This window comes from Mercurialis annua, linkage group LG2 (genome assembly GCF_937616625.2).
Source record: "Mercurialis annua linkage group LG2, ddMerAnnu1.2, whole genome shotgun sequence".
In the NCBI taxonomy this organism is placed as follows: domain Eukaryota; kingdom Viridiplantae; phylum Streptophyta; class Magnoliopsida; order Malpighiales; family Euphorbiaceae; genus Mercurialis; species Mercurialis annua.
The window spans coordinates 22,558,632-22,702,810 of NC_065571.1; positions in this window are offsets into that span (position 1 = coordinate 22,558,632).

Sequence of the window (144,179 nt, forward strand, 5' to 3'; positions counted from 1 at the left end):
CACATTTTAAGGATTTAAGCCAAACGTTTAAAATGTTACGAACCAAATCCAAACATTTCACCTTTTTAGAGTTTTATGCCAAACGTTCAGACATGTTACGAGACAAATACAAACTTTTCACAATTTTACCAATTGAAGCCAAACGTTTACGAACGTTACAAAACAAATCCAAGCGTTTCACCTATTAAGCGATTTAAGCCAAACGTTAATAAACGTTACGAAAAAATCCAAGCGTTTCACCTTTTTAGCGAATTAAGCCAAACGTTTACAAACGTTACGAAACAAATCCAAGCGTTTCACCTTTTTGGCAATTTAAGCCAAACGTTTACAAACGTTACGAAACAAATCCAAGCGTTTTACCTTTTTAGCGATTTAAGCAAAACGTTTACAAACGTTACGAAATAATTCAAACGTTTCACCATTTTAGGGATTTAAGCCAAGCGTTTACAAACGTTTCACCAAATGTGTCACCTTTTTAGCAATTTAAGCCAAACGTTTACAAACGTTACGAAAAAATTCCAAACGTTACCCGTTTTTAGCGATTTAAGCCAAACGTTAACAAACATTACAAAATAAATCCAAAGGTTGAACCTTTTTAGCGATTTAAGCCAAACGTCTACAAAGGTTATGAAACAAATCCAAACATTTAACCTTTTTAGGGATTTAAGCGAAACGTATACAAATGTTACGAAACAAATTCAAACGTTTTGTCTTTTTAGCAATTTAAGCCAAACATTTACAAACGTTACAAAAAGAATCCAAACGTTTAACCTTTTTAGCGATTTAAGCCAAACGATTACGAACGTTACGAAACAAAACCAAACAATTAAAACGTTACGAAACAAATCCAAATATTTCACATTTTTTGCGATTTAAGACAAACCTTTACAAATGTTACGAAACCAAACCAAGCGTTTTACTTTTTTAGCAATTTAAGCAAAATGTTTTTAAAAGTTACAAAACAAATCCAAACGTTTTACCTTTTTAGCGATTTAAGCAAAACGTTTACAAACGGTACAAACAAATCCAAACGTTTCACCTTTTTAGCGATTTAAGCCAAACGTTTACAAACGCTACGAAATAAATGGAAACGTTTCCCCTTTTTTGGCAATATATGCCATACATTTACAAACGTTACGAAACAAATCCAAACGTTTCACCTTTTTTGCGATATAAGCCAAACGTTTGCAGACATTACAAAACAAACCCAAATGTTTCACCTTTATAGCGATTTAAGCCAAACGTTAACAAACATTGTGAAACAAATCCAAACGTGTCACCTTTATAGCGATTTAAGCCAAACGTTTACGAACGTTATGAAACAAATCCAAGCGTTTCACCTTTTTAGCGATTTAAGCCAAACGTCTACAAACGTTACGAAAAAAATCCAAACGTTTCACCTTTTTAGCGATTTAAGCCAAACGATTACAAACGTTACGAAACAAAACCAAATGTTTAAAACATTACAAAATAAATTCAAACGTTTCAAATGTTTTGCGATTTAAACAAAACCTTTACAAATGTTACGAAACAAAACCAAGCGTTTCATTTTTTTAGCAATTTAAGCCAAACGTTTAAAAACGTTCCGAAACAAATCCAAGCTTTTCACCTTTTTAGTAATTTAAGCTAAACGTTTACAAACGCTACAAAACAAATCCAAGCGTTTCACCTTTTTAGCAATTTAAGTCGAACGTTTACGAATGTTACGAAACAAATCCAAACGTGTCACCTTTTTAGCGATTTAAGCTGAACGTTTACAAACGTTACGAAACAAAACCAAACACTTCACCTTTTAAGTGATTTAAGCCAAACATTTACAAACGTTAAGAAACATATCCAAATTTTTCCACATTTTAACGATTTAAGCCAAACGTTTAAAATGTTACGAAACAAATCCAAACATTTCACTTTTTTAGAGATTTATGCCAAACGTTCAGAAATGTTACGAAACAAATCCAAACTTTTCACAATTTTAGCAATTGAAGCAAAACGTTTACGAACGTTACAAAACAAATCCAAGCGTTTCACCTTTTAAGCGATTTAAGCCAAATGTTAATAAACGTTACGAAAAAAATCCAAGCGTTTCACCTTTTTAACGATTTAAGCCAAACGTTTACAAATGTTACGAAACAAATCCAAGCGTTTCACCTTTTTAGAAATTTAAGCCAAACGTTTACAAACGTTACGAAACAAATCCAAGCATTTCACCTTTTTAGCGATTTAAGCAAAACGTTTATAAACGTTACGAAATAATTCAAACGTTTCACCATTTTAGCGATTTAAGCCAAGCGTTTACAGAGGTTACAAAACAAATCCAAATGTGTCACCTTTTTAGCAATTTAAGCCAAACGTTTACAAACGTTACGAAACAAATCCAAGCATTTCACCTTTTTAGCAATTTAAGCCAAACGTTTACAAACGTTACGAAAAAATTCCAAACGTTGCCCGTTTTTAGCGATTTAATCCAAACATTAACAAACATTACAAAATAAATCCAAAGGTTGAACCTTTTTAGCGATTTAAGCCAAACGTCTACAAAGGTTATGAAACAAATCCAAACATTTAACCTTTTAAGGGATTTAAGCGAAACGTATACAAATGTTACGAAACAAATTCAAACGTTTTGTCTTTTTAGAAATTTAAGCCAAACATTTACAAATGTTACAAAAAGTATCCAAACGTTTAACCTTTTTAGCGATTTAAGCCAAACGATTACGAACGTTACGAAATAAAACCAAACAATTAAAACGTTACGAAACAAATCCAAATGTTTCACATTTTTTGCGATTTAAGACAAACCTTTACAAATGTTACGAAACCAAACCAAGCGTTTTACCTTTTTAGCAATTTAAGCAAAATGTTTTCAAAAGTTACAAAACAAATCCAAACGTTTTACCTTTTTAGCGATTTAAGAAAAACATTTACAAACGGTACAAAACAAATCCAAACGTTTCACCTTTTTAGCGATTTAAGCCAAACGTGTACAAACGCTACGAAATAAATGGAAACGTTTCACCTTTTTGGCAATATATGCCATACATTTACAAACGTTACGAAATAAATCCAAACGTTTCACCTTTTTTGCGATATAAGCCAAACGTTTGCAGACATTACAAAACAAATCGAAATGTTTCACCTTTATAGCGATTTAAGCCAAACGTTAACAAACATTATGAAACAAATCCAAACGTGTCAGCTTTGTAGCGATTTAAGCCAAATGTTTACAAACGTTACGAAATATATCCAAGCGTTTCACCTTTTTAGCAATTTAAGCCAAACGTTTACAAACGTTACAAAACAAATCCAAGCGTTTCACCTTTTTAGCAATTTAAGCCAAACGTATACAAACGTTACGAAACAAATTTAAACTTTTCACCTTGTTAGCGATTTAAGCCAAACGTTAAGAAACGTTACAAAACAAATCCAAATGTTGAACCTTTTTAGCGATTTAAGCCAAACGTTACGAAAAAAATCCAAACGTTTCACCTTTTTAGCGATTTAAGCGAAACTTTTACAAACATTACGAAACAAATCCAAATGTTTCACGTTTTTAGCAATTTAAGCCAAACGTTTACAAACGGTACAAAACAAATCCAAATGTTTCACTTTTTTAGCGATTTAAGCAAAACGATTACAAACGTTACGAAACAAAACTAAATGTTTAATTCGTTACGAAATAAATCAAAACGTTTCACATTTTTTGCGATTTAAGCCAAATTTAACAAATGTTACGAAATAAAACCAAGCGTTTCACCTTTCTAGCAATTTAAGCCAAACGTGTTCAAACGTTCTGAAACAAATCCAAGCGTTTCACCTTTTTAGTAATTTAAGCCAAACATTTACAAGCGTTACGAAACAAATCCAAGCGTTTCACCTTTTTAGCAATTTAAGCCGAACGTTTACGAACGTTACGAAACAAATCCAAACGTGTCACCTATTTAGCGATTTAAGCCGAACGTTTACAAACTATACGAAACAAAACCAAAAATTTCACCTTTTTAGCGATTTAAGCCAAACATTTACAAACGTTACGAAACAAATCCAAATTTTTCCACATTATAACGATTTAAGCCAAATGTTTAAAATTTTACGAAACAAATCCAAACATTTCACCTTTTTAGCGATTTATGCCAAACGTTTAGAAACGTTACAAAACAAATCCAAATGTTTCACCTTTTTAGCAATTGAAGCCAAACGTTTACAAACGTTACAAAACAAATCCAAGCGTTTCACCTTTTAAGCGATTTAAGCCAAACGTTTACTAACGTTACGAAAAAAATCCAAGCGTTTCACCTTTTTAGCGATTTAAGCCAAACATTTACAAACATTACGAAACAAATCCAAACGTTTCACTTTTTTAGCGATTTAAGCCCAACATTTCACTGTTTTAGCGATTTAAACCAAACGTTTACAAACATTATGAAACAAATCCAAGTGTTTCACCTTTTTAGAAATATAAGCCAAACGTTTACAAACTTTACGAAACATATCCAAGCGTTTCACCCTTCTAGCAATTTAAGCCAAACGTTCACAAAAGTTACGAAAGAAATCCAAACGTTTCACCTCTTTAGCTATTTAAGCAAAACATTTACAAAGGTTACGAAACAAAACCAAACGTTTAAAACGTTACGAAAAAACAAACGTTTCACGTTTTAGCGATTTAAGCAAAACCTTTACAAACGTTAAGCGTTTCACCTTTTTAGCAATTTTAGCCAAACGTTTACAAACGTTACGAAAAAAATCCAAGCGTTTCACCTTTTTAGCGATTTAAGCCAAACGTTTACAAACGTTACGAAACAAATCCAAGCGTTTCACCTTTCTAGCGATTTAAGCCAAACATTTAGAAACGTTACGAAAAAAATCCAAACGTTTCCCATTTTTAGCGATTTAAGACAAACGTTTACAAACTTTACGAAACAAATCCAAACGTTTTGCCTTTTTAGCAATTTAATCCAAACGTTAACAAACGTTACGAAATAAATCCAAACGTTTGCCCTTTTTAGCGATTTAAACCAAACATTTACAAACGTTATGAAACAAAACAAATGTTTAAAACGTTACTAAACAAATCCAAACGTTTCACATTTTTAGCGATTTAAGCAAAACCATTACAAACCATTACGAAACAAAACCAAGCGTTTCACCTTTTTACCAATTTAAGCCAAACATTTCCAAATGTTACAAAACAAATCCAAGCGTTTCACCTTTTTAGCAATTAAAGCCAAACGTTTACAAACGTTCCGAAACAAATCTAAGCGTTTCACATTTTTAGGAATTTAAGCAAAACGTTTTCAAACGCTACGAAACAAATGCAAACGTTTCACCTTTTTAGCGATTTAAGCCTAACGTTTACAAATGTTTTGAAATATAACCAAACGTTTCACCTTTTTAGCAATTTAAGCCAAACGTTTACAAAAGTTACGAAAAAAATCCAAACGTTTCCCCTTTTTAGCGAATTAAGCCAAACGTTAACAAACGTTACAAAACAAATCCAAAGGTTGAACCTTTTTAGCGAATTAAGCCAAACGTTTACAAATGTTAAGAAACAAATCCAAACATTTTACCTTTTTAGCGATTTAAGCAAAATATTTACAAACGTTACGAAACAAATCTAAATGTTTTGCCTTTTTAGCAATTTAAGCCAAACATTTAGAAACGTTACCAAACAAATCCAAACGTTTAACCTTTTTATCGATTTAAGCACAAAGATTACAAATATTACGAAATAAAACCAAACAATTAAAACGTTACTAAACAAATCCAAATGTTTCACATTTTTTGCGATTTAAGCAAAACCTGTACAGATGTTACGAAACAAAACCAAGCGTTTCACCTTTGTAGCAATTTAAGCCAAACGTTTACAAACGTTGCGAAACAAATCCAAACGTTTCACCTTTTTAGGGATATAAGCCAAATGTTTGCAAACGTTACGAAACAAATCTAAGCGTTTCACCTTTTAAGAAATTTAAGCCAAGCATTTACAAACACTACGAAACAAATCCAAACGTTTCACCTTTTTAGCAATTTAAGCAAAACGTTTATAAACGTTACGAAACGATACCAAACGTTTCACCTTTTTAGCGATTTAAGCCAAACGTTTACAAAGGTTACGAAACAAATTCAAATGTGTCACCTTTTTAGCAATTTAAGCCAAACATTTACAAAAGTTACGAAACAAATCCAAGCGTTTCACCTTTTTAACAATTTAAGCCAAACGTTACGAAACAAATCCAAGCGTTTCACCTTTTTAGCAATTTAAGCCAAACGTTACGAAACAAATCCAAGCGTTTCACCTTTTTAGCAATTTAAGCCAAACGTTACGAAACAAATCCAAGCGTTTCACCTTTTTAGCAATTTAAGTCAAACGTTTACAAACGTTATGAAACAAATCCAAACGATTCACCTTTTTAGGGATATAAGCCAAACGTTTGCAAACGTTACGAAACAAATCCAAATATTTCACTGTTATAGCAATTGAGGCCAAACGTTAACAAACGTTGTGAAACAAATCCAAACGTTTCACATTTTTAGCAATTTAAGCCAAACGTTTACAAACGTTACGAAACAAATCAAAATGTTTTGCCTTTTTAGCAATTTAAGCCAAATATTTACAAACGGTACAAAACAAATCCAAACGTTTAACCTTTTTAGCAATTTAAGCACAAAGATTACAAACGTTACGAAACAAAAACAATTAAAACGTTACGAAACAAATCCAAATGTTTCACATTTTTTGCGATTTAAGCTAAACCTTTACAAATATTACGAAACAAATCTAAGCGTTTCATATTTTTAGGAATTTAAGCAAAACATTTACAAACGTTACAAAATAAATCTAAGCGTTTCACCTTTTTAGAAATTTAAGCCAAGCATTTACAAACATTACGAAACAAATCCAAATGTTTCACTTTTTAAGCGATTTAAGCCGAACGTGTACAAACATTTCGAAATAAAACCAAACATTTCACCTTTTTAGCAATTTAAGCCAAACGTTTACAAACATTACGAAAAAAATCCAAAAGTTTCCCCTTTTTAGCGATTTAAGCCAAACGTTAACAAACGTTACAAAACATATCCAAAGGTTGAATCTTTTTAGCAATTTAAGCCAAGCATTTACAAACGTTACCAAACAAATCCAGACGTTTAACCTTTTTAGCGATTTAAGCACAAAGAATACAAACGTTACGAAACAAATCCAAACAATTAAAACATTACGAAATAAATTCAATTGTTTCACATTTTTTGCGATTTAAGCCAAACATTTACAGATGTTACGAAACCAAACCAAGCCTTTTTAGCAATTTAAGCCAAATGTTTACAAACGTTACGAAAAAAATCCAAACGTTTCCCCTTTAAGCCAAACGTTAACAAACGTTGCATAACAAATCCAAAGGTTGAACCTTTTTAGTGATTTAAGCCAAACGTTTACAAAGGTTACGAAACAAATCCAAACATTTAAACTTTTTAGCGATTTAAGCGAAACGTATACAAACGTTACGAAACAAATTCAAACGTTTTGCCTTTTTAGCAATTTAAGGCAAACATTTACAAACATTACAAAACAAATCCAAACGTTTAACCTTTTTAGCGATTTAAGCAAAACGATTACAAACGTTACGAAACAAAACCGGACAATTAAAAGGTTACGAAACAAATCCAAATATTTCACATTTTTTAAGATTTAAAACAAACCTTTACAAATGTTACGAAACCAAACCAAGCGTTTCACTTTTTTAGCAATTAAAGCCAAATGTTTACAAAGGTTACGAAACAAATTCAAACGTTTTACCTTTTTAGCGATTTAAGCAAAATGTTTACAAACGCTATGAAACAAATACAAATGTTTTACCTTTTTGGCAATTGAAGCCAAACATTTACAAACGTTACGAAACAAATCCAAATGTTTCACCTTTTTAGTGATATAAGCCGAACATTTGCAAACGTTACGAAACAAATCCAAACGTTTTACCTTTTTAGCGATTTAAGCCAAACGTTTGCAAACGTTACGAATCAAATCCAAATGTTTCACCTTTTTAGTGATTTAACCCAAACGTTTACAAACGTTATGAAACTAATCCAAACGTTTCACCTTTTTAGCGCTTTAAGCCAAACATTTACAAACGTTACGAAAATAATCCAAGGGTTTCACCTATTTAGCGATTTAAGCCAAACGTTTACAAACACTTCGAAACAAATCCAAACGTTTCACCATTTGGAAATTTAAGCCAAATGTTTACAAACGTTAGGAAACAAATCCAAATGTTTCACCTTTTTAGAGATATAAGCCAAACGTTTGCAAACGTTCCGAAAAAAATCCAAACGTTTCCCTGTTTAGCGATTTAAGCCAAACGTTTGCAAACGTTACGACACAAATCCAAACGTTTCGCCTTTTTAGCGATTTAAGCCAAACGTTTACAAACGTTACGAAACTAATCCAAGGGTTTCACTTTTTTAGCAATTTAAGCCAAACCTTTACAAATGTTATGAAAAAAACCAAGATTTTCAGCTTTTTAGCAATTTAAGCCAAACGTTTACAAACTTTCCGAAACAAATCCAAACGTTTCACCTTTTTAGTAATTTAAGCCAAACATTTACAAACGTTACGAAACAAATCCAAGCGTTTCACCTTTTTAGAAAATTAAGCCGAACGTTTACAAACGTTACGAAACAAAACAAAACATTTCACCTTTTTAGCGATTTATGTCAAACGTTTAGAAATGTTACAAAACAAATCCAAACGTTTTCCCTATTTAGCAATTGAAGCCAAACGTTTACAAACGTAACAAAATAAATCCAAGCGTTTCACCTTTTAAGCGATTTAAGCCAAACATTTACAAATGTTACGGAAAAAATCCAAGCGTTTCCCCTTTTTAGCGATTTAAGCCAAACGTTTACAAACGTTACGAAACAAATCCAAACGTTTCACCTTTTTAGCGATTTAAGCAAAACGTTTCACCGTTTAGCGATTTAAACTAAATGTTTACAAACGTTACGAAACAAATCCAAACGTTTCACCTTTTTAGCGATTTAAGCCAAACGTTTACAAACTTTACGAGAAAAATCCAAACGTTTTGCCTGTTTAGCAATTTAAGACAAACGTTTACAAATGTTACGAAACAAATCCAAACGTTTCACTTTTTTAGCGATTTAAGCCAAACGTTTACAAACGTTACGAAACAAAGCAAAACGTTTAAAACGTTACGAAACAAATCCAAACATTTCACGTTTTAGCGATTTAAGCAAAACATTTACAAACTTTAAGCGTTTCACCTCTTTAGCAATTGAAGCCAAACGTTTACAAACGTTACAAAATAAATCCAAGCGTTTCACCTTTTAAGCGGTTTAAGCCAAACGTTTACAAATGTTACGAAAAAAATCCAAGCATTTCACCTTTTTAGCGATTTAAGCCAAACATTTACAAACGTGACGAAACAAATCCAAACGTTTCATCTTTTTAGCGATATAAGCCAAATGTTTTACCATTTTAGCGATTTAAACCAAACGTCTACAAATGTTACGAAACAAAACTAAATGTTTCACCTTTTTATCGATATAAGCCAAACGTTTACAAACTTTACAAGACAAATCCAAAGGTTTCGCCTTTTTAGCAATTTAAGCCAAACATTTACTAACGTTACGAAACAAATCCAAACGTTTCCCCTTTTTAGCGATTTAAGCCAAACTTTTACAAACGTTACGAAACAAAGCAAAACGTTTAAAGCGTTACGAAACAAATCCAAGCGTTTCACCTTTTTAGCGATTTAAGCCAAACGTTAACAAACGTTGCAAAACAAATCCAAAGGTTGAACCTTTTTAGCAATTTAAGACAAACGGTTACAAAGGTTACGAAACAAATCCAAACGTTTCACCTTTTTAGCGAGTTAAGCCAAACATTTACAAATGTTATGAAACCAAACTAAGCGTTTCACATTCTTAGCAATTTAAGCCAAATGTTTACAAATGTTACGAAACAAATCTAAACCTTTCGCCGTTTTAGCGATTTAAGCCAAACATTTACAAATACTACGAAACAAATCCAAACGTTTCACCTTTTTGGCAATTTAAGCCAAACGTTTACAAACGTTACGAAATAAATCAAAACATTTCACCTTTTTAGCGATATAAGCCAAATGTTTGCAAACGTTTCGAAACAAATTTAAAGGTTGAACCTTTTTAGCGATTTAAGCCGAACGTTAACAAACGTTACAAAACAAATCCAAAGGTTGAACCTTATTAGCGATCTAAGCCAAACGTTTACAAACGTTACGAAACAAATCCAAACATTTCACCTTATTAGTGATTTAGGCGAAACGTTTACAAACGTTACGAAACAAATCCAAACGTTTTGCCTTTTTAGCAATTTTAGCCAAACATTTACAAACGTTACAAAACAAATCCAAGCGTTTAACCTTTTTAGCGATTTAAGCACAAAGAATACAAACGTTAAGAAACGTAACCAAACAATTAAAACGTTACGAAACAAATCCAAATGTTTCATATTTTTTGCGATTTAAGCCAAACCTTTACAGATGTTACGAAACCAAACCAAGCGTTTCACCTTTTTAGCAATTTAAGCCAAATGTTTACAAACGTTACGAAACAAATCCAAACGTTTCACTTTTTAGCGATTTAAGCAAAACATTTATAATCATTAATAAACAATACTAAACGTTTCAAATTTTTAGCGATTTAAGCCAAACGTTTATAAAGGTTACGAAACAAATCCAAATGTGTCACCTTTTTAGCAATTTAAGCCAAACGTTTACAAACGTGATGAAAAAAATCCAAGCGTTTCACCTTTTTAGCAATTTAAGCCAAACGTTACGAAACAAATCCAAGCATTTCACCTTTTTAGCAATTTAAGCCAAATGTTTACAAACGTTACGAAAAAAATCCAAACTTTTCACCTTTTTAGCGAGTTAATCCAAACCTTTACAAATGTTACGAAACCAAACCAAGCGTTTCACATTCTTAGCAATTTAAGCCAAATCTTTACAAACGTTACGAAACAAATCCAAACGTTTCACCTTTTTAGCGATTAAGAAAAACGTTTACAAACGGTACAAAACAAATCCAAACGTTTCACCTTTTTAGCGATTTAAGCCAAACATTTACAAACACTACGAAACAAATCCAAACGTTTCACCTTTTTGGCAATATAAGAGGAAACATTTACAAACGTTACGAAACAAATCCAAACGTTTCACCTTTTTAGTGATATAAGCCAAACGTTTGCAAACGTTACGAAACAAATCCAAATGTTTCACCTTTATAGCAATTTAATCCAAACATTAACAAACGTTGTGAAACAAATCCAAACGTTTCACCTTTTTAGCAATTTAAGCCAAACGTTTACAAACATTACGAAACAAATCAAAACGTTTTGCCTTTTTATCAATTTAAGCCAAACATTTACAAACGGTACAAAACAAATCCAAACGTTTAACCTTTTTAGCGATTTAAGCACAAAGATTACAAACATTACGAAACAAAAACAATTAAAACGTAACGAAACAAATCCAAATGTTTCACATTTTTTGCGATTTAAGCCAAACCGTTGCAAATGTTACGAAACAAATCTAAGCGTTTCACATTTTTAGGAATTTAAGCAAAACATTTATAAACGTTACAAAACAAATCTAAGCGTTTCACCTTTTTAGCAATTTAAGCCAAGCATTTACAAACATTACAAAAACAAATCCAAACATTTCACCTTTTTAGCGATTTAAGCCGAACGTTTACAAACGTTTCGAAATAAAACCAAACATTTCACCTTTTTAGCAATTTAAGCCAAACGTTTACAAACGTTACGAAAAAATCCAAATGTTTCCCCTTTTTAGCGTTTTAAACCAAACGTTAACAAATGTTACAAAACAAATCCAAAGTTTGATCCTTTTTAGCGATTTAAGCCAAACGTTTACAAATGTTACGAAACAAATCCAAACATTTCACCTTTTTAGCGATTTAAGCAAAATATTTACAAACGTTACGAAACAAATCTAAACGTTTTGCCTTTTTAGCAATTTAAGCCAAACATTTACAAACGTTACCAAACAAATCCAAACGTTTAACCTTTTTGGCGATTTAAGCACTAAGATTACAAATGTTACGAAATAAAACCAAACAATTAAAACGTTACTAAACAAATCCAAATGTTTCATATTTTTTGCGATTTAAGCCAAACCTTTACATATGTTACGAAACCAAACCAAGCGTTTCACCTTTTTAGCAATTTAAGCCAAATGTTTACAAACGTTATGAAACAAATCCAAACGTTTCACCTTTTTAGCGATTTAAGCAAAACATTTATAAACATTAATAAACAATACAAAACGTTTCACCTTTTTAGCGATTTAAGCCAAACGTTTACAAACGGTACAAAACAAATCCAAACGTTTCGCCTTTTTAGCGATTTAAGCCAAACGTTTACAAACACTACGAAACAAATCCAAACATTTCACCTTTTTGGCAATATAAGCGAAACATTTACAAACGTTACGAAACAAATCAAAACGTTTCACCTTTTTAGCGATATAAGCCAAACGTTTGCAAACGTTACGAAACAAATCCAAATGTTTCACCTTTATAGCAATTTAAGCCAAACGTTAACAAACATTGTGAAATAAATCCAGACGTTTCACCTTTTTAGCAATTTAAGCCAAACGTTTACAAACATTACGAAACAAATCAAAACGTTTTTCCTTTTAATCAATTTAAGCCAAACATTTACAAACGGTACAAAACAAATCCAAACGTTTAACCTTTTTAGCGATTTAAGCACAAAGATTATAAACATTACGAAACAAAAACGATTAAAACGTTACGAAACAAATCCAAATGTTTCACATTTTTTGCGATTTAAGCCAAACCTTTAAACTGTTACGAAACAAATCTAAGCGTTTCACATTTTTAGGAAATTAAGAAAAACATTTACAAACGTTACAAAACAAATCTAAGCGTTTCACCTTTTTAGCAATTTAAGCCAAGCATTTACAAACATTAGAAAAACAAATCCAAACATTTCACCTTTTTAGCGATTTAAGCCGAACATTTACAAACGTTTCGAAATAAAACCAAACATTTAACCTTTTTAGCAATTTAAGCCAAACGTTTACAAACGTTACGAAAAAAATCCAAACGTTTCCCCTTTTTAGCGTTTTAAGCCAAACGTTACAAAACATATCCAAAGGTTGAATCTTTTTTGCAATTTAAGCCAAGCATTTACAAACGTTACCAAACAAATCCAAACGGTTAACCTTTTTACCGATTTAAGCACAAAGAATACAAACATTACGAAACAAATCCAAACAATTAAAACATTACGAAATAAATCCAATTGTTTCACATTTTTGCAATTTAAGCCAAACCTTTACAGATGTTACGAAACAAAACCAAGCGTTTCACCTTTTAGCAATTTAAGCCAAATGTTTACAAATGTTACGAAACAAATCCAAACGGTTCACCTTTTTAGCGATTTAACTAAAACGTTTATAAACGTTACGAAACAATACTAAACGTTTCACCTTTTTAGCGATTTAAGCCAAACGTTTATAAAGGTTACGAAACAAATCCAAATGTTTCACCTTTTTGGCAATTTAAGCCAAACGTTTACAAACGCTACGAGACAAATCTAAACGTTTCGCCTTTTTTGCAATTTAAGCCAAACGTTACGAAACAAATCCGAGCGTTTCACCTTTTTAGCAATTTAAGCCAAACGTTTACAAACGTTACGAAAAAAATCCAAACGTTTCCCCTTTTTAGTGATTTAAGCCAAACATTAACAAACGTTGCAAAACAAATCCAAATGTTGAACCTTTTTAGCGATTTAAGCCAAACATTTACAAAGGTTTACGAAGCAAATCCAAACGTTTCACCTTTTTAGCGATTTAAGCCAAACCTTTATAAATGTTACGAAACCAAACCAAACATGTCACCTTTTTAGCAATTTAAGCCAAACGTTTTACAAACATTACGAAAAAAATCCAAATGTTTCCCCTTTTTAGCGATTTAAGCCAAACGTTAACAAACGTTACAAAACATATCCAAAGGTTGAATCTTTTTAGCAATTTAAGCCAAGCATTTACAAACGTTACCAAACAAATCCAGACGTTTAACCTTTTCAGCGATTTAAGCACAAAGAATACAAACGTTACGAAACAAAACCAAACAATTAAAACATTACGAAATAAATCCAATTGTTTCACATTTTTTGCGATTTAAGCCAAACCTTTACAGATGTTACGAAACCAAACCAAGCGTTTCACCTTTTTAGCAATTTAAGCCAAATGTTTACAAACGTTACGAAACAAATCCAAACGGTTCACCTTTTTAGCGATTTAAATAAAACGTTTATAAACGTTACGAAACAATACTAAACGTGTCACCTTTTTAGCGATTTAAGCGAAACGCTTATAATGGTTACGGAACAAATACAAATGTGTCACCTTTTTGGCAATTTAAGCCAAACGTTTACAAATGTTACGAGACAAATCTAAGCGTTTCACCTTTTTAGCAATTTAAGACAAACATTACAAAACAAATATAAGCGTTTCACCTTTTTAGCAATTTAAGCCAAACGTTTACAAACGTTACGGAAAAAAGTCCAAACGTTTCCCCTTTTTAGAGATTTAAGCAAAACGTTAACAAACTTTGCAAAACAAATCCAAAGGTTGAACATTTTTAGCGATTTAAGCCAAACATTTACAAAGGTTACGAAACAAATCCAAACGTTTCACCTTTTTAGTGATTTAAGCATAACCTTTATAAATCTTACGAAACCAAACCAAGCGTTTCACATTCTTCGCAATTTAAGTCAAATGTTTACAAACGTTACGAAACAAATCCAAACGTTTCACCTTTTTAGCGATTTAAGCAAAACGTTTACAAACGGTACAAAACAAATCCAAACGTTTTACCTTTTTAGCGATTTAAGCCAAACGTTTACGAACACTATGAACCAAATCCAAACGTTTCACCTTTTGGGCAATTTAAGCTAAGCGTTTACAAACGTTACGAAACAAATCCAAACGTTTCACCTTTTTAGCGATTTAAGCCAAACGTTTACAAACGTTTACAAACAAATCCAAACGTTTTGCCTTTTTAGCAATTTAAGCCAAACATTTACAAACGTTACAAAACAAATCCAAACGTTTAACCTTTTTAGCGATTTAAGCACAAAATGAAACAAAATGAAACAAAACCAAACAATTAAAACATTACGAAACAAATCCAAATGTTTCACATTTTTTGCGATTTAAGCCAAACATTTACAAATGTTACTAAACAAAACCAAGCGTTTCAGCTTTTTAGAAATTTAAGCCAAATGTTTACAAATGTTACGAAATAAATCCAAACGTTTCACCTTTTTAGCGATTTAAGCAAAAACGTTTAGAAACTGTAAGAAAGAAATCCAAACGTTTACAAACGTTACGAAACAAATCCAAACGTTTCACCTTTTTGGCAATTTAAGCCAAACGTTTACAAACGTTACGAAATAAATCCAAACGTTTCACCTTTTTAGCGATATAAGCCAAACATTTGCAAACGTTACGAAACAAATCCAAATGTTTGACCTTAATAGCGATTTAAGCCTAACGTTAACAAACGCTGTGAAACAAATCCAAACATTTCCCCTTTTTAGCGATTTAAGCCAAACGTTTACAAACATTACGAAACAAATCCAAGCGTTTCACCTTTTTAGCAATTTAAGCCAAACGTTTACAAACGTTACGAAACAAATCCAAGCGTTTCACCTTTTTAGCAATATAAGCCAAACGTTACGAAACAAATTTAAACTTTTCACCCTTTTAGCAATTTAAGCCAAACGTTTACAAATGTTACGAAACAAATTTAAACTTTTCACCTTGTTAGTGATATAAGCCAAACGTTAACACACGTTACAAAATAAATCCAAACGTTGAACCTTTTTAGCGATTGAAGCCAAACGTTTACAAACGTTACAATAAAAATCTAAACGTTTCACCTTTTTAGCGATTTAAGCCAAACGATTACAAACGTTACGAAACAAAACGAAATGTTTAAAACATTACGAAACAAATCCAAACGTTTCACATTTTTTGCGATTTAAGCAAAACCTTTACAAATGTTACGAAACAAAACCAAACGTTTCACCTTTTTAGCAATTTAAGCCAAACGTTTAAAAACGTTCCGAAACAAATCCAAGCGTTTCACCCTTTTAGTAATTAGAGCTAAACGTTTACAAACGTTACGAAACAAATCCAAGCGTTTCACCTTTTTGGCAATTTAAGTCGAACGTTTACGAATGGTATGAAACAAATCCAAACGTGTCACCTTTTTAGCGATTTAAGCTGAACGTTTACAAATGTTACGAAACAAAACCAAACACTTCACCTTTTAAGTGATTTAAGCCAAACATTTACAAACGTTAAGAAACATATCCAATTTCTTCCACATTTTAACGATTTAAGCCAAACGTTTAAAATGTTACGAAACAAATCAAAATATTTCACCTTTTTAGAGATTTGTGCCAAACGTTCAGAAATGTTACGAAACAAATCCAAACTTTTCACAATTTTAGCAATTGAAGCCAAACGTTTAAAAATGTTACAAAACAAAGCCAAGCGTTTCACCTTTTAAGCGATTTAAGCCAAACGTTTACAAACGTTACGAAAAAATCCAAGCGTTTCACCTTTTTAGCGATTTAAGCAAAACGTTTACAAACGTCATGAAACAAATCCAAGCGTTTCACCTTTTTAGCAATATAAGCCAAACGTTTAAAAACGTTACGAAATAAATCCAAATGTTTCAACTTTTTAGCGATTTATGCCAAGCCTTTACAAATGTTACGAAACAAATCCATACGTTTCACCTTTTAAGCGATTGAAGCCAAACGTTTACAAACGTTACGAAACAAATCCAAACGTTTCCCCTTTTTAGCGATTTATGCCAAACGTTTGCAAACGTTACGAAACAAATCCAAACATTTCACATTTTTTGGCAATTTTAGCCAAATGTTTACAAACGTTACGAAACAAAAACCAAGAGTTTTACCTTTTTAGAAATTTAAATCAAACGTTTACAAACGTAACGAAACAAATCCAAGCGCTTCACCTTTTTAGCAATATAAGCCAAACGTTTATAAAAGTTATGAAACAAATCCAAGCGTTTCACCTTTTTAGCAATTTAAGCCAAACGTTTACACACGTTACGAAACAAATCCAAACCTTTCACCTTTTTAGCTATTTAAGCCAAACGTTTACAAACGATACGAAACAAATCCAAACGTTTCCCCGTTTAAGCGAATTAAGCCAAACGTTTACAAACGTTACGAAAAAAATCCAAACGTTACACCTTTTTAGCAATTTAAGCCAAACATTTACAAACTTTACAAAACAAATCCAAGCGTTTCACTTTTTTAGCAATTTAAGCCAAACGTTTACAAACATTACGAAAAAATCCAAACGTTCCCCTTTTTAGCGATTTAAACCAAACATTTACATACTTTACAAAACAAATCCAAACGTTTCACATATTTATCAATTTAAGCCAAACGTTTACAAACCATACGAAACAAAACCAAGCGTTTCACCTTTTTAGCAATTTAAGCAAAACATTTTCAAACGTTATAAAATAAATTCAAACGTTTAACCTTTTTAATGATTTAAGCACAAAGAATACAAACGTTACGAAACAAAACCAAACAATTAAAACATTACAAAACAAATCCAAATTTTTCACATTTTTTGCGATTTAAGCCAAACATTTACAAACGTTACAAAACAAATCCAAACGTTTAACCCTTTTAGCGATTTAAGCACAAAAATTACAAACGTTACGAAACAAAACCAAACAATTAAAACGTTACGAAACAAATCCAAATGTTTCACATTTTTTGCGATTTAAGCCAAACATTTACAAATGTTACTAAACAAAACCAAGCGTTTCAGTTTTTTAGAAATTTAAGCCAAATGTTTACAAATGTTACGAAATAAATCCAAACGTTTCACCTTTTTAGCGATTTAAGCAAAACGTTTAGAAACGGTAAGAAAGAAATCCAAACGTTTACAAACGCTACGAAACAAATCCAAACGTTTCACCTTTTTGGCAATTTAAGCCAAACGTTTACAAATGTTACGAAATAAATCCAAACGTTTCACCTTTTTAGCGATATAAGCCAAACATTTGCAAACATTACGAAACAAATCCAAATGTTTGACCTTAATAGCGATTTAAGCCTAACGTTTACAAACGTTGTGAAACAAATCCTAAAATTTCCCCTTTTTAGCGATTTAAGCCAAACGTTTACAAACATTACGAAACAAATCCAAGCGTTTCACCTTTTTAGCAATTTAAGCCAAACGTTTACAAAGGTTACGAAACAAATCCAAGTGTTTCACCTTTTTAGCAGTATAAGCCAAACGTTACGAAACAAATTTAAACTTTTCACCCTTTTAGCAATTTAAGCCAAACGTTTACAAACGTTACGAAACAAATTTAAACTTTTCACCTTGTTAGTGATATAAGCCAAACGTTAACACACGTTACAAAATAAATCTAAACATTGAACCTTTTTAGCGATTGAAGCCAAACGTTTACAAACGTTACAATAAAAATCTAAACGTTTCACCTTTTTAGCGATTTAAGCCAAACGATTACAAACGTTACGAAACAAAACCAAATGTTTATAACATTACGAAACAAATCCAAACGTTTCACATTTTTTGCGATTTAAGCAAAACATTTACAAATGTTACGAAACAAAACTTAGCGTTTCACCTTTTTAGCAATTTAAGCCAAACGTTTAAAAACGTTCCGAAACAAATCCAAGCGTTTCACCCTTTTAGTAATTAGAGCTAAACATTTACAAACGCTACGAAACAAATCCAAGTGTTTCACCTTTTTAGCAATTTAAGCCAAACGTTTACAAACATTACGAAAAAAATCCAAACGTTCCCCTTTTTAGCGATTTAAGCCAAACATTTACATACTTTACAAAACAAATCCAAACGTTTCACATATTTATCAATTTAAGCCAAACGTTTTCAAACCTTACGAAACAAAACCAAGCGTTTCACCTTTTTAGCAATTTAAGCAAAACATTTTCAAACGTTACAAAATAAATTCAAACGTTTAACCTTTTTAGCGATTTACGCACAAAGAATACAAACGTTACGAAACAAAACCAAACAATTAAAACATTACAAAACAAATCCAAATTTTTCACATTTTTTGCGATTTAAGCCAAATATTTACAAACGTTACAAAACAAATCCAAACGTTTAACCTTTTTAGCGATTTAAGCACAAAAATTACAAACGTTACGAAACAAGACCAAACAATTAAAACATTACGAAACAAATCCAAGTGTTTCACATTTTTTGCGATTTAAGCCAAACATTTACAAATGTTACTAAACAAAACCAAGCGTTTCAGCTTTTTAAAAATTTAGGCCAAATGTTTACAAATGTTACGAAATAAATCCAAACGTTTCACCTTTTTAGCGATTTAAGCAAAACGTTTAGAAACGGGAAGAAAGAAATCCAAACGTTTACAAACGCTACGAAACAAATCCAAACGTTTCACCTTTTTGGCAATTTAAGCCAAACGTTTACAAACGTTACGAAATAAATCCAAACGTTTCACCTTTTTAGCGATATAAGCCAACCATTTGCAACGTTACGAAACAAATCCAAATGTTTGACCTTAATAGCGATTTAAGCCTAACGTTAACAAACGTTGTGAAACAAATCCAAACATTTCCCCTTTTTAGCGATTTAAGCCATACGTTTACAAACATTACGAAAGAAATCCAAGCGTTTCACCTTTTTAGCAATTTAAGCCAAACGTTTACAAACGTTACGAAACAAATCCAAGCGTTTCACCTTTTTAGCAGTATAAGCCAAACGTTACGAAACAAATTTAAACTTTTCACCCTTTTAGCAATTTAAGCCAAACGTTTACAAACGTTACGAAACAAATTTAAACTTTTCACCTTGTTAGTGATATAAGCCAAACGTTAACACACGTTACAAAATAAATCTAAACATTGAACCTTTTTAGCGATTGAAGCCAAACGTTTACAAACGTTACAATAAAAATCTAAACGTTTCACCTTTTTAGCGATTTAAGCCAAACGATTACAAACGTTACGAAACAAAACCAAATGTTTATAACATTACGAAACAAATCCAAACGTTTCACATTTTTTGCGATTTAAGCAAAACATTTACAAATGTTACGAAACAAAACTTAGCGTTTCACCTTTTTAGCAATTTAAGCCAAACGTTTAAAAACGTTCCGAAACAAATCCAAGCGTTTCACCCTTTTAGTAATTAGAGCTAAACATTTACAAACGCTACGAAACAAATCCAAGTGTTTCACCTTTTTAGCAATTTAAGCCAAACGTTTACAAACATTACGAAAAAAATCCAAACGTTCCCCTTTTTAGCGATTTAAGCCAAACATTTACATACTTTACAAAACAAATCCAAACGTTTCACATATTTATCAATTTAAGCCAAACGTTTTCAAACCTTACGAAACAAAACCAAGCGTTTCACCTTTTTAGCAATTTAAGCAAAACATTTTCAAACGTTACAAAATAAATTCAAACGTTTAACCTTTTTAGCGATTTACGCACAAAGAATACAAACGTTACGAAACAAAACCAAACAATTAAAACATTACAAAACAAATCCAAATTTTTCACATTTTTTGCGATTTAAGCCAAATATTTACAAACGTTACAAAACAAATCCAAACGTTTAACCTTTTTAGCGATTTAAGCATAAAAATTACAAACGTTACGAAACAAGACCAAACAATTAAAACATTACGAAACAAATCCAAGTGTTTCACATTTTTTGCGATTTAAGCCAAACATTTACAAATGTTACTAAACAAAACCAAGCGTTTCAGCTTTTTAAAAAATTAGGCCAAATGTTTACAAATGTTACGAAATAAATCCAAACGTTTCACCTTTTTAGCGATTTAAGCAAAACGTTTAGAAACGGGAAGAAAGAAATCCAAACGTTTACAAACGCTACGAAACAAATCCAAACGTTTCACCTTTTTGGCAATTTAAGCCAAACGTTTACAAACGTTACGAAATAAATCCAAACGTTTCACCTTTTTAGCGATATAAGCCAACCATTTGCAACGTTACGAAACAAATCCAAATGTTTGACCTTAATAGCGATTTAAGCCTAACGTTAACAAACGTTGTGAAACAAATCCAAATATTTCCCCTTTTTAGCGATTTAAGCCATACGTTTACAAACATTACGAAAGAAATCCAAGCGTTTCACCTTTTTAGCAATTTAAGCCAAACGTTTACAAACGTTACGAAACAAATCCAAGCGTTTCACCTTTTTAGCAGTATAAGCCAAACGTTACGAAACAAATTTAAACTTTTCACCCTTTTAGCAATTTAAGCCAAACGTTTACAAACGTTACGAAACAAATTTAAACTTTTCACCTTGTTAGTGATATAAGCCAAACGTTAACACACGTTACAAAATAAATCTAAACATTGAACCTTTTTAGCGATTGAAGCCAAACGTTTACAAACGTTACAATAAAAATCTAAACGTTTCACCTTTTTAGCGATTTAAGCCAAACGATTACAAACGTTACGAAACAAAACCAAATGTTTATAACATTACGAAACAAATCCAAACGTTTCACATTTTTTGCGATTTAAGCAAAACCTTTACAAATGTTACGAAACAAAACTGAACGTTTCACCTTTTTAGCAATTTAAGCCAAACATTTAATAATTTTACGAAACAAATCCAAGCGTTTCACCCTTTTAGTAATTAGAGCTAAACGTCTACAAACGCTACGAAACAAATCCAAGCGTTTCACCTTTTTAGCAATTTAAGTCGAACGTTTACGAATGGTATGAAACAAATCCGAACGTGTCACCTTTTTAGCGATTTAAGCTGAACGTTTACAAACGTTACGAAACAAAACCAAACACTTCACCTTTTAAGTGATTTAAGCCAAACATTTACAAACGTTAAGAAACATATCCAAATTTTTCCACATTTTAACGATTTAAGCCAAACGTTTAAAACGTTTCGAAACAAATCCAAATATTTCACCTTTTTAGAGATTTGTGCCAAACGTTCAGAAATGTTACGAAACAAATCCAAACTTTTCACAATTTTAGCAATTGAAGCCAAACGTTTAAAAATGTTACAAAACAAAGCCAAGCGTTTCACCTTTCAAGCAATTTAAGCCAAACGTTTACAAACGTTACGAAAAAAATCCAAGCGTTTCACCTTTTTAGCGATTTAAGCAAAACGTTTACAAACGTCATGAAACAAATCCAAGCGTTTCACCTTTTTAGAAATTTAAGCCAAACGTTTAAGAACGTTACGAAATAAATCCAAACGTTTCAACTTTTTAGCGATTTATGCCAAGCCTTTACAAATGTTACGAAACAAATCCATACGTTTCACCTTTTAAGCGATTGAAGCCAAACGTTTACAAACGTTACGAAACAAATCCAAACGTTTCACCTTTTTAGTGATTTATGCCAAACGTTTACAAACGTTACGAAACAAATCCAAACATTTCAAATTTTTGGCAATTTTAGCCAAATGTTTACAAACGTTACGAAACAAAAACCAAGAGTTTTACCTTTTTAGAAATTTAAATCAAACGTTTACAAACGTAACGAAACAAATCCAAGCGCTTCACCTTTTTAGCAATATAAGCCAAACGTTTATAAAAGTTACGAAACAAATCCAAGCGTTTCACCTTTTTAGCAATTTAAGCCAAACGTTTACAAATGTTACGAAACAAAACCAAACCTTTCACCTTTTTAGCTATTTAAGCCAAACGTTTACAAACGATACGAAACAAATCCAAATGTTTCCCCGTTTTAGCAAATTAAGTCAAACGTTTACAAACGTTACGAAAAAAATCCAAGCGTTACACCTTTTTAGCAATTTAAGCCAAACATTTACAAACTTTACAAAACAAATCCAAGCGTTTCACTTTTTTAGCAATTTAAGCCAAGCGTTTACAAACATTACGAAAAAAAATCCAAACGTTCCCCTTTTTAGCGATTTAAACCAAACATTTACATACTTTACAAAACAAATCCAAACGTTTCACATATTTATCAATTTAAGCCAAACGTTTACAAACCTTACGAAACAAAACCAAGCGTTTCACCTTTTTAGCAATTTAAGCAAAACATTTTCAAACGTTACAAAATAAATTCAAACGTTTAACCTTTTTAGCGATTTAAGCACAAAGAATACAAACGTTACGAAACAAAACCAATCAATTAAAACATTACAAAACAAATCCAAATTTTTCACATTTTTTGCGATTTAAGCCAAACCTTTACAGATGCTACGAAATCAAACCAAGCGTTTCACCTTTTTAGCAATTTAAGCCAAATGTTTACAATCGCTACGAAACATATCCAAACGTTTCACCTTTTTAGCGATTTAAGCAAAACATTTATAAACATTACGAAACAATACTAAACGTTTCACCTTTTTAGCGATTTAAGCCAAACGTTTACAAACGTTACAAAACAAATCTAAAGGTTTTGCCTTTTTAGCGAGTTAAGCCAAACGTTTACAAACGTTACGAAACAAAACCAAACATTCAAAACGTTACGAAACAAATTCAAACGTTTCGCTTTTTTAGCAATTTAAGCCAAACGTTTCACCGTTTTAGCGATTTAAACCAAACGTGTACAAACGTTACGAAACGAATCCAAACTTTTCACCTTTTTAGAAATTTAAGCCAAACGTTTACAAACTTTACGAGACAAATCCAAACGTTTCGCCTTTTTACCAATTTAAGCCAAACGTTTACTAACGTTACGAAAAAATCCAAATGTTTCACCTTTTTCGCGATTTAAGCCAAATGTTTACAAATGTTACGAAAAAAATCCAAGCGTTTCACCTTTTTAGCGATTTAAGCCAAACGTTTCCAAACGTGACGAAACAAATCCAAACATTTCACCTTTTTAGCGATTTAAGACAAACGTTTCACCGTTTTAGCGATTGAAATCAAACGTTTACAAACGTTACGAAACAAATCAAAACATTTCACCTTTTTAGCGATTTAAGCCAAACGTTTGCAAACTTTACGAGACAAATCCAAATGTTTCGCCTTTTTAGCAATTTAAGCCAAACGTTTACTAACGTTATGAAACAAATCCAAACGTTTCACGTTTTTAGCGATTTAAGCTAAACGTTTACAAACGTTACGAAACAAAGCAATACGTTTAAAACGTTACAAAACAAATTCAAACGTTTCACGTTTTAGCGATTTAAGCGTTAAGCGTTTAACCTTTTCAAACGTTAAGCGTTTAACCTTTTCAGCAATTTAAGCCAAAAATGTACAAACGTTACGCAACAAATCCAAGCGTTTCACCTTTCTAGCAATTTAAGCCAAACGTTTACAAACGTTACGAAACAAATCCAAGCGTTTCACCTATTTAGCGATTTAAGCCAAACGTTTACAAACGTTATAAAACAAATCCAAACGTTTCCCCTTTTTAGAGATTTAAGCCAAACGTTTACAAACGATACAAAGTATATCATAACGTTTCACTGTTTTAGCGATTTAAACCAAACGTTCAAAAACGTTACGAAACAAATCCAAATGTTTTCCATTTTTGGCGATTTATGCCAAACGTTTACAAACTATACGAAACAAATCCAAACGTTTTTCCTTTTTAGCAATATAAGCCAAACGTTTACAAGCATTACGAAACAAATCCAAACATTTGACCTTTTTAGCGATTTAAGCCAAACGTTTACAAACGTTACGAAACAAAACCAAACAATTAAAATGTTACAAAACAAATCCAAATGTTTCACATTTTTAGCGATTTAAGCAAAACCTTTACAAACCATTACAAAACAAAACCAAGTGTTTCACCTTTTTGCCAATTTAAGCCAAACGTTTACAAATGTTACAAAACAAATCCAAGCGTTTCACCTTTTTAGCAATTTATGCCAAACGTTTACAAACGTTCCGAAACAAATCTAAGCGTTTCACATTTTTAGGAATTTAAGCAAAACATTAACAAACGTTACAAAAGAAATCTAAGCGTTTCACCTTTTTAGCAATTTAAGCCAAGCATTTACAAACGTTACGAAACAAATCCAAACGTTTCACTTTTTTAGCAATTTAAGCCGAACGTTTACAAACGTTTCGAAATAAAACCAAAAATTTCACCTTTTTAGCAATTTAAGCCAAACATTTCCAAACGTTACGATAAAAATCCAAACGTTTCCCCTTTTTAGCGAATTAAGGCAAACGTTAACAAACGTTACAAAACAAATCCCAAGGTTGAACCTTTTTAGCGATTTAAGAGAAATTTTTACAAACGTTAAGAAACAAATCCAAACATTTCACCTTTTTAGCAATTTAAGTGAACCGTTTACAAACGTTATGAAACAAATCCAAACGTTTTGTCTTTTTAGCAATTTAAGCTAAACATTTACAAACGTTACAGAACAAATCCAAACGTTGAACCTTTTTAGCGATTTAAGCACAAAGAATACAAACGTTACGAAACAAAACCAAACAATTAAAACGTTGTGAAACAAATCCAAATGTTTCACATTTTTTGCGATTTAAGCCAAACCTTTACAAATGTTACGAAACCAAACCAAGCGTTTCACCTTTTTAGCAATTTAAGCCAAATGTTGACAAACATTACGAAACAAATCCAAACATTTCACCTTTTTACCGATTTAAGCCAAACGTTTACAAACATTACGAAACAAATCCAAACATTTAGCCTTTTTAGCAATTTAAGTCAAACATTTACAAACGTTACAAAACAAATCCAAACGTTTAACCTTTTTAGCGATTTAAGCACAAAGATTACAAATGTTACGAAAAAAAACCAAACAATTAAAACGTTACGAAACAAATCCAAATGTTTTCACATTTTTTGCGATTTAAGCCAAACTTATACAAATGTTACGAAACAGATATAAGTGTTTCACATTTTTAGGAATTTAAGCAAAATAGTTACAAACGTTACAAAACAAATCTAAGCGTTACCTTTTTAGCAATTTAAGCCAAGCATTTACAAACGTTAAGAAAAAAATCTAAACGTTTCACCTTTTTAGCGATTTAAGCCGAACGTTTACAAACGTTTCGAAATAAAACCAAACATTTCACCTTTTTAGCAATTTAAGCCAAACGTTTACAAACATTACGAAAAAAATCCAAACGTTTCCCCTTTTAGCGATTTAAGCCAAACGTTAACAAACGTTACAAAACAAATCCAAAGGTTGAACCTTTTTAGCGATTTAAGCAAAACGTTTACAAACGTTACGAACGAAATTCAAACTTTCACCTTTTTAGCGATTTAAGCGAAACGTTTACAAACGTTACGAAACAAATTCAAACGTTTTGCCTTTTTAGCAATTTAAGCCAAACATTTACAAATTTTACAAAATAAATCCAAACATTTAACCTTTTTAGCGATTTAAGCACAAAGATTACAAACGTTACGAAACAAAACCAAACAATTAAAACTTTATGAAACAAATCCAAATGTTTCACATTTTTTGCGATTTAAGCCAAACCTTTACAGATGTTACGAAACCAAACCAAGCGTTTCACCTTTTTAGCAATTTAAGCCAAATGTTTACAAACGTTACGAAACAAATCCAAACATTTCACCTTTTTAGCGATTTAAGCCAAAAGTTTACAAACGTTATGAAACAAATCCAAACGTTTTGCCTTTTTTAGCAATTTAAGCCAAACATTTACAAACGTTACAAAACAATTCCAAACGTTTAACATTTTTAGCGATTTAAGCACAAAGATTACAAACGTTACGAAACAAAACCAAACAATTAAAATGTTACGAAACAAATCCAAATGTTTCACATTTTTTGCGATTTAAGCCAAACCTATACAAATGTTACGAAACAAATCTAAGCGTTTCACATTTTTAGGAATTTAAGCAAAACAGTTACAAACGCTACAAAACAAATCTAAGCGTTTCACCTTTTTAGCAATTTAAGCCAAGCATTTATAAACGTTACGAAACAAATCCAAACGTTTCACCAATTTAGCGATTTATGCCGAACGCTTACAAACGTTTCGAAATAAAACCAAACATTTCACCTTTTTAGCAATTTAAGCCAAACGTTTACAAACGTTACGAAAAAATCCAAATGTTTCCCCTTTTTAGCGATTTAAGCCAAACGTTAACAAACGTTACAAAACAAATCCAAAGGTTGAACCTTTTTAGCGATTTAAGCCAAACGTTTACAAACGTTACGAAACAAATCCAAACATTTCACCTTTTTAGCGATTTAAGCGTAACGTTTACAAACGTTACAAAACAAATCCAAACGTTTTGCCTTTTTAGCAATTTAAGCCAAACATTTACAAACGTCACAAAACAAATCCAAACGTTTAACCTTTTTAGCGATTTAAGCACAAAGATTACATACGTTACGAAACAAAAACAATTAAAACGTTACGAAACAAATCCAAATGTTTCACATTTTTTGCGATTTAAGCCAAACCTTTACAAACTTTACGAAACAAATCTAAGCGTTTCACATTTTTAGTAATTTAAGCAAAACAAATCCAAACGCTTAACCTTTTTAGCGATCTAAGCCAAGCATTTACAAACGTTACCAAACAAATCCAAACGTTTAACCATTTAACGATTTAAGCACAAAGAATACAAACGTTACGAAACAAAACCAAACAATTAAAACATTATGAAATAAATCCAATTGTTTCACATTTTTTGCGATTTAAGCCAAACCTTTACAGATGTTACGAAACAAACCAAGCGTTTCACCTTTTTAGCAATTTAAGCCAAATGTTTACAAACGTTACGAAACCAATCCAAACGGTTCACCTTTTTAGCGATTTAAGCTAAACGGTAATAAACTTTACGAAACAATACTAAACGTTTCATCTTTTTTGCGATTTAAGCCAAACGTTTATAAAGGTTACGAAAGAAATCCAAATGTGTCACCTTTTTGGCAATTTAAGCCAAACATTTACAAACGTTACGAGACAAATTTAAGAGTTTCACCTTTTTAGCAATTTAAGCCAAACGTTACGAAACAAATCCAAGCGTTTCATGTTTTTAGCAATTTAAGCCAAACGTTTACAAACGTTACGAAAAAAATACAAACATTTCCCCTTTTTAGTGATTTTAGCCAAACGTTAACAAACGTTGCAAAACAAATCCAAAGGTTGAACCTTTTTAGCGATTTAAGCCAAACCCTTATAAATGTTACGAAACCAAACCAAGCGTTTCACATTCTTAGTAATTTAAGTCAAATATTTACAAACGTTACGAAACAAATCCAAATGTTTCACCTTTTTAGCGATTTAAGCAAAACGTTTACAAACGGTACCAAACAAATCCAAACGTTTCACCTTTTTAGCGATTTAAGCCAAAAGTTTACAAACACTACGAAACAAATCCAAACGTTTTCCCTTTTTGGCAATTTAAGCCAAATGTTTACAAACGTTACGAAACAAATCCAAACGTTTCCCCTTTTTAGCGATATAAGACAAAGGTTTGCAAACGTTACGAAACAAATCCAAATGTTTCACCTTTATAGCAATTTAAGCCAAACGTTAACAAACGTTGTGAAACAAATCCAAACGTTTCCCCTTTTTAGCAATTTAAGCCAAACATTTACAAACGTTACGAAACAAATAAAAATATTTTTCCTTTTAGCAATTTAAGCCAAACATTTACAAACGGTACAAAACAAATCCAAACGTTTAACCTTTTTAGCGATTTAAGCACAAAGATTACAAACGTTACGAAACAAAAACAATAAAAACGTTACGAAACAAATCCAAATGTTTCACATTTTTTGTGATTTAAGTTAAACCTTTACAAATGTTACGAAACAAATCTAAGCGTTTCACATTTTTAGGAATTTAAGCAAAACATTTACAAACGTTACAAAACAAATCTAAGCGTTTCACCTTTTCAGCAATTTAAGCCAAGCATTTACAAACATTACGAAACAAATCCAAATGTTTCACCTTTTTAGCGATTTAAGCCGAACGTTTGCAAACGTTTCGAAATAAAACCAAACATTTCACCTTTTTAGCAATTTAAGCCAAACGTTTAGAAACATTACGAAAAAAATCCAAACGTTTCCCCTTTTTAGCGATTTAAGCCAAACGTTAACAAACGTTACAAAACATATCCAAAGGTTGAATCTTTTTAGCAATTTAAGCCAAGGGTTTAGAAACGTTACCAAACAAATCCAAACGTTTAACCTTTTTAGCGATTTAAACACAAAGAATACAAACGTTACGGAAAAAAATCAAACAATTAAAACATTACGAAATAAATCCAATTGTTTCACATTTTTTGCGATTTAAGCCAAACCTTTACAGATGTTACGAAACCAAACCAAGCGTTTCACCTTTTTAGCAATTTAAGCCAAATGTTTACAAACGTTTCGAAACAAATCCAAACGGTACACCTTTTTAGCGATTTAAGTAAAACGTTTATAAACGTTACGAAACAATACTAAACGTTTCACCTTTTTAGCGATTTAAGCGAAACGTTTGTAATGGTTACGAAACAAATCCAAATGTGTCACCCTTTTTGGCAATTTAAGCCAAACGTTTACAAACGTTACGAGACAAATCTAAGCGTTTCACCTTTTTAGCAATTTAAGCCAAACGTTACGAAACAAATCCAAGCGTTTCACCTTTTTAGCAATTTAAGCCAAACGTTTACAAACATTACGAAAAAAAGTCCAAAAGTTTCCCCTTTTTACTTATTTAAGCCAAACGTTAGCAAACGTTGCAAAAAAAATCCAAATGTTGAACCGTTTTAGCGATTTAAGCCAAACGTTTACAAAGGTTACGAAACAAATCCAAACGTTTCACCTTTTTAGTGATTGAAGCCAAACCTTTAAATGTTACGAAACCAAACCAAGTGTTTCAGATTCTTAGCAATTTAAGTCAAATGTTTACAAACTTTACGAAACAAATCCAAATGTTTCACCTTTTTAGCGATTTAAGCAAAACGTTTACAAACGGTACAAAACAAATCCAAACGTTTCACCTTTTTAGCGATTTAAGACAAACGTTTACAAATACTACGAAACAAATCCAAACGTTTCACCTTTTTGGCAATTTAAGCAAAACGTTTACAAACGTTACGAAACAAATCCAAACGTTTCCCCATTTTAGCGATTTACCCAAATCTTTACAAACGTTACGAAAATAATCCAAACGTTTTGCCTTATTAGCAATTTAAGTCAAACATTTATAAACGTAACAAAACAAATCCAAACGTTTAACCTTTTTAGCGATTTAAGCACAAAGATTACAAACGTTACGAAACAAAACCAAACAATTAAAACATTACGAAACAAATCCAAATGTTTAACATTTTTTGCAATTTAATCCAAACCTTTACAAATGTTACGAAACAAAACCAAGCGTTTCACCTTTTTAGAAAATTAAGCTAAATGTTTACAAATGTTACGAAATAAATCCAAACGTTTCACCTTTTTAGCGATTTAAGCAAAACGTTTAGAGATGGTAAAAAAACAAATCCAAACGTTTACAAACGCCATGAAACAAATCCAAATGTTTCACCTTTTTGGCAATTTAAGCCAAACGTTTACAAACGTTACGAAATAAATCCAAACGTTTCACCTTTTTAGCGATATAAGCCAAACGTTTGCAAACGTAACGAAACAAATCCAAATTTTCACATTAATAGTGATTTAAGCCAAACGTTAACAAACGTTGAGAAACAAATCCAAACGTTTCACCTTTTTAGCGATTTAAGCCAAACGTTTACAAACATTATGAAACAAATCCTAGCGTTTCACCTTTTTAGCGATATAAGCCAAACGTTTGCAAATGTTACGAAACAAATCCAAATGTTTCACCTTAATAGCGATTTAAGCCAAACGTTTGCAAATGTTGTGAAACAAATCCAAACGTTTCACCTTTATAGCGATTTAAGCCAAACGTTTACAAACATTACGAAAAAATCCAAACGTTTACAAACGCTACGAAACAAATCCAAACGCTACGAAACAAATCCAAACGTTTACAAACGCTTCGAAACAAATCCAAACGTTTACAAACGCTACGAAACAAAAAGGTGAAACGGTAAAAAACAAATCCAAACGTTTACAAACGCTACGAAACAAATCCAAACGTTTCACCTTTTTGGCAATTTAAGCCAAACGTTTACAAACGTTATGAAATAAATCCAAACGTTTCACCTTTTTAGCGATATAAGTCAAACGTTTGCAAACGTTACGAAACAAATCCAAATTTTCACATCAATAGCGATTTAAGCCAAACGTTAACAAACGTTAAGAAACAAATCCAAACGTTTAACGTTTTTCGCGATTTAAGCCAAACGTTTACAAACATTACGAAACAAATCCAAGCGTTTCACCTTTTTAGCAATTTAAGCAAAACGTTTACAAACGTTACGAAACAAATCCAAGCGTTTCACCTTTTTACCAATTTAAGCCAAACGTTACGAAACAAATTTAAACTTTTCACCTTTTAAGCAATTCAAGCCAAAGGTTTACAAATGTTACGAAACAAATTTAAACTTTTCACCTTGTTAGCGATATAAGCCAAACGTTAACAAACGTTACAAAATAAATCCAAACGTTGAACCTTTTTAGCGATTTAAGCAAAACTATTACAAACGTTACGAAAAAAATCCAAACGTTTCACCTTTTTAGCGATTTAAGCCAAACGATTACAAACGTTACGAAAGAAAACCAAATGTTTAAAACATTACGAAACAAATCCAAACGTTTCACATTTTTTTCGATTTAAGCAAAACCTTTACAAATGTTACGAAATAAAACCAAGCGTTTCACCTTTTTAGCAATTTAAGCCAAACGTTTAAAAACGTTCCGAAACAAATCCAAGCGTTTCACCTTTTTAGTAATTTAAGCCAAATGTTTACAAACGCTACGAAACAAATCCAAGCGTTTCACCTTTTTACCAATTTAAGTCGAACGTTTACGAAAGTTACGAAACAAATCCAAACGTGTCACCTTTTTAGCGATTTAAGCTGAACGTTTACAAACGTTATGAAACAAAACCAAACACTTCACCTTTTTAGTGATTTAAGCCAAACATTTACAAACGTTACGAAACATATCCAAATTTTTCCACATTTTAACTATTTAACCCAAACGTTTAAAATGTTACGAAACAAATCCAAACATTTCACCTTTTTAGAGATTTACGCCAAACGTTCAGAAATGTTACGAAACAAATCCAAACTTTTCACAATTTTAACAATTGAAGCCAAACGTTTACGAACGTTACAAAACAAATCCAAGCGTTTCAACTTTTAAGCGATTTAAGCCAAAAGTTTACAAACGTTACGAAAAAAATCCAAGTGTTTCACCTTTTTAGCGATTTAAGCCAAACGTTTACAAACGTTACGAAACAAATCCAAGCGTTTCACCTTTTTAGAAATTTAAGCCAAACGTTTACAAACGTTACGAAACAAATCCAAACATTTCAGCTTTTTAGCGATTTATGCCAAGCCTTTAAAAATGTTACGAAACAAATCCAAACGTTTCACCTTTTAAGCGATTGAAGCCAAACGTTTACAAATTTTACGAAACAAATACAAACATTTCACCTTTTTAGCGATTTATGCCAAACGTTTACAAACGTTACGAAACAAATCCAAACGTTTCACCTTTTTAGCGATTGAAGCCAAACTTTTACAAACGTTACGAAACAATTCCAAACGTTTCACATTTTTGGCAATATTAGCCAAATGTTTACAAACGTTACGAAACAAAAACCAAGAGTTTTACCTTTTTAGAAATTTAAATCAAACGTTTACACACATAACGAAACAAATCCAAGAGCTTCACCTTTTAGCAATATAAGCCAAACGTTTATAAAAGTTACGAAATAAATCCAAGCGTTTCACCTTTTTAGCAATTTAAGCCAAACGTTTACAAACGTTACGAAACAAATACAAACCTTTCATCTTTTTAGCTATTTAAGCCAAACGTTTACAAACGGTACGAAACAAATCCAAACGTTTCCCCGTTTTAACAAATTAAGCCAAACGTTAACAAACGGTACGAAAAAAATCGAAGCGTTTCACCTTTTTAGCAATTTAAGCCAAACATTTACAAATTTTACAAAACAAATCCATACGTTTAACCTTTTTAGCGGTTTAAGCACAAAGATTACGAACGTTACGAAACAAAACCAAACAATAAAAAACGTTACGAAACAAATCCAAATGTTTCACATTTTTTGCGATTTAAGCCAAACCTTTACCGAGGTTACGAAACCAAACCAAGCGTTTCACCTTTTTAGCAATTTAAGCCAAATGTTTACAAACGTTACGAAACAAATCCAAACATTTCACCTTTCTAGCGATTTAAGCCAAAAGTTTACAAACGTTACGAAACAAATCCAAACGTTTGTCCTTTTTAGCAATTTAAGCCAAACATTTACAAACGTTAAAAAACAAATCCAAACGCTTAACCTTTTTAGCGATTTAAGCACAAAGATTACAAACGTTACGAAACAAAACAAAACAATTAAAACGTTAAGAAACAAATCCAAATGTTTCACATTTTTGGCGATTTAAGCCAAACCTATACAAATGATACGAAACAAATCTAAGCGTTTCACATTTTTAGGAATTTAAGCAAAACAGTTACAAACGTTACAAAACAAATCTAAGCGTTTCACCTTTTTAGCAATTTAATCCAAGCATTTACAAACGTTACGAAACAAATCCAAACATTTCACCTTTTTAGCGATTTAAGCCGAACGTTTACAAACGTTTCGAAATAAAACCAAACATTTCACCTTTTTAGCAATTTAAGCCAAACGTTTCCCCTTTTTAGCGATTTAAGCCAAACGTTAACAAACGTTACAAAACAAATCCAAAGGTTGAACCTTTTTAGCGATTTAAGCCAAACGTTTACAAACGTTACGAAACAAATTCAAACATTTCAGCGATTTAAGCGAAACCTTTACAAACGTTATGAAACAAATCCAAACGTTTTGCCTTTTTAGCAATTTAAGACAAACATTTACAAACGTCACAAAACAAATCCAAACGTTTAACCTTTTTAGCGATTTAAGCACAAAGATTACAAACGTTACAAAACAAAATCAAACAATTAAAAAGTTACGAAACAAATCCAAATGTTTCACATTTTTTGCGATTTAAACCAAACATTTACAGATGTTACGTAACCAAACCAAGCGTTTCACCTTTTTAGCAATTTAAACCAAATGTTTACAAATGTTACGAAACAAATCCAAACGTTTCACCTTTTTAGTAATTTAAGAAAAACGTTTATAACGGTAAAAAAACAAATCCAAATGTTTACAAGCGCTACGAAACAAATCCAAACATTTCACCTTTTTAGCAAATTAAGCCAAACGTTTACAAACGTTACAAAATAAATCCAAACGTTTCACCTTTTTAGCGATATAAGCCAAACGTTTGCAAACGTTACGAAACAAATCCAAATGTTTCACCTTAATAGCGATTTAAACCAAACGTTAACAAACGTTGTGAAACAAATCCAAACGTTTCACCTTTTTAGCGATTTAAGCCAAATGTTTACAAACATTACGAAAAAAAATCCAAGCGTTTCACCTTTTTAGCAATTTATGCCAAACATTTATGAATTTTAAAAAACAAATCCATACGTGTAACCTTTTTAGCGATTTAAGCACAAAGATTACAAACGTTACGAAACAAAACCAAACAATAGAAAACGTTACGAAACAAATCTAAATGTTTCACATTTTTTGTGATTTAAGCCAAACCTTTACAGATGTTACGAAACCAAACCAAGCGTTTCACCTCTTTAGCAATTTAAGCCAAATCTTTACAAACGTTACGAAACAAATCCAAACATTTCACCTTTCTAGCGATTTAAGCCAAAAGTTTACAACCGTTACGAAACAAATCCAAACGTTTTTCCTTTTTAGCAATTTAAGCCAAACATTTACAAACGTTAAAAAACAAATCCAAACGTTTAACCTTTTTAGCGATTTAAGCACAAAGATTACAAACGTTACGAAACAAAACAAAACAATTAAAACGTTACGAAACAAATCCAAATGTTTCACATTTTTGGCGATTTAAGCCAAACCTATACAAATGATACGAAACAAATCTAAGCGTTTCACATTTTTAGGAATTTAAGCAAAACAGTTACAAACGTTACAAAACAAATCTAAGCGTTTCACCTTTTTAGCAATTTAAGCCAAACATTTACAAACGTTACAAAACAAATCCAAACGTTTCACCTTTTTAGCGATTTAAGCCGAACGTTTACAAACGTTTCGAAATAAAACCAAACATTTCACCTTTTTAGCAATTTAAGCCAAACGTTTCCCCTTTTTAGCGATTTAAGCCAAACGTTAACAAACGTTACAAAACAAATCCAAAGGTTGAACCTTTTTAGCGATTTAAGCCAAACGTTTACAAACGTTACGAAACATATCCAAAAATTTCACCTTTTTAGCGATTTAAGCGAAACGTTTACAAACGTTATGAAACAAATCCAAACGTCTTGCCTTTTTAGCAATTTAAGCCAAACATTTACAAACGTCACAAAACAAATCCAAACGTTTAACCTTTTTAGCGATTTAAGCACAAAGATTACAAACGTTACAAAACAAAATCAAACAATTAAAACGTTACGAAACAAATCCAAATGTTTCACATTTTTTGCGATTTAAACCAAGCATTTACAGATGTTACGAAACCAAACCAAGCGTTTCACCTTTTTAGCAATTTAAACAAAATGTTTACAAATGTTACTAAAAAAATCCAAACGTTTCACCTTTTTAGTAATTTAAGAAAAACGTTTATGACGGTAAAAAACAAATCCAAATGTTTACAAGCGCTACGAAACAAATCCAAACATTTCACCTTTTTAGCAATTTAAGCCAAACGTTTACAAACGTTACAAAATAAATCCAAACGTTTCACCTTTTTAGCTATATAAGCCAAACGTTTGCAAACGTTACGAAACAAATCCAAATACTTTCACCTTAACAGCGATTTAAACCAAACGTTAACAAACGTTGTGAAACAAATCCAAACGTTTCACCTTTTTAGCGATTTAAGCCAAACGTTTACAAACATTACGAAACAAATCCAAGCGTTTCACCTTTTTAGCAATTTAAGCCAAACGTTTACAAACATTACGAAACAAATTTAAACTTTTCACCTTGTTAGCGATATAAGCCAAATGTTAACAAACGTTACAAAATAAATCCAAACGTTGAACCTTTTTAGCGATTTAAGCAAAACTTTTACAAACGTTACGAAAAAAATCCAAACCTTTCACCTTTTTAGCGGTTTAAGCCAAACGATTACAAACGTTACGAAAGAAAACCAAATGTTTAAAACATTACGAAACAAATCCAAACATTTACAAACATTACGAAACAAATCCAAGCGTTTTACCTTTTTAGCAATTTAAGTCAAACGTTTACGAACGTTACGAAACAAATACAAGTGTTTCACCTTTTTAGCAATTTAAGCCAAACGCTTACAAACGTTACGAAACAAATTTAAACTTTTCACCTTGTTAGCGATATAAGCGAAACGTTAACAAACGTTACAAAACAAATCCAAACGTTGAACCTTTTTAGCAGTTTAAGCCAAACGTTTACAAACATTACGAAAAAAATCCAAACGTTTCACCTTTTTAGCAGTTTAAGACAAACGATTACAAATGTTACTAAACAAAACCAAATGTTTATAACATTACGAAACAAATCCAAACGTTTCACATTTTTTGCGATTTAAGCCAAGCCTTTACAAATGTTACGAAACAAAACCAAGCATTTCACCTTTTTAGCAATTTAAGCCAAACATTTACAAACGTTCTGAAACAAATTCAAGCGTTTCACCTTTTTAGTAATTTAAACGAAACCTTTACAAACGCTACAAAACAAATCCAAGCGTTTCACCTTTTTAGCAATTTAAGTCGAACGTTTACGAATGTTATGAAACAAAACCAAACACTTCACCTTTTTAGCGATTTAAGTCAAACATTTACAAACGTTAAGAAACATATCAAAATTTTTCCACATTTTAACGATTTAAGCCAAACGTTTAAAATGTTACGAAAGAAATCCAAACATTTCACCTTTTTAGACATTTATGCCAAACGTTCATAAATATTACGAAACAAATCGAAACTTTTCACAATTTTAGCAATTGAAGAAAAACGTTTACGAACGTTACAAAACAAATCCAAGCGTTTCGCCTTTTAAGCGATTTAGGCCAAACGTTTACAAACGTTACGAAAAAAAATCCAAGCGTTTCACCTTTTTAGCGATTTAAGCCAAACGTTTACAAACATTGCGAAACATATCCAAGCGTTTCACCTTTTTAGCAATTTAAGCCAAACGTTTACAAACGTTACGAAACAAATCCAAACGTTTCAACTTTTAAGCGATTGAAGCCCAACGTTTACAAACGTTACGAAACGAATCCAAATGTTTCACCTGTTTAGCGATTTATGCCAAACGTTTACAAACGTTACGAAACAAATCCAAACGTTTCACCTTTTTAGCAATTGAAGCCAAACTTTTACAAATTTTACAAAACAAATCCATACGTTTAACCTTTTTAGCGATTTAAGCACAAAGATTACAAACGTTACGAAACAAAACCAAACAATAAAAAACGTTACGAAACAAATCCAAATGTTTCACATTTTTTGCGATTTAAGCCAAACCTTTACAGATGTTACGAAACCAAACCAAGCGTTTCACCTTTTTAGCAATTTAAGCCAAATGTTTACAAACGTTACGAAACAAATCCAAACATTTCACCTTTCTAGCGATTTAAGCCAAAAGTTTACAAACGTTACGAAACAAATCTAAACGTTTGTCCTTTTTAGCAATTTAAGCCAAACATTTACAAACGTTAAAAAACAAATCCAAACGTTTAACCTTTTTAACGATTTAAGCATAAAGATTACAAACGTTACGAAACAAAACAAAACAATTAAAACGTTACGAAACAAATCCAAATGTTTCACATTTTTGGCGATTTAAGCCAAACCTATACAAATGATACGAAACAAATCTAAGCGTTTCACATTTTTAGGAATTTAAGCAAAACAGTTACAAACGTTACAAAACAAATCTAAGCGTTTCACCTTTTTAGCAATTTAAGCCAAGCATTTACAAACGTTACGAAACAAATCCAAACGTTTCACCTTTTTAGCGATTTAAGCCGAACGTTTCAAACGTGTCGAAATAAAACCAAACATTTCACCTTTTTAGCAATTTAAGCCAAACGTTTCCCCTTTTTAGCGATTTAAGCCAAACGTTAACAAACGTTACAAAACAAATCCAAAGGTTGAACCTTTTTAGCGATTTAAGCCAAACGTTTACAAACGTTACGAAACAAATCCAAACATTTCACCTTTTTAGCGATTTAAGCGAAACCTTTACAAACGTTATGAAACAAATCCAAACGTTTTGCCTTTTTAGCAATTTAAGCCAAACATTTACAAACGTCACAAAACAAATCCAAACGTTTAACCTTTTTAGCGATTTAAGCACAAAGATTACTAACGTTACAAAACAAAATCAAACAATTAAAACGTTACGAAAATAAACCAAATGTTTCACATTTTTTGCGATTTAAACCAAACATTTACAGATGTTACGAAACCAAACCAAGCGTTTCACCTTTTTAGCAATTTAAACCAAATGTTTACAAATGTTACGAAACAAATCCAAACGTTTCACCTTTTTAGTAATTTAAGAAAAACGTTTACAAAATAAATCCAAACGTTTCACCTTTTTAGCGATATAAGCCAAACGTTTGCAAACGTTACGAAACAAATCCAAATGTTTCACCTTAATAGCGATTTAAATCAAACGTTTAACAAACGTTGTGAAACAAATCCAAATGTTTCACCTTTTTAGTGATTTAAGCCAAACGTTTACAAACATTACGAAACAAATCCAAGCGTTTCACCTTTTTAGCAATTTAAGCCAAACGTTTACGAACATTACGAAACAAATCCAAGTGTTTCAGCTTTTTAGCAATTTAAGCCAAACGCTTACAAACGTTACGAAACAAATTTAAACTTTTCACCTTGTTAGCGATATAAGCCAAACGTTAACAAACGTTACAAAACAAATCCAAACGTTGAATCTTTTTAGCGATTTAAGCCAAACGATTACAAATGTTACGAAACAAAACCAAATGTTTAAAACATTACGAAAAAAATCCAAACGTTTCACATTTTTTGCGATTTAAGCCAAACCTTTACAAATGTTACGAAACAAAACCAAGCGTTTCACCTATTTAGCAATTTAAGCCAAACATTTACAAACGTTCTGAAACAAATTCAAGCGTTTCACCTTTTTAGTAATTTAAGCGAAACCTTTACAAACGCTACGAAACAAATCCAAGCGTTTCACCTTTTTAGCAATTTAAGTCGAACGTTTACGAATGTTATGAAACAAAACCAAACACTTCACCTTTTTAGCGATTTAAGCCAAACATTTACAAACGTTAAGAAACATATCAAAAAATTTCCACATTTTAACGATTTAAGCCAAACGTTTAAAATGTTACGAAAGAAATCCAAACATTTCACCTTTTTAGACATATATGCCAAATGTTCAGAAATGTTACGAAACAAATCGAAACTTTTCACAATTTTAGCAATTGAAGAAAAACGTTTACGAACATTACAAAACAAATCCAAGCGTTTCACCTTTTAAGCGATTTAGGCAAAACGTTTACAAACGTTACGAAAAAAATCCAAGCGTTTCACCTTTTTAGTGATTTAAGCCAAACGTTTACAAACATTACGAAACAAATCCAAGCGTTTCACCTTTTTAGCAATTTAAGCCAAACGTTTACAAACTTTACGAAACGAATCCAAACGTTTCCCCTTTTTAGCGATTTATGCCAAACGTTTACAAACGTTACGAAACAAATCCAAACGTTTCACCTTTTAAGCGATTGAAGCCAAACGTTTACAAACGTTACGAAACGAATCCAAACGTTTCCCCTTTTTAGCGATTTATGCCAAACGTTTTCAAACGTTACGAAACAAATCCAAACGTTTCACCTTTTTAGCGATTGAAGCCAAACTTTTACAAATGTTGCGAAACAAATCCAAACGTTTCACATTTTTAGCAATTTTAGCCAAATGTTTACAAACGTTATGAAACAAAAACTAAGAGTTTTACCTTTTTAGAAATTTAAACCCAACGTTTACAAACGTAACGAAACAAATCCAAGCGCTTCACCTTTTTTGCAATATAAGCCAAACGTTTATTAAAGTTACAAAACAAATCTAAGCGTTTCACCTTTTTAGCAATTTAAGGCAAACGTTTACAAACGTACAAATCCAAGCGTTTCACCTTTTTAGCAATTTAAACTAAACATTTACAAACGTTACTAAACAAATCCAAGAATTTCACCTTTTTAGCGATTTAAGCCAAACGTTTACAAACGTTACGAACCAAATCTAAACATTTCAACTATTTAGCGATTTAAGCCAAACGTTTAAAAACGTTACAAAAAAATCTAAACGTTTCACCTTTTTAGTGATTTAAGCCAAACGTTTACAAAGGTTAGGAAACAAATCCAAACGTTTCACCTTTTTAGCGATTTAAGCCAAACGTTTACAAACATTACGAAACAAATCCAAACGTTTCGCCTTTTTGGCAATTTAAGCCAAACGTTTCGCCTTTTTGGCAATTTAAGCCAAACGTTTACAAACTTTATGAAACAAATCCAAACGTTTCAACTTTTTACAGATTTAAGCCTGACGTTTACAAATGTTACGAAACAAAACAAAACGTTAAAAAAGTTACGAAATAAATCCAAACTTTTCATATTTTTAGCGATTTAAGCAAAATCATTAAAAATGTTACGAAACAAAACCAAGCATTTCACCTTTTTAGCAATTTATGCCAAACGTTTACAAACGTTACGAAACAAATCCAAACGTTTCACCTTTTTAGCGATTTAAGAAAAACGTTTATAAACGTTGCGAAAGAAAACCAAACGTTTAAAAAGTTCCGAAAATAATCCAAAAATTTCATATTTTTAGCGATTTAAGTAAAACCATTAAAAAAGTTACGAAACAAAACCAAGCGTTTCACCTTTTTAGCAATTTCACTGAAACATTTACAAACGTTACATAACAAATCCAAGAGTTTCACCTTTTAGCAATTTAAGCCAAACGTTTATAAACGTTCCGAATTAAATCCAAGCGTTTCACATTTTTGGGTATTTAAGCCAAACATTTACAAACGATACGAAATAAATCCAAGCGTTTCACCTTTTTAGCAATTTAAACAAAACGTTTATAAACATTATGAAATAAATCCAAACGTTTCACCTTTTTAGTGATTTAATCCGAACGTTTACAAATGTTTCGAAACAAAACCAAACATTTTACCTTTTTAGCAATTTAAGCCAAACGTTTACAAACGTTACGAAATAAATCCAAATGTTTCACCTTTTTAAAAATATAAGCCAAACGTTTTAAACGTTACGAAACAAATACAAACGTTTCCCATTTTTACCGATTGAAGCCAAATGTTTACAAATGTTACGAAACAAATCCAAATGTTTCCTATATTTAGCAATTTAAGCCAAACATTTACAAATGTTACGAAATAAAACCAAACGTTTAAAACGTTACGAAACAAATCCAAACGTTTCTTATTTTTAGCGATTTAAGCCAAACATTTACAAACATTACGAAACAAAACCAAGTTTCCACCTTTTTAGCAATTTAAGCCAAACGTTTACAAACGTTACGAATAAAATCCAAGCGTTTCACCTTTTTAGCAATTTAAGCTAAACGCTTACAAACATAACGAAACAAATCCAAGTGTTTGACCTTTTTAGCAATTTAAGCAAAACGTTTACAAACGTTACGAAACAAAAACAAACGTTTAACCTTTTTAGCTATTTAAGCAAAACGTTTACAAACGTTACGAAAAAAATCCAAATGTTTAACCTTTTTAGCGATTTAAGCCGAACGTTTACAAAGGTTATGAAACAAATCCAAATGTTTCACTTTTTTAGCAATTTAAGCCAAAAAATTTGACATATGTTACGAAACAAATCCAAGCGTTTTACCTTTTTAGCGATTTAAGTCAAATGTTTACAAACGTTACGAAACAAAGCCAAATGTTTACGAACGTTAGGAACAAATCCAAGCGTTTCATCTTTATAGCAATTTAAACAAAACATTTACAAACGTTACGAAACAAAACCAAACGTTTTACCTTTTTAGCGATATAAGTCAAACGTTTACAAACGTTACAAAAAAAATCCAAGTGATTCACCTTTTTAGCAATTTAAGACAAACCTTTAAAAACGTAACGGAACAATATTCAAGCGTTTCACATTTTTAACAATTTCATAACGTTTATAAATGTTACGCTTAAATCGCTATAAAGGTGAAACGTTTGGTTTTGTTTCGTAACGTTGGTAAACGTTTTGCTTAAATTACTAAAAAGGTGAAACGTTTGGATTTTTTTCGTAACATTTGTAAACGTTTGGCTTAAATTGCTTAAAAGGCGAAACGTTTGGATTTGTTTCATAACATTTGTAAACGTTCGGCTTAAATTGCTAAAAAGGTTAAACACTTGGATTTGTTTCGTAATGTTTGTAAACGATCGGCCTCAATCGCTAAAAAGATGAAATGTTTGGATTTGTTTCGTAAAGTTTGTAAACGTTTGGTTTTGTTTCGTAACATTTATAAACGTTTGGATTAAATCGCTAAAAGGGTGAAACGTTTGGTTTAGTTTGGTAATGTTTGTAAACGTTTGCCTTAAACCGCTAAAAAGGTGAAACGTTTGGTTTTGTTTCGTAACGTTTGTAAACGTTTGGCTTAAATTGCTAAGAAGGTTGAAACGCTTGGATTTGTTTCGTAACGTTTGTGAATGTTTCGCTTAAATCGCTAAAAGGGTGAAACGTTTGGCTTTCTTTCGTAACGTTTGTAAATGTTTGGCTTAAATCGCTAAAATGAGAAAAATTTGGACTTATTTCGTAACCTTTGTATACGTTTGGCTTAAATCGCTAAAAAGGTGAAACGTTTGGATTTGTTTCGTAACGTTTGTAAACGTGTGGATTAAATCGCTAACAAGGTGAAACGTTTTGATTTGTTTCGTAACGTTTGTAAACGTTTGGCTTAAATTGCTAAAATGGTGAAACGTTTGATTTGTTTCGTAATGTTTGGTTTAAATCGCTAAAAAGGTGAAACGTTAGGATTTGTTTCGTAACATTTGTAAATGTTTCGCTTAAATCGCTAAAAAGGTGAAATGTTTGGATTTACCTCGTAATTTTTGTAAACATTTGGCTTAAATCGCTAAAATGGGGAAATCGCTAAAATGTTGAAAAGTTTGGATTTGTTTCGTAGCGTTTTTACACGTTTGACTTAAATCGCTGAAAAGGTGAAATATTTGGATTTGTTTCGTTACGTTTGTAAACTTTTGGCTTAAATTTCTAAAAATGTGAACCATTTTGATTTGTTTCGTAATGATTAAAACGTTTGGTTTTGTTTCGTAACGTTTATAAACGTTTGGCTTAAATCGTTAATGTCACGACCCAATTTCATGAATCGTGACCGGCGCTAGGGTATGGGTATGGTCGTACCAAAACCCGTAGCAAGCTTCGCGGAAAACAAATAAACATTTAAACCTGCAAAAAACTGCTCGGGGGCAACCGAGACTCCAACCTAAGTCTAGCAATTTATATTACAGTTCTAATATAAATAACTTAAATATCTAGAAGGTTCAACAGCATGCCTTTTATATAATAAAAATAATAATAATCTAGAGTAAACATGCCAGCAATAAATAATCGAACAGATCGACAATCCCAAAGTGTAATATCAAATGTAATATATAAACTACTTCTACTGCGGTCTAAGATTTCGAAAACAGTAACTAGTTTAAATAACATAAAAACCTCCGAAGAACCAAAAGAATCGGAGTGGACCAGCTTTCAAATCATAAACCTGGAAAATTTGGGAAAACAACGGGGTCAGATATACTGAGATGAGTTCATAATTCTATTTACATTTATTAAGTTTAAAACCCTTAAAACAAATCCTTTTATACTAAGATATATATTTGATTATGGAAAACAATATTGAAATGAAATCCCAAAGTATATAACCCAAAGTAGATGGGAACAAATCCTCATCGATTCCCAAAGTAGGCCAAACATTGGTCAGCCAGTCCCAAATCGCTAAAAAGGTGACACATTTGGATTTGTTTCGTAACCTTTGTAAACGTTTGGCTTAAATCGCTAAAAAGATGAAACGTTTGGATTTGTGTCGTAACGTTTGTAAACGTTTGGCTTAAATCGCTAAAAAGATGAAACATTTGGATTTGTCGCATAACATTTGTAAACGTTTGGCTTAAGCTAAAAAGATGAAATATTTGGATTTGTCGCATAACGTTTGTAAACGTTTGGCTTAAGCTAAAAAGATGAAACATTTGGATTTGTTCTGTAACCTTTGAAAACATTTGGCTTAAATCACAAAAAAAGGGGGAATCGTTTGGTTTTGTTTCGTAACGTGATAAAAGATTTTACAGTCAAAATCATTTATGTCAGAAACAAGTCGAAAGTCTAACGAAATATCATTTTTAACAATCCATTTTCTCGGCCAAAGCCAAATCTATTCACCAAATAATGCAGCGTTATAAAACCATTAAAGGCATAAAAATCAAAGTTTATTACTCAATGAAATGCCACATCAACATGATAAGACAAACAACATCATACCCAATTATAAATTTAGGCAAATTGCCAATCATAAAATTTCCCGAGAAATTAAAAGCAATAAAAATAATCACTTAAGTGAAAGAGCAGTTATCACATAAAAGCCTAGAATAAGATCAAATATGACGCGATTGACTCGATACCTTCCTATAGGTGTAGGCAGTGTGTTTGAAAATAAAAGATGACGTTTCAAAAGACAAGATATGTATCCTAATTCGACAGTAGTTCCTATGACACGACCTCGACTTTCATGCCAAGAACACATAACACATAGCATGCATAAAGGCCTTGGTTTGAAACCAAAGCTCTGATACCAAGTTTGTCACGACCCAATTTCATGGATCGCGACCGGCGCTAGGGTATGGGTATGGTTGTACCAAAACCCGTAGCAAGCCTCATGGATAAAATATAAATACATAAACCTGCAAAAAACCAATGCTCGGGGGAGACCGAGTCTCCAGATCTAGCAGTTTATAATTATAACAATTAAATAAGAATAATCGGAGTTAAACAATAAATTCCAAAGCAATAATAAATCAGTCGAACCAATTGACAACAAAAGCTAGAATAAATAAGACTTCTAATTTACTACTGCGGTCTAAGAATAAAATAGTTTGACAGCTTTGCTGAAAATAAAGTAGAACCTCCGAGGAATAAAGAATCGGAGATCAGCTGACTCGTTCAAAATAATAAACCTGGAAACTAAGATGAGTTCATACCACTATTTACATTTATTAAGTGGAAAATCTTTAAAACATTAAACAAATTTTATATACATATATAGTTCATTACAGATAAGTATTGAAATCCTAAACCACAATATATATAACAATATCTAATGTCGTATCTCCATAACCGATACCCGACCGTCACTCAACATATAATAACGAGTGAGTCCCAGGAGACGAATCTACCACCGGCGCCCTCACTAAGGCGAGACGTATCTCAAACCATACCTCAATACCAATGATCATTACCGGTGCGCACGCAGTCTCGATGATGCCCATCGAGTAGCCCGTTTAAATCCAGATCCATAATGATTTTTGAAAACATTTTGAAAGCTGCAAACAATTTTATATAGCAAAAATACAATTTACTTAATAAAGCGGTAAATAGTAAATATAAATTCACTGCTTGCTAATCCACGTGATAACTCCTGGCAAGCAGCTTAAACTCGGTTTGCCTCAAAAGCACGAATGGTCGACGAGTATAAACAAATATAAATAATAATTAAAAATAGACCCTAACTCTAGAGAGTACTAGACACCATGTAGGACTAGCACAAGCAACAAGTTCAGGTAAGGTTAATCAGAGTAAACACAATACTCAAACAATTGCAAAGTCAACAACAAGTCAAGCCTATTGAGTTCTCGCTTAAAAGTCTGTTTCAGAAAATATTATTTAATAATCATTAAATAATAAATCGATTAAATCTCTAAATAGTGGATCAGCCGAGTTATCGATAACTACCAAGCTAACCTCACATGTAGGGCGACCCAAGTCTAACCCTATCCAAATATTTTATTAAAAATATAAATCATCGTTTATAAATCTCAAAACAACAATTTTGATAATATAATAAGTATTAATTAAAACAGAACTCAATAGCTTTAGACAGAAGTAAACAAAATAATAATCAATTATTTAATCCAAACAAATTAAGTAAAACACTTTTAAAACTTAATTTATAATTTTACCCAAGTTATACGTTAAGCATGATATTAAAAATATACTATTTATGGTTTAAAAATATATAATTATCGTTTTTCGATTAAAATTATCAAAACACCTTAAGTAATAATCGAATTACTAATATAGAAATCAAACGATAATTGAAAGTCTGCTTCAAAATCGATATTTATTTAACAACCTTTGATTATCAAACCATTTCAATATAAAGAGGTATAAAAATATTGATTACACAAGACATGATCAACAATCAAATAATTCAGATAAAATTAATCAAATAAGTCAAATTAAATTAATCAAATGAAATTTAGAACAAAAATATAATACTGTTATTATAATTGAAAGGGATTAGATTTATTTTGAAATAATACTATTTTTCAAAGAACAAAAACAATTATACCGTGAATCAAGAAAAAGGAAGCCAATATTATTTTTTTGTCCTTTATGCAATTTGTACAAATTATGTACTAATCCAGTTAATAGGGAAAAGAATAGTTAGCCAATTTGTTGTATCATTAACCAACTAAATATAAACGACAGAGTCATAGAAATTCGTGCCATGAAAGAAATTAAGAACAAAGCAATTAAACATAGAATCAAATAATCCTAATAACGATTCTGCAATTTATTATCTACCCAAATATAAACCCAAAATAATAAGTTACCTTTAGAAGAAGAATCGATTTCAGTATTACGGAAGAAATTTTATAGTTCTATTTTTTTTCGACGTTGCTGTGTGTCTCTAGGTAAAGAATAATTAAGAATTCTTTATATGCATTTAGATAGATTAGGGTTTTATTTTTCTAAAAGTTTTTCCATTATACCTTTCTATTTTATATAATTATTTTATTTATTTTAAAGTTAACTTCTGATCATATCCGTTTATTTTATTTAATTATTATATATTTTTTTTAAAAAGTTAACTTCTAGTCATATCCTTTTATTTTATTATTATTATTATTATTATTATTATGCTCGGGCGATACTTCAAAACGATCGCCGGAAATCAAACAGAAAAATACGAGATATTACAATCTCCCCAACTTATATAAAATTCGTCCTCGAATTTAACACAAAACAACCCACGTAAAACATATCATAAATTATCTGTTGTCCGAACAAAAACACACACGTAACAAACGTGAAAATACTTAAATATGACACCCAAAGTAATTAAGGAAAGCAATAATAACAATTCTGCATAACGAACTATGTCTCTCAAGAACATTCCTCAATCAAGTAATCACCAAACCAACACAATACAACAAGTTAAGCCCTATTGAGTTCCATTTCAAAACATAGTTCGGAAATCTTTTTTAAACATTTTGTAAAACAGCTTAGAAGAAAATAAAATAGTACTTAACCGAGTCAATCAAGACTTCCAAGCTTACATCACGTGTCGGGGGACCCAAGTCTACACCGACCCAAGAAAATCATAAAATAAAACGAGGTTTAAAATCCGAAAATTCAATTTATAAAACAACATGAAGTTTAAAGAGTAGCGGAACTCAACATTACTTAACTAGTGAACAATTTTTATATATCGAACAATCTTAAAAGGTCACAAAACCTTAACTCTACCTTCCCCTTAACATAAAATAATAACACTATTTCCAAGTGAAATCAAACGAGCTAATGCAAACCCTCCCACATAAAACTCAACTAAATTACTTAGAATAAACAAAAACGAACCTCAGATTTCAATTCTGAAACAGATCCACAATAAGCGGTCACAACACATATGCGCATAAAATTCTGATTCTAACAACTTGGTGCTCCAACTATTACTCGATCAAAGCAATGTGAATAAATAATGAATTGCCACTTGAGAGTCATAGTTACTCTGTACTGGAGTGGCTTCCAAAGTTCAAAATCAAGCCCTAAGCTCAATCATAGCTCTTACAATTCCAAACTCTATCGTCTCAACTAGAAAACCGAAAATACAAGCTGATAAAATCTTGTGTTTTACAACACCTACTTCCTTCTATTTATAACAAGAGCGACATCAAAATAATCGATAACAAAACCCAATAAACTCCAGATAATATTTCGGTTCTAAAACAAACACTACAAAGAATCATACGATCAAACGATTAATACTAACTCGATAATACTATCAACTTCGCGAATCATAAACACCAAATTTCAAATTGTCATTCAAAAGAAATTGTGAACTTATCACACAATAATAGAATCTCCAGTTTAATAATAAATAGCCTCAATCATAATGATTCCTCCAATAAATTAAAATAAACAGCTCGATATAACCTAAAGTAACTAACCGTCAAACTTACATTAATCTATGTTTCACAGACTTATCATTACTCCACACAAAAGGTTCAATATTCAAACCAAACGATATCCAGACTTTCAACAATTAACCCCCAATTAACAGTATCGACCAACCAACAATGTTGTCGAACTCACCAGACGCGATCATTGATTTCTGAATCAACTAGCTCATATATCCTAACCAGATTAAAATTCTCAAAATTACTCAGAACAAATTGACTATGACCTCGTATACAACGAGAGATCACTGTTGGAAAATATTAAACATGGGTGTTAAAATGACATAATTATTTGTTATTTTAATATTTAATTTTGAGATGAACCTACTATCCGAATGTATCGGATCTTGGTGGTTTTGTATTCTCTACCGTGAGTAGATTAAAACCGTATATTATATGCTCAAAATAGTTCAAAGGGTGAATGAGAATTGATGCTCAAAAGTCACACCTTGAAAAATGAATTTGAAAAGAAAATTATCTATTCCCACATTGGTTGGGAAACTTCACTTGATGTAGTTTATATTGAATTATTCATTAGCTTAGTTACAAGCTAGTGAGCCTAAGGGCTCACAATTCAATCAACCAACTTCAAGGGACAATGGGTGTGCGCTCGATCAGTGCACGCGAATGCAACGATAAAACTAGTCTCGTACAAGTTTTATTTTGCATTTTTAATTTTATTTTTAAGTTCATTTAACACCCGTTGTTTTATTTTTTAACTTATCAATTTAAATTTTTTAACTTGCTATTTAAATTTTGTAACATGTCTTCTTTATTATACAATAAAGGAGATGCATGTTATGGAATTTTGATGGCTATATAAAGCTATCAATTCCAATGCAAAAGAAATAATCCAAAAGTTTTAATTTTCCTCTCCAAAATTTTCATTTTTTGTGATAGAGTTCGGACGATAATTCTGGTTCGTTGAGAACAACGCTTCGGTGTTGTTGTGTTTCGTTTTATCCTGGGAAACAGTTGCAATTCACATACGGTGAGAGCAAATCTGTTTTAAGAAAAGCGTGTGATACACGCGACTCGATTCGATTTAGTTACATTTTCTATATTCAATTGAATTTACTATTTTTATTTATTGTTTATATTATCAATAAATTATTATTTCTGTCTGCGTATTATTTTGCCTAACAATCTTAAAACAGATTTTTATCCACTATTTACGGTGATTTGGTAGGCGACGCTTGGTAAATGGTTTGTGTGCCGGTCATACGCGGATACATAAAATTGGCAGAATCAATTTAAAAACAGGATTCCATCTGTCTTGTTTGTTTGACTAACAAATTTGTTAAGCTGTTTTGTAGGATTTAAGTTTATATTAATTTTGGATAAAATAAAATAAAAATTATATTATGGACATAATTTTAGTATTATGGCAATTTCATAATTGGAATTTATTTTAATTAGAATAATAAAAAGAAAAATACATTTTTTGAGGTATAAATAATTTCTTGAAAATGCAGAATTGATAAAAAAAATTGCAGAATTATTTTTTACTTTTATTTTGGAGATTTAATATCTTAATTTAAAAAAGAAACATAATGGGCAGTTTAATAACATAAGTTGTAGACAATTTTATGGTTAAATTATTATTTTTTGAAATTTTTAAGCAGTTTCGAATTAAATTTCAAACTGGTTTTATAACAAATCTTGTACATTTTAGAATAGTTCCAAAAACTGTTGATTGCATTTTCATTGGATATGCACATAATAGTACTGCTTATCGATTTCTTGTGTATGAATCTAAAAACCCTGATATTCACAAGAACACGATTATGGAATCTAGAAATGCATCGTTCTTTGAACATATATTTCCTAGCAAATCCATAGAGGAAAGACCGAGTACATCCATACGTACTTATGAGTCAATGGATGAGGGCGAAAATGACCAGGGTGAATATAACAAAGAAAATGAATTTGAGGATGAACCTAGACGTAGTAAACGTGTAAGAATAGAAAAATCTTTTGGTCCAGATTTTCTAACCTATTTGCTAGAAGGTGAACCTCAAAACTTCAAGGAAGCCGTGAATTCTTCTGAAGGTCCTTTGTGGAAAGAGGCCATTAAGGATGTAAACCATTAGGTTCCAAATGGATTTTCAAACGAAAATTGAAAGCATATGGAACAATTGATAAGTATAAGGCCAGACTTGTGATTAAAGGTTATAGACAACATGAAGGCCTTGATTACTTTGATACGTATTCTCCCGTGACGAGATGTAAACCATTAGGTTCCAAATGGATTTTTAAACGAAAATTGAAAGCATATGGAACAATTGATAAGTATAAGGCCAGACTTGTGATTAAAGGTTATAGACAACGTGAAGGCCTTGATTACTTTGATACGTATTCTCCTGTGACGAGAATAACTTCCATAAGGATGATACTTGCTATTTCTGCACTGCGGAAATTAGAAGTACATCAAATGGATGTGAAAACGGCTTTTCTTTATGGAGATTTAGAAGAAGAAATCTACATGGAACACCCTGAGCGTTTTTCTGCTTCAGGGCAGGAGAAGAAAGTCTGTAAATTGGTGAAATCATTGTACGGTCTGAAACAAGCACCAAAACAATGGCATGAAAAATTTGATAATGTCATGCTAACCAATGGTTTCAAAATAAATGAGTGTGATAAATGTGTATATCTTAAAGACACGGAAAATGGCTATGTCATTTTATGTCTTTATGTTGATGACATGCTCATTGTTGGTAGTGATGAAAAAATGGTAAAATCTACTAAGGATATGTTAAGATCAAGATTTGACATGAAAGATTTGGGACTAGCTGATGTGATATTGGGAATCAAAATCACAAGAATATCAGAAGGTCTCATATTAAGTCAGTCACATTATGTTGACAAAATTCTTGAAAAATTTAACAAACATGATTCTAGCATTGCTAGTACACGTTTGATATGAATTTACATCTAAGAAAGAATAGAGGTGAAAGTATCTCTCAGGTAGAGTACTCAAGAATAATAGGAAGTCTGATGTACTTAATGAGTTGTACTAGACCAGACATTGCCTATACAGTTAGTAAACTGAGTAGGTATACGAGTAATCCAGGTATTGATCATTGGAAAGCAATTACCAGAATACTAAGGTATTTACAGAACACTCGTGAATTTGGGCTGCATTGCACCAGATATCCAGCAGTACTTGAAGGATATAGTGATGCAAATTGGATATCTGATATAAAAGACTCCAAGTCTACTAGTGGATATGTGTTCACACTAGCAGGGGCAGCAGTGTCCTGGAAATCCTCAAAACAAACTGTAATTGCCAGATCCACTATGGAATCTGAGTTTATTGCGTTGGATAAATCTGGAGAGGAAGCCGAATGGCTCCGTCAGTTCTTAGAGGATATTCCGAGGTGGCCGAAGCCAGTGCCAGCAATATGTATACATTGCGATAGCCAATCAGCTATTGGTCGGGCAGAAAACTTTATGTATAATGGTAAGTCTCGACATATATGACGCCGACATAATACCATTAGACAGCTACTCTCAACTGGAATTATTACTATTGACTATGTAAAGTCAAAGGATAATATTGCGGATCCACTAACCAAAGGGTTAAATCGAGAGTTAGTTGATAAATCGTCGAAGGGAATGGGATTAAAGCCTATAGTAAAACGGATTAATACAATGGAAACCCAACCTAGTTGACTGGAGATCCCAAGATCTAGGTTCAAAGGGACAACGTAATTTGTAAAGACCCAACACGATCACTGTGGGGGTTACCCCAACCTATTCCTATGATGCAAAACAGTGAAACCCGTAGGGAAAGGATAAGCTATTAGCTTTTAATTATTCTTGTATCGAATTTATTGGGATTCAAATGAGTAGAGTAATGCGGGTTACTCATATGAATACTCAAATAAGAAATCGCCTATGTGAGAGAGAAGTGGGGCTGCTTTAGAGAAGAATTGTTAAAGGCTCAATTCTTCAGAAACTCTTGCAGAACCAGGCAGATGATTCATGGCCAAAATGAACATAACCATGAGAACCGAATTATGTTAGGAAGGATATTGTGTGAGATATATTGTCGTTTACACAAACGGTTAAAATAGTTCGAGGATAATGAAATCTACTATTCCGCCAGTAAGCTAAGTATATTCTCTCGAGGGAAGGTTCAAAGGATAACACCTACCTATCCTATGCTATATCCGACCGTTGAACTCTATCATTTTCTTGTCAGTTTTCTAATTCATCAATTTCATTCATGTGGGGGATTGTTGGAAAATATTAAACATGGGTGTTAAAATGACATAATTATTTGTTATTTTAATATTTAATTTTGAGATGAACCTACTATCCGGAAGTATCAGATCTTGGTGGTTTTGTATTCTCTACCGTGAGTAGATTAAAACCGTATATTATATGCTCAAAATAGTTCAAAGGGTGAATGAGAATTGATGCTCAAAAGTCAGACCTTGAAAAATGAATTTGAAAAGGAAATTATCTATTCCCACATTGGTTGGGAAACTTCACTTGATGTAGTTTATATTGAATTATTCATTAGCTTAGTTACAAGCTAGTGAGCCTAAGGGCTCACAATTCAATCAACCAACTTCAAGGGACAATGGGTGTGCGCTCGATTAGTGCACGCGAATGCAACGATAAAACTAGTCTCGTGCAAGTTTTATTTTGCATTTTTAATTTTCTTTTTAAATTCATTTAACACCCGTTGTTTTATTTTTTAACTTATCGATTTAAGTTTTGTAACTTGCTATTTAAAACTTGCTATTTAAAATTTGTAACATGTCTTCTTTATTATACAATAAAGGAGATGCATGTTATGGAATTTTGATGGCTATATAAAGCTATCAATTCCAATGCAAAAAAAATAATCCAAAAGTTTTAATTTTCCTCTCCAAAATTTTCATTCTTTGTGATAGAGTTCGGACGATAATTCATGTTCGTTGAGAACAACGCTTCGGTGTTTTTGTGTTTCGTTTTATCCTGAGAAACAGTTGCAATTCACATACGGTGAGGGCAAATCTGTTTTAAGGAAAGCGTGTGATACACGCGACTCGATTCGATTTAGTTACATTTTCTATTTTTAATTGAATTTAATATTTTTATTTATTGTTTATATTATCAATAAATTATTATTTCTGTTTGCGTATTATTTTACCTAACAATCACTTCGACCAATTCACCCCGATCAGATTGTTAGTTATGCTCAAAATATTCTATTTTCAAAATTTTCCACTTCTCTTTAAAAGACTCTACGTCTTATACCTCCTTTTGTATTCAAAATCGAAATGCCTTACTGTTGAAAACTATCGATTTTGTAAACCCTAGAAAATTTTAGATCAGTTGCATTTTAAGTCTGCAAATTTTCTTTACTTTTAAATACGTTTGCAAATTTATTAAACCGTTCAACTGAAAATTCATGTTATTTTTTAAAAACCCACTTTTTAAAATAAATTTATATCTTTCTCGTAAATAATCAACCATGGAAAAATTTTCCATACCTAAAATACACATTGATGTTTCAACCATCTACAACTTCAATCGCTTTTAAATTTACTTTCAATAAAAACACGATTCGGAGAAATCGTTCAACCGAAAAATTTATAATTCCTTTTGAATCAAATTTTCCAAAATTTCTTTCTTTACTCAGAAGGGTAAAATTTGCAACACAAATCTCTTTGTTGATAAAAAATACCTTTATTTCAATATACAAAAAACACTTGGACAAAATCAACTCTGAAAAGATAATGTTTCGTTTAAACACACATGAGCATAACCAATATCCTTAATCCACAAATCCTTAAATCACAAATCGGAAATTATCACTAAAACTTCCTAATTTGAGTCTAGCCATACACCGTACTTGGCACAACGATAACTCGAGCGCAATCTCAAATATCATTCCTACTTATAACCACAAGATTCTGATACTACAGAACATTCACTCTCAACGTAAACGTTCAATATCCATCTCCATCATCATATATTATCTGTCTAGCCATCTTTCGGTAACAGTTTCAAAATCATTTGAAATCCGACAACTTTATAAATACGTTTATCACAATATGTCTCGCGAGCTCGTTTCAAAACATGTTTCTCAAAACACTTTATCGACAAAAATCAATTTTACATAATTGTGCGCCAGGCTGATGACATCTCTCATCTCCAAAGAGTTGCATCCAACCCTAATTATTTCTATGCACATGATGCATGTACTATTACGCATGTATGAATTATTGATTTATCTTTTATTTAGTGAACATACTTAGTGCTCAATGCAATCCTAAGCGTGACATTTAAAATGCATGTTCATGATATGTCTGGGCACAATTACGTGTTGAAAATATTTCAAATATTATAACAAACCAACCTTTGAAATCAACTTCTCAAAAATATTTGCTACACGTTACACTCTGTGAGATGTGCACTCGATAACCTCAAAATATTTCTCAAACTCCATACTTATAATCTAAAACCATTAGATTATAACAACTCAAACTGATATCTTTATTAAGACACTTCCGTATAAAAGTATCCAACTAACTTCAACCAACTGAAACTTATACCTAAAAGAAGCAACACACCGTACCCGAGCCTACAAAATTTACCGCCATATCCCGCATCACATCATCATACTGATACATCGGTCTATATTCTTGAGTCAAAGTTCCCAATATTTTTTTCTAGGATAATCAGAAAATATTAAACGTTCCAAGGGATTACCTCCCCCATCTTTCTCGATATAGAAAACCAAAAGTTCTGATCCACGAAACAAAACTGCAAACCTTGAGTAACCCAAAACCGAACTAGCGCAAACAGGGTCTAAACAAAGGTTTGACTCTGTAATACCCCGTATTCTTATAAGCCACTTGTACTAATTTTATTAGCCGGGAATACGTAAATTAAATTTAATCGTAAATTTAATTTATAAGTATCCCTAAAAGTATATCATAATAATAGAAGTTTAAAATTTAAATCGGGGATTTAAATTTTAATAAAGGAATATGACTGAACTAATAGAATAGAAAATACGATTGAAGTCGTAAGATAAAAATATATTGATAATTAATATATCAATATACCACTCTAATTGGAGAGTGTAATGTTTCGGACAAAAACCCAAAATTAAAATGTCGAAACTCAAAAGTCTCGACGAGTTATTAACGAATATAAATTAATATATATATATATATATTAAAAGAATTAAAAAAATGATAAGAAGAAGTAGAGAGGCGGTCTGATGTGGGCAGCAAGAAATGAAAAAGGGCAATTTTAATCCCTAAACTTTTACTTCAATTAGTTTTTAATTATTAACTAATTAAGTATTATTCGTTAGTCCAAATTGAAATAAAATAAATTATAAGTCCCGAGCGAATAATTTTTGTGTCATTATTCGCGAAATAATTTGACAAAACTACCGTCAAAGTTTCATGAAATTTGGACGTAGTAATTTTAATTAAGCGGGACCAATTTGAACCTAATAAATCTTCTAGGATTTAATAAAAATAAAATATAAGTCGGATGAGAATATATTTTTATTCTTTTTATATTTTATTAGATTTTTGGGTAAAGTTTTTGAAATTTGGAAGTCGTTTCCGTTTAGACTACGGACGACTAGTTTAAAAGTTGGTTTAAAGTGCATGATTGAGCTAGTGTTTAAACGCACTTTAGCCAAACTATTCATATGTTAAGTCATGAAGTAAAATGGTAATACATACCATTTCATTCATTTCAAACTCAACAAAAGGAGCTGTTTGTGCTGTCAGAGTGCGTGAGTTAGGGTTTTGGGCGATTCCGATCCGTTTCATCCGTTTCTCGATTCTAACTCCGTTTTTTAGACAATTATTCAAGTAATCGAGGTATTAATCCCGTATTAAACGTTTATTTTGATATATTTTGATATATTTCGAATATATATTCGTTTATTAACGGTTACCGTATCGAATCGAACGTATACGTATTGTTTTTACGTTTCGAATGTCAATTTGGATAGATTAGATTTTGTATACGTGTTAGTAGCGGAAAAACGAGGTTAAAAGCACGTCGGAATGGCCCTGGGATCAATATTCCCCGGGGCTGGCCTGCTGTGAGCCCGCACAGTAGAGGCTGTGCGAACGCACAGCACTAGCTGCGCGAACGCACAACCAGTCACGTGCGGACGCACAGTGACTTAACGGGACGTGTGCATGGGGAATTTTTCGGACTTTTTCGTCAGACTTTCAAGGGGCGATTCCGAGATATTTTCGCCTAGTAACTCGACGTGTTGTCTGACCGAATCTAAAATATTTTAAATAAATATTTTTAAACCTAAGCCAAAGACTTTTAAAATGAGATTTTAAAAGTAAAGTTAAACGATTAAAAAGGAATTTTAAAAGAGTTAAAGTCGACGTTTAACCGGTTTAAAAGATTTAGCAAATGATGTTGCTAAATAATTAGTATATGATTGTGAATTGCTTTGGCAATAAAGTCTATACTATTAAATGATTTTATTTAGGTATAGCTATACCTAAAAGGACTTCTAGAGCGAAGTCTAAACGTTTTCTCGAGGTGAAAACGATTTATATGATTTTTAAAAATAAAGAGACCATAAGTATTATGTGTTATGTGAATTGTATGATTTGTCTGGACCAAGGTTTCAGGACCTAGATGTTTATACCAGAAATAAATATTGATGCTTGGCTTGTGTGTTTTGTATGTTTGATTCGACTAGCTGTCTAGCAGTCAGACCAGGACTCAGGGGAGTCTGTCACACCTACGACGGTGCTAAGTAGTAACTTAGCAGTACTGTGAGTTTACGTGTTTACTTTTGAATATCAGTATTCAATTATTTTAAATCCATAAATCGCAGTAGTATAACTTAGCCAAGAAAGGTCCATTGGAACGAGCTACCTATTGGGCAGCAATAGGGTTGTGTGATCACCGACACTGATTCTAGATGTACTTCTGTCGAGGTATAGAGGTATGTCTGCCGTGTTAAGTCATTGGGAAAGTAAATGCCCTGACTTCACGGGTAAACCCTAAGACGACAATAATACAGTTACGGTCGCAGGTCAAACCGCGATGGCAGTTTCATGATTACGGTCCAGGTACCAGAGATACAGAATTGGACGGCAGTGACTCAGGTCACGCTCTTTATTCTGTTGTCTATAAGCTCGTGAGATGAGTGTGTCTATTAGGACAGTTTTGGACTAGGATTTCACATGGATCGACGTATTGGTAATATTTTATATATATAAATGTTTTATATATATGACGTGATTTCGGTATTTACTTGTAAACTGTTTACTCACTCAGAAATATTTATATTTCTGACCCCGTTATTGCTTCCCATTTTTTAGGAAACGAGCTTTGAGGTCAGTCGAGCTTCCACATCCCTTGTTCAGGAAAGTTCTTCTCTGGTAATGTACATAGGATTTTGTATTCTTAGTATGCTGCAATAGTATTTGTGTAATGTGCCAGCAGCCGTGCCACTAGTCCTTTGTTTGATACTCTGATAGGATCTAATGCATGTGTATACCTTCTGGGTGGCTGCTTAGTGGCATATTGTCTCTAGTTACCGATCAGTCTCGTGTGTTTTTGTAAGGGTCAAAAACAGTATGTTTAATATACGCCGGCTATGTGTAACCGGTCCGCTGTGTATTTTTATATGTTTAATACCACCGTTACGAGACGCAGAGATGTCCGCATTATTTTATTAAACATATTAACAGTGGCGTGTGGCGTGTGGCTGGGAACAGGGCTGCCTGTGTGTTAATGCAAGCGAGACTTAAGTCCCTGGTTTCCATTGCAACCATGCCAGGTTTTCAGAAGGAAGTGAGGGTTGAGATAACGAGGTAATCCAACTAGGAAGTGAGGCTTATATGTATAATTTCAGAAATGTATTTGCGTTAAACAGGAAATGTTTTAACGGTGTTTTTTGAAAACGGATCGTACGCGAGGTACGTTCCAGTAACAATATTTGCGAAAAATTTCTAGAGGTTCTAGGCTTGCTACGGGTTTCAGAACAACCATTCCCATTCCCTAGCGCCGGTCGTGACTTGGATTAGGGTGGAATTCAGGTCGTGACAAAAGGTGGTATCAGAGCAACGTTTTGAGTACTTGACCATCCGAAGTACTGTTGCTGATACTGCTAAGTAAGTTGTGTTAGAAATTGTGGGGATTCCTAGTAGACTATTGCATCAACATAGGATTCGATTCATGTCTTGATCAGTTTTCAGTTTTTGAAAACATTCAGCTATAAGTAGCAATCTGTATACCTGTGTAGTGTATATGTTGATGTTTGATCAGGAACATATAAATGTTCTTGTGTTTGAAACGCGACGCTGACAAGGGAACATGTGAGATGTTCTTGTGTTTGAGACGCACTATTAGAGTAGTACGCAATGGTCAGATCAATTGACCTGAATTCAAAGGAATTGATTCTGTTCGAATACAGAACGAGGCAAAGATTACAGAAGAATCGTTTGTTCGAGAAATAGTTAGATTTTCTTTGAACTATATGTGTGATTGCTATGTGCATTGTTTTTTTTTATGTGTTTATAAGGTGTTGTGTGTTAACGTGTTTTTCTATAACTGAGATAACGGCAACTCGCGTTATGGCTACATGTGTTTCAACATGTGTGGGCCTAGTCGAGCTCAACTACATGTTGCGCCTGATCCACATTGTTGCCCGATCAGCCAGTTGTGCCTAGAGGTTGAAGATTTTGCTTTAGTTGATGAGATGGATACAGACGATGATGCTGTCGAATTAGAGGATCTGGAGAGATCAATGGGAGACATAGATGTTATTGATGACAGTTATGATTTAGTGTCTGAATCTACTGTTACATCAGCCTATATAAGGTTTAGGCTGGGGGAGGATTTAGAAAAGATAAAACATCTAAGGATAGTTCAACAAAGAATGAGTCATTCCCCAAGTCAAAGGTGGAAGAATGTGTATGCTAATGAGGAGCAAGAGGAACAAAGTTTGAATAGTGTGAGACGCTATGTGAGAATGTTCACGAGGAAGGTAAAGGAAAACTTATACGTCGATGCGGACGAGGAAAAGGTCCGATGATTCGAGAGGCAATACGGCCTCGACAATCATCCTCAGGTATCATTTAATTATGTGTCATACGTTTAAGTTAAGTACATTTATATGTTTTACTATGAGATACTAAAACTAGAAAACATAAAGTACAGATAGAGAATATCCTTAAACAAGAATACACATACAAATGAACAATAACTGTTAATAAACATCCTGACGATGAATAATAACATAAAACATAAATGATAAATAAAGAACAACAAATCCTAATGTGAGGATTAGGAAAACCTTGAAATGACACAGAGAAGTAATTTGAAAAGAAACTTGTTAAAGTTTTGTTTTACAGTTTGAACGTATAATTGTGCTCAGATACATCAAAGGTGCATGTTGCGAAAATCATTATAGAAGAAGCATACCTGGATTTTATATATATTACACATATATGCATAAAATGATTTTGATTAGGGCATGCATCATATATATAGATATATCAGTATATCAATGAAAAGTGAATTGAAATAGGAACTCTTTGGGGACGAGAGATGTCATCACCCTGAACCACAATTGTATGAAAAAGGTTTTGAACCGTGAATTGGAAAATTAACAATTTGTTTGAAAAGTGAGATTTAAAAAGGCCTTCAAGCATGACAAATTATAAATGTCTCAAATGAGATAAATTATATTTGTCTACCAAATTGATTTGAAATTGCTGAGCGTCAGTGTACGCGAGATAAAACTGTATTTGTACGAACGAAAACTCTGTGATAGGGACAAGGTAGATGGGAAAATAGGATAGAGAATAACGGTTTTTATTATAAAGAATAAATAATAAAGACCTAAATTCTAATGTTTCATACTGAGACATTAGAGATTAATGAAAGTATGGGAAGAGTAGAGAGAGTGAAAATCTATATTCTTACTCGGGAATTGACTATTAGAAGTCTAATGATGGACTTTTGTGATGAATAAAAGTTCAAGAGTAGACAATAGAAATTGTCACGATTAAGATAAGAGAGTAGGATCTAATTAAACATGACTCGGTTTATTTGACTTCAAGTAGCCATAAGTGAACAAAGTCATATGCACGTGTCTAATTAAATGGATTGGAGATTAGTCTTACAGACATAGCATATGTCAGTAATGGACATATCTCTTGAATCCACACAAGTGGTTAGATAAACCAAAACTCATAAGTCCGAGAAGAGTAAACCTCAGCACTTAAACAATAAACAACTACGAAACATCTAAAAGAAAGATGATAAAGGAAATATGAGTATTATCAGAACCAAGTAGGTACATTACTAGTTCTGACATGAATAAGGAGGACCAATGAATATCTTAATGACTAATGGAGTTGTTAAGTCGTATTAACAGAATTTCATTAATGAAAAATGATTATTAAATCATAAAACAAATAAACAATATACTCAAAACAGTATATCAAACCTTGAACCAACATTATATGAAAATGTTACCAAGGTGTAATGGAGATAGTGAATTGGACGAGTGAGTTTCAGATGTAATCTGGAAACTAGTAGGGCGTAGTAAAACCCTAACAACTTATGATCGAACCGTTAGATTGGTTTGATATTGGGATATGATGGTCTCATGACGGTTATCTAAGTTTTAGCCGTTACAATCGTCGAATGGAGAGTTACACGATGCTCGATGATGAAGATATGGTTTCAGAACTTGCATGACTTTTTGGCAGTAAGGCAAAAGTGCAAGTGACAATGATAAGAAGTGCAAACTTTAATTAACTTGGAATTATCAACATAAGCTCCATATATGAATATAAATGAATTTGAAAACTGTATTGAGACAATAGTTCAAAAGATGGAAATTCAAAGAACCGAGCCTTATGACTGTTAGGTCTAGGCTGGATGGTAACAGAATGTATATGTATTTTGAATGTCGGGTCAAAAATACGTAAAGTATGGCCGACTAAAAGTGGAAAAAAAATGTTTAATGAACATTTTGTTTTCAAAGTGAAACGTTTGAAAACGGAGCTAGAGTTGACAGTCAGTTAATTAAATACGATAGTAACAGCTATAGTACAATTATGATAACTATTAGCTGTGAACAAGGAGAATACGTGTATGAGAAGGAGGTTAAGAATTATAATTAACCTTAGAAATATTGAAAGCTAGTGGTGGAAATATAGTTTTGCGGTGATTGTGGAGTAAGTGAGAAGGTGTTCTACAGTGCGATAATTAGGTTATAACTTACACCTACACTTAGATGACCACATCATTAGTGTGAGAGGAACCCAGTAACTCAATCTGTAACAGGAAGTTACTATAGATTGATGAGGAAATAAAAGACATTCTATACAAGATATAGAATCATGAGAGAAGTATATAATGAGTTGTCTGTTTGTGGAACAAGAGTTCAGACAGATGAAGAGGGTAAGGTTAGAGATTAAAAATACTTAATCAACATTACCATAAACGACTAAAAGATGTGAAACAAATTTATAATAAGATTAAAAATCTTAATTATAAAAGGTACAATAAAATGTACAACCAATAATAAACAGTGAACTAGCGAGTTCAAAGACTACAAGAGAAAGCGAATTCGAAGATGATATCCTTACACTTGATAATAAGTTGATATCCCATAAGTGAATTCAAAGTTTGTACTGTCTATAATGAAGTAGAATGAAAGGGAAAAGTAATAAGATGTATTAAGAATACGAGTTTGGCTAGTAGCTAACTTCAAGGACAATGTCGGAAACTGAAAAGAGGTCTGATTAAGGTCGACTCTTCATGAAAGTTGTAGATTCGATTTCAAAATATAGGAATATGAAATAATACTTGGAAAAGACTGGTTTAAATGCTTGGTTCATTGGCTTTGACAATAGCCATGACATCAGTTTTGCAGTCTTTCAAAGTTAGCTCGAAGAGGCAACTTTGAGGTCAATTTCCGAGACCTTCGAGAAAGAATCTTAACTCGAAGTCTAAACGGAAGTTGTACAATGAATTGCCGACTATAAGAATACCAAATTTATTTGGTAAACAGATGCTTTGAGATAATCGATCCGAGTAGCCGAAGTAGGCTCGAAAAGAAGTAACATAAGGGAATAATTCGAGGTTAATGAGTACCAAGACTTCTGGTAACAGAAGTCAAGGTTATAGGTTGAAAACCTATAAGTGAATGTACAATGAGATGAGATGTAAAACGATTGAGAGATGTGAGCTGCAGTCAGAAGAGAACTGCAAGATGCTAATATAAACATCCGTATACTAGTAAAATAAAAGTATACGGTTTATTAGAACAAGTAAATATGAGATGAAAAGTTAATATATAAAAGATAGTGAATAGCAGTTGTGCGATAGATGACAGCAGTAATATTTATGCTATAAGAAGCATAGAACAAGGAATATAAAGAATATTATTGGCTCTATAAATAAAAGAAAAAGTGTATGTAAATTCGAGGATGAATCTATATAAGGGGGAGAGAATGTAATACCCTGTATTCTTATAAGCCACGTGTACGGATTTTATTAGCCGAGAATACGTAAATTAAATTTAATCGTAAATTTAATTTATAAGTATCCCTAAAAGTATATCATAATAATAGAAGTTTAAAATTTAAATCGGAGATTTAAATTTTAATAAAGGAATATGACGGGACTAATAGAATAGAAAATACGACTGGAGTTGTAAGATAAAAATATATTGATAATTAATCTATCAATATACCACCCTAATTGGAGAGTGTAATGTTTCGGACAAAAACCCAAAATTAAAATGTCGAAACTCATAAGTCTCGACGAGTTATTAACGAATATAAGTTAATATATATATAAAAAGAATTAAAAAAATGATAAGAAGAAGTAGAGAGGCGGTCTGATGTGGGCTGCAAGAAATGAAAAAGGGCAATTTTAATCCCTAAACTTTTACTTCAATTAGTTTTCAATTATTAACTAATTAAATATTATTCGTTAGTACAAATTGAAATAAAATAATTTATAAGTCCTGAGCGAATAATTTTTGTGTCATTATTCGCGAAATAATTTGACGAAGCTACCGTCAAAGTTTCATGAAATTTGGACGTAGTAATTTTAATCAAGCGGGACCGATTTGAACCTAATAAATCTTCTAGGATTTAATAAAAATAAAATATAAGTCGGATGAGAATATATTTTTATTCTTTTTATATTTTATTAGATTTTTTGGTAAATTTTTACGAAATTTGGAAGTCGTTTATGTTTGGATTACGGACAACTAGTTTAGAAGTTAATTTAAAGTGCATGATTGAGCTAGTGCTTAAACGCACTTTAGCCAAACCTATTTATATGTTAAGTCATCAAGTAAAATGGTAACAGATACCATTTTATTCATTTCAAACTCGACAAAGGAGCTGCTTGTGCTATGAGCTAGGGTTTTGGGCGATTCCGATCCGTTTCGTCCGTTTCTCGATTATAACTCCGTTTCTTTGACGATTACTCAAGTAACCAAGGTATTAATCCCGTATTAAAAATTTATTTTGATATATTTTGAATATATATTCGTTTATAAACGGTTACCGTATCGAATCGAACGTGGTACGTATTGTTTTTACCTTTCGAATGTGAATTTGGATAGATTGGATTTTGTATACGTGTTAGGGGCGGAAAAACGAGGTTAAAAGCACGTCGGAATGGCCCGGGGATCGATTTTCCCAGGGGCTGGCCTGCTGTGCGAGTGCGGGCGCACAGCCAGTCACGTGCGGACGCACAGTGACTTAGCGGGACGTGTGCGTGGGGACATTTTCGGACTTTTTCGTTGGACTTTCGAGGGGCGATTCTGAGATATTTTCGCCTAGTAACTTGACGTGTTGTCTGACCGAACCTAAAATATTTTAAATAAATATTTTTAAACCTAAGCCAAAGACTCTTAAAATGAGATTTTAAAAGTAAATTTAAACGTTTAAAAAGGACTTTAAAAGAGTTAAAGTCGACGTTGAACCGGTTTAAAAGATTTAGCAAATGATGTTGCTAAATAATTAGTATATGACTGTGAATATCTTTGGCAATAAAGTTTATATTATTAAATAATTTTAATTAGCTATAGCTATACCTAAAAGGACTTCTAGAGCGAAGTCTAAACGTTTTCTCGAGGTGAAAATGATTTGTATGATTTTTAAAAATAAAGAGACCATAAGTGTTATGTGTTATGTGAATTGTATGATTTGTCTGGACTCAGGTATTAGGACCTAGATGTTTATACCAGAAATAAATATTGATGCTTGGCTTGTGTGTTTTGTATGTTTGATTCGACTAGCTGTCCAGCAGTCAGACCAGGACTCAGGGGAGTATGTCACACCTACGACGGTGCTAAGTAGTAATTTAGCAGTACTGTGAGTTTACGTGTTTACTTTTGAATATCAGTATTCAATTATTTTAAATCCATAAATCGCAGTAGCATAACTTAGCCAAGAAAGGTCCATTGGAACGAGCTACCTATTGGGCAGCAATAGGGTTGTGTGATCACCGACACTAATTCTAGATGTACTTCTGTCGAGGTATAGAGGTATGTCTGTCGTGTTAAGTCATTGGGAAAGTAAATGCCCTAACTTCACGGGTAAACCCTAAGACGACAATAATACAGTTACGGTCGCAGGTCAAACCGCGATGGAAGTTTTGTGATTACGGTCCAGGTACCAGAGATATAGAATTGGACGGTAGTGACTCAGGTCACGCTCTTTATTCTGTTGTCTATAAGCTCGTGAGATGAGTGTGTCTATTAGGACAGTTTTGGACTAGGATTTCACATGAATTGACGTATTGTTAATTTTTTTATATATATAAATATTTTATATATATGATGCGATTTTGGTATTTACTTGTAAACTGTTTACTCACTCAGAAATATTTATATTTCTGACCCCGTTGTTATTTCCCATTTTTCAGGAAACGAGTTTTGAGGTCAGTCGAGCTTCCACATCCCTTGTTCAGAAAAGCTCTTCTTTGGTAAAGTACATAGGATTTTGTATTCTTAGTATGCTGTAATAGTATTGGTGTAATGTGCCAGTAGCCGTGCCACTAGTCCTTTGTTTGATACTCTAATAGGATCTAATACATGTGTATACCTTCTGAGTGGCTGCTTAGTGGCATATTGTCTCTAGTTACCGAGTCGGCCTCGTGTGTTTATGTGAGGGTCAAAAACATTATGTTTAATATACGTCGGCTATGTGTAACTGGTCCGCTGTGTATTTTTATATGTTTAATACCACCGTTACGAGATGCAGAGATGTCCGCATTATTTTTTTAAACATATTAACAGTGGCGTGTGGCTGAGAACAGGGCTGCCTATGTGTTAAGTCAAGCGAGAGTTAAGTCCCTGGTTTCCATTGCAACCACGCCAGGTTTTCAGAAGGAAGTGAGGGTTGAGATAACGAGGTTATCCAACTAGTACTTCTGAAAACCAAATTTCGCTTATATGTATAATTTCAGAAATGTATTTGCGTTTAATGGGAAATGTTTTAACGGTGTTTTCTGAAAATGGATCGTACGCGAGGTACGTACCAATAACAATATTTGTGAAAAATTTCTAAAGGTTCTAGGCTTGCTACGGGTTTAGGAACAACTATTTCCATTCCCTAGCGCCGGTCGTGACATGGATTAGGGTGGAATTTGGGTCGTGACAGACTCATAAACAAATCAAACATCAAGGTAAGCCAAAAATAACGCATGCAGTTAATTTACCCCATGTGCTACTCCGCACGAAGGGGCACAACAAAACAATCAACGTATTCCAACCAAACTTGCGAAATGCATAACACAAATTAAAACCAAATAATATTATGATTTCCACAACCATAAACCACCTAAGTATTTCCATTAAGTACAATTAACCCAAACATACTTAAAAGATAAAATCAGGACATGCTACAATAAATCTTTGATTTTTCATAACAAAATAAACACGTAATAAATCATCTTTCAAGAGTACACTTCAAAATTTGTTTTAAAATTTTAAGTCAAAACAATAAATTTCGGGTTCGTGTCGAGCCCTTACAGTTTTAATAGTTAGTTTCTGGAAAACCTCTTTTATAAAAAAAACATGGTAAAATTCCACAAATGCCTCAATTTATAAACCATATGGTTAGCCGAGTAACTACTATTTCCAAGCTCAACTCCAAATTTGGGTGACCCCAGTCGAACCCGCAATAACCATTTATAAAACGTATACAACACATTTTCAAATCCAGAAAAACGCAATTTAAACAAAACCTCAATCTTTTCAACTAGGGAACTCGACAACACCAATGTAGCAACATCAAGTCATCACCCAAGTGAGACATCAGTAAAATTTAAATAACCTTTTCAAAACACATACTTCGGCAAAAATAGTAACCAAGCAATTAAGACCAACAACACAAAAGTGTCGACAAACCACCAAACAGTAAAATTGCAAAAGTATTTTAAATCTTTAAAATGGTATCACCTTACACAATAATTTTATTTCAAAAAAAACTCTTTTGAAATCATTAATCAAAAGTAAGTTATGAAATACGAGAAAAATTATTTTAGTGGCACCGTAATGAAAATCACCTTTTAGGGTATCATGCTCAGACTACCCATCCGACTTTTATGTCAAAAACACCAGTTAGACCAAAAACAATTTTTCTTAAAGAATTACAAAACCAATATGTGGTCAGCAACATAAAGACACAAAACGTGATAAAAAATTTTACAGTCAAAATCATTTATGTCAGAAACAAGGCCAAAGTCTAACGAAATATCATTTTTAATAATCCATGTTCTCGGCCAAAGCCAAATCTATTCACCAAATAACCCAGCGTTATAAAACCATTAAAGGCATAAAAATCAAAGTTTATTACTCAATGAAATGCCACATCAACATGATAAGACAAACAACATCATACCCAAGTATGAATTTAGGCAAATTGCCAATGATAATATTTCCCGAGAAATTAAAAGTAATAAAAAGAATCACTTAAGTGAAATAACAGTTATCACATAAAAGCTTAGCATAAGATCAAATATGACACTATTGACTCGACACCATCCTATAGGTGTAGGCAGAGAGTTTGAAAACAAAAGATGACGTTTAAAAAGACAAGACACGAATTCTAATTCCGCAGTAGTTCCTATGACACGACATCGACTTATCATGCCAAGAACACATAACACATAACATGCATAAAGGCCTTGGTTTGAAACCAAAACTCTGATACCAAGTTTGTAACGACCCAATTTCATGGATCGCGACCAGCGCTAGGGTATGGGTATGGTTGTACCAATACCCGTAGCAAGTCTCATGCATAACATATAAATAAATAAACCTGCAAAAAACCAATGCTCGGGGGCAACCGAGTCTCCAACCTTAATCTAGCAGTTTATAATTATAACAATTAATTAAGAATAACCAGAGTTAAACAATAAATGCCAAAGAAATAATAAATCAGTCGAACCAATTGACAACAAAATCTAGAATAAATAAGACTTCTAATTTACTACTGCGGTCTAAAAATAAAATAGTTTGACAGCTTTGTTGTCACGACCCAAATCCGAGGTTCGCAACCGGCGCTAGGGAATGGGAGTGGTTGCTCGAAACTCGTAGCAATCCTAAAAACCTTTATAAATTTTTGCGCGTTTTAAAACATAAGAAGGTTTGCAACCTCGTTGCGGAAACACTTTAACACCTTTATTAAAACGCGATCGCAATTCAAGATCATATATCACATATGATCTGTTTTCAGAAAATATAGTTAAAACCTTTCTCTCGTTTAACGTAAACACATTTCTGAAAACTGGGTCTTAAGACCCTGATTGTATTTAAAGAAACTAGAGCGCAAACATCAATCTCAGTGGACGCACCTACTCTGTTTCCAATACAATTCTAAAATGCTAAAAACATAAAACCAGTGTATCTCTCAAACAACTGGTCACAGCATTTTAGAAAACACGCAGCTTTTCAAACATATATTATATACAGTAGTTCAATCAGAGTTTATCAAAATAGTTTGAACTACTGTAAACAGAAAGAGAGACTTCCCGTACCCAACTACTTGCAGCACTAGAGGTATGGTTGACATTGACTTCCAGAATTATTGTGGAAGTCCGACCTTGTACTTGATAACCTGAAAGATGAATATTAGGGAGGGTCAGAAATATAAATATTTCTGAGTGAGTTCACATATTTACAATTGAATATTTAAATCGCATATATGTAAAGCATTCGTACATATCAAAAATATTACCAATTACTTGATCCAGATGAAACCTACAAGGTACACAATTGTATAGGTCTCAACCTACACAATATGGGCATTAGACCGTGAACTGAATCACTGCCGTCTAAGTCGGTGTCTGGATCGTAACCGTGAAACTGCCATTACAGTACTGTGTTACTTGTGACCGTAACCGTTCAGCCGTCTCAAACTGTTAAATCAGGGTCGCTAGCACTTCCAACGCCCAATGCATTAATTGACCTCTATCTCAAACATAGTCTTGTATCTAAGACACTACTGGTGATCACACAGTCCTATTGACAACCAATAAGAAGTTTGTTCCAATGGATCTTTCTTGGTTCAAGTATACTAGTGTGATTTGTTATTTAAAACAGTTTAAATGTAAATATTCAAAAGTAAAAACCACAAAGTAAAACTCATAGAACCGATGTCCCCATTTTTAAAACGTAAGCTCCCATCAAGCTCGTCAGTCACACACGTTGGTGTTTGGCTCGCTAGATGGACCACTCGTCAGATCTAATTAGAATTCAAATGTAAACGCAATATTAGACATTGAACTCCTGATTTAAGTCCTATCGTATAAACAGTAGACTTTAAACAAACTCTGTTATAGACGACACTATGAACAACACATATAAACTAACCTCAATATTGAACTTCTCATTCAATATATAATACCACTGTTGGTATAGACTTATAGTCATTTTAACATTAATTACATTGATTAATGTAGGGTTATATTAAAACATCACATCGTTTTAATTACCCGACTATCCTCAAACGTCTAGGTTCTTTTAAACCTTTTAAACGTCCTAGTTCATATTTTTATAATCCACTTATATTCTTTTCGAATCGATTAAAACTAACCAGATCGAACCGAACCGAGTTGGGGCGAAAGCCCAAATCTTATTCCCCACTAACCTACTGTGCGTCCGCACAGTCTATTGTGCGCTCGCACAGTTTTAATACTGTGCGCCCGCACAGTTGAACTGTGCGCCCGCACAGTACGGACAACCCCGAAATCTTTGATTCCGGGTCGCACCAACCTATTTCCCACACTTCTAAACATCCAAAAACACCAATTCAATAACCATCCAATTCAATTCTATAATTAAAATGTTGAATCGATACGCACACGATCGATTCGATACATTTACCATTTAATATCGAATATATAATAACTATATATATCAAAATAAACTTCGTATACAAAATTATTACCTCGATTACTAATGGATTCGTTGAAGAATCAGAGTCGAAATCGCGAAATCGGAGCGAAATCGACGAGACTTAATTTCTCGCGCTCACTGCCAATCTCCTTTGCCTAAGCAGGCACGTCATTCTAAGGAGCAGAATGAATTATGCATCCCCCTCTCCTTTATTTATAGGCAATTCATATGGCTAATGTACCATTTGGTACTAACTCAATCATGCACTTTAACTCTAATTTTAATTAGTCGTCCGTAGACCAAACGGAAACTAATTCCAAATTCCGTAAAACTTTACCCAAAAATCTAATAAAATATAAAACGAATAAAAATATAATTTTTATTCGCATGAGTTATATTTTATTTTTAATAAATCTCAGAAGATTTATTATGTCCAAATTAATCCCGCTTGTGGATTAGGGTTCCAACTATTATTCGTAATATCATTATTAAATGTTTTAAACGGTTTTAAAGGTTTTCCACTTAATAAATGTAGATAGTGGTATAAACTCATCTCAGTATATCTGACCCCGTTGTTTTCCCAATTTTTCCCAGGGTTATGATCTGAGAGAATCTGGTGATCTCCGCATTTTACTTTTCCTCGGAGGTTCCATTTATTTTTGATAAACTGTAAAACTGTTTTATTCTTAGACCGCAGTAGTTGACTAGACGTCTTTATTTTTATTACAGTTGTTTGTCGGATTGGTCTGACTAGTTATATTTCTCTGGCATGTTATATGATTATTTTGGATTATTTATGTTATGCCTATTTTTAGACTCAGAATTGGATAAGCATGTTATATTAATTATTGAATATTATAACTGGTAGATTTAGGCTGAAGTCTCGGTTGCCCCCGAGTATTGGTTTTCTGCAGGTTTAATTAAATTGTATGTTATAAGAAAGGCTAGCTACGGGTGTTGGTACTACATTACCCATGCCCTAGCGCCGGTCACGATTCATGAAAATGGGTCGTGACAGTATGACGCTATATTTTGATAATGCTATAAGTAACTTGCAAACTCACTCAGTATTTTTCCAAATACTTACCCCTCACTTTGATGTTTGCAGGTAGACGGAGTCGGATCAGACAAACCATCTTCATTGTGCCAGAAGTCATTGGACTTGCACAAGTATGAGTTCCTACAGCTCCAGTAGTCAGTAGGTGTCAGTCTAAGATTAGTGGATTGATTTCAAATTGTTATTTTTGAATGTAAACTCTAATATAATATTTCAATATCTATAATTATATTATTTAAAAGAGTTTTTCTGAAAATGTTTTATGTATAATATTATACTTTTAAATGCAAAAAATTATTAGTGGTTTTAGGCTTACTACGGATTTCGGAGCTACCACTCCCATTCTCTAGCGCCGGTCTCGACTCAATAATTTGGGTCGTGACAATCTCACACAAATCAATCTCATATCATAAAAGCACATCTTATCGAAAAAAAAATTATATGTATATATCCTCTATATACGTGCCACGAAAAGCAAATAAACATTTCGCAAGTCAATCTATTATACTTATCACAAAACACTTTACGTAGACGACTGGGATCACACAAAGCTCAACTCTATAGCTACAGTAGTTCCTAGATTATTTAGCCGACAAACGCATCTTAGCAGAGGTAACTAGACCAACTGCTCTGATACCACAATTGTCACGACTCAAATTATTGAGCCGAGACCGGCGCTAGGGAATGGGAGTGGTAGCTCCGAAACCAGTAGCAAGCCTAAAAGAACTAATAATTTTTTGCATTTAAAAGTATAATATTATATATAAGAAAACATCTTCAGAAAACTCTTTTTAAATAATATACTTATTGATATTAAACTATCATATTAGAGTTTACATTAAAAATTAACTATTTGAAATCAAATCATAAGTTTTCTATTGTCGCCTACTGACTACTGTAGCTCTAGGAATTCATACTTGTGCAAGTCCAACGAATTCTAGCACAATGGAGATGGTTTGTCTGATCCGACTCCGACTACCTGCAAACATCAGAGTGAGGGGTCAGTGGTTGGGAAAATATTGAGTGAGTTTGCAAGTTACTAATGGTATTATCAAAATATAGCATCATATGCTTAATACGTATGTAAATTCATGAGATAAGCAAACAACAAACATTCTTAATTTCAAAGTGTGAGTCCAACTCACTAGATACGGGGACTCCAGACTACACCGTAGCCGAGTGCTCACTCATATCGAATTCAGAGTGTGAGTCCAACTCACTGGTGGGTCCAACCCACTAGATACGGGGCTCAGGTTACACCATAACCAAGTTCGCTCTCGTATCGCATTCGTATTATATTATGCATAAATATATTAAATCTTAATCACAAAGTCAGACACTCTAGAATGACTCAATACTGGTGATCACACAGCCTATTGACACCTAATAGGTAGTTAGTTTCTTCGCATCGCATACTCGATTCATGCATTCAAAGCAATGAATAAACATCATTCATATAGGCGGATCAATCGAGCATAGCAATATCTTATACGAGCAAGTTATATAAATACGATGTACTTGATAATAGTATTTGTAATATAAGAAATTAGCTTTTATAAATAATACGCAAAAGTAAATGCAACTCACAGAAACCGCTATTCCTTATATCCGAACGTAAGCTCCAGGAGACTGGTCCATCAATCCTCGTCGAGCTTTTTGGTTCGTCATACTCGTAACTCGATAGTCCGTCACATCTATCATAGGATTCTATCGTTAAAACATATACTTAGAGAATCCTATTCTTAAAAACTACACTAGATACCTAACACGACAAAAGCACGAAACATAATCGTCGTGCTCTAAACGTATCCTTCTCTATAGATCTCTATTAATATCTTGATTACTCATCATGCTAATGTTCATTGCTATAATGTCATATTAATATTCATTTTAAGACATTTATCAGAGTTCTACACCCGTATGATGCCGTCAGAAGCCAATTTTTGCTCCCGGAAGTCCCCAGAGGTCACGATCGAAGTAGGACACGTCGTTCTAGCTTGCCACGTCGTGCCCCTTATTTTTAATGATGGGCACATCGTGCCCTTCCTTGTGCACGTCGTGCACCCCTAGTGGGGCATGTCGTGCACCACTAGTGGGGCATGTCGTGCACCCCTACTGGGGCATGTCGTGCACCCTTGTGGCGCACGTCGCGCACCAGCACGACATGCTGAAGTGCAGCACGTCGTGCACCAATCAGGTGCGACGTTTTCCGGTGTCTCCGGACCATTTCTGGAGCTCCAAAACTCCCAAAACTCATACCAATTCATACCCATTTCATTTAAACACACTATACACACTTTTTCACTTTGAAATCAACCCTAAACGCTCCAAAACGTTGAATTCAATATAAATACAATCTAAACCGCAAAACAGCCCCCTATTTTTTATTTTTCGTGGTAAAAACATAGAACTCACCTTGTTTTAATGCTAGGGGATGGTAGAGGCTTGAATTCCGAAGAGATCGACGTGAAAATCGTCCTAAACAGACGTCGAATGGAGAAACGGCGAGCGAGCGAAGTTTTTGATCGATAAATTGAAGCTTCTGGATTCTCTTTCTCTTATTTTTTATTCATACTCATTCTTATATATATATCTTGGTTAATTAATCATTCTAATCCCTCTTTTCTTTATTTATTACGATTTATCCTTTAAATTTTTCTTTTGTTCAATTTAGTCCATAACTAATCAATTAACCCTTTAATCATAACATATACGTATTATTTATATCCAATAAATAATATGAATCCCAATATTAATATTTTCCCGTCAAAATTTATAAATTTCCATTTTTGAGACGTAGTGGCTAAATTACCACTTTTGTCCTTGAACTAAATTAGCATTAATTGTTATCTCGACTAAATTAGCATTAATTTCAATTTAAATCCCAATATTATTATTATCTCGACTAAATTAGCATTAATTGTTGATATCATGTTGACATCATGTTGACATTATGTTGATAACTTGTTAATATGATAATAATAATTCTAATAATGAACAATAAAAGTACAAAAAAATCAAAATAAATGAACTAGATAAAGAAATTATTAGAGTAACTACTCAAAATAATATGAAAAACAACAATAATAATTCAAATAAAAAATTAAAATCATCCTTGCATATAAAAACAAAAAATACTATACATACAACCAACACAATAGTCTTGTGTGATTGTTAAAAAAATTTATTTCAAAATATTTTTCTTCCCTTCACAGCTGCACAGTTTCGTCAACATCACTTATATAATTGTTTTCCGTCTTCCATCTCTCATACTTAACCAAGTTTTGACAAATCCGATTATGATATAATTCTATTTCACAAAATAATAATTATTCAACTAAATCAATTAAATAACTTACAACAGAGAGTAATTATAAATTAAAAATTAAATAAAAAGTTTATAAATTTTCGTGGGAGGTTTTCTCTTTATTGAATCAGAAATTGACCTAGTCTTGTGTGATTGTTAATATCAACATCATATCAACAATATGTCAACAAGTGAAAAGGAAAATATTAATATATCATCTAAAAAATGTAATAAAATAAGATACAAAAGACATATAATAACAGAATATAAAGCAATCACTACAAGTTAAACAAACTTAACTATACAAAATAAAATTAAGGCTTAATTACTTAAAAAAACCCCACCTTGAACTGTTTTTTCGTTTATACCATGACCTTGTAAAAAAGTCGTTTGTACCCAATTTTGGGTTTTTAGGTTTAATCTCTACCCAAAAGTACTAAAATTGCCTCTTTTCACTTGAAAAAATATTTAAGATAATCCTTCAATTTATATTTATATACTAATTAGACGTATGATATAATCTTTTATTTAATAATTTTAAATTTTTTCATCCTTTAATTCATTAAATTATCAATTATATTTTTGTATTGGGTAGAGATGAAACCTAAAAACCCAAAATTGGGTACAAATGACTTTTTTACAAGGTCAGGGTATAAACGAAAAAAAAGTTCAAGGTGGGTTTTTTTTTAATTAATTAGGCCTAAAATTAAATAAACAATACATTCATCTAGGCGATCTTCAAACCAAGTCTGATGTTTTCTTAGCCTTTTTTGATATGTTAGGCTGCACAACACTCTCCTCTTCTTCAACACTGGAAATTTGTTATGAAGCATCATCTTCACTATTGTCAACATATTCTGTTTCTTGAGACGACTCCACTACTTGAGTCATTTCAACAGCAAAAACATCATCGGCATGCCAAGAGAGGATTTCTTCGCCAACACTGTCACAGTTCAACATTTCAAAATGAGTATCCATCGATGAATGAATTTTTTGGTCCATGGCCAACAGACTTTTTCCGTATTTCAACAAACAATTAATAGAACCTGAAAAATTACAAACCAAACACATAAATAACTACAAAAAAAATTACAGAACAGAAAATGGTAATTTCAATAAAAGCAACAAATTGAAATAAACATTAACAAATCAAAAACAAAACCTAAATCAAATTACAAAAAATTGAAATAAACATTAACAAATAAAAAACAAAACCTAAATCAGTTTATAAAATTACATCAGTTTAAAAATAAAAGCATAAATCATATTCAAAATCAGTTTAATAACTGATTTCAAACTAAAATTAAAAACCTAAAACATACACAAACCTAAATTAAATCATAAATAACTACGATTAACCTAAATCATAAGCAAAATTAAATTTAAGTTGATTAAAAACAAATTCATGAACCGATTATAAACAGAGAATAAAAAAAAATAAAAATAAAATATTTAAAAATTACTGGTGTAAAACGATGAGAGAACGAGAAAATGCAATAATGGTGAAGAAAAACAAGAAAGTAGTGCAATAATGAAGGCGAAGGAAGAAGATCGTGGATAAGAGACGTTGAAATGGTGAAGAATAGAGAAGAAACTGCCAAATTATTGAGGAGAAAGAGAAAATGGTAGAAAATTAAGAAATTCAAATAATTAGGTTAGATTTCTAATTAATGATCATATGAAAAGTAAACATTTCAATTGGACTGTATAAAAGTAATGAGGAGCCCATTTTTCGTATTCTATATAAAAGCCCAAAAGAAAAGGGGGCTGCTCACAAGAAGATAAAGGTTTATTTATAAACTTATGCGGGCTTTACATGAGCTTTGTTAAAAGTAATGGTTTAATTATTATTTTTAGTGTTTGAAGTATTCAAATGAAGTGAAAATTGTATTCATGATATAAAATACTCTTATGAAAAACATATCAAAAGATGGGCCAGATCCGACATTTCAATTGGGAGATATCAACGTTTTCCTAAAACAGGGCAGTTCTGGAAAACATGCGAATACTGTTTTGATAAATACCTGAAAATAAATCGAATCAACATCAAACACATACGAGATCATGGGATACATATAAGACACTCAATAAGAGACTACCAAGGTATCACAAGTGTTACTTGTAACATATAACCATTCAGAATCAAGTTCGAAACATAAAAAGAAAAATGTTGAAATGCAAAATAACAACGAATGTAAAAAAACAACCAATTTATAACGGATAACCAAACTGACAAATCAAGTTTGAAAACACAGGGTATTACATTCTCCCCAACTTAAAAACAAATTCGTCATCGAATATGACTCAAAACATCTCAAGCATAAAAGCAAACACAATGCGCACAAAAAAATATAAAAATACAAAATGATCAAACCCATCATACATCAACGAAAAAAGAAAAAATTATAATTCCGCATATCAGACTCTGTCTCCCAAGTACACTCCTCAACCGAGTGATTAAACCATAACTCTTAACCATAGAAATTTCCTTACTTATCAACCTATGTGCTTACGTAACCACCATCTCAACAGGTTGCTCCTCAATCAAAGAATCTCTTACCACCGCTCATATACTTCTTAATATCTCATATGGTAACAATAACCTCAATGCTAACCCCTATTAACATCAAAATGAACAACACCTTACATAAGTGATTTGAAAGAAAGAAGGTAGAGTCTTACCAACCACTCAAATAACATTAACAAGGTGGAAACAAGACATGAGACTCAAATCGTAATTCTTACGATAACAACGTCTATCGTTCCAAAATGGAACACACCAAATATCACAAACTGATATGAATCCTTTATTTCTTGTCAACTAAACTTCAAGCAACTCATATTAAAAATACTTAATAGAAATCGTTATATAAAATGAATGATTTACTCCAATAAATCTGCTAGATAAAATTATCTTTAAAAGACAAACTACAACAACATAAAACATCACAAAAGAGTTTAACAATCTAACAACAGAGACTAAACTCGACAGATTCAACGAACTTTGCGAACAAAGAATCACAAATTCACTAACCAACAATCTAGAGAGTACACCAGCTGAACTCAAATATCGGAACCAAATTAAATTTCTAGAATTATTCCATCAAACTAATTATAACCTCGTAACCAGCCACTTAAATCAAATTCACCATTAACGGGATCATTGGTTATGCTCAAAGACAAACTTATAAAATTTTCCAAAAGACAAAACCTTCATATTAATATTTTTCACTTCTTTTTAATAGACTTTAACATCTTATAGGTCATTTTATATTCAAAACCAAAATGCTCTTACCATTAGAAAACCCACATTAAAATTTTCAAAACATTTTAAATTTTAATTCGTACTTACACCTTACTCTTAAATAAGTTGCAGTTCTATAAATTTGTTAAACTAACAAAATTTATTATTCTCTTTAAATCTGTAGTGAAAAACTTCTCGTTGCACAATATTCAATACGAATAAACAAAACATTGAAACAAAATCAACTATGTAAAAACAAACTTCTTTTAAAATATAGCGTAAACACTTACGTGGAGCATAACTAAATCCTTAATCCAAAAAATTTCAAATCCATTACGAGAGTCTTCTAATCTGAATCTAATCACATACCACACTTAGCATATCTATAACTCTAGCGCAACCTCAAAATCATTTTCAGCAAAACATAGAACACCAATAATGCAAATCGATTCCTTCACAAAGTAGTCGTCTTATATTCACCACCATCATCACAGAGTATTTGTCTAGCTACCTTTCGGTAAAAATTTCAAAACCATTTGAAATCCATTAAATAATAAATACACTTATATCAATTTGACTCGCGAGCTCGTTTAAAAACATCTTTCTCAAAACACTTAATCGAAAAAGAAAAAAAAATCTATTTTTACATAATTGTGCTCAGGGTGATGACACCTCTCATCCCCAAAGAGTTACATCCAACTCTAATCATTTTAATACATGTGATGCATGTACTATTATGCATGTATCAATTATTTATTTTATTATCGATTAGTGAACATATTAGTGCTTAATGCGATTTCCTGTTCGTGAGATACCATAGTGCATGTTCATGATATGTCTGGGCACAATTACGTGATAAAATACTTCAAATATTTTAACAAGTCAACCTTTCAAATCGAATTCTCAATAACACATTTGCTAGACGTTACACTCTGTGAGATGTGCACTTGATAACCTCAAAAGATTTCCTCGAACTCCATACTTACAATCTACTAAGTCATATGAGGTTCTCACAACAATCTAAGTCAAAAAGAATCTCTTTATGTTTTCTTGTGCAACAATAATATCCCATTTATCCTCAAACTCAACTGAAAATTATGCTCAATTTAAACAACACATAATGAATTTACCTGTATAGATTTACCATTAGTCTCAAAATATCACAATCTAACTAGTACATTGCTACATCGTTCTATCTCATCTTACTCAACTTCAAATATTAAACGATCTCGACCTCAAAAACGATATGCCACTATCGGCGTAACTCAACACTGACACTAAAGCAATAACAATGTCTAAACGAAATTTCGACTCTCAAATAAAAACCAAACATAATGTTTAAGCCAAAAACCAACAAACATTAAAAGTGTCATCACGTGCTACTCCGCTGAGTAAAACGACATCAGCCACCAACAAGGTATATCTCAACAAAACATGTGAGACATAAAAAAAACAACAACACAGCAGGTTATGATTTCACACAACAAAAAACCACTATAAATATGCCTTTACCCGCATTTAACCCAAGCATCCTGCCATATGACAATTCATTGTCATAGTAGGCGACCAATGTATTACAAAAAGAATTGAGTATGCAATATCTTGTTATCAAGGTGAAACGTTTGGATTTATTTCATAACGTGTGTAAATGTTTGGCTTAAATCGCTAAAAAGGTGAAACGTTTGGATTTGATTCGTATCGTTTGTAAACGTTTGGCTTAAATCGCTAAAAAGGTGAAACGTTTGGATTTGTTTCGTAACCTTTGTAAACGTTTGGCTTAAATTGCTAAAAAGGTGAAACACTTTGATTTGTTTCATAACGTTTGTAAACGTTTAGCTTAAATTGCTAAAAAGGTGAATCAGTTTGATTTGTTTCGTAGATTTCATAAACATTTCGTTTAAATTGCTAAAAAGCTGAAACGTTTGGATTGGTTTCGTACCGTTTATAAACATTTCGCTTAAATCACTAAAACGGTGAAATGTTTGGATTTGCTTCGTAACATTTGTAAACGTTTGGCTTAAATTGCTAAAAAGGTAAAACACTTGAATTTTTTCGAAACGTTTGGCTTAAATTGCTAAATAGGTGAAACGCTTGGATTTGTTTCATTACGTTTGTAAACGTTTGGCTTAAATTTCTAAAAAGGTGAAACGCTTGGTGTTGTTTCGTAACGTTTGTAAACATTTGGCTTAAATTGCTAAAAATATGAAATGTTTGGATTTGTTTCGTAACGTTTGTAAACGTTTGGCTTCAATTGCTAAAAAGTTAAAACGTTTGGAATTGTTTTGTAACATTTGTAAACGTTTGGTTTAAACCGCTAAAAAGGTGAAACCTTTGGATTTGTTTCGAAATGTTTTTGAACGTTTGGCTGAAATCACTAAAATGGGAAAATGTTTGAATTTGTTTCATGACGTTTGTAAATGTTTGGATAAAATCGCTAAAAAGATCAAACGTTAGGCTTTGTTTCTTAACGTTTGTAAATGTTTGGCTTAAATCGCTAAAAAGGTGAAATGTTTGGATTTGTTTCGTAACGTTTTTAAACATTTGGCTTAAATTGCTAGAATGGTGAAACGCTTGGATTTATTTCGGAACGTTTATAAACGTTTGGCTTAAATTGCTAAAAAGGTGAAACGCTTGGATTTGTTTCGCAACATTTGTAAACGTTTGGCTTAAATTGCTAAAAAGTTGAAACGATTGGATTTGTTTCATTACGTTTGTAAACGTTTTGCTTAAATTGCTAAAAAAGGGAAACATTTGGTTTTTATTTCATAACGTTTGTAAACATTTGGCTTAAATTGCTAATAATGTTAAACGTTTGTATTTGTTTCTTAACGTTTGTAAACGTTCGACTTCAATCGCTAAAAAGGTGAAACGTTTGGATTTGTTTCGTAACGTTCGTAAACGTTTGGCATAAATCGCTAAAAAGTTAAAACGTTTGGATTTGTTTTGTAACGTTTTAAACGCTTGGCTTAAATCGCTAAAAACGTTTAGATTTGTTTCACAACGATTGTAAACGTTTGGCTTAAATTCCTAAAAAGGGGAAACGTTTAGTTTTGTTTCGTAACGTTAGTAAACGTTCGGCTTAAATAGCTAAAAACGTGAAACGTTTAGATTAGCTTTGTAACGTTTATAAACGTTTGGCCTAAATCACTAAAAAGGTGAAACATTTATAAACATTTGGCTTAAATCACTAAAAGGGGAAACGTTTGGATTTTTTTGTAACGTTTGTTAACGTTTGGCTTAAATTGCTACAAAGATGAAACGTTTGGATTTGTTTCGTAACATTTGTAAACGTTTGTCTTGTATCGCTAAAAAGGGGAAACGTTTAGTTTTGTTTCGTAACGTTAGTAAACGTTCGGCTTAAATAGCTAAAAACGTGAAACGTTTAGATTAGCTTTGTAACGTTTGTAAACGTTTGGCCTAAATCACTAAAAAGGTGAAACGTTTATAAACATTTGGCTTAAATCGCTAAAAGGGGAAACGTTTGGATTTTTTTGTAACGTTTGTTAACGTTTGGCTTAAATTGCTACAAAGGTGAAACGTTTGGATTTGTTTCGTAACATTTGTAAACGTTTGTCTTGTATCGCTAAAAAGGTGAAACGTTTGGATTTGTTTCGTAACGTTTGTAAACGTTTGGCTTATATCGCTAAAAAGATAAAACGTTTGGTTTTGGTTCGTAACGTTTGTAAAAGTTTGGCTTCACTCGCTAAAAAGGTGAGATATTTGGATTTGTTTCGTAACGTTTTTAACGTATGGCTTAAATCGCTAAAATGGGGAAACGTTTAGATTTGTTTCGTAACGTTTGTAAATGTTTGGCTTAAATTGCTAAAAAGGGGAAGCGTTTGGTTTTGTTTCGTATCGTTTGTAAACATTCGGCTTAAATCGCTAAAAAGGTGAAACGTTTGGATTTGTGTCGTAATGTTTGTAAACGTTTGGCTTAAATTTCTAAAAAGATGAAACACTTGGATTTGTTTTGTAACGTTTGTAAACGTTTGGCTTAAATTACTAAAAAGGTGAAACGCTTTGATTTGTTTCGGAACGTTTGTAAACGTTTGGCTTAAATTGCTAAAGAGGTAAAACGCTTGGATTTGTTTCGTAACGTTTTAAACGTTTGACTTAAATCGCTAAAAATATGAAACGTTTGGATTTTTTTCGTAAGCTTTAAATGTTTGGTTTTATTTCTTAACTTTTGTAAACGTTTGACTTAAATTGATAAAAATGTGAAACGTTTGGATTTTTTTAGTAACGTTTTAAAAAATTTCGTAACGTTTGTAAACGTTTGGCTTAAATCCCTAAAAAGGGGAAACGTTTGGATTTGTTTCGTAACGTTTGTAAACTGGCTTAAATTGCTAAAAAGGCGAAACGTTTGGATTTGTTTCGTAAAGTTTGTAAAAGTTTAGGTTAAATCGCTAAAAAGGTAAAACATATGGATTTGTTTTGTAAAGTTTGTAAACGTTTGGCTTAAATTTCTAAAAAGGTGAGCCGTTTGGATTTATTTTGTAATGTTTGTGAACGTTTGGCTTAAATCGCTAAAAAGGCGAAACGTTTGGTTTGTTTCGTAACGTTTGTAAACGTTTGGTTTAAATTGCTAAAAAGGTGAAACACTTTGATTTATTTCGTAACGTTTGTAAACGTTTGGCTTAAATTGCTAAAAAGGTGAATCAGTTTGATTTGTTTCGTAGATTTCATAAACATTTCGTTTAAATTGCTAAAAAGCTGAAACGTTTGGATTGGTTTCGTACCGTTTATAAATATTTCGCTTAAATCACTAAAACGGTGAAATGTTTGGATTTGTTTCGTAACATTTGTAAACGTTTGGCTTAAATTGCTAAAAAGGTAAAACACTTGAATTTTTTCGAAACGTTTGGCTTAAATTGCTAAATAGGTGAAACGCTTGGATTTGTTTCATTACGTTTGTAAACGTTTGGCTTAAATTTCTAAAAAGGTGAAACGCTTGGTGTTGTTTCGTAACGTTTGTAAACATTTGGCTTAAATTGCTAAAAATATGAAACGTTTGGATTTGTTTCGTAACGTTTGTAAACGTTTGGCTTCAATTGCTAAAAAGTTAAAACGTTTGGAATTGTTTTGTAACGTTTGTAAACGTTTGGTTTAAACCGCTAAAAAGGTGAAACCTTTGGATTTGTTTCGAAATGTTTTAAACGTTTGACTGAAATCACTAAAATGGGGAAATGTTTGAATTTGTTTCATGACGTTTGTAAATGTTTGGCTAAAATCGCTAAAAAGGTAAAACGTTAGGCTTTGTTTCTTAACGTTTGTAAATGTTTGGCTTAAATCGTTAAAAAGGTGAAATGTTTGGATTTGTTTCGTAACGTTTTTAAACATTTGGCTTAAATTGCTAGAATGGTGAAACATTTGGATTTATTTCAGAACGTTTATAAACGTTTGGCTTAAATTGCTAAAAAGGTGAAACGCTTGGATTTGTTTCGCAACATTTGTAAACGTTTGGCTTAAATTGCTAAAAAGGTGAAACGATTGGATTTGTTTCGTTACGTTTGTAAACGTTTGGCTTAAATTGCTAAAAAAGTGAAACGTTTGGTTTTTATTTCATAACGTTTGTAAACATTTGGCTTAAATTGCTAATAATGTTAAACGTTTGTATTTGTTTCTTAACGTTTGTAAACGTTCGACTTCAATCGCTAAAAAGGTGAAACGTTTGGATTTGTTTCGCAACGTTCGTAAACGTTTGGCATAAATCGCTAAAAAGTTTAAACGTTTGGATTTGTTTCGTAACGTTTTAAACGCTTGGCTTAAATCGCTAAAAACGTTTAGATTTGTTTCGCAACGATTGTAAACGTTTGGCTTAAATTGCTAAAAAGGGGAAACGTTTGGTTTTGTTTCGTAACGTTCGTAAACGTTCGGCTTAAATAGCTAAAAACATGAAACGTTTAGATTAGCTTTGTAACATTTGTAAACGTTTGGCCTAAATAAATAAAAAGGTGAAACGTTTATAAACCTTTGGCTTAAATCGCTAAAAGGGGAAACGTTTGGATTTTTTTGTAACGTTTGTAAACGTTTGGCTTAAATTGCTACAAAGGTGAAACGTTTGGATTTGTTTCGTAACATTTGTAAACGTTTGTCTTGTATCGCTATAAAGGTGAAACGTTTGGATTTGTTTCGTAACGTTTGTAAACGTTTGGCTTATATCGCTAAAAAGATAAAACGTTTGGTTTTGGTTCGTAACGTTTGTAAAAGTTTGGCTTCACTCGCTAAAAAGGTGAGATATTTGGATTTGTTTCGTAACGTTTTTAACGTATGGCTTAAATCGCTAAAATAGGGAAACGTTTAGATTTGTTTCGTAACGTTTGTAAATGTTTGGCTTAAATTGCTAAAAAGGGGAAGCGTTTGGTTTTGTTTCGTATCGTTTGTAAACATTCGGCTTAAATCGCTAAAAAGGTGAAACGTTTGGATTTGTGTCGTAAAGTTTGTAAACGTTTGGCTTAAATTTCTAAAAAGGCGAAACACTTGGATTTGTTTTGTAACGTTTGTAAACGTTTGGCTTAAATTACTAAAAAGGTGAAACACTTTGATTTGTTTCGGAACGTTTGGCTTAAATTGCTAAGAGGTAAAACGCTTGGATTTGTTTCGTAACGTTTTAAACGTTTGACTTAAATCGCTAAAAATATGAAATGTTTGAATTTTTTTCGTAAGCTTTAAATGTTTGGTTTTATTTCTTAACTTTTGTAAACGTTTGACTTAAATTGATAAAAATGTGAAACGTTTGGATTTTTTTAGTAACGTTTTAAAAAATTTCGTAACGTTTGTAAACGTTTGGCTTAAATCCCTAAAAAGGGGAAACGTTTGGATTTGTTTCGTAACGTTTGTAAACTGGCTTAAATTGCTAAAAAGGCGAAACGTTTGGATTTGTTTCGTAAAGTTTGTAAAAGTTTGGGTTAAATCGCTAAAAAGGTAAAACATTTGGATTCGTTTCGTAAAGTTTGTAAACGTTTGGCTTAAATTGCTAAAAAGGTGAGCCGTTTGGATTTGTTTTGTAATGTTTTTGAACGTTTGGCTTAAATCGCTAAAAAGGCGAAACGTTTGGTTTGTTTCGTAACGTTTGTAAACGTTTGGCTTAAATCAGTAAAAAGCAGAAACGTTTGGATTTGTTTCATAACGTTTGAAAACGTTTGGCTTAAATTTCTAAGTAGGTGAAACGCTTGGATTTGTTCTGTAACGTTTGTTAACGTTTGACTTAAAATGCTAAAAAGGTGAAACGCTTGGATTTTTTTCATAACGTTTGCAAACGTTTGGCTTAAATTGCTAAAAAGGTGAAACGCTTTGATTTGTTTCATAACATTTGTAAACGTTTTGCTTAATTTACTAAAAAGGTGAAACATTTGGATTTGTTTCATAACGTTTGTAAACGTTTGGCTGAAATTGCTAAAAAGGTGAAATGTTTGGATTTATTTTGTAACGTTTGTAAACATTTGGCTTAAATCGCTAAAAATGCTAAACGTTTGGTTTTGTTTCGTAAAGTTTGTAAACGTTTGGCTTAAATCGCTAAAAAGCGGAAACGTTTGGATTTGTTTCGTAACGTTTGTAAACGTTTGGCTTAAATTTCTAAAAAGGTGAAACTCTTTAATTTGTTCTGTAACATTTGTAAACGTTTGTCTTAAATTGCTAAAAAGGTGAAACGCTTGGATTTGTTTTGTAATGTTTGTAATCGTTTGGCTTATATTGCTGAAAAGGTGAAACGCTTGGATTTGTTTCGTAACGTTTGTAAACGTTTGGCTTAAATCGATAAAAAGGTGAAACGTTTCGATTTGTTTCGTAACATTTGTAAACGTTTGGCTTAAATTGCTAAAAAGGTGAAACATTTGGATTTGTTTTGTAACGTTTTTAAACTTTTGGCTTCAATCGCTAAAAAGGTGAAACGTTTGGATTCGTTTCGTAACGTTTGTAAACATTTGGCATAGATCGCTAATAAGGTGAAATGTTGGTATTTGTTTCGTAACGTTTTAAACGTTTGGCTTAAATCGCTAAAATGAAGAAACGTTTGGATTTGTTTCGCAATGTTTGTAAATGTTTGGCTTAAATTGTTAAAAAGGGGAAATGTTTGGTTTTGTTTCGTAACGTTTGTAAACGTTCTGTTTAAATCGCTAAAAAAGTGAAATGTCTGGATTTGTTTCTGTAATACCCCGTGTTTTTCCGGCATGTTCCGATGATTTTTTGATGTGTTTTGGTTTGGACTTTGGTAGGTTGGTTCCTTGAAAGCATGGTTTGGTTTGCATATGTTGGTGCAGCGGGACGTGAGGGTCCGAATCGAATATTTCAATTCAAAATTGGAATTCCAACAATTCGGATCCAGAAATTGATAACAAATGGATCGTCGTATCATCTAGTAATTAAAGCACGCATCTAGAAATCGTAACAAGAATACCTATGTCGATTCTCCAACGATTCTTGTAGTTCCGATAGTACGGCGACCTTAAGCTCGTCCACACGAGTGTGCGTCTGATTGAATCCTTGCCTTGAAGTAGTCCGCAAGAGTTCCTCTTGCCGAGCAACCCTAAGCTGAAACTCTAGCCGCAATTACGTCTTTGCTCGGATGTATGGAAAACTTTCGACAAGATTTTCGTAATTAATGACTACTTGAACTCCTTCAAGTATAGCTTTATCTCTGTTCAACTTGGTGATGTAGTATGTTGTGTGTTTTTTATAATGAACAAAGGCAACCTTATTTATAGGCTAGAGTTTGTCTTAAAACTCTGACACCTCACATGCCAGGTATCACACACCAAGCAAAGGTGTTTCCACCATTTGACACCTCACATGCTAGGTGTCACACAGCAAGCATAGGTGTTGCCACCATCTGACACATCAGATGCTAGGTGTCACACATCAAGCATAGGTGTTGCCACCTTCTGACACGTCGGATGCTAGGTGTCACACACAGAGACATACATGACATCATTACGTAACATCATCGCATGACATCATCGTGACATCATCACATGATATCATTACATGACATCATCCCATGACATCATCGTGACATCATCACATGACATCATCACATTAACTTGGATAAAATACAATTAGGTGCCTACTAATTTATAACTCTTACAAATTAGTCCCTAATTTATACTTGTTTTTCATCTTAGATTAATTTCTGAGATATGCTAGTATCTATATGAAATCGATCTCTCGTAAACTCAATCGGTTGCACACCCTATTGTGTGTGACTAACCAAATTCACATCTATATGGCAACGAGATCATAAGAAACTGTGAGTGGAGCGGGGATCGGGGGCCGCTCGCCAAGGCTTATGGCTGACTTCCCGATCTGGAAATGGTTTGAAAAATGGAGTCGCCACCTAGTTCAACTAGGAAATGCCTTTTAACCGACTAGATAGCCTTACTCGCCTCTGGTAAGACTATTGTGCATCGGACCAAAGACAAGGGTTCGTGGACCTCCCCGAGTCTCATGTGCTTGGCTTATCTGTTACCGGCTTTATTTTCTAGAAATATTTGTTTTATATCTCATCTCAACAGTATATGCAGTTCACATGATATGAAAGCTGTAAATAAATAAGTATGAAAGCAATAAACACGTTTAACGCGCATATGACTCGATCTGGACTGACATTTGAGGAAACTAGCAGGTACTCCTAAGCATACATCTAACCTTAGATGTTTCTAGCAAGTAGTATAAGTTTGGATGGTCTGGATATTTTACATGCACAAAGCCTAAAACCGGATGTATAAGTGTGATTGATTGATTTTATTAGGTGATCTTGAAAAACCTATACAACCGTTACTACTTTTTCATGTTAGTCCTACGATGTCTAAGTGAGGGGCTGGATTTGCATTAATGGTCCAATTTTGAATGATTAGTCCTTTAACCTGTTAATTATTGGATTTGGATGTTTTTGGAAAGAGTAAACAATATCAGCATGCTCATGGGCAGTTGGATACACATACAAGGTTAGAAATACTTGTAAACCTCGTCGACTTTGAGTGTCTGGCACTCGCGCGGGTTTTGACCATCGGTCTGGTCAGAATGGGCTTTCGGTCAGATCACGAGAGTTGTGCGTCTCATCGATGCGGTTTTACTGGTTTGATCCAGAGTCGATTCCGAGTTCGGGTTAGCCCGAAATCGGCTCAGGAAGTTGCTGGTTTGCTGGGCCTCAGACTCGTGGGCCCGGTTGGCTGGGCAGATTACAATAGCGGGCTTCGAGGACCTAAAAACATTGGGTTAATCCCATTTACTATTAAAAACAGGTCCTACAACTAAGACAATATTTCTGGAATCAAACTGAGCCTAATTCGGAGTCCGGATGGGCCCGAAAACACGTTTTGAAGTTCGGAATCGTCTGGAAGGATCTGTGAGCAAATCTGAGGAGCTGAAGAGCCATGAACATGTCGCCATTTTAACCTGGCGGCGTCGGCAGTTCATTGTGGCAGCGCAGCCACTTTATCCCGGCGGCACCGTCGGCTTCAGTGGCGGCGACGGCTGTTCCTCGGCAGTTTTAGGGGTCGTTTTGTTTTGCTTCGTTCTCACTCGTTTTAGCTCCGTTTTCATGCAAAAGTAGTCAAAACAGCATGAATTGGAAAAAGGAATCCAAAAAACACATAATCGGAGTGTTTTAAGCTCATCTACAGAAAAAATTATTTTCTGGGCAGCAAGTACCTTTTGGGGTTTTCATGGCAAAAAGAGCTAAAATCTCCTAGAAACATGCATTCTAAGAGCTCTAAATTGATTGTTTTCTGGTTTTAAACATTAAACATGATTAATTACATCAATTTAACATGTCTATCATCGAATTTCATGGCAATTGTTAAAAGCATCGAAGATAGAGGGTTGGCGCCTGCTGGTTCTGGAATGTGATGGAGGTTGTGACCCGTTGTTCCTGGAGAGGCTAGTTATATACCGTACCTGCACAGATGAGGGTAAAAATGCCAAAATGCAATATGATCTATTTTATATGTATGCATGTATGCAATTTTTTTCTCTAACTGCTCTTTGATTTCTTGCAGTACTACATGGACGATCTGGGCCGTAAGTTGCAGCGGGCGGAGCTGGATCCTGATGACAGTGGAGCTGATATTCCCCTTAGGTTTCCTGGCGGTAGCTGATGTGACGATCGTGGTCTTGGAGCCCGTGGTGGTCGTAGAGATCCTGCTTCTTCTTCTAACGGTGTGCAGGCTGGGTGCGACGACGATGCTGACGATAAGTTCTCCGGTGGCGATGATGGAGATTCAGAGACCCTAGTGTAGGACTGGGATTCTGACAAGTAGAATTTTGTCCTTTGTAGATCCTTCTTGTATGTCAGTGCATCGTTTCCTACGCGCGGATACTTTGCTTGCTGAACTTCATTGTCACTTCGTGTTCTGGATGTCTTGTTTAAATTTCTGGTTTCCAAAAAGTGATCTAATTCTTCTTCTTCTGTTGTGTTTAGGAGCCCGTAGTCCCGTGATGACCAAATTCTACGGGTTCCCAATTATAGAAGCCCGTAGTCCCTGAGTGTTTGAGTCGTGGGAAGCCTTGATCCCAAGATATTTCCATAATTGGGAACCCGTAGTCCCGTGACGATTGTGAGAAGCCTTAGTCCCATGATGTTTTCATAATTGGGAACCCGTAGTCCCGGAGTATATGAACAATGGGAACCCGTAGTCCCGTGATGTTTGGATGGTGGGAGGCCGTAGTCCCACACTGTTTGATTTAGGAAATCTTCTGCCCCTTGCTATTGTCTTGCTGGTGGGAAGTCATAGTCCCATGATCCTTTGATTTGTGAGAAGCCGTAGTCCTAGAGTTCTTGAATTGTGGGAACCCGTTGTCCCTGAGTACTTGAATAATGGGAATCCGTAGTCCTAAGATTTTTAACTAATGGAAAGCCATAGTACTACGATGTTGTCGTAATTGGAAGCTCGTACTTTTATAAGTGTTTGAGTCGTGAGAGGCCTTAGTCTCATGACCGATGCCCCTTCCTGTGTAGTAGCATAGGTTTGTTAACTTTTCTCTCTTCTTTATTCTAGGAAGAGGCCCAACACCTGTCTCGGGTACTTTTAGAGGTAGGAGGTCGGCAACCCGTTTTGGCTTTTGGAGGAAGGCCCGACGCCTTTTCTGCATTCTTATGGGGTAAGGGGGCTGGAATCCTGTCTTGATTTCTCCTAGAGTAGGAGGCCCGACACCTTTCTTTTATGTCCCGTGCTATCGGGATGTTCTTTGTAGGACGGTAGAGGCATAATGCTTTTAGATGAAAAGAAGGCCTGAACCTGTGATGAGGGTTTCGATGCCCCTAGCTATCCGGATTTGCACCAGGGGATAGTAATGGAATGGCTATTCTGACTCTACAAGAGGCCTATTAAAAAGACTCTGATGTTTGCTGTCATCTAGATTTCTTTCTCCGGGCAGAAGAGACATGTTACATGTGGTTTTCGAGGGGTATCTTGTTTGTGGAGTTTCTAGGCCTATGCTGATTTTGTAGGAGGTCAGAGGCTTGTGCTTGATTCTGTAAGAGGCCAAAAGCCTGTTGTGGGGATTCTGATGGCCCCTTGCTATCCAGATTTCCGTCTCTAGATTGTGGTGGTATGGTGCCTATCCTGCTGTACTTGTAGAGTGGTGGGGACCTTAAGACTCCAAAATTTGGGTAAAAAGGAGTTCTTCCGCCCTATGTTGTTATCTGTCTAATGAAGTCTTTTTCCCCTGCTGTCTGGCTGTGGAAGTCTTCTGCCCCCTGCTGTCCGGCTGTGGAAGTCTTCTGCCCCCTTGCTGTCCGGCTGTGGAAGTCTTCTGCCCCCTGCTGTCTGGCTGTGGAAGTCTTCTGCCCCCTTGCTGTCTGGCTGTGGAAGTCTTCTGCCCCCTGCTGTCCGGCTGTGGAAGTCTTCTGCCCCCTTGTTGTCCGGCTGTGGAAGTCTTCTGCCCCCTGCTGTCTGGCTGTGGAAGTCTTCTGCCCCCTTGCTGTCTGGCTGTGGAAGTCTTCTGCCCCCTACTGTCTGGCTGTGGAAGTCTTCTGCCCCCTTGCTGTCTGGCTGTGGAAGTCTTCTACCCCCTTGCTGTCTGGATGAGGAAGTCCTCTACCCCCTGCTGTTTGGCTGAGGAATTTCTTCTGCTTTTGAACTCTATGATGCTCAATCTAGTCGTTTTGGACGACTGAAAACCATATTGTCATGTTTTGATTTTCGGGAACTCTTCGCCTCGTGAGATCCCATGGTGGTCTTGATGCCTCTAGATTCTGCACTGTAAATCTCTGAGCTTTGCATTTTGCGAAGATTGGTTATGCTTTTCGTGAACCTTCCATTTCGGACTCTAATTTGTCCTCTCATTGGAGCATTTCGTTTTTTTTTCTGATGGGAGATTGGATGTTCTAGCAAAGAGTCTGCTACTCCATTCATCTGCTTTGAATATGAGGCTTAGCCCTGTAGGATTCGTTTGGTTTCCGGTTTGACAGTATATGCGCATTTCAATGATTACATGGCGCTACTGGGAAGTGTATTTGATTATTATTATCAATATTTTCCATTGTCTCAAAGATTGTGCTTTAGAATTTACGGTCGTTTGCCTGCCCTTTCTAGGTACATGCGCTGGTCAATAATCATGGCATGCATGCTTGATAAGAGATCTATATTTCTAACTCATTGAACAGCTGGTATAATTATGATACTTTCTGTTTCAAAGGGCCGTACCCCTGTCGTCAATTAGTCCTTTTCAGATTTTTGTAATTGACTATTTTTTATGAGCGACTTACGCGGCTCACATGCGTCTAGAGGAGGTCTTGTAGCGCACTCCTTCTTCCACTCTTTAGATCGTCCCGCTCTCGTAGATAGGTGGACTGCTGCTTGGTGGTGGACTTCTTTGTTGGTGGTGATTCCTATTTGGGCTAGACGTCCGTTCTAACGTGTGCCTCTACTGCTGGACGCCTTTGAGTCGCGTAAGACTTCCGGTTTGTGGCCAAATCTTTTTGTGCCAAGAGACCTGAGAGGGATCTCTTGTGGGTACTACCCTGCAAGCCGCTATCCCTTTAAGATAGCTATCCGAATTTTCTCATGATTCAGGAGTAAAGTCTCTTGTGACAGAATTATCTATAAAAGTTATTCACTTCTTTGTACCGGTTATTGAATGAGCTAACGACATAGCTCAATCTCATTAATGCATGAATATATGGCTATTGAAATAACATGTCCATCAGGCAAGACATCACGTAAATGAGCAAAATATATTTCATTTTTTAATGAAAAATAAATAAAGCAGATTGTTCATAATTGTTCAAGTACTGGAAATTGAAATAAAAAAACTTGAAAATGGTAAAGATAGTCAAGGAGAACAGATCTCCAAGAATTCCCCAAGCACGGACGTTGTCATTGCTTCTTATCTCTTTAATGCTCTGAGATGATCCCATTGTCAATCAGGTCTTGAATCTTATGCTGGAGAGTGATGCAATGATCTGTATGATGTCCTGTTTTGGGTGTTGTACCATTCTTCCATGGGTGGTCTTGGCGCAACACGTTGTTTGTTCATATTTTCGAAAATGGTTGCGACTTCATTTCTTATCTCACGCTTGAAGGTTTCCATCTCGGTCCTCAATTCAGCAACCATGTTAGCTTTTAGACTCTCTAACTCCTCTCGTTTGACGGTATTCCCTTCAATGGCCCGTGCAGCATGCTCCAAGCTTCTATAATGCTCTATGGAGTATCCGGTCTCTTTGCAAAACTCTTCTAACGGCAGTGGTTCTATCAGTCTTATGAAAACATAGGCGGGTGGTTTTCTCAATTTGAAAGAAGGTACGTACTCCTCCTCCTCGAAATCTTTGTAGGTTTTGGGGGATGCTTGATCTCTTTCATCTGCTTCGCTATTTGATCCTGCAGACCCTTCTTCACACTTCTTCCTTTTAGCCCTCTTCTCGAGTAATTCTGAAATGCAGGGTTGATTCCTCGTCTCTCGCCCCATTCGGGGTGCAAACTCATGTTCTAGTTGCTTCCATGTCCTGGTTCCGGCTAGCAATTGGCTGATGTTTGGCATCCCGGATGCTGTCTGGGTACCCAATCGAGCGCTCAGAGGGATGTCGTTCTGATTCCTTTCCTCTGTGGTCGGCTCAAACTCTGGAGCAGATTGTCTTGCCTCGGCTTGAGCGGTGGCCTGGTTCTTGATATCGTAGTGCGTCATTTTGGCGATGTGAGTGAGTAGCAGTTAGAGATGTATTTCCTATATGGCTGCGTCCACAAGGGGTTAGTATATGACATTTTATATTCTAGATGCATGAGATGCATGATATGCAGATGCGTGAGATGTAGGGTTAGTTTTGAACACATAGCACATAGCAAGTTTGGCACATAGAACAGTTTGATATCAAAGAGACACGTTTTTCCATCCAACCTTATTTCTCCCACACACGTGTTCCGGGTGAGGTTTATTCCTAGGTGGTTTGATCTGGACCCTCACATTGCAATGCAAGAGTCGACGTTCCTGCAGAAAAGCTCTCTTCTAGTAATTCTAAAACAGATAGACATCATTTGTTGATGTAATGACTCTAAATCCCTTTCTGGAAGGAGTTTGAAAACACGTAGGGTGGACGTGGAAGTCCTCTTTGAAATTCTGGAATTTGATTTAGCCTGGCGGCTGTATCTAGCGAATGGAGTTTCCACTAGACTGGTTATTGGAGGTTTGATTAAGCGAAGGTGTATCACTTAATCGGATTCATTTCTTTTAGGTCTGGCCTAACTGGAAGTTTTGAATATCTGGTTTTGAAACTGGAAAATTTGTTAGGCCGAACCTAAGACTGAGATTGAAATAGTAGTTTTTGAAACATTGGATTTAGAATCATTACATTGACAGTCATGCCTCAAGCACAATCATTATATTGGGTTGATCCTAAAGGGTAGTGTCTAAGCTGGAATGCTTGTGGGCTGAGTCATTGGGTGTTGGTAGTAACCGGTATAAGGCTCCCACAGACAAATATACCTTTGATAGGTCTCCTCAATCACGAGTGCAAGCGACCGAGGTACTGGGCTGTGAGTGATAGTACTCCGCATAAGACGTTATAAACAAGTATGAAAGCAGTATATGCAGTTCACAGGATATGAAAGCTGTAAATAAACAAGTATGAAAGCAGTAAACACGTTTGACGCGCATATGACTCGATCTTGACTAGCATTTGAGGTAAGTAGCAGGTACTCCTAAGCATACATCTAACCTTAGAGGTTTCTAGCAAGTAGTATAAGTCTGGCTGGTCTGGATATTTTACATGCACAAAGCTTAAAACCGGATGTATAAGTGTGATTGATTGATTTTATTAGGTGATCTTGAAAAACCTATACAACCGTTACTACTTTTTCATGTTAGTCCTATGATGTCTAAGTGATGGGCTGGATTTGCATTAATTGGCCAATTTTGAGTGATTAGTCCTTTAACCTGTTAATTATTGGATTTGGATGCATTTGGAAAGCAGTAAACAGTATTAGCATGGTCATGGGCTGTTGGATACACATACAAGGTTAGAAATACTTTTAAACCTCGTTGACTTTGAGTGCCTGACACTCGCACGGGTTTTGGCCATCGGTCTGGTTAGAATGGGATTTCGGTCAGATTCCGAGTTCGAGTTAGCCCGGAATCGGCTCTGGAAGTTGCTGGTTCGCTGGGCCTCAGACTCGTGGGCCCGGTTGGCTGGGCAGATTACAATAGCGGGCTTCGAGGCCCTAAAAACATTAGGTTAAGACCATTTACTATTGCAAACAGGTCCTACAACTAAAAAAATATTTCTGGAATCAAACTGAGCCTAATTCAGAGTCCGGATGGGCCCGAAAACACGTTTTGAAGTTCGGATCGCGTCTGGAAGGATCTGTGAGCAAATCTGGGGAGTTGAGGAGCCATGAACACGGTGCCAGTTTAACCTGGCGGCGCCGGCAGTTCATTGTGGTAGCGCAGCCACTTTATCCCGGCGGCGCCGTCGGCTTCAGTGGCGGCGGCGGCGGTTCGTCGGCAGTTATAGGGGTCGTTTTGTTTTGCTTCGTTCTCACTCGTTTTAGCTCCGTTGTTCATGCAAAAGTAGTCAAAACAGCATAAAATCGAACAAGGAATCCAAAAAACAGATATTCGGAGTGTTTTAAGCTCATCTACATAAAAAGTTATTTTCTGGGCAGCAAGTACGTTTTTGGGGTTTTCATGGCAAAAAGAGCTAAAATCTCCTAGAAACATGCATTCTAAGAGCTCTAAATTGATTGTTTTCTGGTTTTAAACATTAAACATGACTAATTACAACATTTTAACATGTCTATCATCGAATTTCATGGTAATTGTTAAAAGCATCGAATTAGCTAATTGTGTCTATTTAATGGCAAACTTAACAAAATAATCTATGCATGCAACCTAAGAAAAATTACAGCAATTATGGCAATCATATATACAATGGAAAAATCAAAGGAATTAATGAAGGTCCTCAGAAGTACCGTTCTGAGTCCTTGGCTCGTTTGCCAACGAAGGGGATGTGGAATCCGGCTTCGAATCTGGTGCTTGCGCCGCGTTCTTGGAAAATTAACACGTATTAGGGTTTTTCAGGACTGGATCTCTGTGTGTGTGTGTTGTGATTTTGGGTTCGCTATGCTAAGGTGGTGGCCGAATTTGATTTATGTCTGTCTAGGGTTTGTGTGCCACCAGGAGTCTGATTTCTAGGGTTTGTGTGCCACCTTTAGCCAGGCTGGCTTGAGGCTGTATTTATAGGGATTAGGGTTGATCTAGGGTTTAGTTAGAGTCTTCTAGGGTTTAAACTGTTAAGGGATAAGACATTAGGCGTTAAGATTAACATGAAACTCTATTTAATTAATTAAATTCGTATCTTGACTTGCTAGCTAAGTAAAAGATTGCTAAAAGTCTATTTTGGTGCCTAAAAGGGCTAAAAAAGGCTACTAAGATCCTATGGGTTTGGTTAAGGTCAATTTTAGTCCGTCAAACTTGCAAGTTGGCCCAAAAACTTCTAAGATATGACAATTAGTCCAATTTCTAGACTTAGATTACAATCTCTTTTGATTTTTATGGGCTATTCGCGCCAAATTACATTTTAATCCTCCAAGTTTACAACTGTGACAGATTACGCCTGCTTAGATTCCAGCAAGCAAATCAAAAGCTCGTCACCCGGACAGATTTCTCTGGAAATCATCATTGGACGCTTCAGTTCCTTATCACTTTTTACCTGTCCGAAAAATAGGTGTCTACAGAAATGCCTTTCATATATTAAATAATTAAATTCCATTAATTATTAATTCTCGTAGATTGTGAGTGATGTCTAGCAAAATTTCACGACCCCCATGTAATACCCCAAAATGTTTTAAGATAATTACGTCGTGCCACGTGTCGTAGATACCGATAAATTAAATTAAAGAGAATTTAATTTAATTATATCGGGAATTTAGAACGAATTTTAATAAGTTAATTAGCGGGATTTGAGGATTTGACTTTGAAAAATTAATATAAAATAAAATATAAATCCTGTAATGATAATTATTTCGCCAAAGTCCGCGAAATAATATATAGTATTAGTGGTAAAAGTTTCGAGTCGATCGGAGATCGTTTAAAATTTGGACGCGAATAGGTTTTGGACTAAATTGAAACTTTTGAAAAGTTTCAAGGGCCAAGTTGCAAATTGACCATTATATATATAATTTCCTTCACTTGAAGGAATGGTCTAGAACCATTAAACTTCATCAGCTTCTTTCTCTTTACTTCGTTTCAAACGGCGATCGATTACGATTCGTCGCGTGGTTTTCGTTTCTCGTCCGTTTTCGACGTTCTATAACTCAAAACGATCGTACTTCGATGGGTAATCACGGTAAACTTGACATTTTACCATTTAAACGAATATATTTTGAGTTATATCGATTCAAAGTTTTAGGCCACGAAACAATTTTATCGTTTCATCGATTATAGGATTGATATATAGCGTTTTGAGTTTAGAATACGCGTTTTGGTTGAGTTTGGAACGTTTTTACGTATGTAGCAGGTCGGAAACCCCGAAAATCGATTCCGGGGGATCGTGCACGTATGGTGCACGAACGTGTACCATCAATGTCACACCCTCAAATTAAAACATCGTATACTCAAACATTTATAACAAACATCACAAAATCCATTTAATATATATTATGTTCCGAGACAAAAGTTTTAACTTATCGCATAACCGTAACATTCAAACTATCTCACATCAATCACTTATACATAACATTATACAAAAAAAACTCTTAGTACAAACGTTTCATTTATCTAACTTATTTACATAAACACTTCAAAATATATGCACGTGCAATGAACTCTCCATTGGCCCACCTGAAACCTCTATCAGATGCAAATGTCGACTCAATGCAACTCTTTGTATCCTGAAAAAAAAAATAACGCAGAGGGGTGAGCCTGCAACTCAATAACCAAATAGATGTATGTATACTAAATATACACATCCATAATCATTCCAAGTAGCTAAAATATAACTCAAGCAATTATCCATTCAACATAATCAATAACCACAACAAACATAGTAATCCAATGTTTAATTCAACCCAAACATATGCTCACATTTCCAATCAACATCAAGCTTACAGAAGGATATTCAATCATGCGCATAAATCTCATGTTGGCCCAAATCGCCATATAGGCAACCAACATATGTTATTGGCCCAAATCGCCCTTTAGGCAACCAATAACTCAATCTCACGTCGTTGGCCCGAATCGCCATTTTAGGCAACCAACGACTATCTCAATTCTCATTGAATATCCAAACATAAGCATGACATGATTCTCAAAACCAAAACATAACTTACACCAATAATTCAACCATAATTCGCAAGCGCATTTACGTCTCAAATAAACACACACTTGCAATTTCAAACAAACGTATATACCAAGTATAACACTATCTATTCACTTACTCAATTCACCGAGTCCCAAACCCGTGAAGTTCCAGGCTTGTCCGTCGTATTACCTTCTTGTCTATAAGTACCTATTCACATATACAATCTCAATTCATTCACAAAGTAAAACTATTTTGATAATTTACATAAAGAAATAAACTAGGAACCATAACCCCTTTTTCTAGGCAGATTATGTGCAATGGCTTCAAATAGGTACTACTCCTAACTCAAACATCATTTATATAAACTATTGATATGAGTCCTGTACATTGGAGTCTAGTTTTATTTCCAATTGGAAGCACATCAAATGGATTAGTATAAATTAGATTATGCAAAATACAACACAACTAGGTTAAACTGTCAAAACAGAGTGCACACGTAAATGTTTCTTCCTTGTTCACCATCCTAATGACAGAATTAGTCTTTTGTCAAAACTACAAAGTTTTAGTTAACATCCTAATCCATCCACAGAAATAATAATGGCATCAATTGGACATGTATAACGCATTTTATCAATTTCACAAGTAGCTAATGTTGCAGTCATAGTTTTACAAAGTAGGCAGAACATATACCCAGTATTGAAATTGATCCACAGATCAATATAAATACAATTTGGCAAAACCCTTCTGTGAAGTTATAGGTATATGAGTCTAGAAAAGATACCAAAAATAACCAACTCAATTAGATCTCTAAACAATGAGATATGAAAGTTTTGGTGATACCCTATTAGGCTGTACAGGCAGACCGAGCTACAAAATGGTATGGACTATTAGGCTATCATAACGATTTCAAATAATGAAACACAAAGAATAACAATTGTAGTAGACTAGCTATAGTTTCCATAGAATCAAGAATCAATCAATTTGGACTTGCATAACTCGGTTTATGATATAAACAACACAAACAAAATTTTCGGATATATGCAGGAATCATGCATAAACATGAAGAACCCTAACCTAATCAACCAAAACACCTTAAATTACTTACCAAATTTCTTCTTTCTTGATTCAAACTTTAATTATAGAGTAATTGATCTTATGGCTGGAGTTATATTTAGGTTTTCATGAGTTTCTTGCTCTTCCTTCTCTCTTGTTTAGATAAATGAAGAAAATATAGCTAAAGAGGTGATATTTAACTTATGCATAAGGTTTCACTCAACTAAAATAGAATTAGTTTCATACAATTATCTTCCAATACAAACATCTAATATAATCCTTGAATTATAATGAAACTCCAACTTAACCCTTTTAGTTTATTTCATTTCATGGTAACCAAACCAATTAAGTTTTACCGACGCGTTTTCAATACAATTTAGTTCTAATATATATGTTTGTCGTTATATTTACTATTATTCATTATAAATAGTTATTTCATTAACAAACCCCCATTATTCCATTTAATTATATATCAATCATATGTTTAAATGCTCACATAAATGCTTATGAATGACACTTACTCTTAATCGTCAAAATGAATGAAATGCATGACCATAGCTATATGATATTCAAATGTGGGTGTTACAACTCTCCCCACCTTAGAAAATTTTGTCTCGAAATTGAAGAACTTACCACTATCATGAAAAAGATAAGGATATTTCATTCTCATGTGTTCTTCCACCTCCCATGTAGCTTCCTTTGGAGAATGACGACTCCATCTTACTTTAACCATCGGTATCTCTTTATTTCTTAATTTCTTTACCTCTGTTCCTAGTATTTCTATAGGTTCCTCTGTGTATACCAATTTCTCTGTGAGTTCTACCTCTGGTTCTTGTATCACATGACTAGGATCAGATCTATATCTTCGTAACATGGAAACATGAAACACGTCATGAATTTGTGATAACTCTCCCGGTAATGCTAGTCGATAAGTCAATGGTCCAATTCTCTCAATGATTTCATATGGTCCAATATATCTTGGACTAAGCTTTCCCTGCTTGCCAAATCTCAAAATTCCTTTCCATGGAGATACTTTCAAGAATAATTTCTCACCCACTTCATATTCCATTTCCCTACGATGTCTATCAGTGTAACTCTTTTGCCGATCTTGTGATGCTTTCAAACACTGTTTGACTGTTTGTATCTTATCCACAGTTCCTTGAACTATTTTAGGACCTTCAAGTTGTCGCATTCCTTCAATATCCCAACACACTGGACTTCGACACTTTCTTCCGTACAGTGCTTCATATGGAGCCATACCTATACTAGAATGAAAACTATTATTATAAGCAAATTCCATCAAAGGTAAATGATCATCCCAGTTCCCTTTGAACTCTAGTGCACAAGCTCTTATCATGTCCTCCAAAGTTTGAATAGTTCTTTCTGATTGCCCATCTGTCTGCGGATGAAATGCTATACTGAAATGCAACTTAGTACCCATAGCATTTTGTAAACTACCCCAAAAGTGTGAAGTAAACCGTGGATCTCTATCAGACACAATTGAAATAGGCACACCATGCAATCTAACTTTCTCAGAAACATATAATGTAGCCAATTTATCTAGGGAATCAGTTTGTTGAACAGGTAAGAAATGAGCAGATTTAATGAGTCTATCAACAATAACCCAAATAGAATCATGCTTTCTGAATGTACGTGGAAACCCAACAATAAAATCCATAATTATTTTCTCCCATTTCCACTCTGGTATAGCTAAAGAATGAAGTTTACCTGCAGGTGCCTGATGTTCTGCTTTCACTTGTTGACATGTTAAGCATTTAGCCACAAATTCCGACACATCTTTCTTCATTGTTGGCCACCAATAAAAAGGCTTCATATTTATGTACATTTTAGTACTTCCAGGGTGCATACTATAGGGTGCATTATGAGCTTCTTCTAATATATCCTCCCTCAAGTTTTTCACATTTGGAACACAAACACGACTGCCATTTAACAAAATACCATCATCTCTCAGAATAAATTGATCATGTTTTCCTTGTTCAACCTTTCTTCTCATCTTTAGTAAATAAGAATCTTCAAATTGACTTTCTTTAATTTTATCTTCTATAGAAGGCTTCACTTGTAAGGTGGCTAATAAGATATCATCATGTGTGTCCAACCAAGTATTCATACCTCTAAGTGCAATTAAATAGTCAACATCATAAGAAGGCATACCTGCCATACGATCCACAACCTTTCGACTCAAAGCATCTGCAACAATATTGCCTTTTCCAGGATGGTAATCAATTGTACAATCATAATCTTTCAGTAACTCAATCCATCTTCTTTGCCTTAAATTCAACTCTTTCTGTGTAGGAATATATTTCAAGCTTTTATGATCTGTGAAAACTTGAAATGTCTCACCATATAAGTAATGTCTCCATGTCTTCAACGCATGCACAATAGCACCAAGTTCTAGATCATGTGTAGGATAATTCACTTCATGAGGTCGTAGTTGTCTAGAAGCATATGCAATAACCTTTCCATGTTGCATTAATACACATCCAAAGCCTTGCTTTGATGCATCAGTGTAAACCACATAACCTCCATTTTCAGATGGTAAGGAAAGTATTGGTGCTGAAGTAAGCCTTTTCTTTAATTCCACAAAGCTTTTTTCACATGTGTCCATCCACTTGAAAGTTGCATTCCTTTTTAGCAAATTTGTCAACGATTTTGCAATAACAGAAAAGTCTTTAACAAATCTTCTATAATACCCTGCTAAACCCAGAAAACTACGAACTTCTGTACCATTCTTTGGTGACTCCCATTCAAGAATAGCTTCAATCTTTGATGGATCTGGCTGTACACCATGTTTAGAAATAATGTGTCCCAAAAAGGCTATTTCTACCAACCAGAATTCACATTTACTAAACTTGGCATAAAGTTGTTTGTCTTTTAAAACTTGTAAGACAATTCTCAAATGTTGTTCATGTTCTTCATGGTTTCGAGAATAGATCAGAATATCATCAATAAACAGAATCACAAACTTATCCAAATATTGTTGAAATGTTTTGTTCATTAATGACATAAAAGCAGCTGGAGCATTCGTCAATCCAAATGGCATCACAATAAACTCATAATGGCCATACCTAGTTCTAAATGCAGTTTTAGGAATGGACTTCTCATCAACTCGAAGTTGCCAATATCCTGACCGCAAATAAATTTTAGAAAATACCATGGCACCTCTCAGTTGATCAAGTAAATCATCAATTCTTGGCAATGGATATTTATTCTTCACAGTAATTCTATTCAATTTCCTATAATCAATGCATAATCGCATACTACCATCTTTCTTCTTCACAAATAACACAGGTGCGCCCCAGGGAGAAATACTTGGCCTGATGAATCCCTTATCAAGCAGTTCTTCTAACTGTTTCTTCAGTTCTTTAAATTCTAGTGGAGCCATTCTATATGGTGCTATAGAAATAGGAGCTGATCCAGGTATAGTTTCAATTTCAAAATCAACCTCCTTATGTGGTGGCAAACCAGGCAATTCATCAAGAAACACATCTGGAAAGTCTCTCACTACTCGAATTTCTGAAACCCCCGGACTAACTTTAGTCATATCTATTACACTAGCCAAATATGCTTGACATCCATCTTTAATCAAATAAAACGCAGTAACAGCAGAGATTAAACAATTCAGCACTGTTTTCCTTTCCCCAACAATCATCGTTTTCATTTGCCCTTGAATTTCCATAACTACTTCTTTAGTTTGACAATCAACAATGGCATTATGTTTTGACAACCAATCCATACCCAATATAACATCAAACTCTCTCAAATTAATAACCACCAAATCAGCTTGTAAGGTCATACCATCCACAATCATAGGACAAGATTTCATCATAGTATTTACAATAATAACACACCCAGCAGGCATAGAAACATATATATCATGTCCCAATGGTTCTAATATGCCATGCACACGTAATGCAAACTCATGTGATATGAATGAACATGTAGATCCAGGATCAATTAACACATGTGCATCACAATTACAGATAGAAAATGTACCAGTAATCACATCAGGTGCAGTAGGTGCATCTTGCCTCGTCAATGCAAATACTCTGGCTTGGGTATGAGGTTGGCCTGTATATCCAGACTGCATAGCTGAAGATGTTCCTCCTCCTCTATTACCTCTTCCTCTTCCCCGGCCTACACCCACTTGGTGTATATTTTCACCCACACTACTCTGACCCATAGCTTGAGATTCTTCAAGCAAACCTCTCCTGAGTGGACAATCTCTAACAATATGGCCAGGTTGACGACAATTATAACACACAATAGGGTTTCTTCCCCAACACTCCCCTGAATGTACTCTGCCACAATTTGCACACACTAGAGTGGATCCTACACTAACTGACCTTGTTGGTCGTTGTCTATTATCAAACGCAGTAGATGTATATCCACCTCTGCCATATGGCATTGAAGCTGGCCTACTCGACTGACCTCTTCCCTTTCCTCTATAGCCACTAGTACTTGAACTTGATCCTCTAAAAGAAAAGGAACTACCATGTCTTGAAGGAACATTAAAAGTCCCAATCATTTTCTTCTTTTTAGACTCTATCTCGCTCCTTTCAACTAGTATTTCTTCAGCCCTCAAAGCGGCTTCAATCAATGCACTATAAGTAGGAGTCTTAACAGCAATTTTCTCTCGAATATCAAGGTTCAAACCCCTTTCAAATTTACTTCTTTTCCTTTCCTCAGTAGTTATCTCTTCAGGTGCATACTTTGATAATCTGACAAATTGAAGTTCATATTCAGCCACTGATAACTCATTCTGCTTTATTTCCATGAATTCAATTTTCTTTTTATCACGATATACTGGTGGCATGTATTTCTCACCAAATTCTCTGAGGAAATCATCCCAGGTTAAAGTCAATGGCCTATTTCCGCTTCCTGGAATTGTTTCCCACCAATCCAAAGCATCCTTCTCAAACAATGACACTGCATATTTCAGCTTCTGCTGAGGAGCGCATTCAATTCTGTCTAAAACTCTCTTTGTATTTCTCAACCACTCTTCAGCTTCTGCAGGATCTGTAGTACCTCCAAATGTCTTTGCCCCTTGTTTCCTAACTCTCTCATAGTTTTTGTCAATTTCTGGTTCCTGTACTCGATGGTGCGGAGGTGCTGCTATTCTTTGCAACATTTCCATAAACTATCGCAGAAAAGGATTTTCATCTTGCGGTGGAGCATTATCCTCAGACTGTTCCTGTTCATTAAAAGATGCATTTCCAGGACCATGCACAGACTCTACAGACATTATCCTCAGATTGCTAAAAGTCTATTTTGGTGCCTAAAAGTGCTAAAAAAGGCTACTAAGATCCTATGGGTTTGGTTAAGGTCAATTTTAGTCTGTCAAACTTGCAAATTGGCCCAAAAACTTCTAAGATATGACAATTAGTCCAATTTCTAGACTTAGATTACAATCTCTTTTGATTTTTATGGGCTATTCGCGCCAAACTACATTTTAATCCTCCAAGTTTACAACTGTGACAGATTACGCCTGCTTAGATTCCAGCAAGAAAATCAAAAGCTCGTCACCCGGACAGATTTCTCTGGAAATCATCATTGGACGCTTCAGTTCCTTATCACTTTTTACCTGTCCGAAAAATAGGTGTCTACAGAAATGCCTTTCATATATTAAATAATTAAATCCCATTAATTATTAATTCTCGTAGATCGTGAGTGATGTCTAGCAAAATTTCACGACCCCCATGTAATACCCCAAAATGTTTTAAGATAATTACGTCGTGCCACGTGTCGTAGATACCGATAAATTAAATTAAAGAGAATTTAATTTAATTATATCGGGAATTTAGAACGAATTTTAATAAGTTAATTAGCGGGATTTGAGGATTTGACTTTGAAAAATTAATATAAAATAAAATATAAATCCTGTAACGATAATTATTTCGCCAAAGTCCGCGAAATAATATATAGTATTAGTGGTAAAAGTTTCGAGTCGATCGGAGATCGTTTAAAATTTGGACGCGAATAGGTTTTGGACTAAATTAAAACTTTTGAAAAGTTTCAAGGGCCAAGTTGCAAATTGACCATTATATATATAATTTCCTTCACTTGAAGGAATGGTCTAGAACCATTAAACTTCATCAGCTTCTTTCTCTTTACTTCGTTTCAAACGGCGATCGATTACGATTCGTCGCGTGGTTTTCGTTTCTTGTCCGTTTTCGACGTTCTATAACTCAAAACGATCGTACTTCGATGGGTAATCACGGTAAGCTTGACATTTTACCGTTTAAACGAATATATTTTGAGTTATATCGATTCAAAGTTTTAGGCCACGAAACAATTTTATCGTTTCATCGATTATAGGATTGATATATAGCGTTTTGAGCTTAGAATACGCGTTTTGGTTGAGTTTGGAACGTTTTTACGTATGTAGCAGGTCGGAAACCCCGAAAATCGATTCCGGGGGATCGTGCACGTATGGTGCACGAACGTGTACCATCAATGTCACACCCTCAAATTAAAACATCGTATACTCAAACATTTATAACAAACATCACAAAATCCATTTAATATATATTATGTTCCGAGACAAAAGTTTTAACTTATCGCATAACCGTAACATTCAAACTATCTCACATCAATCACTTATACATAACATTATACAAAAAAAACTCTTAGTACAAACGTTTCATTTATCTAACTTATTTACATAAACACTTCAAAATATATGCACGTGCAATGAACTCTCCATTGGCCCACCTGAAACCTCTATCAGATGCAAATGTCGACTCAATGCAACTCTTTGTATCATGAAAAAAAAATAACGCAGAGGGGTGAGCCTGCAACTCAATAAGCAAATAGTTGTATGTATACTAAATATACACATCCATAAGCATTCCAAGTAGCTAAAATATAACTCAAGCAATTATCCATTCAACATAATCAATAACCACAACAAACATAGTAATCCAATGTTTAATTCAACCCAAACATATGCTCACATTTCCAATCCACATCAAGCTTACAGAAGGATATTCAATCATGCGCATAAATCTCATGTTGGCCCAAATCGCCATATAGGCAACCAACATATGTTATTGGCCCAAATCGCCCTTTAGGCAACCAATAACTCAATCTCACGTCGTTGGCCCGAATCGCCATTTTAGGCAACCAACGACTATCTCAATTCTCATTGAATATCCAAACATAAGCATGACATGATTCTCAAAACCAAAACATAACTTACACCAATAATTCAACCATAATTCGCAAGCGCATTTACGTCTCAAATCAACACACACTTGCAATTTCAAACAAACGTATATACCAAGTATAACACTATCTATTCACTTACTCAATTCACCGAGTCTCAAACCCGTGAAGTTCCAGGCTTGTCCGTCGTATTACCTTCTTGTCTATAAGTACCTATTCACATATACAATCTCAATTCATTCACAAAGTAAAACTATTTTGATAATTTACATAAAGAAATAAACTAGGAACCATAACCCCTTTTTCTAGGCAGATTATGTGCAATGGCTTCAAATAGGTACTACTCCTAACTCAAACATCATTTATATAAACTATTGATATGAGTCCTGTACATTGGAGTCTAGTTTTATTTTCAATTGGAAGCACATCAAATGGATTAGTATAAATTAGATTATGCAAAATACAACACAACTAGGTTAAACTGTCAAAACAGAGTGCGCACGTAAATGTTTCTTCCATATTCACCATCCTAATGACAGAATTAGTCTTTTGTCAAAACTACAAAGTTTTAGTTAACATCCTAATCCATCCACAGAAATACGAATGGCATCAATTGGACATGTATAACGCATTTTATCAATTTCACAAGTAGCTAATGTTGCAGCCATAGTTTTACAAAGTAGGCAGAACATATACCCAGTATTGAAATTGATCCACAGATCAATATAAATACAATTTGGCAAAACCCTTCGTTGAAGTTATAGGTATATGAGTCTAGAAAAGATACCAAAAATAACCAACTCAATTAGATCTCTAAACAATGATATATGAAAGTTTTGGTGATACCCTATTAGGTTGTACAGGCAGACCGAGCTACAAAATGGTATGGACTATTAGGCTATCATAACTATTTCAGATGATGAAACACAAAGAATAACAATTGTAGTAGACTAGCTATAGTTTCCATAGAATCAAGAATCAATCAATTTGGACTTGTATAACTCGGTTTATGATATAAACAACACAAACAAAATTTTCGGATATATGCAGGAATCATGCATAAACATGAAGAACCCTAACCTAATCAACCAAAACACCTTAAATTACTTACCAAATTTCTTCTTTCTTGATTCAAACTTTAATTATAGAGTAATTGATCTTATGGATGGAGTTAGATTTAGGTTTTCATGAGTTTCTTGCTCTTCCTTCTCTCTTGTTTAGATAAATGAAGAAAATATAGCTAAAGGGGTGATATTTAACTTATGCATAAGGTTTCACTCAACTAAAATAGAATTAGTTTCATACAATTATCTTCCAATACAAACATCTAATATAATCCTTGAATTATAATGAAACTCCAACTTAACCCTTTTAGTTTATTTCATTTCATGGTAACCAAACCAATTAAGTTTTACCGACGCGTTTTCAATACAATTTAGTTCTAATATATATGTTTGTCGTTATATTTACTATTATTCATTATAAATAGTTATTGCATTAAACAAACCCCCATTTTTCCATTTAATTATATATCAATCATATGTTTAAATGCTCACATAAATGCTTATGAATGACACTTACTCTTAATCGTCAAAATGAATGAAATGCATGACCATAGCTATATGATATTCAAATGTGGGTGTTACAATCAAGGTGCACTATCGTGCACACCCATGCACGAACGTGCACCCCCCCGACCCTCGCACCCCGATCTTCGTACCTCTATTGAATTAGTTGTATACGCGTGTCAAATCGATTGAAAACGATTAGGTATCGATTAATGTGAATAGATAACCTAATGAGGTTAAACAAGAATTGAATTAGAAGATATACGATCCGTAAATGAGTTAGATATCGTTTAACGGGATATGCGTGAGAAGCACGACGGTTAATGAAAGTATAAAGTATCGTGTCTTGAGTCTAGAGTCAATCTTAGAATAGGATTCTGATATGAATCAAATGTTTTAAAATTTGTTTTAGATCCGGCGAGGCAAGAAGCAGCTAGACCAGTAGTTCGGGAAGCTTGACGTTTCTAAGCCCCGACGTATTTTTGGATAAGCATTTTCAGTGAGTTTATACGATTTGCTTTTAAAGTATTTATTCAAGCAATTATTTTACATTGCTTTATGTTTGAATTGCATGTTTATATACAAAATTTTTTTATATGAATTGCACATACGCTTGGTTTGAAACCAGTATTGATCTGATGGAACGTGCTACCTATTGAGCAGCAATAGGACTGCGTTTTTGATTTGATACAGATGTGAGCTGATTACGATTATGAAATTCAAGATTGGGTATATGATTTCGATACGAGTGAGCACTCGGTTACGGTGTAACCTGGAGTCCCCGTATCTAGTGGGTTGGACCCACCAGTGAGATGGACTCACAATTTGATATTAATGATTGGGTTGTTTGATTGATGATTAGTATGTTTGAGGATTAAGGTTTCAATCGGATCTTGTACTTGGCTGCATACGATTGAATATCGTTTTACGTTTTATTTGAATACTTATTAGTAAATGTATGAACTCACTCAGTATATTCCCATATACTGACCCCTCACAGATTTCCTTTCAGGTTAAAGACGCTTTTGATGTAACGAACTTCTATCCTACTTCCAGAAGTCTGTATTTTTGAAAGTATGTAAAGAAACAGTACTTTACTCTTAGAGCTACAGTAGATAAGTATTTTGCAAGTCAGCTTGTAATGTATAGTTTTCTGTAAATATAACTTTAATGTTTTAAAGTTTTCAAATGTTTTACGCTAGCTGCGTTTTGACATCTGAGACTGCCAGAGGATATGTATGCCTGGCATGTATGCTTCTGTATGACACGTGTTTATATATGTCATGCATGACGTTTATGTTTCGAGAAAAATTATTTTACGTTTTTAGGCTTGCTACGGGTTTCGGAGCAACCACTCCCATTCCCTAGCGCCGGTCTCGGCCCTGAGATTGGGTCGTGACACCCCAAATAGATATGAATATTTTGATGCATTCTTTATGAACCAATGTTCATATAATTACCGTATACTCAAAATTCCCTTCATCTAAGATTCTGATCTCGACTAGTGTCACGGTTAAGTCAAACACTGTTTGTCTTGATCATATGACCTCATCTCAGTTCTTATTCTTGATAAATATGACTTCCACTAGAAACAACTTCCTAAGTAAGTCATATACACATGCGCAGGTTTTATCATCCATCAAGAACAATTTGAGATAGCATAGAATCTTTTCCCCGTTCATCCAGAGTGACAAATCCTCTCTTGGTTAAACCCCTATCTCTATATACAACTAACTAGAGCCAACACATCCGCGACCCTCGCTCATGAAAGATCTAGGGATAAGGAGTATCAAACAGTAATCACCTATATACAAGATAGTGTCACCGCAAGTCAAAGGACATATGTACAATTATGAAATAGATGACATTAAATTGACTTTGATGAAATACCATGTATAAGTCATCTAGTGTCACTTGTTCGACTCATTCAAACCCTTTGAGTGTCCATATGTTTATTCTGATCCCCATCAAGTAGTATGAGACTCACCGCTTCCTACAATTAGTAACTCTTTACTAATCAGGAGAATAAACAGATGTGATGATATTTCCGGGATAATGCGATGCCCTTATTCGTAGGACCCCATCGATCGTGAACGGTTATTTAGATCACTTGTATAATAGAATTTGTCACTCATATTTTAAACACCTTAAGAATAGATTCTATCACAATGTCATAAGGACAAAATGCAATAAATAAACACTTAGTTGATGAGACACTTAGTTTAACTAAAACATATATATCATTGTGATTGGGATTTGTTTATACAGACAAAATGGCCCTAGGGCACATACTACTAACAGCATAATCATTCGTGTGTTGTTTTGATTAGGTTCTGAGATTTATCGCATAAGTCTTTATGTGTTTTACAAATGTGACATGTCTTAGTAAAACGTCCATATCTTACAATTGAACGGTCGGATCGAGCTCATTTTTGGATATGATGTTCCTAAGAAGATCTACTAAAATCTGATTGGTTGAATCGTTTTTCTGAATGTGTCGCGAGCGTGATAAGCCTATCACAGGCATGACGCGGGCGCTGCTGATTTAAAATTTCCTATTTAAACCCCCCTTATTCGACCTAAAAACATTTCCTTCGACTCTAAGAACCTTGGGGTGGCTGGAACATCATACTAACTCAATTCGCCACCTATTCCCTTCAATTTTGATCATTAGTAAGTGTTCCTATCATAGTTTTCAAGGTTTATTTCATTGGTTTATGATTTGTGTGGTTCTAAGTCTATATCTCTTTGGGTATCATCAATTGTAGGATGTTCTTGGCAAATTATTTCTGGATTTTGTTGTTCTTTGATTAATCACAAGGTATGTGTTTCTATTCCCTTGTTTTTGTGTAGAGACTGTTAGGTTTTTGATGTGAATCAATTGCATTGGGTGTTGTGGCTTGTATTTCTATTTTGCTATGGTTTTAAATCTGGAAATTCATGTTATGTGATAGGTTTGGTTTATTGTTGACTGTTTATACATAGGGTGTTTGGAATTATGATTTGATTCAAAGGCTATGTGAATTGGCATGTTACGGGGTGATTTATATCTTGTTTTTAAGATGTTTAGGTGACTGGAAATATATTATCTAGGGCTGTTTTGGCGTGTTAGAATCAAGGCTTGGGTTATTCAATTGTTTAGTAATTTAGGTATTTATTTTCGGGTTTGACTTGCATAGAAATAAATTGGTTGGTTCGGTTTGGTGTTGAAGTGTTTAGCGGCTGCCCATGCATGTTTAAGATTATTTTTTGTAGATTAAACATATTGATATTGTTTAAGTTTGATTGACAATTGATTCATGATATTATTTACATGTTATGCTAAGTTTGCCATGATGAAGTGACATTTTGATGCACTAATTTCATATCTCAAAATGAGAGTTGGACTGTATATTAAATCATGTTTAAATTCATTTAAGGTGATTTATTTAAGTTGTGTATACTTTGGGTAAAATTGCCAAGTGTTGGCAATTTGTTTGACATGATATTACTATGGGATTATTGTTGATTTGTAAGCTTTATTTGTATACTTTTTTTCAAAATACTTTGGTTCAATGAAAGGATTTTGATTTAAACTTTGGATTATACTTTAGCAAATGTTTGGGTCTGGTTAGACTTGTGTCGCCCGACATGTTGTGTTGATTATACTATGTAGTTTATGGCTAACACACTACTCTGGAAAATTCAATGGATTTTAATGAATATTTAAGCTATATGGCTTATTGTTTCTTATGGTTAGATGGCATTGTTATGTTATGGGTTGAGTTCTTATTTGTAAATGATTTTGGTTTTATTAAAGGACTTTGGTTTATACATTGGAATACGTTGGGTTCGGGTTAGACTTGTGTCGCCCGACATGTTGTGTTAAGCTATACTGCAGTAAGGCAAACACATTACTTTGGGAAACTCTTGGTTTTAAAAGAAACCATTTAAGTTATGAACTCCGGATTTGTTTTAAAGATAAGAACTCATCTCAGCTTAACTTGTCTTATTTGTTGATGTGGATTATATGGATTCTTTGGTTTGGTTGGCACGTGGATGTTTACCTTAATTTGGCTTATACCTTGGTTGTGTTGAAAGGCTAGTCATATGTGGTGTCTAGTATTTTTAGAGTTAGGAGTTGTTTGGATTTTAAATTATATATTGTTGTAGACCCGTCGACTGCTCGTGCTTCGGAGTCTATGTAGGGTTAGCTGTTTGACAAGATTTCACGTGGATACGCAAGCAGTGCGTTTGTAGTATTATTTACCGCTTTATTAAGTACCGCAATTATTTTAATATATAAACTGTTTTCGAACTGTTTTAAGTGATTATGGATATGTATTGGAACGATCTACTCGATAGGCTTATATCGAGACTGTATGCACCGGTAAGTATTCTGGGATCGACAGACTAATGTCTTGCTTACTTTGGTATAAGACGAGAATTTGTTCCCGTTCACTCTGGGTTCGGTATGATATGTCATACTTACGCTGGGATCATTTCAATTCTGTTATTTCCATAATCTTACGTATATTAGTATAGAAGGATTTATTTTAAGGGTTTTAAACTTAATAAATGTAGATAGCATTATGAACTCATCTAAGTATATCTGACCCCGTTGTCTTTCCAATTTTTCCAGGTTTATGATTTGAAATATTGGTCATCTCCGATTCTTGATTCTTGGAGGTTTTTATGTCAATAAAACTAGTCTATTGTTTTAAACTCTTAAACTGCAGTAGAATTAGTATTCCTTTTGAATATCGTACTTTGGATTGTCGGATTGGTCTGATTGTTTTATTTTTACCTTAGGCATGCATACTCTGAATTTATCTCATTATATATAAGGCATGCTGTTAAGACTCGTTCAGCTGAGCATTTCAGATATTAAAGTTGTTTATATTAGAACTGTGATATAAATTGCTAGACTTAGGTTGGAGTCTTGGTTGCCCCCGAGCAGTGTTTCTGTAGGTTTATATGTTTGATTGTTTTCCGCGAGGTTTGCTACGGGTTTTGTTACAACCATACCCATACCCTAGCGCCGGTCGTGATCCATGAAATTGGGTCATGACAGTTTCATAACGTTTGTAAACGTTTGGCTTAAATTGCTAAAAAGGTGAAACGCTTGGATTTGTTTCGTAGTGTTTGTAAACGTTTAGCTTAAATTACTAAAAAGGTGAAACGCTTGGATTTGTTTCGGAACGTTTGTAAACGTTTGGCTTAAATTGCTAAAAAGGTGAAACGCTTGGATTTGTTTCGTAACGTTTGTAAACGTTTGGCTTAAATTGCTAAAAATGTGAAACACTTGGTTTTATTTCCTAACGTTTGTAAAGGTTTGGCTTAAATCGCTAAAAATGTGAAACGTTAGGATTTGTTTCGTAATGTTTTAAACGTTTGGTTTCGTTTCGTAACATTTGTAAGTGTTTGTCTTAATTCGCTAAAAAGGTGAAACGTTTGGATTTGATTCGTAACCTTTGTAAACGTTTGGCGTAAATTGCTAAAAAGGTGAAACGTTTGATATGTTTCGTAACGTTTGTAAACGTATGGCTTAAATTGCTAAAAAGGAGAAACACTTGGATTTGTTTCGTAACATTTGTAAACGTTAGGCTTAAATTTCTAAAAAGGTGAAATGTTTGGATTTGTTTCGTAGCGTTTGTAAACGTTCGTCTTAAATCGTTAAAAAGGTCAAACGTTTGGATTTGTTTCGTATCGTTTGTAAACGTTTAGCTTAAATTGCTAAAAATGTGAAACGCTTGGATTTGTTTCATAACTTTTGTAAACGTTTGGTTTAAATGGTTACAAAGGTGAACATTTGGATTTGTTTCATAACCTTTGTAAACGTTTGGCTTAAATTGCTAAAAAGGTGAAATGCTTGGATTTATTTCGGAACGTTTATAAACGATTGGCTTAAATCGATAAAAAGGTGAAGCGTTTGGATTTATTTCGTAACTTTTGTAAACGTTTGGCTTAAAATGCTAAAAAGGTGAAACATTTTGATTCATTTTGTACCGTTTGTAAACGTTTGGCTTAAATCGATAAAAAGATGAAGCGTTTGGATTTATTTCGTAACGTTTGTAAACGTTTGGCTTAAATTGCTAAAAAGGTGAAACACTTGGATTTGTTTCGTAACGTTTGTAAACGATTGGCTTAAATTGCAAAAAAGGTGAAACACTTGGATTTGTTTCGTTATGTTTGTAAACATTTGGCTTAAATTGCTAAAAAGGTGAAACGCTTGGTTTTGTTTCGAAACGTTTGTCTTAAATTGCTAAAAATATGAAACATTTGGATTTGTTTCATAACGTTTGTAAACGTTTGGCTTCCATCGATAAAAAGGTGAAACGTTTGGATTTGTTTCGTAACGTTTGTAAACGTTTGGTTTAAATCGCTAAAAAGGTAAAGCATTTGCATTTGTTTCGTAACGTTTGGTTGAAATCGCTAAAATGGGGAAACGTTTGAATTTGTTTCGTAACATTTGTAAACGTTTGGCACATATCGCTAAAAAGGTGAAACGCTTGGTTTTTTTCCGCAACGTTTGTAAACGTTCCGCTTAAATCGCTTAAAAGTTGAAACGCTTGGATTTGTTTCTTAGCGTTTGTAAACGTTTGGCTTAAATTGCTAAAAATGTTAAACGCTTGGATTTATTTCGTAAGGCTGTAAACGTTTGGCCTAAATTGCTAAAAAGGTGAAATGCTTGAATTTATTTCGTAACGTTTGTAAACGTTTGGCTTAAATTGCTAAAAAGGTGAAACATTTGGATTTTTTTTGTAACGTTTGGCTTAAATTGCAAAAGAGGTTAAACATTTGGATTTGTTTCATAACGTTTGTAAACATTTGGAGTAAATTGCTAAAAAGGTGAAACGCTTGGATTTGTTTCGTAACGTTTGGCTTAAATTGCTAAAAAAGTGAAACACTTAGATTTATTTTCTAACGTTTGTAAACGTTTGGCTTACTCTGCTAAAAAGGGGAAACGTTTGGATTTGTTTCGTAGCGTTTGTAAACTTTTGGCCTAAATCGCTAAAAAGGGGAAACGTTTGGATTTGTTTCGTACTGTTTGTAAACGTTTGGCTTAAATTGCTAAAGAGGTGAAACATTTGGATTTGTTTCATAACGTTTGTAAACATTGGGATTAAATTGTTCAAAAGGTGAAACGCTTGGATTTGTTTCGTAACGCTTGTAAACGTTTGGCTTAAATTGCTAAAAAGGTGAAACACTTGGATTTGTTTCCTAAGGTTTGTAAACGTTTGGCTTACATTACTAAAAAGGTGAAACATTTGGATTTGTTTCGTAGCGTTTGTAAACTTTTGGCTTAAATTGATAAAGAGGTGAAATATTTGGATTTGTTTCATAACGTTTGTAAACGTTTGAATTAAATTGTTAAAACGGTGAAACGCTTGGATTTGTTTCGTAACATTTGTAAACGTTTGGCTTAAATTGCTAAAAAGGTGAAACACTTGGATTTGTTTCCTAACGTTTGTAAACGTTCGACTTACGTTGCTAAAAAGGTGAAATGTTTGGATTTGTTTCGTAGCGTTTGTAAACTTTTGGATTTGTTTCGTAGAGGTGAAACGTTTGGATTTGTTTCGTAATGTTTGTAATTGTTGGCTTAAATCGCTAAAAAGATGAAATGTTTGGATTTGTTCCGTAACGTTTGTAAACGTTTTGCTTAAATTGTTAAAAAGGTGAAACGCTTATATTTTTTTCGAAACTTTTGTAAACGTTTGGCTTAAATTGCTAGAAAGGTGAAACGCTTGGATTTGTTTCGTTACGTTTGTAAACGTTTGGCTAAAATTGCTAAAAAAGTGAAACGATTGGTTTTTATTTCGTAACGTTCGTAATTGTTTGGCATAAATTGCTAAAAATGGGAAAAGTTTGGATTTGTTTCGTAACGTTTGTAAATGTTTGTCTTCAATCGCTAAAAAGCTGAAGCTTTTGGAATTGTTTCGTAACGTTTGTAAGCGTTTGGAATTGTTTCGTAGCGTTTGGATTTGTTTCGTAACGTTTTAAATGTTTGGCTTATATCGCTATAATGGGCAAACGTTTGAATTTGTTTCGTAATGTTTGTAAATGTTTGGCTTAAATCTCTAAAAAGGTGAAACATTTGGATTTGTTTCATAACGTTTGTAAACGTTCGGCTTAAATTGCTAAAAAGGTGAAACGTTTGGATTTGTTTCGTAACGTTTGTAAACGTTTGGCTAATTCGCTAAAAGGGTGAAACACTTGGAATTGTTTTGTAACGTTTGTAAACGTTTGGCTTAAATTATTAAAAAGGTGAAACTCTTGGATTTGTTTCAGAATGTTTGTAAATGCTTGGCATAAATTGCTAAAAAGGTGAAATGCTTGGATATGTTTCGTAGCGTTTGTAAACGGTTGGCATAAATTGCTAAAACGGTGAAACTCTTGGTTTTGTTTCGTAACGTTTGTAAAGGTTTGGCTTAAATGGCTAAAAATGTGAAACCTTCGAATTTGTTTCGAAATGTTTTAAACATTTGGTTTTGTTTCGTAACGTTTGTAAACTTTTGGCTTAAATCGCTAAAAAGGGGAAACGTTTGAATTTATTTCGTACCGTTTGTAAACGTTTGGCTTAAATTGCTAAGAAGGCGAAACATTTTGATTTGTTTCATAACGTTTGTAAACGTTTTGCTTAAATCGCTAAAAAGGTGAAACGTTTGGATTTGTTTCGTAACGTTTGTACACGTTTGGCTTAAATCGCTAAAAAGGTGAAACGTTTGGAATTGTTTCGAAACGTTTGTAAACGTTTGGCTTAAATCGCTAAAAAGTTGAAACGTTTGGATTTGTTTCGTAACGTTTGTAAACGTTTGAATTAAATTGCTAAAAAGGTGAAACGCTTGGATTTGTTTCGTAACGTTTGTAAACGTTTGGCTTAAATCGCTAAAAAGGTGAAACGTTTGGATTTGTTTCGTAACGTTTGTACACATTTGGCCTAAATCGCTAAAAAGGTGAAACGTTTGGAATTGTTTTGAAACGTTTGTAAACATTCAGCTTAAATCGCTAAAAAGGTGAAACGTTTGGATTTGTTTCGTAACGTTTGTAAACGTTTGGCTTAAATTGCTAAAAAGGTGAAACGCTTGGATTTATTTCGAAACTTTTGTAAACGTTTGGCTTAAATTGCTAAAAAGGTGAAACGCTTGGATTTGTTTCCTAACATTTGTAGACGTTTGGCTTACATTGCTAAAAAGGTGAAACGTTTGGATTTGTTTTGTAGCGTTTGTAAACTTTTGGCCTAAATCGCTAAAAGGGTGAAACGTTTAGATTTGTTTCGTACTGTTTGTAAACGTTTGGCTTAAATTGCTAAAGAGGTGAAACATTTGAATTTGTTTCATAACGTTTGTAAACATAGGGATTGAATTGCTAAAAAGGTGAAACGCTTGGATTTATTTCGTAACATTTGTAAACGTTTGGCTTAAATTGCTAAAAAGGTGAAATACTTGGATTTGTTTCCTAACATTTGTAAACGTTTGGCCTATATTGCTAAAAAGGTGAAACGGTTGGATTTGTTTCGTAGCGTTCGTAAACTTTTGGCTTAAATTGCTTAAGAGGTGAAACATTCGGATTTGTTTCATAACTTTTGTACACGTTCGGATTAAATTGCTAAAAAGGTGAAACGCTTGGATTTGTTTCGTAACGTTTGTAAACGTTTGGCTTAAATTGCTAAAAAGGTGAAACACTTGGATTTGTTTCCTAACGTTTGCAAACGTTTGGCTTACATTGCTAATAAAGGTGAAACATTTGGATTTGTTTCGTAGCATTTGTAAACTTTTGGCGTAAATCGCTAAAAAGGTGAAACGTTTGGATTTGTTTCGTACTGTTTGTAGACGTTTGCTTAAATCGCTAAAAAGGTGAAATGTTTGGATTTGTTTCAAACGTTTGTAAACGTTTGGCTTAAATGGCTAAAAAGGTGAAACGCTTGGAATTGTTTCGTAACGTTTGTAAATGTTTGGCTTAAATTGCTAAAAAGGTGAAACGCTTGGATTTATTTCGTTTCGTGTGTAAACGTTTGGCTAAAATTGCTAAAAAAGTGAAACGATTGGTTTTTATTTCGTAACATTCGTAATTGTTTGGCATAAATTTCTAATAATGGGAAACGTTTGGATTCGTTTCGTAACGTATGTAAATGTTTGTCTTCAATCGCTAAAAAGCTGAAGCTTTAGGAATTATTTTGTAACGTTTGTAACCGTTTGGAATTGTTTCGTAACGTTTGGATTTGTTTCGTAACGTTTTAAATGTTTGGCTTATATCGCTATAATGGGCAAACGTTTGGATTTGTTTCGTAACGTTTGTAAATGTTTGGCTTAAATCGCTAAAAAGGTGAAACGTTTGGATTTGTTTCGTAACGTTTGTAAACGTTCGGCTTAAATTGCTAAAAAGGTGAAACGTTTGGATTTGTTTCGTAAAGTTTGTAAACGTTCGGCTAAATCGCTTAAAGGGTGAAACACTTAGATTTGTTTTGTAATGTTTGTAAATGTTTGGCTTAAATTAGTAAAAAGGTGAAACACTTGGATTTGTTTCAGAATGTTTGTAAACGTTTTGCTTAAATTGTTAAAAAGGTGAAACACTTGGATATATTTTTAAAACGGTGAAACGCTTGGTTTTGTTTCATAACGTTTTTGAAGGTTTGGCTTAAATGGCTACAAATGTGAAACGTTCGAATTTGTTTCGAAATGTTTTAAACATTTGGTTTTGTTTCGTAATGTTTGTAAACGTTTGGCTTAAATCGCTAAAAGGGGAAATGTCTGAATTTGTTTTGTAACGTTTGTAAACGTTTGGCTTAAATTGCTAAAAAGGGGAAACATTTTGATTTGTTTCGTAACGTTTGTAAACGTTTGTCTTAAATCGCTAAAAAGGTGAAACGTTTGGATTTGTTTTGTAACGTTTGTACACGTTTGGCTTAAATCGCTAAAAAGGTGAAACGTTTGGAATTGTTTCGAAACGTTTGTAAACGTTTGGCTTAAATCGCAAAAAAGTTGAAACGTTTGGATTTGTTTCTTAACGTTTGTAAACGTTGGATTAAATTGCTAAAACGGTGAAACGCTTGGATTTGTTTCGTAATGTTTGTAAACGTTTGGCTTAAATTTCTAAAAAGGTGAAACATTTGGATTTGTTTCATAATGTTTGAAAACGTTGGGATTAAATTGCTAAAAAGTTGAAACGCTTGGATTTGTTTCGTAACGTTTGTAAACGTTTGGCTTAAACTGCGAAAAAAGTGAAACACTTGGATTTGTTTCCTAACGTTTGTAAACATTTGGCTTACTGTCACGACCCAAATTATTGAGCCGAGACCGGCGCTAGGGAATGGGAGTGGTAGCTCCGAAACCCGTAGCAAGCCTAAAACCACTCTAACTTTTTTTTTGCGGAAACGCAAACACAACTATCCTATAGACATATAATAAGAAAGACACGTTTACAATCATAACATAACATCATATATAAACACATCATCGATACAATCATAGTGGGCATTTCACTTCCGTAACTGGTACGTACTAGCCCATCTATCGATCAATACAAAAACTGACAATCAAAAGATGTCACATCAAACAAACATTAAACACGTACACAACCTATAAGACCTAACTATTCTATGCTAAGACTCGTCACACGTATACTACTGCAGCACCCAGGGGACTCGTACTCAGTACACCAAAGACGGTCTGTCTGATCCGACTCTAAATACCTGAAAAACATCAATGTGAGGTGTCAGTATTTGGGGAAATACTGAGTGAGAAAACACATTACTAAGGTATTATAGAAAATAACATCGCGTTTAAAACAAAACACATATATACAAACATATTATACTTCAAGCATTTGATCCGATCGAAACCCTAATATCTTATTATGCATAATGAACATTATCACAACATCTAACGATCGATCGATATGAGTCCGGGATAATTCAACCAGCCGACTCGCAGATACAGGCCCCGGGATAGTTCAACCAGATAGGCTCTGTATCGCATGCACAAACAAGTATGATAGACGACCCATGAAATCTCTATCTATGACTTACCCGGACGCTGGTGATCACACAGCCTATTGACACCCAATAGGTAGCTTGTTTCCCCCGGATCATATACTAGTTTTCACAATCTATATATGTTCGATAATACGATGTACAAATTCATTTCTATCGATAAAATACTATAGCATGCGATGTAGTTTAATATTATATTTATAATATAAAAATTATCTATTGCGTAATAATACTTAAAGTAAAGTTTAACTCACAACGATCGCTATTCCTTATATCCAAACGTAAGCTCCACACGTCATTCACTCTTTTAACTATTCCAGCTCGTCGATCTCGTACCTCGTCGATGTATCCACTTCCTTAAAACGATGCTTGATATCGATAGAGAATTCGATTCTGAAGAAATTGCCGCTTGAATCACTTGAATCGGACGTCGAACGGCGAAACGACGGTGATCGTCATTTTCTCTCTTCTCTGGATCATTCCTTCTGATCCTTTCTTTCTTTTATATACATGTTGGCTAATTTGCCACTTTGATCCTTCATTTCTTTTACTCAAACCATTTCTCTTTTAAACTTTTAATTTAACCAAACGGTTAAATTATCCTATTAACTCGATTATCTACGTATTATTTATATCCCAATAAATAATACTACTCCAAAAATAATTATTTCCATCGATAATCTTCCAATTTCTATTCTCGAGGCTAAATTGGCTAATTTGCACTTTGGTCCTTGAATTCTTCAAAATTGACAATTTAGCCCAATATGAATCCGCGTCCAAATTTTAAAAGGTCTCCGATTGACCTGAAACTTTTACCACCAATACTATAAAACATTTCGCGGACCTTGGCGAAATAATTCCATTTTCGGACTTAACTGGTTAAATTACCACTTTAGTCCCTGAACTCTAGTTTGTAACTTTTCTTGATATTTTTCCTTATTTTCTTATTCTAATCCTCAAACGTATACGTCTTACTCCATATTATCCTTTTCTTTAATATCCCATATCTTTATCTTTGCAACTCCGGTCCTTCTCTGCCGGACACGTTGCACTAAACGGCACCTGAACTTACGGGGTATTACACTTACATTGCTAGAAAGGGGAAACATTTGGATTTGTTTCGTAGCTTTTGTAAACTTTTGGCTTAAATTGCTAAAGAGGTGAAACATTTGGATTTGTGTCATAACGTTTGTACACCTTTGGATTAAATTGCTAAAAAGGTGAAACGCTTGGATTTGTCTCGTAACGTTTGTAAACGTTTGGCTTAAATTGCTAAAAAGGTGAAACACTTGGATTTATTTCCTAACGTTTGTAAACGTTTGGCTTACATTGCTAAAAAGGTGAAACATATGGATTTGTTTCGTAGCGTTTGTGAACTTTTGGCCTAAATCGCTAAAAAAGTGAAACGTTTGGATTTGTTTCGTACTGTTTGTAAACGTTGGCTTAAATCGCTAAAAAGGTGAAATGTTTGGATTTGTTTCGTAACGTTTGTAAACGTTTGGCTTAAATTGCTAAAAAGGTGAAACATTTAGATTTGTTTCCTAACGTTTGTAAACGTTTGGCTTACATTGCTAAAAAGGTGAAACGTTTGGATTTGTTTTGTAGCGTTTGTGAACTTTTGGCCTAAATCGCTAAAAAAATGAAACCTTTGGATTTGTTTCATACTGTTTGTACACGTTGGCTTAAATCGCTAAAATGGTGAATTGTTTGGATTTGTTTCGTAACGTTTGTAAATGTTTGGCTTAAATTGCTAAAAAGGCAAAACACTTGGATTTGTTTCCTAACGTTTGTAAACGTTTGGCTTAAATTGCTAAAAAGGCGAAACGCTTGGATTTGTTTCGAAACTTTTGTAAACGTTTGGCTTAAATTGCTAAAAAGGTGAAACGCTTGGATTTGTTTCGTTACTATTTGTAAACTTTTGGCCTTAATCGCTAAAAAGGTGAAACGTTTGGATTTGTTTCGTACTATTTGTAAACTTTTTGCTTAAATTGCTAAAGAGGTGAAACATTTGGATTTGTTTCATAACGTTTGAAAACGTTGGGATTAAATTGCTAAAAAGTTGAAACGCTTGGATTTGTTTCGTAACGTTTGTAAACGTTTGGCTTAAATTGCTAAAAAGGTGAAACACTTGGATTTGTTTCCTAACATTTGTAATAGTTTGGCTTACATTGCAAGAAAGGGGAAACATTTGGATTTGTTTCGTAGCTTTTGTAAACTTTTAGCTTAAATTGCTAAAGAGGTGAAACATTGGGATTTGTTTCACAACGTTTGTAAACGTTTGGATTAAATTGCTAAAAAGTTGAAACGCTTGGATTTGACTCGTAACGTTTGTAAACTTTTGGCTTCAATTGTTAAAAAGGTGAAACACTTGGATTTATTTCCTGACGTTTGTAAACGTTTGGCTTACATTGCTAAATAGGTGAAACGTTTGGATTTGTTTCGTAGCATTTGTGAACTTTTGGCCTAAATCGCTAAAAAAGTGAAACGTTTGGATTTGTTTCGTACTGTTTGTAAACGTTGCTTAAATCGCTAAAAAGGTTAAACACTTGGATTTATTTCCTAACATTTGTAAACGTTTGGCTTACATTGCTAAAAAGGTGAAACGTATGGATTTTTTTCGTAGCGTTTGTGAACTTTTGGCCTAAATCGCTAAACGTTGGCTTAAATCGCTAAAAAGGTGAAATGTTTGGATTTCTTTCGTAACGTTTGTAAACGTTTGGCTTAAATTGCTAAAAAGGTGAAATACTTGGATTTGTTTCCAAACGTTTGTAAACATTTGGCTTACATTGCTAAAAAGGTGAAACGTTTGGATTTGTTTCGTAGCGTTTGTGAACTTTTGGCCTAAATCGCTAAAAAAGTGAAACGTTTGCATTTATTTCGTATTGTTTGTAAACGTTTTGCTTAAATTGCTAAAGAGGTGAAACATTTGGATTTGTTTCATAACGTTTGTAAACGTTGGGATTAAATTGCTAAAAAGATGAAACGCTTGGATTTGTTTCGTAACGTTTGTAAACGTTTGCCTTAAATTGCTAAAAAGGTGAAACACTTGGATTTTATTCCTAACGTTTGTAAACATTTGGCTTACATTGCTAGAAAGGGGAAACATTTGGATTTGTTTCGTAGCTTTTGTCAACTGTTGGCTTAAATTGCTAAAGAGGTGAAACATTTGGATTTGTTTCATAACGTTTGTAAACGTTTGGATCAAATTGCTAAAAAGGTGAAACGCTTGGATTTGTCTCGTAACGTTTGTAAACGTTTGGCTTAAATTTCCAAAAAGGTGAAACACTTGGATTTGTTTCCTAACGTTTGTAAACGTTTGGCTTACGTTGCTAAAAAGGTGAAACGTTTCGATTTGTTTCGTAGCGTTTGTGAACTTTTAACCTAACTTGCTAAAAAGGTGAAACGCTTGGATTTGATTCGTTACTATTTGTAAACTTTTGGCCTAAATCGCTAAAAAGGTGAAACGTTTGGATTTGTTTCGTACTATTTGTATACTTTTTGCTTAAATTGCTAAAGAGGTGAAACATTTGGATTTGTTTCATAACGTTTGAAAACGTTGGGATTAAATTGCTAAAAAGTTGAAACCCTTGGATTTGTTTCGTAACGTTTGTAAACGTTTGGCTTAAATTGCTAAAAAGGTGAAACACTTGGATTTGTTTCCTAGCGTTTGTAATAGTTTGGCTTACATTGCAAGAAAGGGGAAACATTTGGATTTGTTTCGTAGCTTTTGTAAACTTTTGGCTTAAATTGCTAAAGAGGTGAAACATTTGGATTTGTTTCACAACGTTTGTAAACGTTTGGACTAAATTGCTAAAAAGGTGAAACGCTTGGATTTGACTCGTAACGTTTGTAAACTTTTGGCTTAAATTGTTAAAAAGGCGAAACACTTGGATTTATTTCCTGACGTTTGTAAACGTTTGGCTTACATTGCTAAAAAGGTGAAACGTTTGGATTTGTTTCGTAGCGTTTGTGAACTTTTGGCCTAAATCGCTAAAAAATTGAAACGTTTGGATTTGTTTCGTACTGTTTGTAAACGTTGGCTTAAATCGCTAAAAAGGTGAAACACTTGGATTTATTTCCTAACGTTTGTAAACGTTTGGCTTACATTGCTAAAAAGGTGAAACGTATGGATTTGTTTCGTAGCGTTTGTGAACTTTTGGCCTAAATCGCTAAAAAAGTGAAACGTTTGGTTTTGTTTCGTACTGTTTGTAAACGTTGGCTTAAATCGCTAAAAAGGTGAAATGTTTGGATTTGTTTCGTAACGTTTGTAAACGTTTGGCTTAAATTGCTAAAAAGGTGAAATACTTGGATTTGTTTTTTAACGTTTGTAAACGTTTGGCTTACATTGCTAAAAAGGTGAAACGTTTGGATTTGTTTCGTAGCATTTGTGAACCATTGGCCTAAATCGCTAAAAAAGTGAAACGTTTGGATTTGTTTCGTATTGTTTGTAAACGTTTTGCTTAAATTGCTAAAGAGGTGAAACATTTGGATTTGTTTCATAACATTTGTAAACGTTGGAATTAAATTGCTAAAAAGTTAAAACGCTTGGATTTGTTTCGTAACGTTTGTAAACGTTTGCCTTAAATTGCTGAAAAGGTGAAACACTTGGATTTAATTCCTAACGTTTGTAAACATTTGGCTTACATTGCTAGAAAGGGGAAACATTTGGATTTGTTTCGTAGCTTTTGTCAACTTTTGGCTTAAATTGCTAAAGAGGTGAAACATTTGGATTTGTTTCATAACGTTTGTAAACGTTTGGATCAAATTGCTAAAAAGGAGAAAACGCTTGGATTTGTCTCGTAACGTTTGTAAACGTTTGGCTTAAATTTCTAAAAAGGTGAAACACTTGGATTTGTTTCCTAACGTTTGTAAACGTTTGACTTACGTTGCTAAAAAGGTGAAACGTTTAGCGTTTGTGAACTTTTGGCCTAAATTGCTAAATAATTGAAACGTTTGGATTTGTTTCGTACTGTTTGTAAACGTTGGCTTAAATCGCTAAAAAGGGGAAATGTTTGGATTTGTTTCGTAACATTTTTAAACGTTTTGCATAAATTGCTTAAAAGGTGAAACGCTTGGATTTGTTTCGAAACTTTTGTAAACGTTTGGCTTAAATTGCTAAAAAGGTGAAACACTTGGATTTGTTTCCTAACGTTTGTAATAGTTTGGCTTACATTGCAAGAAAGGGGAAACATTTGGATTTGTTTCGTAGCTTTTGTAAACTTTTGGCTTAAATTGCTAAAGAGGTGAAACATTTGGATTTGTTTCACAACGTTTGTAAACGTTTGGATTAAATTGCTAAAAAGTTGAAACGCTTGGATTTGACTCGTAACGTTTGTAAACTTTTGGCTTAAATTGTTAAAAAGGTGAAACACTTGGATTTATTTCCTGACGTTTGTAAACGTTTGGCTTACATTGGTAAAAAGGTGAAACGTTTGGATTTGTTTCGTAGCGTTTGTGAACTTTTGGCCTAAATCGCTAAAAAAGTGAAACGTTTGGATTTGTTTCGTACTGTTTGTAAACGTTGGCTTAAATCGCTAAAAAGGTGAAACACTTGGATTTATTTCCTAACGTTTGTAAACGTTTGGCTTACATTGCTAAAAAGGTGAAACGTATGTATTTATTTCGTAGCGTTTGTGAACTTTTGGCCTAAATCGCTAAAAGAGTGAAACGTTTGGTTTTGTTTCGTACTGTTTGTAAAACGTTGGCTTAAATCGCTAAAAAGGTGAAATGTTTGGATTTGTTTCGTAACGTTTGTAAACGTTTGGCTTAAATTGCTAAAAAGGTGAAATACTTGGATTTGTTTCCTAACGTTTGTAAACATTTGGCTTACATTGCTAAAAAGGTGAAACGTTTGGATTTGTTTCGTAGCGTTTGTGAACTTTTGGCCTAAATCGCTAAAAAAGTGAAACGTTTGGATTTATTTCGTATTGTTTGTAAACGTTTTGCTTAAATTGCTAAAGAGGTGAAACATATGGATTTGTTTCATAACGTTTGTAAACGTTGGGATTAAATTGCTAAAAAGTTGAAACGCTTGGATTTGTTTCGTAACGTTTGTAAACGTTTGCCTTAAATTGCTAAAAAGGTGAAACACTTGGATTTAATTCCTAACGTTTGTAAACATTTGGCTTACATTGCTAGAAAGGGGAAACATTTGGATTTGTTTCGTAGCTTTTGTCAACTTTTGGCTAAAATTGCTAACGAGGTGAAACATTTGGATTTGTTTCATAACGTTTGTAAACGTTTGGATCAAATTGCTAAAAAGGTGAAACGCTTGGATTTGTCTCGTAACGTTTGTAAACGTTTGGCTTAAATTTCTAAAAAGGTGAAACACTTGGATTTGTTTCCTAACGTTTGTAAACGTTTGGCTTACGTTGCTAAAAAGGTGAAACGTTTGGATTTGTTTCGTAGCGTTTGTGAACTTTTGGCCTAAATTGCTAACAAGGTGAAACGCTTGGATTTGTTTCGTTGCTATTTGTAAACTTTTGGCCTAAATCGCTAAAAAGGTGAAACGTTTGGATTTGTTTCGTACTATTTGTAAACTTTTTGCTTAAATTGCTAAAGAGGTGAAACATTTGGATTTGTTTCATAACGTTTGAAAACGTTGGGATTAAATTGCTAAAAAGTTGAAACGCTTGGATTTGTTTCGTAGCGTTTGTAAACGTTTGGCTTAAATTGCTAAAAAGGTGAAACACTTGGATTTGTTTCCTAACGTTTGTAATAGTTTGGCTTACATTGCAAGAAAGGGGAAACATTTGGATTTGTTTCGTAGCTTTTTTAAACTTTTGGCTTAAATTGCTAAAGAGGTGAAACATTTGGATTTGTTTCACAACGTTTGTAAACGTTTGGATTAAATTGCTAAAAAGTTGAAACGCTTGGATTTGACTCGTAACGTTTGTAAACTTTTGGCTTAAATTGTTAAAAAGGTGAAACACTTGAATTTATTTCCTGACGTTTGTAAACGTTTGGCTTACAATGCTAAAAAGGTGAAACGTTTGGATTTGTTTCGTAGCATTTGTGAACTTTTGGCCTAAATCGCTAAAAAAGTGAAACGTTTGGATTTGTTTCGTACTGTTTGTAAACGTTGGCTTAAATCGCTAAAAAGGTGAAACACTTGGATTTATTTCCTAACGTTTGTAAACGTTTGGCTTACATTGCTAAAAAGGTGAAACGTATGGATTTGTTTCGTAGCGTTTGTGAACTTTTGGCCTAAATCGCTAAAAAAGTGAAACGTTTGGTTTTGTTTCGTACTGTTTGTAAAACGTTGGCTTAAATCGCTAAAAAGGTGAAATGTTTGGATTTGTTTCGTAACGTTTGTAAACGTTTGGCTTAAATTGCTAAAAAGGTGAAATACTTGGATTTGTTTCATAACGTTTGTAAACATTTGGCTTACATTGCTAAAAAGGTGAAACGTTTGGATTTGTTTCGTAGCGTTTGTGAACTTTTGGCCTAAATCGCTAAAAAAGTGAAACGTTTGGATTTATTTCGTATTGTTTGTAAACGTTTGGCTTAAATTGCTAAAGAGGTGAAACATTTGGATTTGTTTCATAACGTTTGTAAACGTTGGGATTAAATTGCTAAAAAGTTGAAACGCTTGGATTTGTTTCGTAACGTTTGTAAACGTTTGCCTTAAATTGCTAAAAAGGTGAAACACTTGGATTTGTTTCCTAACGTTTGTAAACGTTTGGCTTACATTGCTAGAAAGGGGAAACATTTGGATTTGTTTCGTAGCTTTTGTAAACTTTTGGCTTAAATTGCTAAAGAGGTGAAACATTTGGATTTGTTTCATAACGTTTGTAAACGTTTGGATCAAATTGCTAAAAAGGTGAAACGCTTGGATTTGTCTCGTAACTTTTGTAAACGTTTGGCTTAAATTTCTAAAAAGGTGAAACACTTGGATTTGTTTCCTAACGTTTGTAAACGTTTGGCTTACGTTGCTAAAAAGGTGAAACGTTTGGATTTGTTTCGTAGCGTTTGTGAACTTTTGGCCTAAATTGCTAAAAAGGTGAAACGCTTGGATTTGTTTCGTTACTATTTGTAAACTTTTGGCCTAAATCGCTAAAAAGGTGAAACGTTTGGATTTGTTTCGTACTATTTGTAAACTTTTTGCTTAAATTGCTAAAGAGGTGAAACATTTGGATTTGTTTCATAACGTTTGAAAACGTTGGGATTAAATTGCTAAAAAGTTGAAACGCTTGGATTTGTTTCGTAACGTTTGTAAACGTTTGGCTTAAATTGCTAAAAAGGTGAAACACTTGGATTTGTTTCCTAACGTTTGTAATAGTTTGGCTTACATTGCAAGAAAGGGGAAACATTTGGATTTGTTTCGTAGCTTTTGGCTTAAATTGCTAAAGAGGTGAAACATTTGGATTTGTTTCACAACGTTTGTAAACGTTTGGATTAAATTGCTAAAAAGGTGAAACGCTTGGATTTGACTCGTAACGTTTGTAAACTTTTGGCTTAAATTGTTAAAAAGGTGAAACACTTGGATTTATTTCCTGACGTTTGTAAACGTTTGGCTTACATTGGTAAAAAGGTGAAACGTTTGGATTTGTTTCGTAGCGTTTGTGAACTTTTGGCCTAAATCGCTAAAAAAGTGAAACGTTTGGATTTGTTTCGTACTGTTTGTAAACGTTGGCTTAAATCGCTAAAAAGGTGAAACACTTGGATTTATTTCCTAAAGTTTGGAAACGTTTGGCTTACATTGCTAAAAAGGTGAAACGTATGTATTTATTTCGTAGCGTTTGTGAACTTTTGGCCTAAATCGCTAAAAGAGTGAAACGTTTGGTTTTGTTTCGTACTGTTTGTAAAACGTTGGCTTAAATCGCTAAAAAGGTGAAATGTTTGGATTTGTTTCGTAACGTTTGTAAACGTTTGGCTTAAATTGCTAAAAAGGTGAAATACTTGGATTTGTTTCCTAACGTTTGTAAACATTTGGCTTACATTGCTAAAAAGGTGAAACGTTTGGATTTGTTTCGTAGCGTTTGTGAACTTTTGGCCTAAATCGCTAAAAAAGTGAAACGTTTGGATTTATTTCGTATTGTTTGTAAACGTTTTGCTTAAATTGCTAAAGAGGTGAAACATTTGGATTTGTTTCATAACGTTTGTAAACGTTGGGATTAAATTGCTAAAAAGTTGAAACGCTTGGATTTGTTTCGTAACGTTTGTAAACGTTTGCCTTAAATTGCTAAAAAGGTGAAACACTTGGATTTAATTCCTAACGTTTGTAAACATTTGGCTTACATTGCTAGAAAGGGGAAACATTTGGATTTGTTTCGTAGCTTTTGTCAACTTTTTGCTTAAATTGCTAAAGAGGTGAAACATTTGGATTTGTTTTACAACGTTTGTAAACGTTTGGATCAAATTGCTAAAAAGGTGAAACGCTTGGATTTGTCTCGTAACGTTTGTAAACGTTTGGCTTAAATTTCTAAAAAGGTGAAACACTTGGATTTGTTTCCTAACGTTTGTAAACGTTTGGCTTACGTTGCTAAAAAGGTGAAACGTTTAGCGTTTGTGAACTTTTGGCCTAAATTGCTAAAAAATTGAAACGTTTGGATTTGTTTCGTACTGTTTGTAAACGTTGGCTTAAATCGCTAAAAAGGGGAAATGTTTGGATTTGTTTCGTAACATTTTTAAACGTTTGGCTTAAATTGCTTAAAAGGTGAGACGCTTGGATTTGTTTCGAAACTTTTGTAAACGTTTGGCTTAAATTGCTAAAAAGGTGAAACACTTGGATTTGTTTCCTAACGTTTGTAATAGTTTGGCTTACATTGCAAGAAAGGGGAAACATTTGGATTTGTTTCGTAGCTTTTGGCTTAAATTGCTAAAGAGGTGAAACATTTGGATTTGTTTCACAACGTTTGTAAACGTTTGGATTAAATTGCTAAAAAGGTGAAACGCTTGGATTTGACTCGTAACGTTTGTAAACTTTTGGCTTAAATTGTTAAAAAGGTGAAACACTTGAATTTATTTCCTGACGTTTGTAAACGTTTGGCTTACATTGGTAAAAAGGTGAAACGTTTAAATTTGTTTCGTAGCGTTTGTGAACTTTTGGCCTAAATCGCTAAAAAAGTGAAACGTTTGGATTTGTTTCGTACTGTTTGTAAACGTTGGCTTAAATCGCTAAAAAGGTGAAACACTTGGATTTATTTCCTAACGTTTGTAAACGTTTGGCTTACATTGCTAAAAAGGTGAAACGTATGTATTTATTTCGTAGCGTTTGTGAACTTTTGGCCTAAATCGCTAAAAGAGTGAAACGTTTGGTTTTGTTTCGTACTGTTTGTAAAACGTTGGCTTAAATCGCTAAAAAGGTGAAATGTTTGGATTTGTTTCGTAACGTTTGTAAACGTTTGGCTTAAATTGCTAAAAAGGTGAAATACTTGGATTTGTTTCCTAACGTTTGTAAACATTTGGCTTACATTGCTAAAAAGGTGAAACGTTTGGATTTGTTTCGTAGCGTTTGTGAACTTTTGGCCTAAATCGCTAAAAAAGTGAAACGTTTGGATTTATTTCGTATTGTTTGTAAACGTTTTGCTTAAATTGCTAAAGAGGTGAAACATTTGGATTTGTTTCATAACGTTTGTAAACGTTGGGATTAAATTGCTAAAAAGTTGAAACGCTTGGATTTGTTTCGTAACGTTTGTAAACGTTTGCCTTAAATTGCTAAAAAGGTGAAACACTTGGATTTAATTCCTAACGTTTGTAAACATTTGGCTTACATTGCTAGAAAGGGGAAACATTTGGATTTGTTTCGTAGCTTTTGTCAACTTTTGGCTAAAATTGCTAACGAGGTGAAACATTTGGATTTGTTTCATAACGTTTGTAAACGTTTGGATCAAATTGCTAAAAAGGTGAAACGCTTGGATTTGTCTCGTAACGTTTGTAAACGTTTGGCTTAAATTTCTAAAAAGGTGAAACACTTGGATTTGTTTCCTAACGTTTGTAAACGTTTGGCTTACGTTGCTAAAAAGGTGAAACGTTTGGATTTGTTTCGTAGCGTTTGTGAACTTTTGGCCTAAATTGCTAACAAGGTGAAACGCTTGGATTTGTTTCGTTGCTATTTGTAAACTTTTGGCCTAAATCGCTAAAAAGGTGAAACGTTTGGATTTGTTTCGTACTATTTGTAAACTTTTTGCTTAAATTGCTAAAGAGGTGAAACATTTGGATTTGTTTCATAACGTTTGAAAACGTTGGGATTAAATTGCTAAAAAGTTGAAACGCTTGGATTTGTTTCGTAGCGTTTGTAAACGTTTGGCTTAAATTGCTAAAAAGGTGAAACACTTGAATTTGTTTCCTAACGTTTGTAATAGTTTGGCTTACATTGCAAGAAAGGGGAAACATTTGGATTTGTTTCGTAGCTTTTTTAAACTTTTGGCTTAAATTGCTAAAGAGGTGAAACATTTGGATTTGTTTCACAACGTTTGTAAACGTTTGGATTAAATTGCTAAAAAGTTGAAACGCTTGGATTTGAGTCGTAACGTTTGTAAACTTTTGGCTTAAATTGTTAAAAAGGTGAAACACTTGGATTTATTTCCTGACGTTTGTAAACGTTTGGCTTACAATGCTAAAAAGGTGAAACGTTTGGATTTGTTTCGTAGCATTTGTGAACTTTTGGCCTAAATCGCTAAAAAAGTGAAACGTTTGGATTTGTTTCGTACTGTTTGTAAACGTTGGCTTAAATCGCTAAAAAGGTGAAACACTTGGATTTATTTCCTAACGTTTGTAAACGTTTGGCTTACATTGCTAAAAAGGTGAAACGTATGGATTTGTTTCGTAGCGTTTGTGAACTTTTGGCCTAAATCGCTAAAAAAGTGAAACGTTTGGTTTTGTTTCGTACTGTTTGTAAAACGTTGGCTTAAATCGCTAAAAAGGTGAAATGTTTGGATTTGTTTCGTAACGTTTGTAAACGTTTGGCTTAAATTGCTAAAAAGGTGAAATACTTGGATTTGTTTCATAACGTTTGTAAACATTTGGCTTACATTGCTAAAAAGGTGAAACGTTTGGATTTGTTTCGTAGCGTTTGTGAACTTTTGGCCTAAATCGCTAAAAAAGTGAAACGTTTGGATTTATTTCGTACTGTTTGTAAAACGTTGGCTTAAATCGCTAAAAAGGTGAAATGTTTGGATTTGTTTCGTAACGTTTGTAAACGTTGGGATTAAATTGCTAAAAAGTTGAAACGCTTGGATTTGTTTCGTAACGTTTGTAAACGTTTGCCTTAAATTGCTAAAAAGGTGAAACACTTGGATTTAATTCCTAACGTTTGTAAACATTTGGCTTACATTGCTAGAAAGGGGAAACATTTGGATTTGTTTCGTAGCTTTTGTCAACTTTTGGCTTAAATTGCTAAAGAGGTGAAACATTTGGATTTGTTTCATAACGTTTGTAAACGTTTGGATCAAATTGCTAAAAAGGTGAAACGCTTGGATTTGTCTCGTAGCGTTTGTGAACTTTTGGCCTAAATCGCTAAAAAAGTGAAACGTTTGGTTTTGTTTCGTACTGTTTGTAAAACGTTGGCTTAAATTGCTAAAGAGGTGAAACATTTGGATTTGTTTCATAACGTTTGTAAACGTTGGGATTAAATTGCTAAAAAGTTGAAACGCTTGGATTTGTTTCGTAACGTTTGTAAACGTTTGCCTTAAATTGCTAAAAAGGTGAAACACTTGGATTTAATTCCTAACGTTTGTAAACATTTGGCTTACATTGCTAGAAAGGGGAAACATTTGGATTTGTTTCGTAGCTTTTGTCAACTTTTGGCTTAAATTGCCAAAGAGGTGAAACATTTGGATTTGTTTCATAACGTTTGTAAACGTTTGGATCAAATTGCTAAAAAGGTGAAACGCTTGGATTTGTCTCGTAACTTTTGTAAACGTTTGGCTTAAATTTCTAAAAAGGTGAAATACTTGGATTTGTTTCCTAACGTTTGTAAACGTTTGGCTTACGTTGCTAAAAAGGTGAAACGTTTGGATTTGTTTCGTAGCGTTTGTGAACTTTTGGCCTAAATTGCTAAAAAGGGGAAACGCTTGGATTTGTTTCGTTACTATTTGTAAACTTTTGGCGTAAATCGCTAAAAAGGTGAAACGTTTGGATTTGTTTCGTACTATTTGTAAACTTTTTGCTTAAATTGCTAAAGAGGTGAAACATTTGGATTTGTTTCATAACGTTTGAAAACGTTGGGATTAAATTGCTAAAAAGTTGAAACGCTTGGATTTGTTTCGTAACGTTTGTAAACGTTTGGCTTAAATTGCTAAAAAGGTGAAACACTTGGATTTGTTTCCTAACGTTTGTAATAGTTTGGCTTACATTGCAAGAAAGGGGAAACATTTGGATTTGTTTCGTAGCTTTTGGCTTAAATTGCTAAAGAGGTGAAACATTTGGATTTGTTTCACAACGTTTGTAAACGTTTGGATTAAATTGCTAAAAAGGTGAAACGCTTGGATTTGACTCGTAACGTTTGTAAACTTTTGGCTTAAATTGTTAAAAAGGTGAAACACTTGGATTTATTTCCTGACGTTTGTAAACGTTTGGCTTACATTGGTAAAAAGGTGAAACGTTTGGATTTGTTTCGTAGCTTTTGTGAACTTTTGGCCTAAATCGCTAAAAAAGTGAAACGTTTGGATTTGTTTCGTACTGTTTGTAAACGTTGGCTTAAATCGCTAAAAAGGTGAAACACTTGGATTTATTTCCTAACGTTTGTAAACGTTTGGCTTACATTGCTAAAAAGGTGAAACGTATGGATTTGTTTCGTAGCGTTTGTGAACTTTTGGCCTAAATCGCTAAAAAAGTGAAACGTTTGGTTTTGTTTCGTACTGTTTGTAAAACGTTGGCTTAAATCGCTAAAAAGGTGAAATGTTTGGATTTGTTTCGTAACGTTTGTAAACGTTTGGCTTAAATTGCTAAAAAGGTGAAATACTTGGATTTGTTTCATAACGTTTGTAAACATTTGGCTTACATTGCTAAAAAGGTGAAACGTTTGGATTTGTTTCGTAGCGTTTGTGAACTTTTGGCCTAAATCGCTAAAAAAGTGAAACGTTTGGATTTATTTCGTATTGTTTGTAAACGTTTGGCTTAAATTGCTAAAGAGGTGAAACATTTGGATTTGTTTCATAACGTTTGTAAACGTTGGGATTAAATTGCTAAAAAGTTGAAACGCTTGGATTTGTTTCGTAACGTTTGTAAACGTTTGCCTTAAATTGCTAAAAAGGTGAAACACTTGGATTTGTTTCCTAACGTTTGTAAACGTTTGGCTTACATTGCTAGAAAGGGGAAACATTTGGATTTGTTTCGTAGCTTTTGTAAACTTTTGGCTTAAATTGCTAAAGAGGTGAAACATTTGGATTTGTTTCATAACGTTTGTAAACGTTTGGATCAAATTGCTAAAAAGGTGAAACGCTTGGATTTGTCTCGTAACTTTTGTAAACGTTTGGCTTAAATTTCTAAAAAGGTGAAACACTTGGATTTGTTTCCTAACGTTTGTAAACGTTTGGCTTACGTTGCTAAAAAGGTGAAACGTTTGGATTTGTTTCGTAGCGTTTGTGAACTTTTGGCCTAAATTGCTAAAAAGGTGAAACGCTTGGATTTGTTTCGTTATTATTTGTAAACTTTTGGCCTAAATCGCTAAAAAGGTGAAACGTTTGGATTTGTTTCGTACTATTTGTAAACTTTTTGCTTAAATTGCTAAAGAGGTGAAACATTTGGATTTGTTTCATAACGTTTGAAAACGTTGGGATTAAATTGCTAAAAAGTTGAAACGCTTGGATTTGTTTCGTAACGTTTGTAAACGTTTGGCTTAAATTGCTAAAAAGGTGAAACACTTGGATTTGTTTCCTAACGTTTGTAATAGTTTAGCTTACATTGCAAGAAAGGGGAAACATTTGGATTTGTTTCGTAGCTTTTGGCTTAAATTGCTAAAGAGGTGAAACATTTGGATTTGTTTCACAACGTTTGTAAACGTTTGGATTAAATTGCTAAAAAGGTGAAACGCTTGGATTTGACTCGTAACGTTTGTAAACTTTTGGCTTAAATTGTTAAAAAGGTGAAACACTTGGATTTATTTCCTAACGTTTGTAAACGTTTGGCTTACATTGGTAAAAAGGTGAAACGTTTGGATTTGTTTCGTAGCGTTTGTGAACTTTTGGCCTAAATCGCTAAAAAAGTGAAACGTTTGGATATGTTTCGTACTGTTTGTAAACGTTGGCTTAAATCGCTAAAAAGGTGAAACACTTGGATTTATTTCCTAACGTTTGTAAACGTTTGGCTTACATTGCTAAAAAGGTGAAACGTATGTATTTATTTCATAGCGTTTGTGAACTTTTGGCCTAAATCGCTAAAAGAGTGAAACGTTTGGTTTTGTTTCGTACTGTTTGTAAAACGTTGGCTTAAATCGCTAAAAAGGTGAAATGTTTGGATTTGTTTCGTAACGTTTGTAAACGTTTGGCTTAAATTGCTAAAAAGGTGAAATACTTGGATTTGTTTCCTAACGTTTGTAAACATTTGGCTTACATTGCTAAAAAGGTGAAACGTTTGGATTTGTTTCGTAGCGTTTGTGAACTTTTGGCCTAAATCGCTAAAAAAGTGAAACGTTTGGATTTATTTCGTATTGTTTGTAAACGTTTTGCTTAAATTGCTAAAGAGGTGAAACATTTGGATTTGTTTCATAACGTTTGTAAACGTTGGGATTAAATTGCTAAAAAGTTGGAACGCTTGGATTTGTTTCGTAACGTTTGTAAACGTTTGCCTTAAATTGCTAAAAAGGTGAAACACTTGGATTTAATTCCTAACGTTTGTAAACATTTGGCTTACATTGCTAGAAAGGGGAAACATTTGGATTTGTTTCGTAGCTTTTGTCAACTTTTGGCTTAAATTGCTAAAGAGGTGAAACATTTGGATTTGTTTCATATCGTTTGTAAACGTTTGGATCAAATTGCTAAAAAGGTGAAACGCTTGGATTTGTCTCGTAACGTTTGTAAACGTTTGGCTTAAATTTCTAAAAAGGTGAAACACTTGGATTTGTTTCCTAACGTTTGTAAACGTTTGGCTTACGTTGCTAAAAAGGTGAAACGTTTGGATTTGTTTCGTAGCGTTTGTGAACTTTTGGCCTAAATTGCTAAAAAGGTGAAACGCTTTGATTTGTTTCGTTGCTATTTGTAAACTTTTGGCCTAAATCGCTAAAAAGGTGAAACGTTTGGATTTGTTTCGTACTATTTGTAAACTTTTTGCTTAAATTGCTAAAGAGGTGAAACATTTGGATTTGTTTCATAACGTTTGAAAACGTTGGGATTAAATTGCTAAAAAGTTGAAACGCTTGGATTTGTTTCGTAACGTTTGTAAACGTTTGGCTTAAATTGCTAAAAAGGTGAAACACTTGGATTTGTTTCCTAACGTTTTTAATAGTTTGGCTTACATTGCAAGAAAGGGGAAACATTTGGATTTGTTTCGTAGCTTTTGGCTTAAATTGCTAAAGAGGTGAAACATTTGGATTTGTTTCACAACGTTTGTAAACGTTTGGATTAAATTGCTAAAAAGGTGAAACGCTTGGATTTGACTCGTAACATTTGTAAACTTTTGGCTTAAATTGTTAAAAAGGTGAAACACTTGGATTTATTTCCTGACGTTTGTAAACGTTTGGCTTACATTGCTAAAAAGGTGAAACGTTTGGATTTGTTTCGTAGCGTTTGTGAACTTTTGGCCTAAATCGCTAAAAAAGTGAAACGTTTGGATTTGTTTCGTACTGTTTGTAAACGTTGGCTTAAATCGCTAAAAAGGTGAAACACTTGGATTTATTTCCTAACGTTTGTAAACGTTTGGCTTACATTGCTAAAAAGGTGAAACGTATGTATTTATTTCGTAGCGTTTGTGAACTTTTGGCCTAAATCGCTAAAAAAGTGAAACGTTTGGTTTTGTTTCGTACTGTTTGTAAAACGTTGGCTTAAATCGCTAAAAAGGTGAAATGTTTGGATTTGTTTCGTAACGTTTGTAAACGTTTGGCTTAAATTGCTAAAAAGGTGAAACACTTGGATTTGTTTCCTAACGTTTGTAAACGTTTGGCTTACATTGCTAAAAAGGTGAAACGTTTGGATTTGTTTCGTAGCGTTTGTGAACTTTTGGCCTAAATCGCTAAAAAAGTGAAACGTTTGGATTTATTTCGTATTGTTTGTAAACGTTTTGCTTAAATTGCAAAAGAGGTGAAACATTTGGATTTGTTTCATAACGTTTGTAAACGTTGGGATTAAATTGCTAAAAAGTTGAAACGCTTGGATTTGTTTCGTAACGTTTGTAAACGTTTGCCTTAAATTTCTAAAAAGGTGAAACACTTGGATTTAATTCCTAACGTTTGTAAACATTTGGCTTACATTGCTAGAACATTTGGATTTGTTTCGTAGCTTTTGTCAACTTTTGGCTTAAATTGCTAAAGAGGTGAAACATTTGGATTTGTTTCATAACGTTTGTAAACGTTTGGATCAAATTGCTAAAAAGGTGAAACGCTTGGATTTGTCTCGTAACGTTTGTAAACGTTTGGCTTAAATTTCTAAAAAGGTGAAACACTTGGATTTGTTTCCTAACGTTTGTAAACGTTTGGCTTACGTTGCTAAAAAGGTGAAACGTTTGGATTTGTTTCGTAGCGTTTGTGAACTTTTGGCCTAAATTGCTAAAAAGGTGAAACGCTTGGATTTGTTTCGTTGCTATTTGTAAACCTTTGGCCTAAATCGCTAAAAAGGTGAAACGTTTGGATTTGTTTCGTACTATTTGTAAACTTTTTGCTTAAATTGCTAAAGAGGTGAAACATTTGGATTTGTTTCATAACGTTTGAAAACGTTGGGATTAAATTGCTAAAAAGTTGAAACGCTTGGATTTGTTTTGTAACGTTTGTAAACGTTTGGCTAATATTGCTAAAAAGGTGAAACACTTGGATTTGTTTCCTAACGTTTTTAATAGTTTGGCTTACATTGCAAGAAAGGGGAAACATTTGGATTTGTTTCGTAGCTTTTGGCTTAAATTGCTAAAGAGGTGAAACATTTGGATTTGTTTCACAACGTTTGTAAACGTTTGGATTAAATTGCTAAAAAGGTGAAACGCTTGGATTTGACTCGTAACGTTTGTAAACTTTTGGCTTAAATTGTTAAAAAGGTGAAACACTTGGATTTATTTCCTGACGTTTGTAAACGTTTGGCTTACATTGCTAAAAAGGTGAAACGTTTGGATTTGTTTCGTAGCGTTTGTGAACTTTTGGCCTAAATCGCTAAAAAAGTGAAACGTTTTGATTTGTTTCGTACTGTTTGTAAACGTTGGCTTAAATCGCTAAAAAGGTGAAACACTTGGATTTATTTCCTAACGTTTGTAAACGTTTGGCTTACATTGCTAAAAAGGTGAAACGTATGTATTTATTTCGTAGCGTTTGTGAACTTTTGGCCTAAATCGCTAAAAAAGTGAAACGTTTGGTTTTGTTTCGTACTGTTTGTAAAACGTTGGCTTAAATCGCTAAAAAGGTGAAATGTTTGGATTTGTTTCGTAACGTTTGTAAACGTTTGGCTTAAATTGCTAAAAAGGTGAAATACTTGGATTTGTTTCCTAACGTTTGTAAACGTTTGGCTTACATTGCTAAAAAGGTGAAACGTTTGGATTTGTTTCGTAGCGTTTGTGAACTTTTGGCCTAAATCGCTAAAAAAGTAAAACGTTTGGATTTATTTCGTATTGTTTGTATACGTTTTGCTTAAATTGCTAAAGAGGTGAAACATTTGGATTTGTTTCATAACGTTTGTAAACGTTGGGATTAAATTGCTAAAAAGTTGAAACGCTTGGATTTGTTTCGTAACGTTTGTAAACGTTTGCCTTAAATTTCTAAAAAGGTGAAACACTTGGATTTAATTCCTAACGTTTGTAAACATTTGGCTTACATTGCTAGAAAGGGGAAACATTTGGATTTGTTTCGTAGCTTTTGTCAACTTTTGGCTTAAATTGCTAAAGAGGTGAAACATTTGGATTTGTTTCATAACGTTTGTAAACGTTTGGATCAAATTGCTAAAAAGGTGAAACGCTTGGATTTGTCTCGTAACTTTTGTAAACGTTTGGCTTAAATTTCTAAAAAGGTGAAACACTTGGATTTGTTTCCTAACCTTTGTAAACGTTTGGCTTACGTTGCTAAAAAGGTGAAACGTTTGGATTTGTTTCGTAGCGTTTGTGAACTTTTGGCCTAAATTGCTAAAAAGGTGAAACGCTTGGATTTGTTTCGTTACTATTTGTAAACTTTTGGCCTAAATCGCTAAAAAGGTGAAACGTTTGGATTTGTTTCGTACTATTTGTAAACTTTTTGCTTAAATTGCTAAAGAGGTGAAACATTTGGATTTGTTTCATAACGTTTGAAAACGTTGGGATTAAATTGCTAAAAAGTTGAAACGCTTGGATTTGTTTCGTAACGTTTGTAAACGTTTGGCTTAAATTGCTAAAAAGGTGAAACACTTGGATTTGTTTCCTAACGTTTGTGATAGTTTGGCTTACATTGCAAGAAAGGGGAAACATTTGGATTTGTTTCGTAGCTTTTGGCTTAAATTGCTAAAGAGGTGAAACATTTGGATTTGTTTCACAACGTTTGTAAACGTTTGGATTAAATTGCTAAAAAGGTGAAACGCTTGGATTTGACTCGTAACGTTTGTAAACTTTTGGCTTAAATTGTTAAAAAGGTGAAACACTTGGATTTATTTCCTGACGTTTGTAAACGTTTGGCTTACATTGGTAAAAAGGGGAAACGTTTGGATTTGTTTCGTAGCGTTTGTGAACTTTTGGCCTAAATCGCTAAAAAAGTGAAACGTTTGGATATGTTTCGTACTGTTTGTAAACGTTGGCTTAAATCGCTAAAAAGGTGAAACACTTGGATTTATTTCCTAACGTTTGTAAACGTTTGGCTTACATTGCTAAAAAGGTGAAACGTATGTATTTATTTCGTAGCGTTTGTGAACTTTTGGCCTAAATCGCTAAAAGAGTGAAACGTTTGGTTTTGTTTCGTACTGTTTGTAAAACGTTGGCTTAAATCGCTAAAAAGGTGAAATGTTTGGATTTGTTTCGTAACGTTTGTAAACGTTTGGCTTAAATTGCTAAAAAGGTGAAATACTTGTTTTTTTTTATTAACGTTTGTAAACATTTGGCTTACATTGCTAAAAAGGTGAAACGTTTGGATTTGTTTCGTAGCGTTTGTGAACTTTTGGCCTAAATCGCTAAAAAAGTGAAACGTTTGGATTTATTTCGTATTGTTTGTAAACGTTTTGCTTAAATTGCTAAAGAGGTGAAACATTTGGATTTGTTTCATAACGTTTGTAAACGTTGGGATTAAATTGCTAAAAAGTTGAAACGCTTGGATTTGTTTCGTAACGTTTGTAAACGTTTGCCTTAAATTGCTAAAAAGGTGAAACACTTGGATTTAATTCCTAACGTTTGTAAACATTTGGCTTACATTGCTAGAAAGGGGAAACATTTGGATTTGTTTCGTAGCTTTTGTCAACTTTTGGCTTAAATTGCTAAAGAGGTGAAACATTTGGATATGTTTCATAACGTTTGTAAACGTTTGGATCAAATTGCTAAAAAGGTGAAACGCTTGGATTTGTCTCGTAACTTTTGTAAACGTTTGGCTTAAATTTCTAAAAAGGTGAAACACTTGGATTTTTTTCCTAACGTTTGTAAACGTTTGGCTTACGTTGCTAAAAAGGTGAAACGTTTGGATTTGTTTCGTAGCGTTTGTGAACTTTTGGCCTAAATTGCTAAAAAGGTGAAACGCTTGGATTTGTTTCGTTACTATTTGTAAACTTTTGGCCTAAATCGCTAAAAAGGTGAAACGTTTGGATTTGTTTCGTACTATTTGTAAACTTTTTGCTTAAATTGCTAAAGAGGTGAAACATTTGGATTTGTTTCATAACGTTTGAAAACGTTGGGATTAAATTGCTAAAAAGTTGAAACGCTTGGATTTGTTTCGTAACGTTTGTAAACGTTTGGCTTAAATTGCTAAAAAGTTGAAACACTTGGATTTGTTTCCTAACGTTTGTAATAGTTTAGCTTACATTGCAAGAAAGGGGAAACATTTGGATTTGTTTCGTAGCTTTTGGCTTAAATTGCTAAAGAGGTGAAACATTTGGATTTGTTTCACAACGTTTGTAAACGTTTGGATTAAATTGCTAAAAAGGTGAAACGCTTGGATTTGACTCGTAACGTTTGTAAACTTTTGGCTTAAATTGTTAAAAAGGTGAAACACTTGGATTTATTTCCTGACGTTTGTAAACGTTTGGCTTACATTGGTAAAAAGGTGAAACGTTTGGATTTGTTTCGTAGCGTTTGTGAACTTTTGGCCTAAATCGCTAAAAAAGTGAAACGTTTGGATATGTTTCGTACTGTTTGTAAACGTTGGCTTAAATCGCTAAAAAGGTGAAACACTTGGATTTATTTCCTAACGTTTGTAAACGTTTGGCTTACATTGCTAAAAAGGTGAAACGTATGTATTTATTTCGTAGCGTTTGTGAACTTTTGGCCTAAATCGCTAAAAGAGTGAAACGTTTGGTTTTGTTTCGTACTGTTTGTAAAACGTTGGCTTAAATCGCTAAAAAGGTGAAATGTTTGGATTTGTTTCGTAACGTTTGTAAACGTTTGGCTTAAATTGCTAAAAAGGTGAAATACTTGTTTTTTTTTTATTAACGTTTGTAAACATTTGGCTTACATTGCTAAAAAGGTGAAACGTTTGGATTTGTTTCGTAGCGTTTGTGAACTTTTGGCCTAAATCGCTAAAAAAGTGAAACGTTTGGATTTATTTCGTATTGTTTGTAAACGTTTTGCTTAAATTGCTAAAGAGGTGAAACATTTGGATTTGTTTCATAACGTTTGTAAACGTTGGGATTAAATTGCTAAAAAGTTGGAACGCTTGGATTTGTTTCGTAACGTTTGTAAACGTTTGCCTTAAATTGCTAAAAAGGTGAAACACTTGGATTTAATTCCTAACGTTTGTAAACATTTGGCTTATATTGCTAGAAAGGGGAAACATTTGGATTTGTTTCGTAGCTTTTGTCAACTTTTGGCTAAAATTGCTAAAGAGGTGAAACATTTGGATTTGTTTCATATCGTTTGTAAACGTTTGGATCAAATTGCTAAAAAGGTGAAACGCTTGGATTTGTCTCGTAACGTTTGTAAACGTTTGGCTTAAATTTCTAAAAAGGTGAAACACTTGGATTTGTTTCCTAACGTTTGTAAACGTTTGGCTTACGTTGCTAAAAAGGTGAAACGTTTGGATTTGTTTCGTAGCATTTGTGAACTTTTGGCCTAAATTGCTAAAAAGGTGAAACGCTTTGATTTGTTTCGTTGCTATTTGTAAACTTTTGGCCTAAATCGCTAAAAAGGTGAAACGTTTGGATTTGTTTCGTACTATTTGTAAACTTTTTGCTTAAATTGCTAAAGAGGTGAAACATTTGGATTTGTTTCATAACGTTTGAAAACGTTGGGATTAAATTGCTAAAAAGTTGAAACGCTTGGATTTGTTTCGTAACGTTTGTAAACGTTTTGCTTAAATTGCTAAAAAGGTGAAACACTTGGATTTGTTTCCTAACGTTTTTAATAGTTTGGCTTACATTGCAAGAAAGGTGAAACATTTGGATTTGTTTCGTAGCTTTTGGCTTAAATTGCTAAAGAGGTGAAACATTTGGATTTGTTTCACAACGTTTGTAAACGTTTGGATTAAATTGCTAAAAAGGTGAAACGCTTGGATTTGACTCGTAACATTTGTAAACTTTTGGCTTAAATTGTTAAAAAGGTGAAACACTTGGATTTATTTCCTGACGTTTGTAAACGTTTGGCTTACATTGCTAAAAAGGTGAAACGTTTGGATTTGTTTCGTAGCGTTTGTGAACTTTTGGCCTAAATCGCTAAAAAAGTGAAACGTTTGGATTTGTTTCGTACTGTTTGTAAACGTTGGCTTAAATCGCTAAAAAGGTGAAACACTTGGATTTATTTCCTAACGTTTGTAAACGTTTGGCTTACATTGCTAAAAAGGTGAAACGTATGTATTTATTTCGTAGCGTTTGTGAACTTTTGGCCTAAATCGCTAAAAGAGTGAAACGTTTGGTTTTGTTTCGTACTGTTTGTAAAACGTTGGCTTAAATCGCTAAAAAGGTGAAATGTTTGGATTTGTTTCGTAACGTTTGTAAACGTTTGGCTTAAATTGCTAAAAAGGTGAAACACTTGGATTTGTTTCCTAACGTTTGTAAACGTTTGGCTTACATTGCTAAAAAGGTGAAACGTTTGGATTTGTTTCGTAGCGTTTGTGAACTTTTGGCCTAAATCGCTAAAAAAGTGAAACGTTTGGATTTGTTTCGTACTGTTTGTAAACGTTTTGCTTAAATTGCTAAAGAGGTGAAACATTTGGATTTGTTTCATAACGTTTGTAAACGTTGGGATTAAATTGCTAAAAAGTTGAAACGCTTGGATTTGTTTCGTAACGTTTGTAAACGTTTGCCTTAAATTTCTAAAAAGGTGAAACACTTGGATTTAATTCCTAACGTTTGTAAACATTTGGCTTACATTGCTAGAAAGGGGAAACATTTGGATTTGTTTCGTAGCTTTTGTCAACTTTTGGCTTAAATTGCTAAAGAGGTGAAACATTTGGATTTGTTTCATAACGTTTGTAAACGTTTGGATCAAATTGCTAAAAAGGTGAAACGCTTGGATTTGTTTCGTTACTATTTGTAAACTTTTGGCCTAAATCGCTAAAAAGGTGAAACGTTTGGATTTGTTTCGTACTATTTGTAAACTTTTTGCTTAAATTGCTAAAGAGGTGAAACATTTGGATTTGTTTCATAACGTTTGAAAACGTTGGGATTAAATTGCTAAAAAGTTGAAACGCTTGGATTTGTTTCGTAACGTTTGTAAACGTTTGGCTTAAATTGCTAAAAAGGTGAAACACTTGGATTTGTTTCCTAACGTTTGTAATAGTTTAGCTTACATTGCAAGAAAGGGGAAACATTTGGATTTGTTTCGTAGCTTTTGGCTTAAATTGCTAAAGAGGTGAAACATTTGGATTTGTTTCACAACGTTTGTAAACGTTTGGATTAAATTGCTAAAAAGGTGAAACGCTTGGATTTGACTCGTAACGTTTGTAAACTTTTGGCTTAAATTGTTAAAAAGGTGAAACACTTGGATTTATTTCCTGACGTTTGTAAACGTTTGGCTTACATTGGTAAAAAGGTGAAACGTTTGGATTTGTTTCGTAGCGTTTGTGAACTTTTGGCCTAAATCGCTAAAAAAGTGAAACGTTTGGATATGTTTCGTACTGTTTGTAAACGTTGGCTTAAATCGCTAAAAAGGTGAAACACTTGGATTTATTTCCTAACGTTTGTAAACGTTTGGCTTACATTGCTAAAAAGGTGAAACGTATGTATTTATTTCGTAGCGTTTGTGAACTTTTGGCCTAAATCGCTAAAAGAGTGAAACGTTTGGTTTTGTTTCGTACTGTTTGTAAAACGTTGGCTTAAATCGCTAAAAAGGTGAAATGTTTGGATTTGTTTCGTAACGTTTGTAAACGTTTGGCTTAAATTGCTAAAAAGGTGAAATACTTGTTTTTTTTATTAACGTTTGTAAACATTTGGCTTACATTGCTAAAAAGGTGAAACGTTTGGATTTGTTTCGTAGCGTTTGTGAACTTTTGGCCTAAATCGCTAAAAAAGTGAAACGTTTGGATTTATTTCGTATTGTTTGTAAACGTTTTGCTTAAATTGCTAAAGAGGTGAAACATTTGGATTTGTTTCATAACGTTTGTAAACGTTGGGATTAAATTGCTAAAAAGTTGGACGCTTGGATTTGTTTCGTAACGTTTGTAAACGTTTGCCTTAAATTGCTAAAAAGGTGAAAACACTTGGATTTAATTCCTAACGTTTGTAAACATTTGGC